The sequence below is a fragment of the Molothrus aeneus genome, chromosome 6, assembly GCF_037042795.1.
Source record: "Molothrus aeneus isolate 106 chromosome 6, BPBGC_Maene_1.0, whole genome shotgun sequence".
NCBI lineage: Eukaryota > Metazoa > Chordata > Aves > Passeriformes > Icteridae > Molothrus > Molothrus aeneus.
The window spans coordinates 53468110-53612288 of record NC_089651.1 but is presented as its reverse complement, the minus strand read 5'-3'; the positions used below and the strand labels follow the sequence as shown (position 1 = coordinate 53612288).

The window sequence follows — 144179 nt, the reverse complement described above, 5'->3', positions numbered from 1 at the left end:
TAATACTGCAGAAATTACATAAGTAAGGCATATTTTTTAGAAGAAATATTCTTTTGTTCTCTCTACTCAGATTTCCAATAATGTTTTCTTTCTGTGCAAAGCACATGCATTATTAGAATATCAGAATTAATTTTAAAAACATGTTTGACAAAAATGCATATTTTTGGACTCACACAGAAAAGCTACAGAAAAAACTTAAGTACTAATCTATGAATGAGATGAAACAAGACAGCAGAAGATTGATGTACAAAGAAGAGTATTTGTATTTGGTAGAATCTTCAAAAAAATGGATATTACAGAAGCAACACTAAAAGTAACAGCACACAGGCAGCCTTAAAATCCTCCAGTTTCACTGCTGTGGGAATAGTTTGGAAACAGGAAAGTAGGAGTATACTTACACAAGTAGCTGCCACCATACTGGTGGCCTGATACACCTGAAATGAGAGGGAATAAATAACCCATTGGAAGCTTCCCATGTCTCTGTTGCCTTTTTACTGAGATTAAACAGGGCATGTTATTCCTGCTCAGAATACCACAGAATATCCACAACTTTAAATCCAGGAGGGTTAAAAACCTTCTGCTGGCCATTTCACTGCATGACACTTATAAACAAAATTATATTGATAACAAAACCAGAAATGATAGTATCAAAACTAAATGAGGTTTTCCCTGAGCTTACTCTTGATCTACCCTCTGGTATCAGTTGTTTAAAAAAAAGACTCACAGAAAAAGTCAGGTTTTTGTGGGTGGAGCCAACACAAACTAGAAACACATGCTATATATTCTCCTTGGTGGGTGATTTTTCCACATTTCAGTTCAGAAAAGGAGATTTATAGATTAGTCTTCACCTGAAAAGATACAATGGCTGAGAGAAAGAGTAGGAAACATTCCTTTGGACCAAGCTCTCATTAGGAGGGAACTGCACAAAGAAATATGCAGAAATCCCATTTAGGTTGGCAAAGCATAACTTCAGTACAACCTAAATGCAGAAGTGCACAGAAAAACACTTGAACACTTTCTCACGTTCTAGCAGAACATGTGGTTGAAGTTAAGCATTTGCTTTTGTTCTTTCCCCAACTACAAAGCAATGAACAGACACTCTTTTGTCTTCATGTGTTCTAAGTAAGGAACAGAAAACTATTCCATCTATGACAACTGATTCTATATACCAAATAACTCTAGGAGGTATCCCAAAGCAGGGCTGCAGCTCTTTAAAATACTAATCCTAAAATCTGCAACATAGCTGAGTAACCATACAGACTACAACTAACAAGAAACCAATTTAACAAAAACTCTCCCAGAAGATATTTTAAGGCATTATTTTAAAAGTGCTTCATATGAATTGATTGTATTTTATCTATTCAGTGTTGCTTTTTAGTGTCAGAAGTCCAGCATTAACTCAAGAATGCCTGGGTCTGTGCTTACACAGACACCCAGTCAAACAATTAGGAACCAAATCATTAAAGAGTTTAAGACAGAAAACAGATGTTCCAGCCATTTTTGTCAGAGCTGGGAGCCTCTGAAGAGAGAAGTCTGGATTGTTTAGCTTGCTTATTTCTGCAGATCCAGAGATCATTCTAGTTACTGTGTTTTGAGCAGTAATTTCCGAATGATGATGCTGGCAGAACTACAAACAAAGACTTACACTAATTCAATCTGGATGTCACTAACACAGTCACTAAGACTGTCTTCAGATTTTCACAGGTCAAGCAGGATTTAAACTCTGTTCCATTAATAAGACAGAAGGACACCATTCTTGGGCTTTAAAAAGTGTCTTTGCATAAAAGGGCACAGAAATCCAGAGTGGATAACAATGCTTTGTCCTTCAACAGGAGCTCACAGAAATAATTCATGTACATTGTACTGCCAACCATCAAATTGCTTTCAAACCATCAAAAGTTTATCTTACATTAAGCATTTGAAAAACTTTTCTAACCCAGATCTGCCTCTCCAGGGACTGTCCATGTGCATAAACTTTCCTTATAACTGATAGCCCACTCTCAAAGAACAATAAGCAATATATTATTAATGATCTATAACTTCAAACACTCTCCTCCAAGATATTGGACAAGAGGATTGAGGGTTGATTCAAACCTCTAGGTCCAAAACACAGGTATGTGAGGTTTGGTTGTAGATCCAAGCAGGTAAGGCAATTAAAAAAATTATACCTTTAATTTTGATATTACCTAGAGCAGCTTCAGGAACTGCTGAATTCTCAAAAAGTTTTCTCTAATTACAGAAAAGCTTACAAGACAGCTGGGAACAAGCAGCTTCCCATTTCTCCATCCCAGATATAAAGCTCATGTGTGCTCCAGCCTTACTGGAAGAGGCAGGAAGTATTTAAAAATTTTTTTGCAAGAGACAAAAATAAAAAAGCAGAAACAAGAAGACATCAAAGTCCTCCACTGCTGAGGCTAGAGAAGCAATGGCCCATGGAACACAATGCATGACTACATGACTAGAGGAAAAATCCACATGCACACATTCAGAGTGCTTTCAAGTCAAGCTGTCCAGATGTTCCTGCACAGCTGCATGTTAGTAATGTTCTGTGGGCAGTGTGCAACAGACCAAACAAACCTGTCTTGCTGTGCAGAACACCTGCAGGAAAATGAAAGCACAACCATAACTCAAAAAAGCTAAAATTAACTTCTGTTGCTCATGCTTTATAACTAAAGCTCAGACAACGTGCATGAAAGAAAAGGGAAGGGTAACCCAGATGAAGACAGCTAAAAAAAAGAGAAAAATATATCCTTGCACTGGTTTTCAATTTGCATTGTAATTATGATGGGGGATTTTTTTTCCGTTTCTCTCAGCAACCCATTTTCACATTCTCTCTCCCTCCTCTTTTTGTTCTGCATGTTGCTGATTTATGCTCCTTCAGAGAGGAACTTAATCATTTGGAAAACTTAAAATCACAAAAACTCTAAAAAATGAAGTACACAAGCTGGAATAATAATGAATAGCTCCTGCTCAAAGAAGCTCTGACCATGCAATTTCTCTTAAAAGATGTTGCATAGAATGTTACTGATTTTAATGACATTTTTGATCATAGAATTGGCAAGGTCCATGATGAAATTTTCTCTCATTTTCAGAGTAGGGCTTTTTCTAGAATATAACGCTTCAATCCAGCTTCAATTCACACAAGAAAAAGAAACATTTTGCTCTGCTATAAAGTAAAATAAACTTTAAAACATCAGAATGTGTTCTCTGACCAAGACCTGTCTCTATCAGACCAAGAATCAGGTTTTTGAAATGCAGACAGTTGGGTACTTGAGCGTGACAGGAATTCAGTGAAATGCAGAAGAAAATTCAGAAACCTTTATTACTTTGACAAATTGCTCAGATATCACTAACATAAATGCCTACAGCTTGAGCTAAAAGCATCAGAGATTACATCTTCTATTATTTGAAACAGTTAAAGGAACAGAGTTGAACTCTTGTCTGATATTCCAAGAACTTCAACAAATGTGCATTGCTGCATTTCTCATAAAGATCTATTGAGAAGATTTTCTGATCTTCATGTCCTCAGATCATCCTCAATTTTAGGCTTTTTCAACTAAAACCTCCCCAAATTGCTATAATCTTCAGAGCTCAAATAGTGATAGAGACAGAGAAAACCCAAACATATGCAACAAGAGCATTATCTCAGTCTGGTTTTCCAGGCATCCTTTCGATAGAAAGAAGCTCTGTGGCCAAAGGCACTGGAAGGAATTTACTGTGGGAGAAAAGCTGCAAACTTATTCCAGCATATCAGAGGGAGCATAGGTGAAGGTCAGGGTTAGTGCAACACCTGTCCTTTGGAAAAACAGAATCCTCACTGTTGTCAGTTACTATAAGGATTGAAATTAAATTCTCCTTTAACAACACAGGATTTGCCTTGTAAAAGACTTAGAAACAAACTCTCCTCAGCAGGGAATTTGTAAAGGGAGCTTCAAGTCTGGGAGACCAACCCAAGCCATAGGTGAGGACCTTTGGTTAATCTAAACCATCAATGTGATCAGGAAAGAAAGCAGCAGCTTCACTTGAACTCAGTCTTTGCACTTGAGGCAACATAGGTTATTAAAGGAATTCAAGGATGTGCATACAAGCTGGACGTCCCAATGAGGACATTTGGTACAAGAAATGCAACAACAACATAGCAGCAACAGCAAGAATATTAACCACTTAAATACCATGAAAAGCAACTGATGACAGGTGTAACTGCATTGCCTTTAAATAAATAAATAATCAATCTGGTTTAGATGAGACCTCAGAAGCCTAAAGGCGTGAGACAAAGCCTATGTGAAAATTCTCACTATGATGACCTTTGGATCCAGTGTTTGGACTGACAGATCTTCAAGCCAGGGATCTCTTCTGCTGTGCCTCTCCTCCTCCTGCCATCACACCTCCTTTCTCACAGGATCTTGTTGAAATCTGTCCCACCTGCAGCTCACCTTCCACTACTTCTCTCATCACACACATCTCTCTTGGCTTCCTAATTTTCAGCCCATTACTTCCTCAGTAAACTCCCATCTCCCTCATGTCTATTTTCACCTCATTTTTCCTCTTCTTATGAATGTTTCTCCCTATAAGGATCTTCTTTCCCAAGTCACAGGTATTTTAAGATTTAAGCCTTTAAAAAAATCCACCCTTCAGTCCAGTTTATTATCCAGCTACCAACTCTTTTCATGATATTGTTTTTAATCTCAAAACATGAACTTTGCTGTCTAGTCTGCCTGAAGTAGAACTGGATGTAAATCAGTTTTCCCATGCCATGAAAGATCCTGAGCTTTAATTGCCTTCTTTTTTGCTGTTCCACAATGAAATAAAACTGACATCTTTTGATATTTTTATTAAAATCAGAGGCAGAGATATCTATCTCAGACTAGGCAATAAGCCTTGCAAAGGTACTCATATGGGAAAATCTCAGTCTACCTAATTAGCATGAGAATTTTTCAAAGGATCATCCAGATTAATGATTTTCATATTGTGCTCAGGGCTAAAATAGGAGCCCAGCACCACTTTACTTCCTTTCTCCCAAAAAGTAATACTGAGCTGGGGAAAACCTTCCATAAATGCTTCATTCAGATGAATATGGCCTCAAACAGGTAGAGTTTCAACAGAAAACTTGTCTAAAAACCATTTATCTGCTTTAACCTGAATTGCCCCCTACAGTTCTTCTCCATCCCAAAGGGTCTCCCAGTAATTCTTAACTAAAGCTTGCCTGAAGACAACCATCAAGCCTAACATTCCCCCCATTTATCTGGTCTTCACAAAGTATCTTTGACTGTGACCAAATTATGCCTGCATTCTCCTTTCCAGTCACTCCCCATACTAGCTTCTGGAATTTCTTCACTGTGTGGGAACCATGGGACTGGCTTTGGTGGGCTCTGTAAGAGTGGCAGAGGAGGTAGCCCAAGACAGATACCACCCTCTGATGAGTCCTCCTTTTAGCCTTTAAAAGTGTCCCCTTCAAATGTCCCAGTCTTCTGGGCATGAACAATAGAGCATGTCTGGCCCTTGCTCCAATGTAGCATCTTAAGCAGACTTTATCTTCATATAAATATAAAATCAAGATTACTCAAGAAACAAACCAGGCCAAGTAAATTTATCTCAGGTGATTGGCTAGCACTGGATATCACAGGAAACATATTAGAACTGAGTAAATCTATAGTCAAATGTCTCCAGTTTTACTGTTCTGCTTCCTGAACCAGAGGTTTCTTTTCTTATTTAAGAGTTCCTATCAGATATTATCCCATTAATTTACATAAATGCTATTTTTCTGAAGCTCTTACATGTCATTTCTCACCTGGGTGCTACCTGCAATCAGCCCACAAGCCAATCTAACACTCATGACTGAACTCTCCCATATATCCTTCTGCTTTCCCTTATGAGACTCCCCATGGCAAATGAGCACATCCTTTCATTTTTGTGACCATGACTGTGTGTGGTGCTTGGCAGTGGCCTGCAGCTACATCTGGTCTGCCCAGAGCTACATCATGTTGTTTGCCAGTCTGTTGACATCTTGTTCTTCACAGAGACATTCGGGTGAGGACACGCTGGACCGGTGTTCGGCAAACAGGAGAATACTGTCCCATGATTAGACAGTACAGCAACAAAAAAAATTACAAATTGGGTAGCCAAGCTGTAGGGGTTTGGGAGTGGGAAACATCATCTGCAAAGTGATTTGCACACATCCTGGCATGAGTCTGCCTTTTAAAACAATTTGTCTCTGAGGAAAAAAACTCTGGGTCCTTCCTAGGAAAGGTCAGCCACATTCATCTGCCAAAAGTCAGTCTCTCAGTGTCAACAAAATGGCAACTACCCACACAACAACAGGCAAATGTAGTCTGAAGGAGGAGGAGTTCCACAAGTAATACTGACAGCTGGAGTGAATATGACCTCAAGGCTGCCCTTCAGGGCATTTGAGAATGGCAGGTGATTTAACAACAAAAAATCTGATCACATTAACACAGGGGAGGGAGGGGATATCAAAATAAATGTACTAATCCAAAAGGGGCATCACTCTTTCTACCGGATCTTTGCTTTTGACTAATATAAAAATAATGTCAAACCTTGTTATTTTAGTATGTTTCATGGTTTGGGTGATTATTTAAGTGATACTTCCTAGAAAATGGTTTTGGCATCAGTGCCTTAGCTTTTACATAGAAAAATAATTTCACCAAAAGCTGAAAAACATGGAAATCAAACCACATAAATCAGAAAATAACTTGAATATGCCTTTATTTACTTGGAGACATCAGGCACAATGATTTGGAAGGTCTCTCAAACTTATGACTTTGCCTGATCAAACCTTACCCAGTAGCCTTTATTAAATCTAATATAACCATTTTTCTGTTCCTGTAAAAAGCTTTCATTAAAACAGACCTGAAAATTAAAGCTTGAATAAAACAGAGTTTGTGTAGGGTTTGGGAATGAGGAGGATCTAGGAGTCATCCAGGGAAGGGCTGTAAGTAGATCAAATATGTAAACAGCACTTACTGTCAGAATTATCCTAAAGGATTCTTAACTCCCACAATTCCTGTCTCATCCAGAGGTTGTGTTCCTTCTCAAAGAAATTTTGTAATTTCCCCCTGGCATAATTATCCCTTTAACTAAACTAGTTTGTCAATATGCAGAGGACACAAATAAACTAGTCATGGGCAATAAAGCCTTGCAAATCTTCTATTGTACTGCTCCAAACTCCCTACCATCCCTCCAATTTTTAATTGAATGGTTGCCATTAAATGGTTCACTTTAATATGCAGCCAGTGAGGTTCCTTTAACATGCAAACTACTGTACTCCCAGAATAAGCATTACTTGCATGACATTTCTAATTCTAATTATTTTAGATTATTTTCTAACAGTCATTAAAAATAGAGGGATTTTCTATATTCAATTAAGAAATAGGCCAACAGCCTAAGAAAGAGCCTTAGCAAATACACCTAAGGTATTCTCAAATATTTAAAAACTGCTGCCAGAGGAAATGAGCATGATTTCCAAAGCTGCTTTCTGAAACTGCTGCTAGAGATAGCAGGATAAGCTGTTGTAATCCTGGGTCTGGAAGCAGGGATACCACATCTTTCAAACTGCTGTAGGCAGCAACCAGGAGACCTTTCCCCCTCCTTCCCCACGCTTTAAACCTGTTTCCAGCCCACTGGAGTGGGAAATACGTGCAGTGATACCACAGCCAGTTTCTGCCACCAAACAGATGGTGACTGCTGGAAGCCAGCAACACAGATCCTAGTCACTGAAACTTTATTGGGAGAGCCCACCAGTTTGAATAAATGTCTTTAGATGGACTAATTAAAATGACTCTTTTCATTAGTCCGGACCATCTGTTAAGCTGCAGACCTGGTGGAATTGCACACAGGTGGACATTCCTGGGTGGGAATGGGCAAAAGAGCTTCTCATGGCTCATAAAGCTATTGTGCCCTAATAACAGGCTCCTGAGTTTTCACACAGAATGTTCCCTCAGTCTGTGTCCACAGAAGGGGTTTTACCCATCTCTCCAACTCACCTGGATGGACACTGACTGGTGTTGAGCACCAAGCTCAAAAGCCACTTAGTCCTTCTAGCTAACTGTACCAAATATGTCTTCATGTTACAACTGTCTGTGCCATCCCATAATTACCCTGGTATTTGCATGCAGCAGCAAAATGGGCGGAAAAAAAAAATATTTTTACCCCCAAAAAATTACAAAACACTAGCTTGTAAAAGCTCAGGAAAATCCACAAAAATCAATGTGGAATCTACAATATTGAGCTTTGGGGCAGAAAGGATAGTGATAACATAACACTCCCAGCTTTTGCTTGAAATCAAATCCTTCACACAGTACAAGGTCATCCATATAAGACTCAGCAGTAAGGCCCTACACATTTTTGTTCAACTTTCCTACGAAATCCACATAGATATTGCAGATACAGTGCAATGGGCCTGACTTGCAGTTTTACATTTATTCTTCCTTTTCCCTCACCCTGGAACACCCAGCATTGCTCAGTGCTCACACAATCTCATATTCAAAACTATTGGTAACAGAACTCCTGCTGACTCCATATCTTCTGACTGCTCAGGGTGTCTAAAAGCCAGGCCAGCTTACCCCTGTGAAGCAAAAAGCTCACATGTAAACACCAAGCCATGGCTGCGCATCCCTGCTGGCAACTGCTCACATTTCCTGGCACAGCAGCCTCTGACAAGCTACACTATTCTTTCATATTTGCTTTCCTGTAATTCTCAGGTAAACCAGAAATTGCACAAAATTAGCTAGGTTGAAAGTTCCAGTCTAAACATGTTAATAGAAGTACTGGTCACTGTAATTCATCTGTACTGCCCTATACACTACCAAGACTTCTGGGCATGAGAGCTGGATAGAGGAGGCATCATTGCCAAAGTAAGATAAAGGTCTGAAAGGAAACTATTCCAAGAAAACAGTTGTTTCAACCTTAATTTACACAAAAGATCACCAGCAGTTTATTCCCCCCCAATATGTCACTGATTACCAATGGCCCCTTTAGACAACCAAAGGGTTAAAGTGAGGCAGACATCCAGGAAGCTGCCAGGCCAACATGCAAAGTACTTTTAAAAGAGCAGAGAGGCCAATATGCTTCTATTTACAATATTTTGTGACCCTAACCTACTCATCATGTTTTATTATTTCCTCATTTTATAGCTCTGCTCTTTCACAAGAGCCAGGAGCCAACATTTCTTCTCCACTGGCCAAAGGAGCAGCCAAGTGCCTCCTTCACAGCCAGTATCAGTTACTGAGCCAGAAGCAGCCAACACAAGGTTGTGAATGCACAAGGCAGCAGCTGATGCCCTTCTACTGGAAAATTAGACTTGGGTTTTAAGCACCTAAGGATTTTTTTCCTATCAATTTAATTCATTCTGCAAGCTTATTTGAAACAATTTGATAAAATTTGGATTTAAATTAGGGCAACCAGTGGAACTATGCTGATTTATGCCAGCTGAGGAACTGACTATATTTTATCACTACATTCTCTTTCTTTTGTGTGAGAATAAACAGAAAATAATTCTTGCCCAAAGAAAGCAAAATAGCATTGTGTAGTTTCAAGGCCAAATAAAAGGATGTGTGCAGAAATCAGAAACTATAATTTAAAAATCCTTGGCAAAACAGGGAAGATTTTCCCCAGTGTGGAAATCTGCAGATCTCAGTAGAAGGTGTTCAAAACCCAGCAAGTAGAATCACTTAAATGTAAAATTAATCAAGGGTTTTCACATGGTGCATTCACTTACAACCCTGTGTAAACAGCAGTCACAGCTCTTGGGTCCCTTTAATTGATGCCTCTACAAACAACCAAACCTTTGGTAGCCAAAATGTACAGGATGGTTATGGTTCATTCCCATTATCTGAGAATGATGCATTCCTCACCCTTTACAAGACTTTCAGCCCCAGCAATGACTGACTCCTCTCCTTGTAGCATTGTTCCTGAAAACAGCTGTCATGGAAAGGGGAAAACACCATGTTAAGCCTGTTAGAGTCCATCTCACCTGAAGACATGGTCAGATGTCTAGAGACCCACATCTACAGACATCTCACCCCCAAGTTTTATGGGCACACCTCTGAAAAGAATTACTGTAAATTTAGGCATGAATCCCTAGAGGATCCATAGGTTTTGTTCTTAGAGGAGTTTTGGGAACTGGATCCTAAGGGGGTTTATTGGTAACTTAATTCTAGTTTACCCAATAAAATGTTCCTTCATGCAGATTTATGTGTTTTTAACAGCTTTTGACTACAAAAAAGCAAGGGAAGCTCTTGGGCAGCAGCAACCAGTGAAATTTCAGGCAGGCATCTGCATTTGCCCATCCCAGCCTAAAAACAAAACCAAATAGCTCTTCAGTCAATCTGGTAAATATAAAAATGGGATGACAGGATGTCTAGAGTATCTACCTTTTCTACCTAATAAAAATTAATTGATTCTGCTTTGAATACAGCCACAGCAGCTTTATCCTTATAGTGTAAGGAACACAAGTCTCTTGCATCTAAGAGTACAGGTTAAAACCTACACTATACAAGTTACTGAGAACACATTTTACCTGTTGTGCTTTTAACTGGTCTCCTTTTTCTTTACTTTTTCTTTACTTTTTCATTCTTGTTTTAGTCAAAAAGCAGACCTGTTAACAGTTCATTCACAACCAGCACTGAATATGTACAAGCAGTAGTGGACCAGTTTTACCCTTAAAGTCTGAACATACCACTTCTGTGACATTGAAACTCTCCCCTGGCCCAAAACCAAGAAACGTTTTGATTTTTCAGCTTGGAAATCCTTGAATACAAAGAGCACAGAATCTTGAGCATTTCAGGGGGGCTACAGTTGATCATTTACAAAGATTATAAATGAAGGGGAGGGGATTAAGGTGTATTGCAAAGGGGACACAAAAAACTGAGGAAAAGACCATTCTAGAATAGACATTAAATAGGAATGAAAACTATTTAGAGTAACTAATCATGCATAAAGCACCAGATCGTGTCACCCCAGCCCCACACAAAGTCTGGCAGTAGGGATGGGGGCCTGGGAACAGGAATGATTCACATACATTTTAATAGCATCCCAAAACTACTGGCAACAACAGAAGCACAACAAAACAAGCAACACCACTCAGCTAAATATGCCATTACAATGCATGCACAGTTGTTTTATTATGCACAGGCCAGTAGATTAGTACACATCACCTAATAATGTACAATTAGGTTCACTTCAGAAACAAAAACAGATGGGCAATGTGGATGTTCACAGAAACTGCACCAGCAATGAAAACCTACGTGCATGGGAAAACTGGACAAACCTTGCCCTATGACAGATGAAGCACATGGATAAAAAGAGACTGGTATTTTCCCTCACCACATGTCAGGGGATAAAAGGTGTTGTAAAATCTTCCATTTCTTGATTACACACTACCATGAATGCCAGCTTGTTGTAATTAAAAGGATGGAACATCAGCATTTAACAAGGTTTAGAAAAACTGCTTAGGAGAGAAGTTCCATTTACCCTTCTGTAATATGCCACTTACAGCCCCATACCAAACACAAAGCTCATGTTTTTCAGCACTGCTGGTTGGGGGACCTGGCATTTCTATATAATTTCTGCACAAATTAAAATAGTTGGTGATATAATGAAATGTCTACACCAGCTACCTGGCCATGGACTGACTGCACTCCAACAGCTTCCATGGTGCTGCAGTCACTGTCCCCAAGTGGTTCTGTCCAAAATGGTTCCTCTAGAGAAGATTAAAAGATGAATTCTCTAATGCTTCCAGGAGGCTGTGATCAGCCACATGCCTGGCCATAAATATTTGTTGTGCATTGCGTAGCATCATTTATCATCACTTCCTACAGTAATCATCTTCATCATGTTCAGGCCTTCAGTCCAACATTAAAGTTACCCTCTACCTCAGATCTGCTCAATTTTTTTCCCAAAAAACTTTTTCCCAATCAATACTATCTTCTTCCTTCCCCAGATAATGGTTTCAGAGGTTTGACAGTGTTGGTAACTGTAAAGAGCTTAATTTAATGTATAATTTTGTGCTTACTCTATTCAAAAGGAACTTTGATAAACAATAGAAATAATATTTCAAATTAGTATGTGGTCTGCAGACACAGACCACATACTAATTTGAAATATTTTTTAACAGAAAATAAAATTTAAGACAATCTTCTCAGATCAACTAAAGGCTGAATGCCAGGTCTTCCACAGCTGGCACAGTTAATGTCACCCACTTTCAAAAAAACCAGACCCTAATGAGCCATGTTTCCAACACTCAGAGAGCAGTTAGAAATGCCATCATTGTTCCCATGTGTTTGGAGACATTATTAGAGTAATTGAACCGCTTTTTCAAATTTGTTACCGAAAAGCTTTACCAAGGATCTCAAATAGTAGCTTGAAATAAGGCTGACAGGCCTTTAAGATTAACATCAGGTATTAAGCTCCACGATGAAAGCTGAAAAACTGAAAACACCAGCGCTTCCTTGTAAGAGCAAGAGAGCTGACTCCACTGAGACATAACTCACATTACCAGTTCTGCAGTCAAAAATTAGTGTTTGCAACCTGATGCTCTGAAGATGGGATTAGGAAGCAAATCTTCAACTATCAATTGCCTCTCTACCCTTCATTTCAAGCAATTCACCCAGGTACTTATGGCAAGCACAAAACAGAGTAACCCAACAGCCCAGGTGGCAGCCAGGAAGCAGAGCACAATTAACTGAGAGAAGTCCTGCTTCTTCTCCAACCTCAGCCCGCACACAGCTGAGATTTAGCCATGACAGTGTAATTGTTTCAGCAATGTCTAAGCCCTCAGCCTCAGTCCTCATGCCAATGGGTTCTGCAAATTAATGAGTGAGGTAAATGAATTATCTAGCAAAGTCAATCAAGCTTACGTGCACATGAAGATGTTCATGTATATACACAGAAATCCAATAGCACAGCCTCCATCACAAGCAAAAAATTCCAAGCACTCAGTGCAAGGAAAGGAGAGTGGGCACAGTCCTGCTGCACATTAGGACAGCCCCAGGATTCCTGCAGCACACCAGCCTGTAAGGGCACCCTGAGAGCCTGGGGTGACATCCTGGGTCAAATGCCTTGGTGCAGAGCACACACCACATTCTGGTCCATAAACACTCCCTTCAGACCCTGAGATTCACCTGCTTCCATGCACAGCCCAGAGGGCAGCTGCAGTTACACTCACTGCCTCAGCCACCTGCTGAGTTTATTTCTCCAGCACATTTTTTAGACAGAAAAACAAGAACAAAGAAATTTAAAAGCTTGCATACATTTGATTAATGTTAAAGACAAACATTAAAGCAAGATCAGACAGACAATTACAAGCTGAAACTGTTACATGGTTCTTTCTGCAACTCATAGCAGCAGCACTCTTTCCTTCCTCTTCAAGAACTCCTCTCTGCATAAGATGGATGATTATTTAAATTCATTTATTTAATGTACTGTTCCTTCCTCTTGCAAAGGAGACAAAAATTAAGCAGACAATGATCAAAGACTTTAAAAGATCAGCAGCTGGAAGGACATGTCTGTTTTATCCTCCCTTCTCTCCACCCATTCCAGAATAAATTGCAGAGGCTTACTGAGAACCAAAAGGAAGTGAGACTGGTTGCTTCTGACCCTTTAATTAGAGCAGCAGGATAGAAATAAATAAAGTCTGCCTTCTACCTTCATGACCTTTGATTTCTGACACTGCAAGTCACACTGAAGAAGCATTTTAATAATAAAACTCCTCTTCTTAGAGAATAAGAAAGAGTCTGATCCTCCCCTTCTGGTACAGTAGGTTTTTTAGAGATGAAACTGTGGTACATTTCTATTCAGCAAATATCTCTACATTATATTACACTCCTTAGTTAAGAGGGGTGCTTCAGAGTCTGAAAGGAACTGCATCTGAAGTTACTGTGACAGATGTGCTAAATGTAGTGAGCAATTGGTTCTCACTTTCATAATGAAAAAAAAAATCAAAGCAGATCCTCAAATTAACTCAACACAAACTATCCAATAACATTAGAGGAAGTACAAGTTTTTAAAGTAGTTCTGGTTCAATTTTATAGTGAACCTTTCTACTTGAATTTGGATGTAAACCTGTGAAGCTTCTCTTTGTTATTGTTGTTAATTTTTACACCAATTACAACCATTTTAGATAAATCAGAAAAATCCCTAAATGTAAAAATTCTCAGCTAGATGAAATCACCAGCTATAATCCAATTTTTTTTACAGTTTTGGTTAATTTGGTTGGCTTTCCAATAGATTTGATTTTTTTAAAGCAAATCAGTTCACTTAATAAAAATTTGCATAAAAATTTCCTTTAAACTGGAATTGTGTTTAAATTTAAATTTCCTTTAAATTGCAATTAAACAGCCAATTGTGCTGGCCTCTCTTTTCAGACAAAGCCTCTATCAGAACAATAAAAATTGAAACAGATCCTCAAGCTGGTATAATCTAAAATAACTTCTCTAGACAGATTCTGGCACTTCAATTGAGCAGGAAGCTTTGCTTTTAAGATTAGTTCAGAAAACATATTTTGTAGACAAGTATACAATACTTATTTTAAAAGAAATAGCTATGATCATCTGGTGTAGTTCTGGTAGTCCCCCGTGAAGCCTTGAGAGACATTTAGTCTGTTTCAAACACACCATATCCTCCCAGGGTGCCAGAAAACTTAACTTTGGTTGTTATTAAAAATCACTCATTCTCAAATATCCAATTGCTCCATCTCAAGTACTCAATCTCAAATACTAAAATGGAGGCAAATACTACTGGTTTTAGTTTTTCCTGGTTGAAACTGAGGTTTGTACCCCTGTTATAATTCTTTGGACACATGTTAATTATTTGCATTTAGAAGTCATGCATGTGTTGATGTGGCTTTCATGTGAAACAGTAAAAGAAAACAAGTCACAGGTCCTTTATTTTGCTGAAAAGATGAAATTGACATTCAGCTATAATCAGACAACACTGATTTAATATCTTCACTCTATTTCCAATTTCACCAAACTTAACTGAGTTCCTGGCTGCTGCAAAGCAGCTGCATAATCTGAATAACTACAATGTTCAAAGGACTGATAGGTGCTGAAAAATGTTCTCCTCCATGAAAGAAATGCTTTTGCTATCTGAATGACCAGTTTCTCTGCAAGTCCCACCCAAAAATATCCTGGATGTGCTTTGTAGCTAACATCTGACTCACACTACATTTTCACCTTGGTAAAAATACAAGATCAAAAGAGCAAAGCCAAGGGGTATAATTTTCTCCTCCTTTGTCACATCCCAAAATGTTAAGTACACGTTCTTTTCCTGCAATCCTCATACAAAAGGATAAAATGAAGAGCAGTGAACTTCAGTCTACTAAATGTCACCCCAAAATAGGTAATTACCACATGAACATTAAACTGATGCACTCCTCTCCTTACAAGGTTCCTTTTTACAAGCTAAAGATATTACCAGAACTTAATTGATGTAAAAATGAAATCTCTTGGAGCTGCAATTTCAAAGACCTCCAAAACTTCACCTACCAGCTTATTCAACACAGAGTTGATAAACCTGGGCCAAAATCAACCTTTAAAAATACTCACACTAAGCACATGGACACAGAGCATGTGCTTGAGCCAGAATTGCATGCAGAACTTTGAATTCATGCCTATGCAAACAACCTCCATGGGTCACTTCTGAGGCAGTAACTGCTGGTCTGTCCCTCTGTGGAAAGGTTTACTGCATCCATCTGTGTCCTTGCCCTTGAGCTTCCTGGTGAAGCACAGATACCTGAGTATCAGTGTGTTACAGGCTGGAGGCAAATCAAATGTCAGCAACAGGCATCAGCTGAGTAGTTCAAATCAAAAGCTACAGGCAAATTTAGACTGCACATGAATTTAGCACTTGGTTCATTCACTCTGGGGAAAACAGCCATGCATTTCAGGTTTTCTGCAAGATTTCTCTCTAAAAATCAGAGTTATGTAGAGAATCTGATTTAGTGTCTCTCCCAATAAGTACTTAACAGAGAATCTCTTTTCTGTGATAGCTCCTTCATCAGCACTTTGCTAAAGTACAGGAAAGGGAGAGAAACCCCTGGGGAGCTGACAGGGATCACAAGAATGGTTTCATTCATGTTACACCAGGACAGCCACGAGAGAAGACTTAAAATTAGGTATCAAAGGAGAAAAACTAGAAAGCACTCCAGTCCAGACAGGCTAAAGCATGAATCCATGGTACCATTATTTTAGTTCAGGATGTCCTGGCCAGTTTTCTTCCTAGATGAACTGACACAAAACTCATTTTTCTGCTTATGTAGCACTTAAAGCAGAGTTCATATAAAAATACACTGATGTTGAAAGGCTGAACAAACCCTGGCACATTTGAGACAATGTTCTACATTCACTTTCAAATATTCATCTACACCCTTCCAAACTAAAGCTGCTAATGTGAACTATGAATGAAAAGTTACTTTTTTTTTTCCTAGAGGAATTGAAGTCTGAGAAGTTACTTCAAAAGGAAGCAAACAAGGAAGCAAACATTTCAAAAGCTATACAAGCACTATGATTTTAAGGTAATGTCATTGTTGATCAGTCCAGGTAAACTCCACATTAACATGGAGATGTCAAATATGAAAATATACTACTGCTATCTTTCTAAAAGATCTCTGATAAAGCCATATCCTTCCATGGACTCAGGAGTGTCTTTGATGCTCCATACTCAAAAGCCATAGTCTATAAAATATTTTCCCAAGCCCACAGCCTTCTACTTAGCTACAAATTTTCCTTAACAAGTCACTGTGAACACCTCTGTGCTCAAAGTGATAAATGTGTTTCCTTGTTTCCTCACTGCAGATTCCATGTAGGAAACATCACCAACACAGCACAAAGCTGTGAAGGAGGCATGTCACAAAGCTGCAGCTTCCAAAAGCTTTCAACACAGAAATGAGCTTTCATATTTCTATTCCAATTTGATGGTTCTTTTCTCAGTTTGTGCCAAAAGACAATCCTCATCCAGGCCAGCAGGCCAGTCCAAATGGCACTGCTGAGCTCACACAGGCTTGATGCACAAAGCTACCAAGTCTGACATGAGTTACTGTCCCTGTTCCACAGACTTCCCCTCTACCAGAGCAGCCAGGGGAAAAATAACAGGGCTCCAATCTGCTTGGAAGGGTTTTATTTTTCACTCCTCAGTATTCATCACTCAAGCATTCATTTGATACAATCACAGTCATCATGCTAAATTGACAGAAAACTGATTTATTCCCATAGCAGGAAGATTCAAAAGCAGGAAGCAGCACAACATACAATTCAACAGCAGCATGTAACTCCTGCACCCAACATTTTATGGAAAGAGTTGTCTCATGTGACCTCTCTCCCAGCTGCTACAGTGCTCCCCTCTCCAAGCTCTCTGTGGGCTCCTGGGCCTCCATTCCCTTCCATCTGCTCAAGCCTGGAAGTTTACCCTGCACCAGCACAGCTCTCAGGAGCAGCACTTCCACACGGACCAAGTTTTACTGCTGCTTTTCAGCATCTGAGCCACAACTCATGGACTGGTTCATCTGAGAATACCTTGCCAGGTCCTCACCTGATTCTGCTTGAGGAGAAGAGCAGCAGCAAAAAGGGTCACAACTACCACTGTTCAGGATGCACTTTTTATATGCTGAAATAGGTTTTGCAAGAATGAGTACAGATAGAAAACAAAAAATCCTTGCTCCAGGATGCTGGCAAGGAAAATTGTTCCTTCTACCAACATGTTGGCAAGGAATTTTTTTTCTTTTTTTCCCCCCTTCTCACACCAACACTTTCATATTGGAAATTCTCCCTACAACAGGATGCTGGCCAGACTAACACAAGCCACAGGCATCCTAAAGCTGCCCTTTTTTTTTATTTGCTTGACAGTAACACTGAAATCTTCCAATATCATCTTCACTGACTGCATTAAACATCAATAAGAATTACTTCCAATACATGAATTTTTTCCTCTCTCACTATCACCCTTATAGAGACAAATTCTTAGGTATATGAGCTGTTCTACCATGAGGTTAGGAGATAGCTACATTTTGTTTTGTGCTTGTGCAGAGGATTAATTTTGTACAGGGTCTGTCACTGACATCCTGTCTGTTCAGATTAACTTTCCTGCTTAATCCAGATCCCAAACTCAATTTTGAAGCAAGAACATTCTGAGCTTTGCTGCTAACATGCTACAAGCCACTAGATCAGAGAAAAACAACCTCCACTTTACAATGTACTTGAAATAAAGGAGGATTTGTAAGAGCTTCCTCTCTCACTACTCAGACATCACCTGGCACAGCAGATACAGCTTCTAGTTTGTAGTCCATGCTTCCTGTAACATTAGACAAGCCACAGCTTCCAAATCTCCACAGTCACATTATCACATCCCTTAGTATGCTGTACATTTCTTCACAGTAGGGTTTGTTGGGTTATTTTCAGTAACAACTGAGTGACTTTTAGGCTGCAGACACAGGTCCAGAGCCTTCTGCTTGTGACAATGCTAATTGATATCTGCTTTATAGGCCCTGCACACTGCAACATCCACCGAGGCCTCTTCTGACTTCAGACAAGAATCATGGTGATTTTAGCAGCAGCATTTCACAATCAAGGTCCTGCACAAACAGCTATTCCTGTAAGATGAAAGCAGCCTCCCTGGACAGGGAGTAACTGGCTCCCTGTAAAGTTAGTGCTCTATGCCCTTCAGATTAGGGAAACTGCACATTTGTTTTCATTATGGGAAATAAACTGATTAGCAGATGGCTATTCATTTTCCCCCCTCTGTCAACTCTAATAAAATATAAATGGAAAACATAAATAGAAATCTTACTTCAATTAACATTCAAAGAGCACTCAAAAAAATCAAAATTCCTGAACATTAAGTGCATGGTTTTTTGCAAATGAAGTAAATTAATCTTTTAGAAAGGAAGTTTGCTTTTACACTTGACTGATTAAAACACATTGATCTCCAAGCTTAAAAAGATGACTGAAGATTCACTTAGACATTGGACCCACTTAGCTAGATTTTACCAACTGAGTGGATATTCTTCAGGCTACACAAGTGCACTTTCTTGACTTTTTTTTACCTTAGTACCTTTATCAACATGGCAAACCACAAAAGGGTGTTAAAGGATAAAAATGTCAAGCAAGAAAGTCCCACTTTCAGCTTGCCACACTCTCTTCAGGGCCAAGTGAGAAGCTTTTGCCTAGACTTTGGTTTCACATTTATGCAGCATGCAGTGGAATGTGCTTTTGAAATAGCAGGAAAGAGCTTGTGCAGGAGACACTCAGGTGTGTGCTGCAAGAAGAGTCAGAGATGATTTGCCTTTCTGAATTTGTTGTTCCATGTCTTTCATCTCCCACAATTTCTCTGCCTGCTCTTCTTTGATTATAAAAACTTATTTGGGGCTCCTCACGACAGACCAGGGAGGTCTCAGCTCCCAAGGGCCTTCCCAAGGGCAGCATGAAGTGAAAACAAATAGCTCTGCAGGGGATTTACAGGACTAGAAAAATACATAGAAAGTATTTTCTCTGTAAGCTGTTGGTCAGAAATCACTGCAAAGGACAAAAATCACCATTACACTGGTGCCCTTCCCTCCAGAACCAGCAGATGCTACTTTAATGACAATGTGATCCAGCCTTGCTATAAAATTGTATGAAAAAAACCCACAGCATTTCAGTGCATTTGTGTTCTCACAAAATTCATGCCTTCTTGATCCCCAGCTATCACCTACCCAAACTACCATCAGCAAATATATTCTCCCAGACTCAGAGAGATTAGGGAAAGTGTAGGCTACAATAATTTCCTTCTCTTCCTAAACCCAGCAGCAGCCCATCAGGCTCCAACAGACCAACGAAAAAAGTATAAAAAAATCACTGTACTGCAGCAGCAAATACAGATTCAGACCAAATAGGAGGCCTGTGGAGCAAGGCACATAGTCCATCAGTGCCCACCTCTCACTCGGAATTTGCCTCTTGTCAAGAAAACACTTTAACATATGTGTAAGACACATTGCAATCACTGAGCCCTAAAATTATCAAATGCTTTCCTGAACATAAGCTTAAAGAAGAAATAAAATATTCTCCTCTGTTTTCATAGTTTATTTCAGAAAAAGCTTCCTTGGTTAAATAAATACTGTTTGTGTTATAACTATTTGACTCATGGATTGAATTCCCTGCCATATGGAGTTTCCCCAAAGAACACCTGGAAATTATGAAATAAGAATTTGTCTTAATGGCCATTTCCAGTCTTGCAGCAAGGCAAGTTTCTCTCAAAAACACATGATAAATTGGTATCTAAACAATCCAGTCAGCTATTAAAAACACATTCTGTATATAAGAATATTGTGTATCTAGGCATTTCATTCCAACCCCAAGGTCTGGAAAGGAGCTGGACATGAAGTCCACAGGACCTGTCAGTTCCCCTCATTCCCAGTGTGTTCCTGGCCTTATTCCTCTGATTCCCTGCTTGGTAATGCTATCACAGTATCCCAGCTGGCAAACCCACACATCTGTTTTTCAAAGCCAGAGTTGCCTGCCATTCTCGAAGTGCTCAGCTCCGACCTCAGCTGGAGCTCCAGAGCTCTCCAGGAATTACAGAACTAAGGAAGGTTTTCCACCTTAACCCCATGACCATCCCCTGAGTGGTGCCTAAAGCAGGCAGGTCAGAGGAATCTCAGAGTCTGGATCACTCAGCCACAGGAAGAAGTGCCTGGTTATGGGACCTGGCTCAAAGTCCATATTGCCAAGTTTTTTCCTCATCATATAATGCAAACCCTCCAGGGCTGCTTTATCACCACAAGACACCCTGCAATTTGCATGGCTTCTAAACTTTTACAACTTCTTAGTTATTTCACCTCAAAAGAAAGAGTTAAAGCATTTTAAAGCCAAGAGATTAGAGTTTTACTGCATGAAATTAATTCAACCAAACACTGCAACCCAGTGGAAGCTCCAGACCTCTTTAAATGAGCCCCTACAGCAGATAATGCCTTTTTAATCAGTATGATGCTCTGATAAATTGACTCTTATTTCCTAGCAGGGGGAAAAAAGGAGCAACTGACTTGGTGCTTGCTTGAAACAAAGTATTTTGAGATAGAAGCTATTTGTGTTCGTAACTGCCAGAAAGCCTAATTTAGAAACACAGGCAATTCCTTTCTATTTCAGCTCCATAAATCTGTTTGTCTAATCCTGGGATATTTTGAGGGATTTTATGATAGCCCATGTGCATATCATTCCACTTGCCTCCACAGCAAAATTTGGTTGAGTACACAAAACATATAGCAACTTGTTGGGCTGAGTAATAGTAATAATCCATCTAATCACAGTCAATTCAGCTGCTGGTTGCTTATGGGCATCCTTTACACATTAATTTAAAGACTGAATAAGCAAGATCAGAGCAGCTATTTAACAAAAGCATGCTCATAAAGCTCCTCTAAGCACCCAACACTCATTTTCAGAGGCTTGTGATCTGGGAGCATGCTTTTAAAACAAGTTTACCAGCTTTAACCTTTCTGCCTGTCATCAGAAACCCTCACAAGTCAGGCAAATTTTATTTCATTTCTTACTAAATGATACACATTTCTGAACACTAATTTGGGCATCAAGAAAAAGGACATGTATACACAAACAATGTAGTGGGGTTTTTGCTTTGTGGTTTGACTTTTTTCTTAAAGCACATATTGTGTCCAGTCTCCAGTCTCAACCTGCATTATTTTCAGTCAAAATTACCCCAGTGAGGTAGCACAGAAGGTCTAGGGAGCACCATCAGTCTTTCATTAAGAAATATTTTTTGTTTAAATACCTCTGAGCAGGAAAACCACACATACTGAGTGGCTGAGGTTTTGGCCCATAATGAGTGCCCACTTTGTCAGCTGTTTTCAGGTGCCACAGAGGTGAATGGCAGCAGAGGCCACCATCTCAGAACAATTCATGACCCACTCAAACAGGTCACCACTGCAAATCCCCACTGTTTAAACCTGCTGATTTGTGTGCCTTACATTTTCACAACAGGGAAAAAAAGCAGTGCATGATTTCGTGGCTTTAAGGGGGGATGTGCAAGAACTAAGGGTCCAATTCCCCCAAACAGGGGAGTACTGTATTTGCAGGGACCCCCATGGCAGGGAGGAGTGATGAATCTGACTCCATGTTCTCAGAAGGCTAATTTATTACTTTATAATGCTATATTATATTAAAGAACACCATACTATACTAAAGAATACAGAAAGGATATTTCCTCAATGCTAAAAAGTTAATAATGAAAACTTGACTCTGGAGTCTCGACACAGCTTAGCCAGAGAGTCAAAACAACTCACACCAGAATCCAATTAAACAATCACCTGTGGGTAAACAATCTCCAAACACATTCCAGGTGAGCACAACACAGGAGAAGCAAATGAGATAAGAATTGTTTTCCTTTTCACTGGGGCTTCTCACTTCCCAGGAGAAAAATCCTGGACGAAGGAATTTTTTCAGAGAATGTGAATGCTACAGGGTGGACATTCCCATGTGAAACAAGCACTCCCTGTATGGTGTGTCAGGAGGAGCTATTGCAAAGCACAGTTACTAAACATGAGTCCAGATTTATGCCCAACCTTTTGCCACAGGCAAAGCTACTGAGAGGATCAATTGCCTTGCCCCCAAGACAACAAAACAGCAGTTTGGCTCCAGGAGAAGGTTGCACTCGTTTCTTCAACTCTAAAGATATTAGAAATCAAGCATCAGAAGTCCCCTCTTCCTTTCCAAGAGGAACATCAATAATAAATCAGAAGTGGGCTCTGTGAACACTTGAGTGGATCTATGAGGGCCTAAGAAACACCACCCATTGAGAAAGAAATCCCAGCATGTGAGAGAAAAGAACAATTCTTTCCAAGTTTTTCCTGCTTTTTTGCTTTAAAGGCTGAGACAGTGAGTGCAGACAAAAATTACAAGAATGAAACCAGATACAGTGCAAAAACTGAGTGGAAGTGTCAGGGACCACAGAGGACTCTGCATGACAGCCGCTCTTCTGCAGAGCGGCTGTAACAATCCCAGCAAAATGCCATTCAAGGATCAGGCCTTTTTGTGAGAGTACTGTTCTGATCAGTGAATTGTGGAATTGCTGACCACAATACCATCACAGCAGGTGGTTCAGGAAATCAGAGATCAATGGGAGCCATGGTGTTAAATCACTGATGGAAGCAGGGTAGGGTAGGTATGCATCAGAAGGTCACTTGTTCAGCTCCAACATCACATACAGAAACTAAATTTCAAGATTTCAGTTGGAAGTTGCAGCTGTATGCATGACTTTCCTCTTCCAACTGGAAAAGAGATACTAGAAAAACTCCTAGCTCCTCATAGAATGTTACCTTCTTTTAAAAACACTTCTTTAAACATGCCTAGGGATGTGTTAAGTTCTTGACTATACTTCAAGTTAATATAAGTTTGGCTTGTCACCGTAGCATCCAAACTGTTGGTTTATAGAGCAGGAAAGTTTCTGGGCGATGAACTCTGCTGGAACTGCCTACAAAAATTCAGAGTCTAGTTATAATAAATTAAAATTTATCACCTTTTGATCAGTAGAGATACCATTATTACATCATTGCTATGCTATATTGCAACTGGGTTTCTCAAGGAGGCTGATTAATCACCACAAGCTTCATAATATTCCAGTTACTATTACTGTAGCAGAAGTAAACAGAGATTGAGAAACCAAGTATCTTGCCCACAGATCCTTTAAATAGTCTGTGGCAGATTCAAAGTGTTCTTTATAGCAAAGTAAAGGAAGGCAGTTTAATAGCTAAGCACCAGATTGATACTTGGGAGATCTGAAGTCACTTCTTTCCCATACACCTTTTGTTTTGTGTCTGGCATGCTTCCAAATATCTCCAGGTTCATCCTTAGTACAAGTGGGTGAAACTAATTAAACAGGAGTTAGATAAATATAGAAAGAGTCAAAGAGACCCAGCCACACACAGCCAAGCCAGTACTGTTTGTGCAGTAATGTTGTTTTTCATATATAAGAAGGGAAAAAAAATTCCTCTTTTAATTGCCAACTGCTTAGTCCTAGACAATAGGAACTAAAGCACAGGTTAATCCAAGGAGATTACACACCACCCCCAGTGCAGGTACACAAAGCAGCTTATTCCACCTCACCTTTCACAGCACAAAATGACTTCACATCAAGGCAGTGTGGGAGCCCCACGAATGTGGGCAAGTTTGTGCTAGTGCACTGCAACTTCACATCATGACTTGCTGCTTGTGCCTCTCAGTGCCATGTGGACTGTCCTACACCCCTTGGTGAGTGTGCAGTGCCTCAGCAGCAGAGGCATTGGGACACACAGGGAAATACACAGAAGGCTCTGCAGGAAGATTTGTAAATGCTGGTGGGACTCAGCTGACCCCTGCCAGCAGGGAGAAGCTTTAGGATAAATGTTCATTCCTGTGTGCTTCAGCAGCAGTGCCACCAGCCCACCTCACACTAAAGGGGGAAAGAAACTACAGAAGCAGAAATATGGATCTTATTTAGTCTTATTGAATTAAAGATGTGAAAGAAGAGACATAACAGAGGGACCTTGGCTTTGACTCCACAATTCCTTCAGTTTTGTGCTATCAATAGACTTATTCAAAAAACTTGCTAAATAGAGAACACACCTCATGCATGTGGGTTCCTAATGCACTGTTTTGGTTTCAGCCTGTCTTTGATACCTTCCCAGGGCTGCTGCAGCATATATAACACATTTTTCCTTCAATCAGCTGTCAAATACATACCAGACATTGAAATACCTTTCCCTCTCTACAAGTAAAATTTAAGATTAATAAAAAAGATCCCTGCATCAGGCTTAGGAAAAAGGTACAGGAAAGATTTGGCTTTTCAGGCCTTCCTGTATATGTTCTTCTGCAGCTCTCCCAGTATCACTAATTCTGTTCATCCCAGGGGAATTACATTTGATAGCATATTTAGTTCACAGGACTAGCACAGTTACATTAAACAGAGGCTGCTGATGAAACATTACATCTCCCTCCCCCTGGCACTACATTTGCTGTGATGTAAAAGGCAGACACCCCATAGAGAAATTAATCAGAAAGGGGGAATGAATCTAAAGACTCAAAATTAAAGACCCCATGACATCTGCATCCATCTACTACATCCAGATAAAACAGTGTCCCAAAACTCAAGGATGTATTAGATCCTTCCAAGAGATGGAAGGGGTTACAGAATTCAGCATATTATCATCAATATAAATTATAGTTATTTAAATTGAAAGACTTCTCTTTGCTCAGCACTGAAGCTCCACAGAGAACACAAGGTCTTTTAGAAGAACACTTGTTTTTCTCTGCAAACTGATTAAAAAGACTTCAAGTTAAAAGACAGCTCATATAGAAGCAGTCTAACTTCTATCAGTCTAACTTCAGTAAAATCACACTGCTTTACCATCAAAAAGGATACAGCCTAAGTATCTACATTTCTCCCATAATGGGAAATCTCAGAAAGTATCTGTGTTCAAAAAAAAAAAAAAAAACCCACAAACCAACAAAACAACCATAATTATGTGTCCTCATATCCCAGTTCTTCCCCATTTGGTCTAAAGCTCTCAAAGCTTTTCAACACCAAAACTATTCCAACATAAAGAATACCTAAAACATGTTTAAGGACATCTTGATTTCCCTTTATCCCTTAACCAGATACTCATTTGTCACAATCCCAACAAAGGCATTTGCAGAATCAAATGATGTCCTATAAGGGAAGGATTCTAAATGCCTCAAGTAACAATTTTGGCTGAAATAGATTAACCTGGATAGAATGTGAAAGAAGCAACCTTGGCTTTAAGCACACATGAACTACCATACCCTTTGTAGGCTTGAACTACTAGAACAGAGAATGGATTTAACCAGCTGGGAAAATCACAAGATGTGGACAAAAGTGACTAGATTATGCAGCCTCTTTTAAACCACCATGCAGGTGAGCAGGTTTTGTTTGCAACACCCTAACTAAATGCCAGGGTTTGAATTTGTGATTCATGAGCAAAATTATATGCAAGAAGAACCTCATGAACTCTTGCAGACAGTACCATGTTTATGAAGCAATGCTCAGATTAGAGCTTCTTCACAAAGGAATTTAGTAGAGCAGGGTTTGAAATGCTACTTTCAAATCTGTTAGGCTTTATTCAGGTAGACCTCAGCTTGAAGTGTGGAGCAGGGAGAAAAAGACCCTTAAATTAATCACATCTCTTCACAACACAGGATACAGAGTAAATATATCATTTTTCCTGTAAAGTTATATCACTTCAGGTGTTTGCAGATGAATAAGACTGAATCAACCACACGAGCCTACTTATTTTACAAAAATCACAACTTAACTTCATTTTAAATTGAAGATCACTTATTCTAGAGACACACAGCAACCTTAAATCACTTTAAGGGAGACAGTAAAAATGCCTGGAGGAGAAGAATTATAAGTATAAAACTGCTTCTATTCCCAAAACACCAGTATTAGTCTAATCTTGGCAGTGCTGGGTCAGAGTTCAGAACTGGGCCTTGAAAGATTATTAAACAAGTATTAAAGTAGAAGAGGACTATACTGCACATTCTTGCTAACAAGTCTCATAGCTTTTGTCTCTCAAATGCTGTTTGTTTGCAGGAAGTGGCTGCACAGCAGAAGATAGGAAATTGTAAGTTTAGTCAGAGCTGACTTTCAAACCACATCATCATTTATTCAGAATGAAAACACCTTCTTATCTCCTGCTGTTGCAGACTGCTGAGATGAGTAGAGTACAATGATCTCCTCTTCAGAAAGGACGGTAACATCAGACTGAGGGTGGGAAGAGACTCCTCACACACTAAACAATCCGGTTCCTAGCCACACTCCAGTGAAAAATTTTTTTAAATTGTACCATGGCAGGGACTGCAAGCAAATAGCAAGACAGATAGTGCTCCCATTAGTTGCTATCCATTCAACCCCACTACTTGACAGTAACAGCTTAGGTGAACTAAGCAGGACTGTGCCATTCTCACTTTATCTCTCCAAATTCTCCTGTTTCCTTCCCTTTCACAACAGTTTCCTTACCTTTCTGCCACTGCATATGCAAAAGAAAGAAAAACTCACTGGCTGTCCAGGCCCTGTGTTTTTCAGAAGAGCCCCTCTGAGCTTAAACACCCCCTGGAATCATAGAATATGCTGAGTGGGAAGGCACCCATCAGTATCATTGATTCCAACTTCAGCCCAGTGCCCAAGCAGTCTCTGGTAACAACACCACAGACATTTCATTTAACAGATTCCTCTAGATCATAAAATCATTTAGATTGGAAAAGACCTTTAAGATCATTCAGTCCAGCCATTACCCACCATTGCCAAGCCATGTCCTTAAGCACAACATCCACACATCTTCTAAATACCTCCAGGGGTGGTTACTCCACCATTTCCCTCAGTAGCCTCTTCCAATGCTTGACAACCCTTTCCATGAAGAAATATTTCCTAATATCCAGTCTTAACCTTCCATGGCATAACTTGTGGCAGTCTCCTCTTATCCTATTGCTTGCTGGTTGGGAGAAGAGGCCACATTGCTACATCCTCCTTTCAGGCAGTTGTAGAGGGTGATAAGGTCCTCCCTGAGCCTCCTTTTCTCCAGGATAAACACCCTCAGCTGCTCCTCATTACAATGGTACTCCAGACCCTTGTCTAGCTCCACTGCCCTTCTCTGGACTTGTTCCAACATCTCAATGTCTTCATTGAAATAAGGAGCCCAGAACTGGACACAGAACTTGGGGTGTGGCCTCACCAGTGCCGAGTACAGGGGGACAATCACTGACCTGGTTCTGTGGCCACACTCTTCCCAGTACAGGCCAGGATGCCACTGGCCTCTTTGGCTCCCTGCACACACTGCTGGCTCATGCCAACAGCACCCCAGATCCATCTTCCAGCCACTCTTGTCCCCAGCCTGTAGCACTGCAGGGGTTGCTGTGACCCAAAGACAGGACCTGGCACCTCACACATCTGGCCTTGGGCCCATCAATCCAGCCTGTCCAGAGCCCTCTGCAGAGCCTCCCTACCCTCCAGCAGATCAACACTCCCACCCAACTGGGTGTCATCAACAAACTGACTGAGGATGCCCTCAATCCCCTCATCCTGAACATTGATAAAATGTTAAAGAGAACTGGATCTCTACTTACTAATAGATGAGACACTTGAGAGCAAAAATTCCTTTTAGCATTAATAGACTTCCAACAACACCACCAATAGAATAGCAAACCACATGAAAGCACCATGACTGTGACCAAGACTGTCCCAGGACTTAATTTTTCAAAGTGATGAAATACATCTTGGGCTGTGCAACACCTGTGAGACCAAGGTATCCCTTTCTACTACTGCAGGGACAGCAATGTGCTTCCTGGATACATCAAAGAAAAGAAGTCATCAAAAATAGTGCTCAAGTAACATCATTTAGTAAAAAAAATATTTTTGCTACAACTTCTGGGAGTTAAGAAATATTCCAGATACATCCATACAACATATAAATGTTATTAGGCTGTCTCTGCAAAAGCTAGGAGGGGAAAGGATGAGAACACTTGTAACAAATGTTCATGACATATTAAGCCAAGATTATTATCTATGCTTAAATATTCTTTGGAGGATGTTGGTTTATTTACCTTATGAAAGGCTTCCATGGACTAGATCTTAGTTCAGATCAGCACCACACATGAGAACACTCTGCAAAACATTAACTAAAGTGAGCTGGAAGCTTTCATATGTTTCTGAATTGTATAATGCCAGGTTTTTCTAACTCTCACTGGCTTACTCTTGCTATTTCCCTTGATTATTCTCCACTACAGTCTTACAAACCAATAGGAATGATTTAATTTCTATGTTCAGTACTATGGTTTCCTCTCTTTTTATGTTACCATCACAAGGATAGTGGGAGGAGAGCTATTCTCTCTATATTTAAAATGAAGTTCTGGTGCCATGGGCACTTGCTGAATTGAAATGCATTTTGCACTTGGCACATTAAGCCATTCCCTAATACAGCAGGCAAACAATAATTAAGAAAAAGACTTAGGTATATGAATAACTTTCACTGCGCATTATACTTCACTCAAGGGTTAATAATCTGCCCAGGGTTTGGATCTGTGTGAAATGTCAGGATTTATCTGAAGCTATAAGACGGGGGGGTCTGTCCCAGCTTTCAACACCAGCAAATAAAACACCTTATTTTAACAAGATCACAAAGCAGAGCAATGCAATCTTGTTTTTACCACAATTTTCTGAGTAAATGTGTGTCTATATACGTATAATAAAATTAATCATTTTGTCCATATCAACTTTCTTCAGGAATGTGACAATATCCAATTGTAAAAATATCAGTGAATTCCTACCTGAGGCAAGTTGAGGAGAATTCAGATTTGTTAGTGTTTCAGTGATAAGCACCCGTTTCTCAGAAGCACATTTTTGTCCTGTAAATAACATTTCTGTATTTGATTCAAAAACATCTGGACAGGTCCAGGCAATACTAGACTGGAAGCTGTGGGAAATGCCGTATCTTCCAACAGCCAGAATGAGGAACAAGGAGACAAGATATACTTGCCCAACTAACTTGTATGCCTTTGCTTTTCCCCAGTTTACCCTCAATAGTACTCTCCTAATAATAGCTTGCCTTAATATTTGCAAAACATACTGAATGCATGCCAGCAGGCTTGACATACATGAGAAAAGGCTTAACTGAAAACTTCTCCTCAGACTAAATGCTTCAGTTCAAATTAGCAATTTGCATTAGAATACTTCACACACACTTCAGGCTAAGTTGTATTCCAAACTAACATAACTTTTAGCGCTATGACGAGAATAAGTGGACTCCAGTAGGAAGTACACGCATCAGCACTTTCTTCTCCCTTTAAGCACAGCGCAGGCTTTGAAATAGCAACAAATAAGAGCAGGTGTATTTTGTAAACAAATTTCTATATCAACTTTCAAGACTATCCTGCAAAAGTGGTTAAAATAGTCATCTTTGTTATTGTAAAGAGTAACATAAACAAACAATTATTCCCTTTTTTTTTTTTTTTGCAAAGATATTAGGTTGATCAATTAGGCCTATTGCAGAAAGGCTTGAATTAGTCTGATTAGTCTCAGCTACTTAAATTCAGAAGCAGATGCCTCACTTTGCAAGAGCGGTGATTAAAGGCTGCATTCACCAAAAAAAATTGGATTACGCACACTTAAGACAATACCTACCATTTTTCAGCTCTCCCCCTCACAGCAGATGGCCCATACAATTACTGACTTCAAAAAATTCTCACTAGAACTCCTCCAAGGCTCCCTTCACTTTTTGAGACAAAGGTATGTGCAAGTCAAGACTTTTTTCAAGTGTTCTCCTCATATTAAGATTTCTCACGCAGGTCAAGAAAACCATTCACAAAGGGTTGTAAGTCAAAACACAGTGCCCACACGTCAGAAGAGTCACCCATCTGGCTACTAGCAGCAAGGGAGAGGCTGAATAATAACATAAGAGCCTTGGCAGCAAATAAAATCCACATCTCACCCTCCTAGCACTCCAGCCAGCAGAAGCAAGTGAGAAAGCCAGGACTGAGAGATACAAAATGGCTCATTATCTACCCCAGAAGGCACAGCACTGCCAAGCTGCTCTTTATCAAGTCCTTAACAGGTGTAAAATTAGCACTTGTTATTAAAGACAATGGAGTTACATGTATTGCCAGCAGCTGAAGAAATGTGCTAGAATTGTTTTCACCTCCAGTTAATTCGGTACCATTCAATAATGTGCACGAAGCCCGTAAATTAGAGAAGTGCCTCCTGGAGCATGGCAGGGAGCTAAGACAGTGTGTGAGCATCCTTTCTGAAACACATGTGATTTCCTGAATGAAGAAGTGAGGACCAAATCCCCTTTTCATCAATACTGATGTAGTTTCAAACATTTACCTGAGTGTACTCTCAGGTAAACCTGTGCCAGTATAATCTGTAACCAGAATCTGGAGCTGTCAGAAATCCTTGTAAGCAAATGCCAGGACAGTGCTGGTTTCAGCTTTTCTAATCCCACAGAGCACAAAACGACTGGCTGCACTGATATTCTCTCTTCTCAGCTACTTACAATTCATTCCTGGGAATAAAGCAGAGAAAGGTGTTATTTACTGAGAATAGCAAAACCCTATTCCAGATGTATCTCATTATAGGCAGATCTCATTATAGGCAGATGACCTCAGGTTTAGGAAAGATGTCACTGAATCACTCAGGACTGTGTAGCTTCATTGTGTATTTTTCTGTTCTAATACCATGCTCAGCTCTGAAAGCAAATTATTTAGAAAAATACTGCACATAAAAATGCATCTAACTGCTGATCCCTATTATTCAATAGCACTGTACATCTCACCACTCTGCCTCTTTCTGCAGTAACTGGGAGAAGGGTTGGCCAACATCAAACAAATCTGATCAAGGACAGAAATCTTAGTGATAATTACATTCCCACAGGGTTTCATGAAAACTGGCAGTGAGATAGAGAAGAAAATTAACTCCTCCACCAAGGGGAGGCAAGTCAGGCATCTCGCTGTCCCTGTGGCAGCAAATTGGCCAGGCAGCCAGCACACAATTTGCTCTGCACTAGCCAAGGCACACGTTACCTTTTGTCTGCTGGGACTGGCACTGGGAGCATGTCAGGAGATCAACTTTAGTGGGAGGGAGTTTTTAGTCCATAAGAAACCATGCTATTCATGCTACATCTGCTCCTCCTGCCAGATACCATGCACAGCCTGAAGTGCAAGCCATAGGACAAAGCTCTCTTGCTTTAATATTAATATTGAGACTATTACTGGTGTGTGGGAATGGTGCTGGTCTAGTGCAGAACAGTCAACTCAGAGAGAGTTACTAATAGGCACAGAGTCTCTTCTGCTCTACTGTTCTGCAGTTTTTCTACTGTCATTTCATGATGCAGTCAGAACATGTCTGAAACACCCAATATAAAAAGCAAACTGTGTTTCTATTCAAAGTCTGCTGGACAAGTTCAGGTTTGGACAAAATGGGCGCCTGTTTGCTAAGGTATGAAACATCTTACCACCATCCTTGGTTCATCACGCATCTTAGAGGAGGCAAAAATCAACATAAAGCAAATAAAAAGAGCAGTTTCTTTTTATACAGAGCAAATCTCCAGCTCTTGTTGGATTGATAGGTGTGGTGAGTCACCAGCACATTGCCAGGGCTGTCAAGTTGTCACTTTAGCTGGCTGAAGTACAAAGCTGAGTCCTTCCACATGGTCACCACTCCCTCTCTGCGTGCAAATAAAGACTACAGCCTTTTCACTCCTTTTTCCAAATGCACAGGGAAATCTGTTATTTCTTCATCAGTCTCGCATCCCCCGGGCAATGGGAGTGCTCATCATCTGATGCATGTAAATGCTAACAAAGCTCCCATCTTGACATTAAATGGCTTAAAACCTATAAAATGGCAAATGCAGCGTAGTAATGACAAAAACTGGCAGGTTTCAGGTGGCCTACAGGGTTCTGCCATGCTGGCACTGACATCTGTGACATTGCTAAACTAGCCCCGGGACTTCCCAAAGACCAGGAACTAGCAAGAGAGCTTGAGTTATGGTCTGGTTGCCACAGACATTTCTGCCAACCAGTGGAGCTGCTCAGTCATGCACTGACCCTCCCCAGCCTACGTGGGTGCACTTCAGAAAGGAAAAGGAGCAGCAGGTTCCTTGGAAGAGTTCGTGCCAGTGCGCTGCAGGCTGGCAAAACTCATCACTCATTCACTCTGATAAGATGATAGCACAGCAAAGGCAAGGCTGATGCAACACCTTTGTAAACATAGCGCCATGCTGGCTTTCTTGAAGCATTGCCACATTTCAAACCTGCATGCAAACAGCAGCGTGTTGCTGGGGATAGGCTGCAGCTAAACCACCCCCTGCAAAGCACTGGGGGCTCGGCGTAAGCAGCAACACAAGTGACAGCCACTTGAAATGCATGCAACAACTTGCACTGGTCCTCGAGTGCTGCCAGCAGCCTTGCACCTCAGTTACCATCAGCTGGAGAACTATTAACCAGCTGCATCTGTGAAAAGAGCACAGAGAGGCTTTTGCCAGGGAGAGGGAGGCAGGGCCCTAGTGCTTCCAAGGGTCCCAGTTAGTTTGCACACAGTGCTCTCAGCCTGCTGTGCTCCTTTCCAGCCTGATTATTAACACTGCTAATGGGGAGAGGCCTTGGAGGACAAGGACTGTAGAGCTGCATGCCTGGTGCACACAGAGCCAAGATTCCTGGCCATATTCCCAACATATACAGACCTACCTACTACATTAATGGATTTTATAACATCAGTGATTCAAACAGCACATGCACACTGTGGAGGGGTTAATTTTACAAAAATATTCAATCCTATATTAACAATTTACACACCTCAAAAGGGATCTTTAGTTGCTATGGTAAGCTGGTCAGTGTGTTGTCAGTATATTGGAAGGCCTTCCTTACCTAGACCTGGATAGATTTCCTAGTTCTCATTTTGGAGGAAAAATAAGAGAGACATGTCATTGAAGTTTAATGCTTTAATGCTGTTTCAAATCTTGCTTTGTGTTGGGTCACCTACCATTGCACAACACCTAATAGTACACTGCATTTACAACAGGATTATTAGTAAAGAAGAGCAGGAAGAAAAGGGAGAGAGACTTCAGATACTAAAGAGCAAATCAGAGACCAAGTGAGGCATCCAAAGAGGAAACCAAGAACTGACACTCGAACACTTAAAAACTGGGAAAAGGAGAAAACAGGGAAATATGGTGTTTGCAAAAGTGTTTAAAAAATTTCTACATCAAAGCTATATATGGGGGGTTTGCAAATAATCTAGTTGGTATGGGCTGAGCAGAAATGTGACCAAGGATATAAACAGGGGACTCCACTCCCCTCCTTTGTGCTTGCCCAGAATGAACAGCTTTGCAAAGAAGGGCATAATCCATGTACTGGCATTTTCTTCCTTTATGGATGTATTTGTATACATCATTACATTTTCCTCTGTTTCTCTCCCCAAAAGCCAAATCAAAGCTCTCCCTCATTTCCTGTTGCATAAGTAACTAACATTATCCTCAATTTGAAAACTGAGCAGTTTGAAAGTGGCAGCCCATTGGAGCCTGTCTGTAGGGTTTCAGCTGCCACAGCTGAATGTTTTTCTCTGTATTCAGCAAAGGACATTGGAAGAGACATATTTTTAAGAACTTTTATGAGCTCAATTTGAAGGCAAACACAGTAGTCCACTTTGTCCTTCCCTCTCGTTCCCTGTCTATTTAGGCTAAAAAATTGTGTTTGTACAGCACTTAGCCCCATGAGACTGAAGCCTTTAGGTACAAATGTAACTCATTTAAATGGTAATATACAGCAAAATGAGTGGCACTCTTCAAAACAAGCAGCATTTGTAAGTGTATCTCTGCCAGGTGCTGACAAATGGAGGGTCATGGTTGGAGGCAAAGGGAAAGGTCTCAGTGAGACAATATTTAAAAGTCAGTTTTTCCAGTCAAAGACCAAACTCTAAAATGTCTGCTTATTTCTCTACTGCCTATGCCCCGAAGCACTGTGCCTGCCTCCCAGAGAGCAGCACACGAGGACTCCAAAGGTATTTCCTATACAAGGTCAGCTCAATTAAAATGTGCTTTAAATAGAGTCATGTGAGCCATGTGCAGGAACTCCACAGCCTCATTAGATCCCTGACACCCTGAAGGGCAGAGTCTGAGACAATCTGCTGACCTCAAGTAGGAAAGCCAGATAACAAGGAGGCAGGACCTGCTTTTTCCCTACCCTGGGAATGAAGGCCTTGCTCCCTCTGGTCATCTAATATTGCTTTAACACCAGAGATGCTAGGAGTTAACTAGCGACCTGGTTCTTTTCCTACTGAAGTCAGCAGCAGATCTCCAAAACCTAAAACCTAGTCTTTCAAAAGTGAGGGCAAGCTCTTTTAGCTGTCCCAGCAAGACAAGCAGAAAAGGAGCTGCTGCTGTCCTTTTCCAGACCTGATAGGAAGCTCCTGAAAAAATGTTTACATTAAAGAAATAAATGAAGCAAAACCTTGGCAGAGTGAAGTTGTAATGGTTCATGCCAGGGCCTGATCTGTCCACTTGGAAGACAAAGCAAACAAACAAAACCTGTCTCAGAGAGATCTTACAATCAAGATTTGAAAGGTCCTAGTCTCAAGAGAGAATATTAATATAAAAGTGCAGCAAGTGAATTATGCCTCTGAATAAGTGCTGATGCAGTGGAGAGATGGCAGAAATGTTATTTGTGTCTGCTGTAAGAGCACCCCTTTACTCTCCACCCCACAGTGAGATGCAGTCCAGTGATACCTGCCCTTCTGTCTCATATGGGAGTCCTAGGAAAATACTAAAACCAGGAATGACCTGTCTCAATCTAAATTCAGAAGCAAAAGACATATAAACAAGGTTAAAAGGAGTGCATCACCTGGAGTCCCTGTGTGGGTTGCCCTTGGCTCCATGCTGCAGCTGTCCCACCCACCCTCTCCTTGTGGGGAGGCTCTTGGGAAGGGAAACAAGGAGTGAAGCCATTGGCTTCCCTGGAAGCTACTCTGAGGTCACCCTCATGCCTAACACACCCATCATCCAGCAGCTCCCCTCAGGTGTGATCATAAATCTCTGAGCATTTACACTGTCAAGGGTTATGTCTTATTCTGTGTATTCCACAAGCATATTTCTGCAAGTCAAATTCTGCATGAAGCCATGAGGTGCTGCATACAGGAACAGCCTGGAAGGCAGTTCCTGCTTTCTAATTTGCACTTGTGATATCATTGCACATCAATATCCTTCCTTTCTCCTAAACACCACTGATAAATAAAATGGTTTTAGTAGGATTTTCATCTGGTGAAAGTCAGGGTAGCTCTGCTGAACCACTGCTAAAGGAATTTACACCATCTGAAGCCCTGGAGCAAAAAAAAATATCCAAGTCAATGGGACGTAAGCCAAAACTGGAGTGTTTTGTTGGATGCAGACCAGATTTACTTGCTTGCTTAAACAGGTGCCTAAGTGCTGTAGTGAACTGGGTCCCAAATATGAAAGCATTTTTTATTTATGTCCACTTCTGCCAGCTTGGACATCTGATACAGAGGTCATCTTATAGCTAACATTTTTGTCTTAAACCCTGCCTATAGCCACACTATAGAACAGCTGCCTGTGGAGTTATGTTCCACACATAACTTTAAAAATAAAATGCAAGTGACTGGAAAACGTGGGTTTATAACTAGAAAGAGAATACAAGGGTACCTTGAAATAGAAATAAATGTAACATTTTCTGCGTGCTGAGAAAAGAACTCACAATCTTATATTTCTACTGCATTCTCTTTTAGTACTGATGTTTCAACTTTTCAACAGTTACAGTGTCCTAGAAGTGCCTTAGCTGGAACTGGTTAGACCAGAAGCACTGCATGGGAAAACGGTTTACACATACATTAAACAAGTTTTTGTCTACAGAGCATCTTATTTCTCTATAGGGAATCTATGTTTGCACTAACTGCAATTCCAAACACTTAAAACAATGTCCCCACCTGAAATCCCATCTCCCAGGAATAGTTTTATGTATTGAGCCATGATCATTGAATGGAAAAAGGCAAAGGTAAGCTAGGAGTCCATGTGCAGAACACAAGTTCCTCCTCGCTTTCTCCAGTCCCGGTCACCAGATGAGAGTCCTGCCTTCTCACTTGATTTCTATCCCTGTCCATACTTCATCTCCTCCTGAAACAGGCCTGACCATGTGGGGACATCTCCTCTCCTTGTCCCTCACACAGAGGTATGCTCACCTCTGGCCTCCTTGTGAAACCTAGCGAGATATGAAGTTTGAGGAAAAGGGAATTTGTATCCCTGAAGTTTAATCTTTAAGCTTTGAATCACCATTGCACTGGTTCCAAAAAACCCAGCAGCTGTTAATACTATTTTTTCCCTTTTGTTGAGAAATATGTGTGATGTGAGCTGCTTGATAAACTGGGCCATCAAGGAACCTAGAAAGTGTTGCCCCAGAAAAGAGAAGGTGAGGGATTTCATGGGAAGAACTGCAGGCAAAGGAGAAAGAATTCCAGTGTGAACTATCCCTGCCAAAAGTTATTCAGGTTGCTCTCCAAAGCCAGTGGGTTTATAAAGTTTTATTTGATACCATAACAAGTTCAACACAATCAGGTGTTTAAGTGTGCAAGTTAATAGCTATTTGAAACCATCAAATTTAAATAGACAAGGAATGAAATAACGCACCCAGTTTAATTTTGAAATTATTATCTGTAATCTGATATAATTAAGTCTTTGTAAAATAGACTCAAATAACGAACCAAGCATATATACATGTAAGTTTTAGCTGGACAGAAGTGCAACAGCTGAAATAGTAAGGTAAAAGATTATCTCAGGTCTTGAGATATGAAAGAAAATTTGCTACCTCCAACTACCAATAAAGAATTGTATTTGCATAGGGAAAACTCTGTATTTCATCCATCAGTGCCTCACCTTATTTTGCATCTCAGGCTTGCTTTGTGCCACCAAGCCAGAGGCTAAATGCATTCAATATGCATATTATTGCCATGTTGACATGGAACTCAGTAGCCCTGAAATGTCTCATTTGTTTCTTTGTGGCAAACATAACCATAGTTAGAAAAGGAGAAAATAGCAAAGGATGGAAGTCTGATCAGCAAACACTATACAGGGGAATATTGAAACAAATTATCAGGTTTATTAAAACTGGGATGGATGATTAGCAGCTTGATTTTTATTTCAGAAGACGGTAATATTGCCAGGATGGGGGAGAAACAATGAAGACCTCCAAGGAGAGGATGAGGTGGCTGGCAAATAAATAGAAGAAACAAAACCCCTTGGGTCCATTTAAGATGGTGTTAGAGGCTACCTTGAAGAAGAGTGTGTGCCCAGCCTTGCTGTGCCCAGGGCTCAGAGGTCCCACAGGTCACCTCATCCTGCCACAGCCCCACTGAGATGTGCATCTCCAGAGGACAGAGCAATGGCACCAGTGCAGAACCAAATGCCAAGTGCAGAGCTCCTCATCAATACATTCTCTTTTTGCCATCGTGTTTGTAGAGGTTTTCCCTTTTGCTTATAAATATTTGTTCCTCAGCATGCTGCTCTTTTTTTTTTTTTAATTTTGGTTGCTTTTATTTATCTAATCCTTGCTCTGAAAAGCCCACAATGTATTGAATCACTACATGGTTTTGATTCTATATTTGAAGAACTGTGACTTTCTGCCCACAGAAATTAAATTTAGATGGAATTTACAAGTTAGTAAATATAGCTGGTATTCAAGGGTATCAGCAAAGGGATCCTCCAGAAATTCTAGATGCCATATTCCCTTGCATACAACCAGACACAGTGCAAAATATCAGTAAAGAAACATGGTGCACTCTTTTCCAGGGATAAATCAGAGGGATAGAGAAGGGCACTCTTTTTAACCCATGCAGTCAAAAAGCTATTTAAGCATCAGACTCCTGCTCTGACTCTCCCACTTCTCCAGCTGCAGAATGAGGAGGAAGGAATTTACCCCACCTCACAGGCCTCTTGTGAGGGTAAGCAAACCGTGCATGGATGCCATGCTGTTAGGGCTACCTAAGGAGAGAAAAAGAGGAGGGGAAAACTTCCCACAGATCTGCCTTTTGGCCAAATGGCTGGAAAACAGAGATGGTGTCACCAGAAGCACAAGCTTTACATTAACCCTGCCTGGAGGCTCCAGCCAACACCAGGAGCTGAGGACCAGGCACAGCTGCTGTCCAGCCAGGGAGCAAACACAGAAGTGCCACAAAGAAATGATGGTAGCAGGTTGCCATGATGGACCTGTGGGGCCCAGGGCTTGATTCCACTTCCTAATATCCTTGTGGTTTCAGACCCATCTTTAATTGCTTTTTCTCATCAGGGAAAACAAGTATGTGAACTGCATGTCTTTGTTCTGTAAACTATCAAGTGCTAAGAGAGTATAAGTATTATCACTGCTATTTATTTCACCCTTTGGTGTTTTGTCTCTCTTTCCTGATTGGTTTACAAATGTCAGAGCTCTGTTCCCAGTTACACACCTCTTGGGCAAAGGGACAATGCAATGTGACATTTAACACGGTGTACCAGAGACCATCCTCCCTCTTCTGAATACTAAAATCACATGCACAGCAAAAAGCACTCGTAACAATAGATGTATCTTTTATTCACAGATAAAAACTGAAGCAAGCTGTTATAATACATATTTATACAAAGGATTTGAAAAAACCATAAAAAGGAAGATGATTAGAAAATATGATTCATTATGAAATGTGGTATTACATACACTATTAAACCTTTTCAAAAGTATTTGTTTGGCAACAATTTATCAATAGTTTCCACACTTAAGTGGCCTCCTTCAAAAAAGCACAAATCTCATGCAGCATGTATAAACTTGATCCTGAGGGTTTGCCTTCCTTAGAAAAACTGTAAAAAGATATACTATTTGTCTTAAAAGTTCAAAATGCAAATGCTATATTTATAGTCAAAACTATATAAAAATATGGACCTAACTTAACATTTACAAAAACTTTTTGCTCCTTTTTTTTTTTTGCTTGTTTTATGGTTTTGGTAATAAACATAATTCTCAATTCCTGCAGTCAGAGAGGAAAAAAGAAAACCAAAACAAACCACAGTGCCCTTTGTAGACTCCCTCACATTAAGTTTACGACTCCAAAAAAGACCAGGTCTGTGAAAAGTGAGGTTAGTAACCAAGGAAGTAGGTAAGCAGTTAATATATATCTATATATGTATATATAAAATGGAAAACAAACATTTATTTTGATCTGGAAAAGTAATAATACAAAACCTGAAGGTAAAACAATCATTTCAAAATGCCATAATACTCCTTCTCAATAGATAAATGTTCATAAAAATATCTTGAACCCTAACCAAGAAAACAATTATAATACAATTTTAATTCTGCTACATAAAACAGCTTTTCTATGAAACAAGAAGGCAAGTTCAGGTATGAAAACATAATTTACTTATTGCTTTTGCTACAATGTTGTTTGTTTTTACATATAGTCATAAATACACTATACAGTATAAAATATTTCGTAGGAATACATTTTGTGGTCTGCTTAGGTTTGCTGGCTTTAATTCTAGCACCAAATACAAAAATGAAAATCAAATGAACTTTAAAGGCACTTCCATTTCATGTTTGTTTGTTTGTTAATTAAAACCAGGGTTTGTACTAAATTTCTTCACTTCCCTCTGGTAGAAGCAATTCTTGTTCCTACTTTTACCTTTGTACAGCTCAGGTCACGTTGAGGCACCAAATGATTTATTAACATTCCCACTCCTCAGCTGTTTCTTTCTCTTACAACATTCATTGTTGCTTTTTAGTCTTCACCTTTCCTCCTTCACTTCCCAGCTACTTTATCCATTTACTTCTTCATGTCAGACGTCCCAGCCTCACTTCCTTCAGTCCCTTGAGAAACCTCTCCTCAAACCTCCACCTCCCGCACCGCATCCTGCGCATCGCTTATCCCGATGTCGAAACACGTCACTATCATGATGTGTGACTTGCACAGGTTAACACACTGCTCCAGCTCTTCTGTCACTTGTTCCAGTGCCTCTAGGTACTCCTGTGACTCCTTATCAAGATCAGGATCCACTTCAACTGTCAGACAAAAAAAGTACTGAGTAAGAGAAACAGCTTACAATAAATAACATTATTCTATCACAAAGCAGCCAACATGGTAAAATTTAGTTTCTCTTGAACTAAGACTTTTTTCCCCCCTTTTTTCAGCAGATATGAAACTCTACCATGAGGCTTCAGTTATGCACAACACTAAGTCTGGGAACAAAACTCATGCCTCAATTTCCCAGCTATAATATGGATATATGGAAAGATTTTTTTCCTTCTTTGGAAAGAATAATAAAAGAATAATAAAAATTACATTTAATATTAACAGCCCCATTTTAATGTTCTCTTCTGGTTTGTTTGGATGGGGTTTTTTTGCTCAAATAGCATATTACAGAAACATAGATTGAGTCACAGAGTATTTTAGGACTCAATTCAGCAAAATACCTTAGCAAGTGATTAAGTTTTTTCAGTGGGATTGCTGACATGCTGAAAATCTGTTAGAGACTGATCATATTGCTGTTTTTGCAAAATACTTACAGTCTTCTTTCCACTTATTTGGATCCATCATCAACCTGCACTTTGTCTCTTCCAACTCTTCCTTCAAAAATTCGTGCTTTGCCTTTATTTCTCTGATTCTCTGCTGGCGCCTCTCCAGTATCTTCAGCTTGGTATGGAAATACATCAGACCCTTTTAAGACACAGAAAGACCATTCCATGAATTTTCCTGTTGTGAGCCAGCCTGTAACAGCCTGACAAAAATTGCTCCCAGTTCACTACTTGTAAGAGTGAGCAGGTGGGTAGTTTTATTTGGTTGTGGGGTTGGTGGGGTTTTTATGGGTTTTTGGGGGATCTTTTTATTTGAAGTTTACATTAATGGATTCTAATCTAGAGGAACTGCAAGCTATATCACTTGAGCATTTGTTGCACTTCTCTGAATTAGCAAAAATCTCTTAAAACATTCTGAAGTTACTATTGTTTGTAGATAATTCTTTTTTCGAATAGTGAAAATGATAAACACAGCCTAATGATAATGTCAGAGTCATAGTTAATACTAAAACATGAATTCTTATTTTCTAAAAAGCATTCCTACCTTCTCAACATCCTGGAAAGGCTATTACAAAAGAAAGGGGAAAAAGGCATCAGTAGAACATAGAATTCTGGTCCCTAAAATAGAATTAGCTGAAGTGTTTTCCAATTACAAGTCAAATTCAGTATATCCCTGATTTAATAGAATCCTATCATTTACATAAAGAGTTAATGACCCTATGGTTGAGGGAGACTGTAAGGTTCCACCAGCCAGGCTAGGATTATGAAGTCTTCTCATAATGTATTCATTGGTAACTTCCATTTACACCATCAGTCATGTTAGACACAATTAATTTTAGACAGGAATCATTTTCATTTTCTGTGTTAAGGGTACCCCAACATATGAATTGTAAAATTAATAATTATAGTGCTTTAATTGCACTCAATTTCCTGAACACCATTCTGGCATTCAAGCAAGGAGTTTGTCTGTATATTGTAATTTAAGTTGTCTACAGTTGTAAAATATGTGCTGACCTCAGTTTCCTCTTGTCTGTGTCGCTGTAATCGTTCCACATCATCAATCTCATAAACTTTAATTTCAAATGGCTCTTTCAAAGTGCCTGGCAAAGGTGGTAGATCAACCCATTGGCCAGTGACACTGGGTTTTCTTCCTAAGGAGGCAGCATCTGGCAATGGAGCAGGAATCAGTCTGCGACGCTGGAGACCTAAAACACAAAAACAAACATTCCTCAGGCTCTAGGAGACTAACACACTGCAGAACATACTGCAGTGAATTAAAGAAAGATCTAGGTTCTCAGTATGCTTAGGAAGAAATGCTTTTCTTGATCTTTTCCTTTTAGTAAAATACCCTCAGGCTGCTAATTGAATTACTGCCTTGACAAAGTAGGTTTCACTTGGTTCCCAGATGGAAGCAACAGCAGTTCCTCTCCCAAAGCAGATGTCTGAACATCAGTTCTTTATTCTGTCCTTGCAGAAATATTTTTCCTGCATTTATTTTTCTTTGGTGGACTACAATGGTATTCATTACCTTGCAAAGGCAGTGAAATAGTGAATAATCTAAAACTAATACTGATAATGACTTACTTATCTGGAAATCTTCTGCTCCCCCAGTTAAAGCCAAGCAAGGCTATCTAAGATCCCTGTCACTGCACTACATCTTTGCAAAGCTCAAACAGTTCCCTCCAAAACTACTGCTGCTATTTTAGGGTGCTAAATACCATCAGTTTTCAGTGATTTTGTGGGATTGAGAGGCATTCAGAAGGCATCAACCAAGCTGCAACTTGAGCACTCCAATGTTAAGACATCTCACACCTTCGCACCAGCAGCCAGAAGCTCAGTGCATAACAAACCTCACCAGTTCTGGAAGCCTTCAAGAGCGCTCCCAGATTTTCCAAGAAAATTATACTGCTCTATTATCCCTCTGCTAGGGTTCCAGTTTCATGAAGCAGAGACTGACTTATATCCTTCAGAAATGCTGATGCTTTTGATTGCAAGAGTTGGCACTCTGGTGCCCAGCATTTTTTTGGTGATTATTCTCTCACCATTCTCCAAAAATCTGACCTTTACAGTACATGACTCAAGCATGAGTACATGCAGAGAGCTGCTCAGGCAACATTAACAAGCCTGCAGCCCAATCCTTAAGAGGAGGGCTGAGGGCCACCAGCAACAAGCTGGAATGACACAAAGCAGCAGTAAATTTAAGCTGGCTTTAGGTGACTGGTGACAATAAATTTAGTAGTTAATTGCCTCCTCTTATTAAAAAATAACTGGGAGGTTAAGATTCTCGTTTCTTCTGCTCTTACCAGAGGGAGCACATCAAACAGACAAGGCAGCTCTGCACAAAGGACAATGCTGCCAAAATAACTTCTGGGTTAAGACCTCTACAGGAGATGTGAGCACAAGTCAAGGCTGTCAGATAGGCCCTGTCATGAACTCCAACATGAAATCAAATGAAGACAAAATCCCAGCAGGCACCCCCAAAGCAAAACACCTCCACTGATATCCCAAAAGTCACTTGCTTTACATATTCTTAAGAAAAACATCTCTCATTCTTAATTGCATCCTTGCTGATTTCTAAGTAACAAGAACGAAACAGGAATGTTTTCAAAAGGGGAAGACTTGATTCCACTTCTACAAAACCATTCCCACAACCCCAATGCATTCAGCCTGAATCACCACTACTGTCCTGTGGGACAAAGGCACACACTGTAACCCTGACCCTGTAACTGCTGACAGGAGATCCCTCTGAGGAGGACACCAAACAGATGTGGTCAAACACATGCAATAAGCAAGCAAACTTCATCTCCTTCCACTGTACAAGCCAGGGCCAACATCATTTCTCCATTACAGGATAAGGAGACAAGTTTACAGTGACATACATAGGAGTAGGATGTGTCCTTAAATACAGAGACTCCAACATAGTCTGGTGTTACATAAGTCACTCCAAGAATATCTAATAATGTGAAAAGATTACAATTTTTTTAGAACAATAATAGGTCTGAAGCAAACATTTCTTGTAAGAAATATTTGATGCACTTCCTGGCAAACTGCATTTCATGCATAAAACACATTATTTTCTCAAAGTCTACAGCACTCCAAAAAAGTAATACATAATTTACTGATGTAGAGCAATTACAACTGGAAAAAGAAATAGTTTGTCATTTTTAAAGACTTTATAAGTACTTCCTGGGGCAAAAACAAATACAAATCCATCAGTGGGTAATGCCTTCTCAATATGTGTGCAACTTACACAGCTGTTAATATTGATTTGTGGGAAAGGTTTAAGAGGCAGATATGCTATAGAAAGAGAAGAGCAGCAAATGTTACACTAAGTTTCCAAAATGATTTATCACTTGCTGAAGCAACTCAGTTTCCTTGACCAGAAAGCCCCACGAGATCAACTTCATTCATTTGGTTTTACTGCCAGAACTGAGCATCATTGGTATCTACAGGGATTGCAGTAATTGCCATGTTCCAATCAGAAGTTCAGACCCAGCACATTGCTGATATGAGTTCCTCCCATATTCCCAGCAGCCAGTATGCCCAGGCTGCTGAAGGAGGCTGCTGGTCATGATCTACATGGCACTGGTTGCCACTGGTTCATTACAATACCAGAGGATCTCAACCTAGATCTGAGAAATGAACACTGTAACACCAAGCACATGAGCCAGATTTTGAAGCTGACTACAAATACACTTGGACTGCAGCTGCCCTTACATGAGCACCAGCAGTGAGAGCAGTAAGAAAAGGCATGAGAGGGAAGGAAAGGGGACCTGGCCCCCATATGCCCATCTTTACTTGGTGTGGTCAGACACAGTGAGCCAAAGTTGCCTCTTCTAAGCAACTCTCCCAGTCAGTTTCCTACTGTGTATAGTATCCACACACACAGCCTAAAATTTCTTAATCTATACTATTAGAGTGCAATTTAATAGTGTTGTGATTAGCTAGTAGCATTAACCTAAGAGTCACTGCATCTTACACATACACCCTTACTGCTCTAAGCCTTACCTTTGTGTAATCTAACGCACATTTAGCAATCCTCATTAATTCACAAACACTCTTCTCCCCTCCTGGCCTATTCCTTTGTTTCTAAATTACAGTCCTAGCCTGTCTCTCTGGCATTCCCTCACAGACACCTAGCAGCAGAGCTCCTCTCCTCACTGCCCTTCTCTCACCAGTTTTCCAGGATCACTCACTCGATCCTCACAGGAACTCATCAGCGCTCAGCCAGCACCTCACTTTTCCCAACCCACCCATAACACCCTCCTGTTTGGGCCACCCTGGCCCTGGCCCTGCTGAGGGAGGAAGGAATGTCCCCCACCTGCCGGCAGCCACCCGCTGCCTCCTCCCTCGCAGGGAGGCTGCCGGCACCCCGGGGCACCCACACCTCTCCTGCCCTCTCCACCACAGCACCTGTGTCACACCTGCAGCTTTGAAGTAAAATAAATGACAAGTAGCTGCTGTCACAGCAATGCACATGCACACACAAGCGCATGCAGCCAGTCCACCTCCCTGCTTTGAGCCTCCTCCAAGCCTCCTCTCCTCTCTGTCAGAGATGCCACAAAACGCCTCCATCCTCGGGATGCAGTGTAGCACCAGCGAACACCTGGCACCAGCAAAAACCTTCATGTCTCACCTGTTGACCGTTTCTTGGGGGATTTAAGGCTCCTCATCCGGCCCGGGGAGGACATCCCGCTCTCGCTCATGGAGTCGTGTGCCGAGGAGGCGCTGCCGGTGGCCTCGCTGTCCCGGATCATGCTCTCATAGCCGCTGCTGCCCCCGCTGTGGTAGAAGAGAGCCGTCCTCCCCATGGCTGGCGGCAGCTCCCCGCTCAGCACGCTGCTGTTGTCGCTGCCGTGCCCGCTGCTGTAGCGCTGCGGCCGCCGCGGTGCCGTGATCTTGCTGTAGGGGGACGGCAGCACCGGCATCTGCGACTTCTCGTCGCTGAGGTTGATGCCGCTGTCATTGCCACTGTCAGAGTCGGTGGAACCTCGGAAGTGTCCTGCCTTGGCAGAGCCGCCCGACACCAGCTCGTTCACGCGGCTGTTGGCGGCCCTCATGGCCTGCTTGGTGCCCATGATTGTGCCGCGGCCGGGCTTGCCGCTGACGGGCTGCACAGAACGGGGGGCTGCCTTCCCACCAGGGGCCAGGCCAGAGCCCTTCCCCGCAGGCTGTGCCAGGGACTTCACAGAGGAGCTGAGAGACTTTGACCCACTGGCAGAGAGGCCCCGGGTTTTATTCCCATTGGCTTGCACCTTCTGGTTAGCTGTAGGTTTGGCCTGGTTGTTTTTACCAGGTGCAGGGGCGGGGAAGGGCAGTGGTAAACCCATACTGGAAGCAACAGGAGGGACCCCCAGCCTGGGGACAGAGCGCCCTGCACGGCTGCTGCCAGTGCTCCCGCTGTCCCTCACCATGCTTGCTTTGGATCCAACTGATGTCAGGCTGTCACACCTCTCCAGAGACATGTGGCTCCCATATCGGTGCACAGTTTCACTCTTTGACGCCTTCACCTTTAAGCTGGACGTCATCTTGGGCAAAGAGTGGTCACCCTTAAAGTTCATTTTGCAGCTGGTGCTTTCACTAAAGTAAGAGCCAGCTTTCAACCGCAAATCTGCTTCGTCTTCAGCCTTTGGTGTGGCAGCTCTGGCAAAGTCCAGGCCGGAAGCTTTCCCCCCACCACTACCCAGACCAACAGGTTTCTGCTCCAGGCTCGATTTACGCACAGGAGGTGTTGGAGGTGTTGGCCCACTTGGTCTGGGCAACATGGTTGATTTCTGTGGTGCGTTCTTCTTTCCCAGGGATGATTTCAAGCTACCAGTGGCCAGGGGAGCATCCGAATTCCCTCGGGTCACACAATCTGGCAAAGTACTGTTAGCATGTGACACTGGCGTCACTCCCAGTGTGGTGGCTCCTCTCTTCAGCTGTGGCATCTTCATGGCAATTTCTGACTTCTTGGCAGCTCCGCTGGAGGATTTGCAGGCCATTTCACAACCATCCACAACCCTCTGTGAGCAGGCGAGCATAGTCTGTGACTTTGTTGGCCTGGACGCTGTGCCAAAACCCTGGGCAGCTTTTTCTGGCTGCTTCTCAGTACCAAACATGTGAGGTTTTGCAGACAGCAGCGACTCTGCAGGTTTTGCTTCCAAGTGATAATCGGTGCGTAACAGCCAAGGATCTTCAAATATACCATGTGGATTCTGCAGCTCTTTATAGCTGAGGACAGTATTATTGTGGATTGGAGAAGAGGTAGTTTTTGTTTTCCTAGGAAGACTAGAGTGTATTGTTTCTATCACAGGTGCATCACGAGAATTACTAAATTTGATTTTTACTGGCTGATCAGTGACACAAAAAGCACTTTTTATCTGAGATGCTTTGGTAGTTTCAGAGGTTTGAGGGCTTTTACTGATGCCTGAGGAAAGCTTACTCGAACTCAAGCTCTCACTCTCCAGCTCAGAGAAGCAAAATCCACTGTCATTCAGAGCACTTTTCAGGGGGACACATAAATGGGATGAGTCCAAGTTGAAGGGTTCCTCGGACTTATTACAGTTGTAAGATGACTGTGCGACAAAACTGTCACTAGACTGGGCTCCATCACTTTCAATTGTACAAATGCTGACTTCACTAAGCCATGAACTGATGGAGGAACGTCTGCTGCTGGTAAAGGGATCCTTAGCAAAGGGCACAACAATATCAATATTTACACCAGTAGAAGTCTCCTGTGAGGTATAAGCATCAAACTCATCATTTATGCTGCTGATAATACTGACCGGCCTCGAACCCGATGCAAGGGCCTGAAGGGAGCAGTCACTGTTAAAGCTAATGATACTGGAAGGTCTCCCATTATCCATAATTCCACTAATAGAGAGCTCTTCCACCACTGTGAAAACAAGCTCATCCTCTCCATTCAGCTCAACAGGCTGCTGCAAAGTCACTGTGGTGGTCAGTATATCCCGATCAAAACATTTCCCTCTGAAAGCTGACCTGAAGCTGTGTACCTCTATCGCACCTGACTGACTCTGGGTGTTGCTGCCAACAAGGAATGTGCTTCCTAAAGGGTTTTGCTCAGGTTTGTTTCCCATCTGTTTGCTCATTCCCACAGGAGGAGTCCGAACTGCATTGCTATTGTCTGGCTCCAAATTCTCGGCTTTGGAGCTTGGGGAGTGTTCTCTCTGCTGTGGAGGGGGAGGTGCTGGGCTTGGCAAGGGTCTCTTCACATACAAGGACTTTTCCTTAGTGACACATTCAGCTGTGGCCTTATTCTGCTCTGGATTCCTCAAGGGGTTACACCTTGAAGTCTGCAGGGAATCAGTGATTGTCTCTCTCTCCCCCTCTAGGATAGAGTCTATTATTTTGTTGTCAGCTCTGCTCTGCAGCTTGGAAATCTCTGCTTTCAAGTGAGGTGTGCTATTTTCTTGACAGTTGCCATTGCCACCCCTTGGTGTAACAGCCTGGAAAGGAAGGTTATATCCTTTTTTGGGAGATGCAGTTTCTTGTGGAATCTGTTTCTTAAATCCCCCAGAAGGAGAGGATACTTTTTCCTTTATCAACTTAGACTGCGCATTCTCTGTACTTCCAGGAACAGGACTACAATTGGACCCAACAGAGATTTCTCCACAAGCAAATTTCATGGGTTCCTCACTTCCATCAATGCACTCTAACCTTTCCTGCAGTTCAGCAAAAGTGTTGCATTTGAAATGGTCCTTGTCAGAACTCCTACTAATAGCAGAATTGTCTTTGTTTCTCTTCTTATTTAGGGACGGGATAATAGGAACAAACTCTGGTGGACCTTCATTATCTGTCAATTCCCTGTCGGACAAAGCTGCACCGTTGGGACCAACATAGATGACAGTATCACAAGACTGTTCACTGCTGGAGGAATAATCAGGATCACTGGATATATTCAGGACAGGAAGGTCAGGGTCAAGGGCAACAGTTCGTGGGTGGAATGGTCGCAAATGGGGCGGTCTCCGGACATGTCCTTCTTCACACGAACTCTCTCCTCCAGACGAGCTGGATGCATACTGCAAATGACAAGTAACAGTAAATTTATTAGTAGCAATTCATAAATAAGCATACACATGTATAGAAATTGATTAAAAGGTCAGGTTGCAATATAATCTGTGCTTTGTGTATACTATCACAACTACATCTAGTGGGAAAATATCAGAGGGGAGGATAAATTAAAGTAACATGCTACATAGATTTTACTGTATTAGTAATAATATAACAATCACACTTTTTCAGATAATTTCCATTAAATATTATGCATTATCTTTCTCCTCAATAGTTTTCTGTTCCTCCTCTATTGATTTTTAATTAATACTGATAGAAGCTTTTGAGATAGTTCTACATGTAAGCAAAGAAAGAATACGTGTTTGAAACAAAAAGAAGGGAATTTCAGGATTAAGGATAGGGGGCAGGATGATGGCTCAGTGCCAAGTCATTTGTCAGTTCCTCTCTTGAGATTTTATGCATTTTGTATTACTTCCTACCATCGAGAAATCCCATGTTCCCCTACTGAGAGGTTAGGAAAACTCATTTTCAAATGAATTAATTTCTGCTTGTTTGTGAACCAACCTTGGATTTCTTCTTTCTCATGCGGTGGATTCGTGATGCGAGCTGAACAGTTGTGAGAGTCTCTGCATAATTGGCTGGGGAGTCAGAAATGTGTGCAATCATAGTAGTCCTGCAGTTGATATTCCCAAGTGATTCCCTCAACAACATTGTCAACTTGTTGTCCCTGTGCAAAAAAAAAAAAAAGAAAAAATGAAAACACTAGGATTATTTAAAGAAGCCACCACTTTTTTTTTTGCAGAATTTTACACCACAAGCTGTGCTTTCACTCTCATGCACTGATGATACATGTAGATAAGAAATATGCTCCTGTTATTGACCACATTTAAAATGTGTCTAAATGTACACATACCAAGGTACCAATATTTTAATTTATCTGCCTGTGTATTTACAGTATGGTAAGTCATTTTGTTGCTTAGAAAGTTGTAAACCAATTTACTGATAACTAGCTTTCTCAGGTTTAGGTCATACTACCCAAAGAGCTCATGACCGCTGTATTTTCAGCTGAACAGACTTAGAACCTGGATAGTTACACTCTGTGAGCTCTATGCAAACACTTTTAACAATAGGAAATAAAAGAAGTCAACAGAAATTGTAAGAAATTTCTAACTGGACATAACAGTGTTGGATATCAGAAATTCAAGTGTCACCCCAACTAATCTACTTTCCATTCTGCCACCTGTGGTCTGCTCTGACATAGCAAAAGGGAAGCAGAACTTATCTCTGGCTTTCCTGGTGATGTAAAGCCTCCACTGTGGACAGCAAAGCTGACAAAGACAAGTGACATTTTGTCCTCCACTGGTCTCCAAGACATCTTTCCCCACAGCTCCTTGGAGTAGGAAGCTCCCTGCTCCCTGAGCAGTTCCAACCTGAGGTAACTCCTGTCATGTCTAGTCACTAAACCACAGTAGGTGACCAAGTTGAGGATCTGCCCTTCCCTGTTCTAACCCATCCATCCTCTACTCCAAACACAAACCTAGCAAGTAGCCTGAGGAAAATATCTCTCTGCCTAATACAGAAAGAAAAAACCACCTGTTTGAGATGCATCACTTGATAAATATGTGAAATGACATGATTGATAATGCATTATAACTTTGTGCTGTTGTTAAGACAAGCAGCAATTAAATTTAAGGACTGAAGGCCAAGTTCTGGTAAGGGTGCTTACAATGTGGCTGTTGTCTTTAAGCTGGGCTCCCCACAGGTGTGTTTGACACAAAATTGTTGTCACAGACACTCCACAAAGGAACAGACCTAAACATTCACTTCTGCTAAACTAATGTGCAACATGGTGGTCTTTTTTTTTTTAATTTAAAAAATGCATCATCCAAAAAGACACACTGAAATAACGACCTTTGATGACCATACTTGAGCAATACTCAATTATTTTCCAAAATTTAAGTACAATTTTTACAATTTCAAAAAGAAGAAAAAAATCCTATGAAATTTCGTTTCAATTATTCACTAAGTCCAGCTGGCTGAGATCAGTCAGAAATTCCAGACTCAGGAAACAAAGAGAGAGAAGGAAAGAAAACATTAGCCATTTTCCCCTCACTTTTTTTCAACAATCAAACCCTCCCCAACACTTCACCCAAATTCAGTAGACCAATATACCATTTTTGGCCACCTAAGAATTTCACATTATTTGAACATTTGAAAACCTGTGTGTATGTTAATATGGACAAGTAGACAAAAGATATGTACATCTGTAGGAGAGGCCTTAAAAGAAGGCAGACCCCTCTCTGACAGCATTTCCTTCAACTTCATATTAGGTGAACAGTAAATTGTTGATGCAATCCATTTCTCAGGTAACACCAGCCACAAATTTAAGATAATGCAGACTTAGAATCCACTTACTTATATGGCACATGCTTAGCACCATTAATTAAGGCCAAAATTACGTTGCCCAGGGCAGAGAGAGACAGACACAGAGAGCCTCCTCCATCTCGGCTCTTGCTCAGCACTTTTTCACAGCTCCCCAGATCAATGAGATGCAAACGACTGCGTCCTCCAGACACTAAAACAAAAAGGGGAAAAACAGTTGTACATCACGTTCTTGCATGGACTCAAGCCAAACCTGGTATTCAAAATGCATTCAAATGAGGAGAATAATGAATACAGCATGGATAATGGCGAAATTAATATTTAATTGTAAGGAAACCAGATATTAGTCACAGCTACAAAAGTTAAAGGTGACTCAACTGGCTTGAGAGTTCATTTTTTTCTTTTTAACTTAAACTGCAAATTATTATTAAAACTAATGCAAGACCACATCATTTAGAATTAAACAATAAGGTAAGAACATTCATACTTCCTCCTTTGCCACTCTTCTCCATGCGATACTGGTATATGTGAAGAGTAAAGAGCATGTGTGAATTCCTTCTATCTTCCTCCTCACATTCAGGCTTGCTGGTGCTCCTGGCAGCAATTGCAGCATCAAGGAAAAAGGCAGCTTTCTCTGCTGTTGGGGCCCTTAGCTCGCTTTGGTTTTGAAGCTTGAATATAAACAAGAAAATGACTAATTAGCACAGGGGCATTTTTTTATTATTTTTTTGCTGAACATGCTAAATCTCCAGGGCACTAAGAGAAACAAATATGTACACCATGGGAGATGAGCTTATAAATTAAAAGCAATAAATTTTTTTTACTGGCTTAAAAGTTGTCATAATTGTTGTCAGATAAAAGGAAATAAAAAGTAGAAGAAAGTCAGGCTCAGAAAAATCTATGTTGTGCTATTCATTATACCTGGGTTCCACATATTGGATCTTCTCTCAGATAAACCCCAGGAGACTGGCCATCCTGAAGGCTGCCAGTGGCTACTTCAGCTAACAAATCCTTAAGGTTTTCATCTTTGCCACTGATCTCTACAGCAGATACTCTAATAGAGAAACGAGTTCCAGTTTTTTCTTTACGTTCATTGATCAATTTGAAGAGCCAAGAAATTGCACAGGGGATGATACCAAGGCTTTGAGTGGAGTTATCTTTCCCAATCATGGTAAAAGATTTTCCTAGAATGAAAAGACAAACATAAACACAATTAACCTTTCTTGTACAAGGCAGTATGTCTTCATATTGCCACCTGATATCATCATCATGGTACATTACATGTGCCATGTGCTGCACAGATAAGGGAAAGAACAGATGAAAAAATTCAAAGTATTTCATTAATAATCCATTACTATTTATTCAATTAGGTTTGCAAGTTTTGCAAGCCAGACCCACAGCAAATTAATGTTAAAAACATCTCTGATCTTTTGATTTTCATCACAATGCACCTACATAAACTTGCTCTTCAATAAGCTAATCTGATGCTACATTTTACCTTTTCAAATTAAAACTTACAATCACAGTGTAGAAATAAACCGTGATAAGTTTGCAAAGCTAATTAAAAAGAAATTCTAATCTATTCATATACTCCAGGTTTATTGTTCCAGGAGCTGACAGCATGTAATTACCAGACTGACATAGTAATTAACTGTAACGAATTTGGGAGCTCACCAAGCTTGACATGACCAAAGCAAAATATGCAACCATCTGCACCATTCACAACAGACTGGATTACTTCTGCTACTGTTCCAGAGCATACCTCAGCCTGAAAGAAAAATGGGAGAGAAATAAGTGAAAGAGCATATACTGTTGTGTATTTTACTGTTCTTCTGTAATGAAATGAATGACTCAATATTTTTGAGGCGCAATATTCTCCCCATTTTTATGGCATCAGTCCTATTATTTTAGTAACTATGCTATCTCAAAAAATAATAAAATATGCTACTACAGCCGAAAATAGTTTTCAACTCTATTGAACCTATTCTCTTGGAATATTGATTCTATGACTAATGTAGCAAACTGAATGCTATCCAACCAGGCTTCCTGCTGGTATAATAGCTTAGCCAAGGCTATTCAGTAATAGTAGCAACCTCACTGAAATTAAGCTACTCAGGAGTGCTCAGAGGAATTAAAAAGACATCCATACTGGAGAAAATGCATTAAGATCCCTGAATAAGATTTCATAGTATCACATTTTCCTCTTCCAGTGGAAACATCATCATCAATAAAGAAAATTTGCTAAAATACTTGATTGTGCTAAAACCAGTTTATCCATGTCAGGGAAGGTTTCAAATACACAATAAGATGATCTATTAAGTACAGCAACTGGGGGCAGGGGAGGGGGCTGCTGTAAATATGTAACTACAGTGAAATGATAAGGCTCTGTTTGCAGGTGCATGGCAGCATGCTTGCCTTCAGCAATAACACCTCCACAGAAAGGGCTGCAGTGGCCAACGTCACCCAAAAACATCACAACAGGCCGCCCAACAGGCCTGCCACAAGGAACTGAAAAGCCAACCCAAACCAGGGCTAAACAGCCTGAAGGACTGGTGCCAAAACCAGCAGACATGCAGGCTGTGACCAGCCACCTTGCAGCAGTGGGGGCAGCACAAGTAAGGAAATCTCACTTCTGCACTCGTGTTGAGGTCACTGTTGCATACTTCTGCAAAAAGACCCTGCTTGAACTTATGCAGGATCTAAAAACAGCTTTTGGATGTGGCCACCTGTGCTTTGGGCACTGATGTACGGAGGAAGCTATTCCCCATCTTTGGTGCTTGTCTAGAATTTAGACTCAATAGATATTTTCTTACCTACAGTCTGGGACCCAAAAAATTAAACAAAACCCTAGGAGAAGATCTGAGGAGGGGATGATGAACTAGACCTTGTCATACTTTGTCAACATTAATAGACTTTTTTCACCTTACACTATATTTTTCACCCTAATTTTTTTCCAGCAGTTCAGACTTGGTATAGTTCTTCCAATGCAGTTGTATTAGTTCTTTTTAAAGCTGTTCTAGGATTTTATTTTCTGAACTAAAGATTTTTCACAGAAGGACTGATCAGATGTCCATGAGTGCAACCTCACTGAATATACAGCAAAAACCCCAATCCTCTCAAAGACCAGCCATCCTGTCTATGTAGCAGATTTCAGGTCTGAGGCTACTACTGAATAAATGCTCCCTTTTGCAGGCCAAAAGAAAGACATGCACCTCCATCAGCACAACCATCAACATAAAATAATCAGCCAAAACCACAGTATAAATAAACTGGAAAAGGTGCAGATAATATTAAAGCTCCCTGTTCCAGTATAACAATCCCAAGGGGTTAGCTTTATCTTTCCTCTAACAGTATTTAGTTTAACATTAAGCACATGTTTATTTTCCATTGAAAGCTGTGGGGAAGGACTTTATTTCAGTCCCATCAAATGGGTTAAAACCTAGCTGGATGGAAACTGGATTTCAAGCTGGATGTGTGCCTTTCTCTAACAAGAGAATCCACAAGAAGGTAATTTTGTCAGCAAATCTATCTCCCCAGCTACTATTCCTTAATTTTACATCTCAACTAAACAGAAGATGTAAGAATTTACCCACTTGTCCATTAATTACCATGTTTTTTCCAGGCATTAAGGCAACTCATTCAAATAAAATTCCCCAGAAACAGAAGGAGCTCCTCAGGCAATCAAATGCAGTGGCCAAGAGAAGACTCAAGAGGTTTACGTGAGTGACTCCAGTACCTGTGAAGCATCCTGGGGGAAAACTGCATCAAAGGCAAACATCTTTGGGACAGCAACAACACCTCTTCTGTGACCTGCATTGGAAGGCCCAGTGGCTGCTGGATCATAAAATGTGATTTGCTTTTTTCGTGGGTCTACCTTTAGGAAGGACATGGATTCAGACGTTTCATGTGTCCCTTGAGAGGAACAAATCCTCACCATCACTTTCACCTGCAAGGATTCAGAAGAAAGCAACAACTTGAGTTCCCAGCTACAGAGAAACATACCCAAAGCATTCCTCCCAAACCCACTCCCCTTCCCATGATGTGTTTGTTCGTCATGTTTAGGTGTGTCGGAACAACTGTGAGACAAAAATAGAGCCAGATTTTCCAGCCTGGGGTCTTCACTGAACTAATTAGGTTTCAAAGGTGCACTTTGTCTCTTCAGTTGACGCTGTTCCAGTTTTACCAATTCAATTTATAAATGTCTGATCTGCAAGTATGATCCACTGTAGGTGTAACAAGATGCCAAAGAAAAGAAAGTTCTATTCTCCTGCCTTTCAAGTATTCAATGTGACCGAAGGGACACTTTGAAAACCAGTCTGAATAACACAAGGCTCAGACAGCCACTGCATTTGAAATAAGTCTAGAAACTTTCAATTTCTCATTCATATTATTCTAATAAAAAGGTGTCTCTCTTACAACTCTCCCAGGCAGTTGCCTTTATGCTGTCATTGCTAGGCTCTTCAGTGCTTAGTTGCAGATTTAATGGGGGCAAAAAAAGAAGGGAAAAGAAATCAAACCAAAAACCACTAAAAGGTTAAGAAGCTTGAAAAGAAACCTCTCACAAAGGTACACTTCTATTGCAGCGCTACAAATTATGATATCCTACTCAGAGGTTTTTAAGACAGTATCTTTAGAAAGCTCCAACTTGTTGGCTGTGATTTCCAAAGCGCCTTAAGAGAGCCAAGACTGGGGCTCAGGAAAATTCAGCAACATCTGCACACCTGCTTCTTTTAAGCTTCCTGGAAATCATACTCTTACTTTAAAAACCTGTGAAATACTGCTTCACACCCACTTACAACCATCTAGCCTTATTAAATGCTCCCATGTCAGAACCAGCATATTTTACATACCTTGCACTGAAGCAAATTACTATTACAGGTGCAACTTCAACTCTGAACTGTCCCACAGATCAGACTTCAGAGAAAAGCAATGTTCAGTGAGAATTACTTTTTCCATGGTGTATGAAACATTTTGGTAACAAGCTGAACAACAGTACAATCTCCTTATTCAACTACCAGCAACTCTCACAGCACCAGAGTTAACCAGGTGATTGAAGAGCCTTCATGGCTGCAATATACCACAGCTGGAGCAATTCACATATGCACTGTCCACAGCACCCATCAGCACCTCCATCTTCTGCAACACCGCTACTGAGCCAGGGACATCCACTCCTGTTAAAGAACATGGGTTAGGGGTGGGCCTGGCTGTGCTGGGCTAAGAGCTAGACTTGATCTTGAAGATCCCTTCCAACCTAGACAATTCTGTGGTTCTATGAGTCAGGCTCACTTTCAGCTCTCAGCTGGATATTGCATGTAGAAGCTGGTTTCAAAAGCACTTGTCTCTCATGAAAAATGATTCTCCATTTCAGTAAGAATTTTGCTAAATGTAACCTTAAATGTGCCAGAACAATTTGACTCCTACTTACTTCGTTTCAAGAACATTATGCCATTAAAATGGTGTGCACTTACTCCATGAACACATTCTTTGTGTCTTTACCAAAAAATGGACTTTACAGTCAGCACTTCCCCTTCACTTCTGTGTCCACAGAGATACTGGCAAAGGAAGAACCAAAGCTGAAAATCTACTTCAGCAAAGCACAGCATGTGAAATGCAGGCAACAAGCAGAGACCAGAGCAGGCTGAGCCACCCTCAGGGACTGAGGGACATTCGTACCAGACAAGATGAAAAGGTGACAGCAGACATATCTGCACCCAGTGTGTGCAGTGAAATGCAGTGGCCAAGCCAGGATGATCCACAGCAGATGTGGGACCAGCAGGAAGCATCATGCTGAATTGTCCCTGCCTTTACCAGCTGAGGAGGGAGGTAATTCAAATACTTAAGTTCTCAACTGTCCCATTCTTCCATCCTCTTTTCTCTATGGGGGCTAAGCTGCACACAGGCATCCCTACACAATTCCTCAAGCACCCTCAAAGGAAATATTTTCGACAAAGCAGCTCTAAAAGCTTTTCCCCAACACTTCTTCTAAACAAAGAGGTTAAGAAACAACCAACCCTTCCCATAAACGCTGCAGGAGGCTCCATCAAACATAGCAGCAAATTCTTCTACCTATTGACTAAGCTGTCCCCTGATTCAACACTTTCTTTTCTTTCACCTTTCACAGTAATACAAATATGAAAATACAGTCCCAGAAAACAAGCAAACCTTAGAATAAATGAAACAGCTGCCTCAAAAGCTAAGTGCATCAGAGGTGACACACTCAAGGCTGTTTCCCCATAAAAGCTGCATGAAGCCAGCTTTGTGTATTAGCCTGTTAACTCAACCTTGACATGCTACCAAGGTGCTCATAAAAAATAACCTCCCTCAGGGCAAAAAAAAAAAAATGAAACAAACCTTAAATATATAAATATATGTAAGTATAAATGCCCACTTCAGGGTCACTTGATTAAAATGAATTTTAAAATATATGCTGTTTTCAAAGCACTTATCTAAACAGTCCTTTCTGTTCTCTCTTCCATCTATTATTAGATTATAGCAGCCAGAGCTTGGATAAGAGGAAAATTGGCTTGCTCCTGACCTAAACAGCAAGTAACCTCCATCAGACCATTGCTACCCCTAAACACAATGATGGCTTCACCCACAGAAAATCCTTGTGTGACAAATTAGCTTTTTAAGACCATCTCTCTGAATCAGAAAGATACTAAAATAGCTTCTCATAATGGATCAGATCCCATAATGGACCAGATCCCAAACTTGGCAGGACTCAAGGGTCATCTTCATGTTTACAATGGAAGTGAGCTTTCAAGACAAATGTGAGGGGGAAGAGAAAAGCAGCTTGATGGACTTCCCCCTTTAGTGTTTTGTGCATAAAAGCTGGTTTGCAGAGTAGAAAAACAGATTTCACATTTAGTTTTCCTGCCCACTAAATATATCTGTATGTGATATCTATCAGTAATTGCAGAGTTATAATGTGCCACACTCATTCATGATGCTGAGCCAGGCTCATTTCACTCAGAAATAAAGCAGAAATGCTCATGGAAGAGCCATCAAGCACAAAGATTACTCAAACATATCCCCTCACAAGAGCAAAAAGAGAGCAGGCAGATCCTGGGTGCATGCACATGCTTCTGTGTCTATAAAGAAAAGGTTTGGTGTAATACTGTTTATTCTTCTCACACTTCCTGCATGCCTGTGGTTGAGGACCAATCTTAAGTGACAGGTTTAAATTCTCAGCTCCGAAGTTCATCCCAGTATTCTTCTGGAGTCAATACTGCAGGAAAACAGTACAGTGTGAGTACCAGAGAGCCAGCCTGGAGCAGCAATTTAACTGCAGCTTCTCCTGGGTCTCTTTATCTACTCCTCATACAAAAGGCATGCTCACCTGTAGAGACAGCAAAATGTGGTGCAGGAAATCATCCAGAAACAAGAGCTTGCAGGGAGGGGAGGATTCAGGATAACACAGGGCCTATAAACTTGAAAGTAACTTTGGCCCATAACTAGGGAGCAAATCAGCAATGACTGCACCCTAATGCTTTTATTTGCTTATGAAAATGAATTATTAGAATTAAGTAAAATTAATTTCAGGCCCACTCAAGATCACACCTTTTTTGGGCAATTATTTGACAATATTTCCAGGTTTCTAGGGTCAACTCCAACTGCAGTGGTACCAGCTACTGTTTACATTTGTACAAAGCAAGGAAACACAAGAAAAGAAATTTAGAGGAGAATGTATCAAGAAATAGAAGAATAAGACAGGTCTAAAGGAAAAAGAACAGGTCAGGGGGGTGGGAATCAAAGAGAGCCAAAAGGATTGGGGGTGAAGGGAGAGAGAGAGAGAACACAATAAAGGAAAAGACAATACAAATTTGGTTTCAAAAAAGTCATCTCAGGTGGCACAAGGCACCCCACAACTTTAGCTCTCCTTAAAGGGGACCTAACAAGACATCCATCCTGTGATGGGAATGACCCTTTTTGCTAAAAGTCAGTATTATTACTACCTTTTTTCCCCCTTTTGTTGTTTCTTCTTCAACGCAGAGAACGACACAAAGTAAAAAATAATTACAAGTGAAAGTTTATAAATATGAAGTATGTAAGACTTTGTACATAGGCATTCATGCAGGCATTGAATACTGGATAGAGGCTTTATTTTAATGAGGATGTTGATGGAAAAAGAGGGTAGGTTTTTATTTGAGTTCAATTTCTGTAAATAAAAATAAAAGAAACATAAATATCACAATATTTGCACATTATTAACATTTTTCTCAGTGCCTGAAGACAGCCTAAGTCATGGAAACAACTGAAGTATCTCATTAATTAACTAACTCTAATCTGGTGGGGTTTGCACACTGAGGGTTCACACTCCATTACTGTACTTTTCCAAATTCCTGTATATGCAGAAACCAGGAGGTCAGCAGAATTGCTGAAGGAAATCCTATTAAAATCAAAAGTACTTGAGAAAAGAAGATGGTAAATATATCTTGAATATGTCATTCTGAAATAAAGAATTCAAAAAAATAAATAAACTAGCATCTAATTTGGAAAAGCTCTAGAAATGGGTGGCATAAGTTCAGAGGCTCCTCACCCAGCCCAACAATTGGTGTTATTTTAATCTTCACTGCCAAGGGTGAGAGAGAGTTTCCAAGCAATCAAAGAATTTTATTTTTTTTAAAGTTTATCTGTCAGCCTACAGTGGAAGCCAGGGCAAAGAAAGGTGACAAAAGAAAGCAGCTACTAAAATTCATTTGCTCCAGCTATGCAAGGGTAAACCTAAGGGATGGATGCTGAAGCATAAAAGCAAAAATCAACAGTTTTATGCAAACATATGGGATTTTAAGGAGATAAATCGGCAAAAGGGTGAATTAAAAAAAAAAAAAAGGGGGGGAAGAAAGAAAAGTCTTCTGTGTGGAAGACAAGGCTATGTGGAGGGCTCTGGGGCAAAATTCCATAAAGTTTTAGATGATGAGATCACTAGAGAATCATAGATCCACGCAAATATCAGTAACCTGTTGGAGTCCAGAGACAAAACTCTAGAGATCTTTAACCTTTATGAAAGTCAAATCTAGATGGATATTTAACAGTTTTCACCTGAACATCAAAATATCTCAGAAACTGAGGGATGTACATCCTGGCTGGCACCAGCCTTTCCTCTCCTTACAGCACTCCTCCTCCTTTGATACTGGCCACTCCATTTCACACCAAAGGGTCACAAGGAGAGACTTTCTGCCCCACTGTCATGTGGAGTCACAGTTCCCATGCTGTGATCTTCTCCAGCATTGCCACGTGACCCATTGGTGTGGGCTCATAATTTCCAGATCTGCCCAACACCCTGAACCAGCTGTAGTGGAGGAGAACAGGACAGAGGAGTCACACCAAACAAAACAAGGGGCTGGCTTCAGGACTCTCCAAGACAGTGCAGAGCATCAGGAGTACGTCAGTGCCAGAAAGCAGGTCTGGAAAAAGGAAGAGACAGACCAAAAACCTGTGAAACCCAAAATTTGATGCAACTGATAGCTGAAGGTGAGATGGATGGTCAGAGGCAAGCTGGCAATTTTATCTAGTGAGGCCCATATATTTTGGATCTAAACTGAACCGAGGCATCGCAAAGCCATCACATCAAAAAATACAAAACTCCAAGACCAGTGAGGCATGTGTTGTCCCAGAAGAAATCATGTCCAAGCCTGAATTTGCAGAGAAACGAGCCAATGATCAACAGAGAGAATGACACAATCCTACATAATTCTAGATAGAAACAGCCAGGAGATTGACAATCAGGTTCTCATAGATTATTAACCCGTAAGTAAGTGAGACGGAAAGGCTTTAAACTCTGAGATCAGAGAAAGGGGAAGGACCATCTCACACTTAAAGAGCCAAATGATTTGAAGATTTGAATTCTGTTCCTAAGACCATCATGGACCTCTATTACATGTTTTAGGCAACAAATACAAAAAAAAATTATATATATATATATATATATATATATATATATATATATCTTACAAAATTGGTCATTCATCTTTCAGTGGAGAGTGCCAAACACTCTACACAGTTTCATTAGGGAGAGCCAAGTAGACAGAGAAGACTCCACTAATTCACTAGGTAATGACTAGATTCCATGGCATTTTGAATGTTGAGGAAATTAGGGTCCTGACCCAGCCAAGTATGTTAGTACAGACATAACTGTAACATATGGTACATCCTTCAAAATCAATGGATGTGCAGTGTTTATGTTTTTGTAGTGATGCTTTGTTAGCATCTGATGCTTATAGAGTTGTCAAGTTTCATATTAGACATAATGAGAAGGAAAAATGAAAAGGAATGGATTAAAAAACATGTAAAATTTTAAAATACATGTGCTCAAGCCTTTTTTACTAGAATCAACTCTGTCTGTATTTTGGGAAGGTGCTGGCACTATACTGGAATCCATTTTAAAAATGCTGGTCAAATTCTACATTACAGCGGTATCATAATCCCTAAATGAACAAGCAATTTGGTCTTTAGCAATAAATGTCATTATAACAAATTTGAATGGACACTAAATATTCCCTAGAAACATGTATCCTTGACAGGCATTGTGGAGCCAGGAAGTTAATTTTGTCCAATGTTCACAAAATGGGGTATAACAGCAGGTTAATTAAATAACTACATTAAGACACCCACCACTCTGAATTAAGATTTCTCACCAAGAAATTAAAAAGAATTCAGATTCTGTTGAATAAAGACCATTTTCCAATGAAATCACTTATTTTTCAACTACAGTGTAAATCAAATTACAAAAGTCCTAGTTCAGAGCCAATATTTTGCATGGATTTAATTGTAACTGACAGATATATAACCCTTGCTAAATTGTTTTACTGTGGGTGGTTCTTACAAGCCTTTCATATACTGCCACTACCAATGGATGGCAAATTTATAGGCGAAATTGCCACACTAGAATAGACCATCTAGCTCCCCTGGGAGAACCTAAAACAATTTTTTTAAAAAATCACTTCTATATAGTACTCTGCCAAAAAAGAATTGATTCTGTACTTTTAGGAAACATGAAGGAAAACTATTTCATTTTTTTTCAAGGTGAAAACAAAGTACAAGAACTTATGCATTTCTATCTCACTTTTCCACATTTTTGTTTAAGCAGTTCAATGTGTTTTGGCAGGGATGCAAGTACCTTGGATGATGCAGTGGGGTACCTACATGGATAAGCAAGTGCTTACTGTGATCCATGGCTTATATCAGAAATAATGCTTCAGTCATTAGGGAACAAGGAGCAGTAAAGATGACAAAATTAAGTACCTATTTGTTATCCATCATCAAACCACTGTTAGAACCAGTGAATGGGACACACAGCGCGTTTAAGACAACCCTGCACGATCAGTAAATCATATTAGCAGTACCTTAGCTATGGCTTAGTAAAGCATAAATGGAAGTAAATGTCTAAAACTCATAAATGGAGAGCAGTATGCATATACCTGTCCAAGAAACATGTCTGACAATTCAGGCTCTCTTTAAATGCTCCGCTTCAATTGTCTCACATAGGAGCATTCTGTCATTCTAACATTAAAAAAATTGACAGAATCCTTGGAAGAGACAAGCACTTAAAGTTGCTGTTGTAAGTGATGCAGTATTATAAAGCATGAGCTGAATAGAACCCCAGAAAATAACATTTTGCATGAAAAAGGCTTCCCACCATGCTAAAGAAAAATAGCCCATTAGAATGCTATACAGCAGCCACTGTAAAAAGGATGTCTTTCTTAATACCACAATATGATAAATTATCTTAAGTAGCACATTAATGTCAGAAATTGAGTATAATCTAACTTCTTTCCAGTGACAATATTAAATGGCTTTCAGACGTCTTTCCTACTATTCTGACATTAAATTTAATAACACCCAGAGAGACCACAAAAATGATTCAGTTACAAGAATCATAGTGCACTGGATCATTGCCTTTTAAGTAGGATTCAACTAAATGGTTTGGACTCTGATGCTTTTGGCACATTCAAGAGAAAGGTATGAATTTTGCTACGTAACATTTATCAGCCAGTGTGCAAAATTCCTTTCAGTATCCAGTTTGAATTGATAGTGGGATCTTCCTTTGTGAAGGAGTTTGATTACTGTTGATTATATGAAACACAGGTCCAAGGCAGACCTGCTGTTCTAAATTGTTGCTTTTTTTCAACTTTTCCCTGCTTGGTATTCCTGTGTGTTGACAACCCCAGCAAGCACCTGTGAGAGTGTATAACATTTTGAAATCCTACTAAAGAAAATTAAGCAAAAGGCTTAATTAAAGATTTGTATCACAGGACAGTCCACACACTGCTGCTGAAATTATTATAAGCAGAAAAATTGGTATTTCTGAAATGTAAAAGAAATTAATAAGACATTTATTTTCCACCATCCAGAAGACTACTTGAAACAGTAAGAAATTATAAATACAAATTGCAAAAGATATTTAAGGGCTCTCTGCTGCAGTAAGTCTCTAATAACAAATGTATTCAACCATAAAAGCTGTATAGCAATTTCACCACAGAAGAACTGGATGATAAGCATGGAGATGATGATGTGAAATTAAGAATAAATTTAGGTCTTGGGCTCAAATAATCAATAACTGAGTGCAAGTGCAAGAACTGGCCATCACAATCTCTCCACATTCCTGCCTCGCCCAGCAGCGCTCACAATGCACAGTAACTGCACTTGCTGCAGCCATGAGGCTTATGAAAAGCAAGAGCTCAAGCCTCTTCCTTTCCCCAGATGTGTGCTCAGATGGTCAAGACAAAGTCTCACAACCATTGGCAAGACCTGTTCAGTTCTTGACACCACAGCAGAACACAAGACAGTCCAGATGCTACTTTCAATCAGTTCCTTAGATTCAACTGTCCCATCACCCACTTCAGAATAACTTTTAATTCTCTGTTGGCCCCAAAAATTATATCACATTTTCCACGTTGTTTCTGCATCTCTTGAAATGTATTTAACCAACCCTGAGTATCGCTGAATGGAAAAAATGTTAAGAATTACCATTGCAGAGACAATACAGAAAGCCAGTCATATTTGCCATTGTAAATGCTTCAACATGTATTTTACTCTAAGCTTCCAGTGTATATATGAGAAATGGGACTGCACAGAATGTGTCAGTACAAACAATAATTAGTCACTGTAGTATTCAGGCACTACTTATGTAGAATAAATAGTATTTTGGCACAGTTGGCATATCATTCATCTCCTCATTTTTTTCATAAGGGGAGGCACATTCCTCTCATTGAAACATCCTGAACACTGCAAGGGTTTGTTGCTTGTATTTTTCATTCTCACACAACAACTTCTCCTCAGAGGTGAGGGAGGAAAAGGCTGCCCCACCAGCTGTTTAACCCACTGTAACCACACAGTGATAGTGAGGGACATTGCTGACAGGGGAATGATCACCCAAACCACAACAGAGTACCAACCACAGCCACAGATGTTGGGGTAGGAAAAAGTGACTCCAGAATTCATCACTGATTCTGTTCCATATGTGTATCTTATATTCATTATTGGACAGGCTGCAAGAAGAAGGTGAGGAAAATGACAACCAGGAGGAATTTAAAGTAAAAAGCTGTTAGAAGAGAGACTGATGTTAACAGAGGACCACAGCACAACTGCCAGTGTTTACTGATTGTCCTCTCCATTGCTGTGATACTTAAAGCAGTGAAGAAGAAAAGTAATTGCTTTATTCCTGTCACCCCTCATCATGAGACACCAGCTGAGTAAATCTTGATCAGCAGAAGCCAATGAGTAGAAAATAATGGAGAGTGCTAATGCATAGTGAGCTAAATGCCACCAAAAACTGTTTGGCATTGCTCAGAAAAAGTGAAACTATGAATTTTTAGTACTAAAGAACACCTATAGAGGAGTGACACTTCTTGGATCACAAGTTCTAAGAATTGACAAGACACATGAAATTTCATCTGTGCTGACTCAATTTTTAGAAAAAGCTGTATTGCTGGAGGGTTTTTTAAGGCATACACTGATATTTATAAAGTTGTAAAAGAGGAATGGGTTAATTTAGCACTACACTGTGTTTCAGAGATGGCTACTTTGGGTTTTGAGGAGCCTTAAAACTGGTAACTGGCATACCCCATCACCATTTGGATGCTCTAAATCTCAACTCAAGAGCAAAAGGGCTAATTCAATTAACAGAGAGCTCTTATCCTCTCCAGCAAAGCACAGGATTCTTCCAAATTGTGGTCAACAAGTACTTGATGAGAAGGACCAGCTGGAACCCTCACAGATTATGCTGAGTTGGAAGGGACCCACAAGGATCATTGAGTCCAGCTGCTGGCCCAGCAGGGGACCATCCCCAAGAATCACAACAAACAGAATCTTCAATACTCTATGATCCTTGTAGGTTCCTTCCAACTCGGGATATTCTGTGATTCTGTGTTTTTCATGTTTTCAGCCAAGAGCTAAATAACACATTTTGAGGGTAACAGACAGACACATCCTGTGCTGGAGGAGAAGCTCCCACAGCTGAGCTGATCAGGCTCCTGCCATATCCTTGGAATTCTGGTGGAGCTTTTCCCTTGGAAAGTTCTCCACTCTACTCACTAATGAAAACAGTAGGCAGAGCACATGACCCAAGGCGTATCATCTCCTGTCCTCTGGAATCATGCACTTGATCACAGACTTTGTTAATCTGTTTGAAGACACCAGATAAACCAGTGCTTTCCATGAGGTACAAGTCATGCTGGGAAGTTCCCCCAGTTGCCCTCAAAGCACAGGAAAAAGGCTGTGGTCTCTTGGCTTCACACAGCTGCAGGCACACAAGTGCAGAGACAGTTTTATTGACCTGTAGGCACAAGGAAATACAATCATACTTTAAAGGTCTTCCTAAGGCAAAGTCCCTCAGAAATGCCAATGCTCCCTGTTATTCCTGGTGCCAAGTACTGAGTCACACAGAATAAAAATAAAAAAAAACAGGGACAAAAAATGGATTTTGTTGAAACTCATACATAGAAAGGACATTCCTTTGCAAAACCCTCCTCTACGTGGGCATGTCTAAATTACTATGCCAGGTTTACTGTATTCCATCATTACATTCTCTTTTCTAAGACACTGGAAAAGCAGGAGAAAAAAAAACCAATCCATTTTCCTCTGTGAGTTTTCACCTTCTTAAAATAGCCCAGATTTCTCCTTTATTTTCCATTAAGCACAAATTCAGTTAGGAAATACAGAGTATTCTCTGTGAGCAGGTGTCAGCTCCAGGTATTTAAGCTGACAAACTCTTTATGTTAATGCTGATTTGTATAGTCACTCTAGGTGCATATTTTAGCTCTCCTGTGCACACTACATACTTCAATTCTATCTTCAAACACTAATCTCTTGTACCCTATGTAAATAAGTATTCGGACTCTGTTGTGTGAGTGATTAAACAGCTATAAATATGAATAAAGCTCCAAGTAATTGGGTTGTATTTTAATTAATTTTAGATAAACTTAGCCCAAATTTTTCATTTCAAAGGTGCTGCATTTCCTAAGTTGGTGAGACTGCTACTCCATTTCCATACTCTTACAATGACATGTGAAGCAGAGGGAAACAAAGCCCTCTCAGCATATCCCCTTAACTTCAGCAGAGAGACAGCACCAGTGCCTGAGTCCTGATGGCAACACAGAGACTTCTTCCACAGCTGAAGCCTGTGTGGGCACCCAGTGGGTTCAGACCACTGGCTTTGGATGCCAAAGGAAATTTTGTCTCTTACTCTTCAAAGTCTACAGGAGGTAACAGCACTCAGCACATTCAAGTGGATGAGGTGCTCTCTCTATCACAAAACCCTTTTCTTGAGTCAATCCAGCTCTGTTCTGGGCTGGAAGCTTCCACCCCAGTTAAAATTTTTCCAGATAAATATTTTAAAATACTGAAATCCAAAGTTACCTTTCCAATGCCAGGGTTGTCCTTGATTTTGGACACAGCTCTCAGAAGGCAAGGTGGTGCTGGGGGAGGACAGAGCTGCAGGATGCCACTAAAGTTAGTAGCATAAATAGAGAAGTCGTGTGTGTGTGGCAGGGGTGGATGGTATTTCTTTCTCTTCGAAGACAGGTTGAGCTTCTGTGCTGCTCTGTATAAAAGTAATAGCAAGAAAGGACAGTGTTACTTAGGTGTTAACAGGAAACTGAACCAGACAAACAGATGCTCATTGTCATCACTGCCTGCTTAACAAATCAAGTCATTGCATTCTAATCTGATTTCAGAAGGACAAGCCATCAGGACACTAATAAAGGAAATATGGGTATAAAAATTACTGGCAAAATATTCAGTTAATTTCTCCACCAAAAAAATGTCAATTATAATCTAACTTGTCTTTCTTTCCCGCAACAGCCTGACATCTAAATCCTAAAAAATCTAACATCTCACTGATGTAATAAAAAACTGAAAAAATCCCCTTGTCACTGGCAGAACCAGATGGACTTTGCTGGTAATAACATTATGAAAGTGGTTCTTTGTACTCTACAAGTTACTCAAGGCAGAGGATAGCACTCCAAATCAGTCAAGCTCAAGATCCTCTCCTGTTGGCTGCACAGAAAATCCTTGGATAACAGGAAATTTCCTTCAAGACAGATTGGTTTTGCCTCCCCAATTCCATTCTTTTGCATTAAAATGGAAAGCTATTAAAAAGACACGCTTTAATGTGCTGAATGATAATGATCCTGCTTTTGAAATGTAGAATTTCAAAACATAAAAGATGAAGAAGGAGCAAAAATTAGAACATACAATTAAAATTGTAATATTCTTCCTTGTGAGTAAAAATAGGAACATAATCTGTTTTTTCTGCTATTCCCCATCAGCAGCACCAAACAATACAGGAAGAAACCAAAACAGAAACTCTTCCCTACATCAAAACCCACATGAGAAAATAAAATTCACCCTGCAGAGTGATTATTTTAAGCAGAATAAAATATATATGTTGGCAAGCACATGCTGGGCAGCTGGGCATGGCAATGAGGGTGAAATCTCAGTTCTCTCAAAATCAAGGAGAGCTTTACCACCTGAAAAGACACTTGTGATCTGACCCTGAGACTGTCAGTAGACAGTCCCTCCACAGAGAAATATCATAAAAGCATCCAAATTGTTACCTTATACCATTACTTTGAATGACTGTTAGGGCAGCAAAAGCACAGGGTGTCCCACTGCCAGCATCTGGGGACCTGCTGAGACCACACTGCTGATGCCAGCAGGTCTTTTGGGGACAAACCACTATTCTGCTCCATACTTGCAGTGTAAGGGCTTGTCACTTTGAACAAATTAGTAAGTATCTTGATAAAATGACTACTTTATATTTTCATCAGGTCTTTCAGCCCAGGATCTCCAAGTACTTTTCAGTGAGATCAAACTGGCACTAGCATCTGTGAAGTATTCTAAGCACAGACCCATGGAGAAACCAAGGCAGTGTTTTGCTGTCATAATGAATTAAGGATAAATCTAGAACCCCAACCTTGCCATGCATCTTGTCATCATTGTCAGGCAGCCTCAGGCTTAGTCAGCTTAGTAAACTGATCAGAGAGGGAAACTGCTCCTTTGTTTGTATTCATTGTAGGTGAGAAATTAACACCAAGATTAAATGAAAATATTAATACCAAGAACAGAAGGGCTGCACAGTTTCTTCCAGATGCACTATTGGCTTCAAGTGAGGAACAGTACAAAAAACTGGCTGTGTCTGAGGAGCAAAACTGGACACTTGAGTCCTTGAGTTAAAATTACACAGCTAGTTACAACAGCAGGACCCTCAATACAGATCTCCAAAATTCCCAGTCCTTTTCTCTATATTCCAAAACCTGTGTGTGTGTTAAACTCCTGAACCTTTGTATTTCAACTTCTGCAGATGCAGACCCCCCTACATGCTTCCTTCTCCCTATATAAACACTACACTATTTAGAAAAAGACAAAGATTCATGTGATGAAAAAATGAGGCTCTAGTTCCAAACTCAGAGGGAGCCCAAAGCCACTGGCTTTTGAGGAACAAGTTGGACTTTTGCCTTTGAGGAAAGAAGCAGCTTTTGACTCCCACTGCATCCTGAAACCAGCAGGAACTGCATCCCGCAGTGAAGGAAAACACCACAAGCATGGGTTTATACAGAACCTCAAGAGTTTGGTGGCAATGAGAACTGATTTAAGTGCTTAAATCTCAAATCCCCTTGCTAATACTTCATTCAGTCGGAAAACATATGCTGAAAGAGGACACCAGGAACACAGTTGCACAGCTTCACTGTGGTTGCAGCTGCACATTAAAGCTGTAATGCCTCCTAAATTATATGCAGCTTTACTGTGCAGAAAAGAGTCTCTACCTGTTGGCACTGTCATTGTGGAACTCAAGACAGTCATTAGCATCTATCTCCAAGTACCAATTAACAATCCTGCTTATTATTTAATTGTCTTGTTGATTAATATGAAAGATAATGTTTATTTTCTTGTTTACATGCTATGATCCCTTGTTGAAATTATAAAAACTCCTCAAGAGAATGTCTTCAAAGTGCAATCAAGATATACATTAAATCCTCATGAAATAATTACTCCTGCAACAGATCTGGCTGAAGGAGCTCCTGTGGGAAACATACATGAAAGAGAATGAGATACAAAGGACAAATATACTCAGGAACTGTGTGTTCAAGCAGCTAACTGCTGTTAAGCACTACACTCAATGAGTAACTGCACCCAAAAAGGCCAAGCTAAGCAAGGCATATAAAAAATGAACAGAAAATGCCACTTTTTAGAAGTATAGCATTTCTCAAAATACCTCAGTAGCACATTTGTGGAACATTTTGACAAACAGATCCAAGATACTGAATCTGTTACTAATTGCCTTAACTTCTGCACCAAGACAGAGCCACTTTCAAACTGGTTCACTTTGACAGTGTGTGCAACCTTACTGCACCTCCACTGTTCAAAGGACAGTGGCATATGCTACCTAAAGCAATTAACTGCTGTAGTGCTGATAAATCCTCTTCCTGTGAGTCTGGAGGGCGATGATTCTACTAAGAAATTTGGCAAAGGGACTGTTGATGTCCGTGTGAGATAACAGGAAACTGAAAGCAGAGGAACTGGAGTAGCTGTTGTAGAAAATAATCAGTGCTTTGATGGGCAACCAGCCAGCTGCACTAATAATGATGTGTGTGGTTCACACTTAAAAAGCATCTCTTGTCAGGTAACAGTGCACAAAGCTTAATTACAACCTCTCTGTGCTTGAATGCAAGAATGGCTTTGCCTGACATTAAAACAAGGTTATTTCTGGAGTTGGAACACCACAGACAACTTGCAAATGCAGTAGCAAACAGCTTGCTGGGTTTGATTTTGTTTGTTGTTTAGGGTTTTTTTCTAAAAGGGAAAGGGTAAGGATCTAATTGAAAGCATAGAGCAATTTAGGAAAACAAAACATCGCTATCAAACTGTCGACTATGAATATGAATTCAAGTAATAGTCATCCTCAGCTCCTATAAAAAGCACAGTCAGTTCTTTACAGAAAGCCAGTTGGGCAGCCCCTTTCACATGCTCTGCTTGGGCTCCTGGACAGGTCCAGGCAAAGAGCACAACAGAAACACTCATCAATCCCTACGTGCCTCTTGCAGAACAAACAATACACTTGGTGGCATGCCAGCCACCTTACTCACTAGGCCAAAATATAGGCCAAGCTGGTCTGGACATGGGCCCAAATAAATCAAGCAAAATTCAGAAACCACTTTACTTCAGTAAAATTCATGAGAGGATGCATTTACATGGAGCCAGTCCTGAGACACTCCAGAGTGCCAGACCTTCTGCAGTCCTTATCCAACAACACATTTCTGAATTTACACTTAAGTTTTCAGTTGTGTCTTTTCTCCAGAATTCCTTTTCTCAGGGGGAATTTGTTCCATGGAGAGGCTGTAAAAGCTCTCCTAAACTGGGCCCTTTTTGCCTAGCACCAGAAAGAACTCAAGCTCATACCAGATCACTTTCTGTAGGGAGCCTAATTTGGTGCCATGTCCATTGCCTGACCTTCTTTTTCTCAAATTTAATCTTGCACAGGAGGCCCTCACACACACTTTCAGCACCACAATGGGCTGCCTGACCTTGTTCACTATCAACTTCTGTTTCCTCAGGGAAAATTATGACCTTTAGGGAATTCTGCACAAAACATAAGCATTACAGTCATTTGTTTCTCCGGGCATGTGCCAAACATTTGTCATAGCTCTGTTAAGAGTTTTACACTTTCCACCTATCTTCTCTCTCCCCATTCAGCCTTCACAACCACTCTTCTACAAAACACTCTTACAAGGGAAACCAAACCCCACACTCTCATGTTTTTCTTCCAATTAAAGCATGAGAGACATCCATGGATATTGCTTTCGCCTCCAGCTGTGAGATCTACAGTCTGCATTTTGCTTAACTCTTTCCCTCTTTAATAGAAGATGTCTTTTAAGACACTCTGGAGAGTTCTTTCCTCATAGCTAGGCGTCATGGTAGAAAATAAAACTAATATATGGCACATGCAGGGGCACTCAAATATCAAATGACAAGGGACAGTCTCTAACCTGCTCTTTCCCCCACACGATTTACAGATTACTAGGTTTTCTGCCATGCATGGATGAGACCAGTGAGGAAAACCACAGCCAGATCAATTACATAATGCTCAGCACCTAGGGAACAAGGCTGTGCAACAACAGTAGCTACAAAGTCTGCTTGTTGAAAGAGCCATGCCATTTTTAATTTTAAATTCTGCCTCTGTTCTTAGCATGACATTTCAGATATTCTGATGTACAGAAAGCTGCTTCTAGCTTACACTCCCTGCACACATTCTGCACATTATAGCTGTGAAAGTAAACAGCAAAATTTAAATCCCTAAAGCGCTCCTTCTAGCATAATTTCTCCACAAAAAAAAAAAAAAAGAAAATTAGATTTGAAAATTTTATAACTATGCAAAGTTATAATTTTTTTTTCTTCAAACTTTGTGAATTTTATTAACCTTCAGAAGGAAGAGAGCTATGAAATATACTTTGAGACATACTACAAATCAGGCAATTGAGATAAAGGCTGAGGACTTAATGGACACAGTGCATTTATGGACAAACTGCCACAAGTCAGAAATAGAACTGCAACTCCTGCTTCCCATTATTAAGCTCCACTGACAAGAATAATAAAAGAAAACTCTACACATTCATTTCAACATGACTCATTAAATATTAACAGTTTTAGTGTTCTTGGCCAGTCTTATCTTTCAGAGATCACTATCATTATTCACATTGTGAAAATGCTGAAGGGCTTCACTGAAAGGGTCAAGGCCAAACAACTGCACAGTCCAAGCCTTAAATATCCTGAACTCTGGACTTTACACAAGAGTATGCTTACTCAAGACTTTTGGTTTGACCTTGACAGACATCATGGAAGTGATTTTTATCCTGATTCTGAGCCATCTCCTAAGTTTGGAAAATTAAGGATGCAGGCTGAGAACCAGCCGACTTTAAAGCAAATTTTTCCCGAACTTTCCCAGTTCTCAGCTCAACAAGGCATAAATCCCCCCACATAACCCATATCCCAATCTTTTCCTGCTGCCAACCAGCTCCAAAGGAAGCAGTGGGAAAGTCACAGCCTGTCATCCTATCTGCAGTTCCAGTTATTGTTTCCTTATCACTCATCAAAACAGGCAACAAATAGACGGATGTCCTACAATACATCCTCCAGCACCCTGTCCCAAGCCTTCCACAACTCACAGGATAAACTTGGTTGGTATTATTATTTTTATTATTGCTATTGCTCTTTGATTTGCAGTTCAGAAATTAGAAAGATAGCACAATGAAAAAAAAAAATGCAGTTGCTACCCAAACCCACAAGCAAAATTAAAAAAAGCCAACAAGGTATCTGTTTCCACTAACAGCATTCACCTTGGAAAACATAATGAGAGCTAAAAAACATAATTTTAAAGAGAAAACCAGGAATGTCTAAATACATCATGAAGGTTTGGGAAGGACAGGCACCATCTGTATTTCTAGAGTAAATTTTGTCCAAGAAGCCACTTATAAAGGATATGATAAACTTTGAGGGTATGGTCTCTTCCTCCCCCAAGCTTACCAGGTTCCTGTGATGGTTGTCCAATTTCTGGAGGACATAAAACTTTCCTCACTCCATACCATTACACAAGTTCTGCACCAAACCTTTGTTTGCTTAGCTGTCCCAGCAATGTTGCTGAGAAGCACTGCCAGGAAGAACAAACAATTAATATTCCTTATTTCTGTGTTTTGACTTCCTCAATAAATAATTAGTTCATCTGGATCACAATGCACAGCCTCAAACAATGGCATTTTTATAATGGGTGAGGGTAATAAAGTTTCAATAGAAACCCATTATTCTGAAACATTCCAAAATGTCAAACCATATTTAATATTTCGAGGATGTTACCTCACCAACACTGTGAGAGCAAGTATCTCCAATTCGAGACAAAGTTCATGCCTTGCCTCATGCACATAGCATAATCTTGCAATTCAGACTTGAATTTCAGCCTCTCACTTTGACCTTGCAATTTTCTCTTACTATCTCTTATTAAAATCAGCAAGGCAGAAATAGAAATCAGCAGTGTTGACATATTAGGAACATCAACGTCTCACAGTTTTTTACTAGACAGTTTTTAACTACTCTTACTCTTAGAAAATTCACATCTTGTGTCTCTCAATTCTTATTTCCCCCTCCACCTCACCAGCAGGCATGTAGAAGAGCTTATTTCCATCTCCTGCAGCAGCTGTTACCTGGATGAAAACCACCACCACACCATAGTTAGTCTTCTCTTTTCAAATTAAGAAGTCCCAGTCCTTCCAACCTCTCCTCACAGGTCAGGTTTCCTTGATTTCTGACCATCCTTGTTGCCTCTCCCCAGCTCTATTCACAACTTCATGAAGTATGGAATAAATTGAGCACTAATTGTGCATCAGTGAGCAATAATCAAGGCTCACCTGAGTTCAGGCACAATACAGACCAAGCAAAGCCACTTTGGGATAAACTCAAAACAATCTCCAGAAGATGAGAAGCCAAAACAAATCTGCAAGGTATTCCTGACATCAGAAGAGCTCCCTCATGCTGTAGAGACCCAAGAGGTGCTCCCTCCACTCAGCTGTTTTTTAATTTAACAGAAGCAGCTAAGCTAGCCCATCTTCAAGCATTCAAGCAATTTGCATACAGGTATCCAAGAAGAAATTTTCACCACACTTCTCTGTAATTTTTCCCCAAGTTTAAGAAACACCAAAGGGCAGATCTTCACAAGCACTGACAATTGCACTCCAACCATTTTGCCTGCTCTCCCAAACCAGTGGCTTCTGAAGTTGCTGCTACGAAATTGTCACTTCAGCTTGTAGATTTAAGACATTTTTCTGGCCAAAGAACATTGCTTCAGCAGCCAGAATCAGTGTTCAGGAACTGACTTATATATATATATATATGTATCTAGATATATCAGAATAACAGCTAGTCACAGCAGCCTGCCACATACCATTTCCAGCTCTGTTCAGTAAGGATGTTAAACAAAGCAAGAGCAGATGAACATATTGCTGCACTTCCACACTTGCTGTTTACAACTGTACCATATGACAGACTGCTGAAAACCTGGGGAGGTTAATCTTTAAGTAAGCAAGACTGTCAACACTTAATACAGAAATATGTCGGTTCCTGGGCTGCACACTGCATGGATAGCTGTGCACTGAAAATACAACTACCTGAATGTCAGCAATATTTCCCCACTCTGTTTCATAGCTAACTGAGCTAAAGCAGGCAGAGCCACATCAATCTAAGCTCACTCCTTAGGCAAAAAAAAAAAAAAAGTTGGACTTATTTGCCAGCAAGACACAGATGCATGAAATAGTCAGGTTGAGTAAAATAGAATTCTAGTCTCATTTGTATTCTGTCAAGAAAAAGTAAGAAAGACATTTTTAAAACTACAAAGTAATGCACCTGAAACAATGGTGTTAACTACTGAAATAACACTGAAATCGATTACTTAAAATTTTGCTTTGCAGTATCAGCTCCTGGTGTACAAAAATCATTCTGCTCATTCAGGCTGCTCCAGGGAAGAGGTAGATGTATTTGCAAGTGGAAAAGATGAGAGATTAAATACATGACATTGCTAACAAGGGCTCATCTGAAACACCAGATTGAGACAAATATCTGACAGGAAAGAGGAGAACCAAAAGAGGGGAAATTCAGTATCTCCATGTTCCTGACTGCATATGGCAGTCTGAATACAAGTTACCATCTGTGAATACAGTGCCTTCTTTACAATAAAAGCTCTGAGGTGGGTTCCATTTTCCTGTTACCTTCCTTTGACCCAACACACCATCCCCACAGATATACCCTTCTCATCAATTCCAGATCCCTCAGTTCCATATTTTACTGCACATCTAAAAAATCCACAGAGGATCCATTCCCACTTCAGCTGGGTTTTATTTCAGATGCTTAGTCAAAGGCTTGACACCTATACTGCCAAGCAAATAACTTCTCAGGGGGGCATTTACTTATTCCTACTCTTAGTGAGTTAAATGGTCACTGACAGCACTAAATGATGCAGTGGAAATCATCCAAGTACAGAAGTGGTATGCCTACACAATGAGTATTTTTAAACAGAGGAGGGACACATGGGCTTCTAAACCCAGGGTTACTATGATTTATTTAACTGACATCAGTTCTGAAGTGATACTTCTCAGAGGTATAACAGGCTGATACTGCAGTGCCCTTTAAAATAGCACTTAGCAGGAAAATTTGAGATGCATATTTTTCCATCACTGCAGATGGAGAGATCTGAATATTTCTGACCCAAAGATGGTAACTTCAAATTTCAGTAAAAATGAGCAACTCCTGAAGACCTGCTTGAGACACATTATCAAATGATATTCTGAAGCTTGCCCGGAAGTCCAGAAAGCTTCACTAATAACATTTAGATTAGATTTATTATATGCTGATTAACATTCACTGAGTCCTTTCCTCCAGAGGCCAAGTGTTTCTTAATAAGTGAGCTCCAACACTGAGGACACAAAAAGCCAAACAAAGCAGAAAGCAAACACAATAGCAGCACTAACTAATGATGAGCGAGACACCGGCTAAGCTTTTTAAAATGTTCTGCCAAAAAAAATATCTTCCATACTCCAGCAGGAAGGATGAAGGGAGTTTTAGAAAGCCAAAATTTAGTATTTCATAGAGAATTAAAAAGTAGCATCAGAGTAATCCTGCAGTTGATCAAGCACTGCAGCTATAGTGCTGGTGCATTGTTTTAGCTTGACATTTTATTTTTGTAATAAATGATAATGTGGGATGTCTTGATTTGCAACAAGCACAAGCAAGCAAAGCAGTTTAGCTCTGAAAAGAGACAGTGACACTTCAAAGTCCATCTGCCCTGCAAACCACATCCTGCACACCATAAACTGAACGTTAGAGTGACTCCAAGTTAGCCACAAAAACGAAATATGCAATTAACTATCAGTCTGATTTAAAACTATTTCACCTGCTAAGTCTCCCTGTCTTAACAATGGTATTAAAATAGTTAAATATGCTATTGGAAGAGTCTGAAAGTCACTAATAAAGTTGTAAAAACAGGTGCAAACTGTCAAATTACATCCCCACAGGAAAGTCACCATTATCATTTTACCTATGGAATGCTCCGTTCCCACTGCAGAAAAACCACCAGTGCAGCTGCCACTGCTGCCAGGCTGAGGAGCCCCAAATAACGGAGTCAGAGAAAGCGCTGCTGGTCAGGAGTCCAGGAGCCAAAAAAGCAGGCAGACTGGGAGGGCTGGGCTGAGGGGGAGGCAGGAGAAGTGCTCCTCTTGACAAGCTAGGAAGGGCAGAAAGAAAGGAAAAAATCCAAGGGGAAAGAGAGATGCTGGTAGCTAGGCAGCGGTGAGATTACATACACTCAGGAAAACAGAATAATCAAGTGCATTCAGCTAGGGAGGAAGGAGAAAATAAAGGGTCATATAGAAAAAAATGGAAAAAAAAAAAACAACTAAAATTAAGGGAGAAAATATTAGATGAGCAAGATGAGCAGAAGATCCAAGAGAGGACAAAATAAGAAGAAATATCTGCATGACTCCAGTCAAGTACTTCAGATCTTTTCCTAGTTTAAAATCCACTGACCACCATTTATGCTCATAAATAAATGTAAACCTTGGTAGCTCTAAAGGCATAGATTCTCCCCTACTTGTGGGCACATCTGTTTTAAATTATTCTTCTTTTCTCTTCTTCATGGGCATCAAGAATGCCTCAGTATATAGAGTTAATCTAAGACCCAGCCACTGCAACCACTGTCTGCACTGAACCATCTACAGCAGCTCAAAAAGTCACCACATCTCCTGGGAGGGCTGCCTCTACTGCTCCAGAACCTCTTGTATTGTCATTCTTCAAGGCACTCAGGGCTGACAAAAATCAGGCTTCCTTAGGTGTGGCCTCAAATTATAAAGATCTTTAAGGTATTTGGTCAGCAGAAAACACTGGAAGTGCTTTGCTGTGCCCCAATTCTGCTTCTGCTCTCAAGCTGAAGTTAAGACCTAGAACATCCTCTCCAAAATCCTGACCTCGTTACATGGTCCCCACATTACTAGATCCATTTTTCCCTCTCTTTTCTCTTCTTTTCCCCCTCTTTTCTGCTTCTTCCTTTTCATATTTCTTGCCAATCTGGTTGGCACCAGGTTCCCTCCTTGCTTTATTCTGCCACCTCCTGCACAGTCCAACCCGCTCCCACACAAGTCCTAGAGCCTGTGCCATCCAACAGAGGCTTCTCCTTCCAAACATCTCCTTAACACTGCTGTCTTGCATATCTCTCCCATACCATGATCTCTAACACTCCATACAGGAGCTTTGTCTTCCAAGGCAATGACTCACAGATGCCCAGTCCTGCTTCACCACCCAGTTCCCTCTGAGACTCTCTCAAACCCTCACCCTGGGCTCTCCACCTTGGCTGATCTTCAGTGCCTCCCCCCTCTAAACCAACAGGGATACCCTGACCCCAGATCTGCTGGCCTTGGGGACCTTTTCATGCTTTGCACAGCGTTCTAACTCACCATGTCCAAACTCCACTTTCCCTCTTCTCTCAGCTACTCCAGGTTCCTCACCTGTCCCTTTGCTGAAGCCCAGCTCAGTGTCTCAGCTCACAGTATCACAGATGAGCTGTTTCTAGCAGGGAGCCTGGCTCACCACACACCAACAGTGCAGTGTGTAAATGCATGATGCTGCATTAGCAGTGATACCAGTAATGATGTTCTGCTGTTAAACATGCTGTCCTGAGAGTCATTTGTGCTTCCAAGAACAAAGCCTAATAAATTCAGGCTTATCTCCTAATTTATCCTCCTCACGGGCTAACGTGAAATGGGATATACCTAAAGCACACACTCTTTGTTTGTCCTTAATTATAGGCAGTATTATGCTGCCACAGCAACTAGGAAAGCTTAAGCTGCCCTAAGTGATACAAGATACTGCACAAAGCCTCACACCCTGCCCCATCCCCTGTCCCCACAGCACACTGTGAGACCTGTGGGTCACATTTGCTCTCTGGGGACAGGGAGCAGCCACATTCCAGCAGCGTGGCACGGCACAGGCGAGACAAGGCCAGCCCCTGTGACACCTGCTCCCTCTCCATCTGCACATCTTGCTCTCCCTGGCTCCATGCAGAGAGGAAAAGGGGGACAGGAGGGCATTGCCTCTCCAGCCCCACACATCCCCCTGCAGGGATCAGGCTGCTCCAGTCCTCCACTCTAAATCCAGAGTAAGGACTCATTAAGAAGGAAACATTAATTATGTATCTGGCTGCCCCTGAAACATCTGGATACTCCACTTCATCTGCACATCTACAGCTCTCCCTCAAGCTGCAAATTTCTCAGCCACCATTCCTGAGCAGTGACCAAATGGTAGCAAGAGAAAGTGGGGCTTTTGGGGCACAAGGAAGGGATGGTGCACTGAGGGGCTGCTGGGCTGCATTAATGCCATCACATCCCTGAGGAGCCCTGGAGCTCCTACCATACTGCTATGGCACTGTGAAATAGGGACAAACCATGCACAAGGTGTGAGTGAATCTGCCAGCAAAGCAGCCCTCATCAGGAAGGGCTTGTACCCCACTTTCTAAGGTCACTAGTTCAAATTAAATTTTCCCACATCACATCAACACAGGATTTCTTGGGCGGGGGTTATGGTTATTGAGGCAGCTTTAAGAAGTAACTCTGCTGCTTCTTTGACCCATGATTCATCAAGAATTTACTGTGGTTACCTGCAACTACAGCAGGGATTCCTGTTTCAGCCTCACAGACTAGCTTAACTACCACAGGTCAGCACAAAAATCTCTAACTCAGGATCCAATGAATCACAGATTTTCTTCACCTTTTGATGAACTACTACTTATTCATAACCCAGTTATTCATATTATCTGTCAAAGAGGTTTAATTTGTGCCAGCTCTGCACAAAGCCAGCATACCTGTACACCCCAGCAGGGTACTGAGCAGAAGTATACAGCTATTAAATCCAGGGAATTGTGAACTACATTATGAGCTTAGAGGAAATATAATTCTTGCTTTTAACAGGACAGAAAATGACAGGCTGAAGTGATTTACCTAGAAACACCTTAAACATGGCAACTTATTAAAAAAAAAATGTTCATCTTTTTTTTGCTTTTTTCCCCTGCATTAAATTCTGAAAGTACTGATAGTCACGGAATAATCAGGTTTAACAGGTTAGCAGTAATATATGCCTCAAATGTTCCTAATACATCATAATCTTCTTTCACAGAATTTGCATCACTGTCAAACTGAACTACTGATTTTCAGTTGATGCTTTTAACATGTTTCTATGGTTACTTTCCAAGGTCGCATCAGAGAAGCCTGAACAGCAGCTCAGAAAGACAAAAGGCATTTTGCATCTTTCACCATATTAAATAATTTATGAAAGTTAAGGCATCCTCAAGGAAAAAAAAATCATAAAAGAATAGGTTCTGAGGTTATTTTCTTTGCAACAGTTTGAAGCACAGCAAAATCAATATCTCTACAAAAGCTTTCAAGATGGGACTATTTGACTAATGTTCCATATGGTACAAAATGCTAAAGAACACATTCTAAGTTTAGATCTATAGGCAAAAGCCTACATGAACTGCACGAATGGACTTCAAAGCAAAATGTGGACATCTGATTTGCTGCCAGCAGCTTCATCTTTTAAATCAGGCACTGAGACATTGTCTCAGTATACTACATTTAAAAGATGCAAAAATAAAACTGAAAAAAATGAAGTAAAACCAGTAATGACAAGCTTTATTATTTCCACCATTTCTTATTCAAAGCCACACAGATTTCATCTGTCCCCTAAATGTTACAAATTTTGACTATTATAATGAAAGCTTGTACATAAAATATCTGAATTCTCTGCCTACCACTACACTAGATCAGAGTTTATTGGAACTAATTGACGTGTCTAAGGCTTGGAACAAAAATACATTAGTCATTTAGTGGTTGTGCTAATATTGCTGTGCCTTTCCTGCAGTTTCATTAGATACAAACTGCTTCAATACCCTAATCATATGCTCAGTCACAGCACAATCAGGACACTGAGTACTGACAAGCTGTCCCACCATGCCTAAAGCTGATAAGGTGTCTGCTCTATGAGTAACCTCAATTATTGACTGTATTTTATGGTCAATCTAATGACCAAATGCTTATCAGTGAACCATCAGGTGCCTGTAATAGGATAGTGACCCTTAGTTTATATGTACCATTACTGCTCATTAGTGAATAATTAGATTCTTTAATCCAAATTCACAGGCATTAAAATATGATGGAATATCCTGACTCCAGTAAAAGACAACTACGCTTATTTTAACTCTTCAGATGTTCAATTACATTACTCAGAGATTGTATATTTTGTTAAGAAAATCTGCTCTCAAAAAGCATATCATGTGCAATGTTTTATATCATGCCTAAATTGACACAGCTTTCCCAAACATGCAGGAGGATGACGAGAGGAAAGATAATGGGTGTGATTCACCACTGTGCTTCTCTGATTTATTATCTTAAATGGTTCTAATCCTGCAAAGCCCAGCAACATCACAAATAATTTAGAAACCTGAAAACCAGTGAGTGCTATGTTTGGAAGATTAATTTTTCAAACCAAAGCAGGTGGATACAAGGGAAAGGAGTCGTAACTATACAGTTATTTCCCCACTTCAAAGGCAGCAGTCCCACAGCAGCAAATGCAACCCTGTCAGCAAACCAGTTTGAAAAGATCAACATCAAACAAGGTGAGAATTTTAGAAGAGGGACTCAATGCAGTTTGTCTTCTGCTCAGTGCTGCTCTGGGTTGCTAGGTTAGATACTTATTTTCTTCTAACCAGTTTTGATTCCTCCTCGCTGTCCTGTCACTGCTCAAATCTTCCTTGCAGCTTGTGCACTGAGGGCAGGTAAAAACACCACAAACACCACACCCCGCCCAGCTGCACAGCCACTGCTGTCACCGGCCACCAGCACGGAAATGGCACGTTAATGGTGACAGCTTCGATTTATTGGGGGTCTGGATTCTTCTCCCAAGGGAGTGGTATTTTCTTTTTTGTCAGAGAGCCCATTAACCTCTTCCCAAGTGCATGCCCATTCTCCTCCTTGCTGCCCTTCTCCTGCCTGATCTTTTACACCATTTCCTGTCTTCCCCCGCTGTTCGCGTGACAAGAAAACCCAACTTTGCTATAAAGCTTATTACAGCTTTAAAACAAAATATGCCAATATTTACTTAGCTGCAAGCATAGCCCACAGAAGGGTCCTACAACTATCTCACATATTTTCCCTTAGTAATATAAAGTTTGTTCAGGTTCCTTATACAAAAAACCCACCTGGAAACAGGTGTAAAGTGTGGAGCACTAGGCAAGGTACAGTTCATGCCCCACCAAGGGACAAAGCCAGCTGCATTCTTCTTAAATCTGAAGAATGCAAGAATAAACTTTTTTTTTTAAATGTAAGGGTGAACTGGGAGTTTCTTCACAGCCATCCATGAATATAAGCTGTGCTTTTTGCCCTGGCTTTCTCGTTCTGCCAGTGACCTACTGAGAAGCTCCATTTTCTGCTAAATCCTCTGGTAACACAACCACTGAGTAATGTCTGGCAATTTGCTTACGTGACAGAGTCAGATGTTAATCAAAGCTTTCCTCCTTCTGTGACAGATCACAGTGAGGAAAAAAGCTTAAAACTGATTTAATTTCTTAATACGCTTCTGTCTGCTGTCTTTAATATTTGGCTTTGATTTCAAATACTTAGTGATTCTCTGCATTTCTTGGTAATGAATAAAATACTTTTTTTTTTAAAGCAGAACATAATTAAGCTTGAAGAAATTAAATATGACATTCAAATGAGAAAGAGCTTTGGATGAATATGTAGATTTGGGCTGCACACATGCTTAAAAAAATCAGTGCATTCCCTGCAAAGAATATCTTAAAGATACTCATTTTAACCATGGGGACCTCTTATGACCAGGTATCCTTTTTCTTGCATCTCTTAGCTGTTGTTCCAGGTGAGGACATGAACGCTCATGTCCTGTCTTCAGAGTTTGTGACCTTACAAACACAAAACTGATTCTCATCAAGGAACAAACTGAAGTAAAAGAAAAAAGAACTAAAAAAAAAAAATCCAGCATGGATCTCCCTTCCCAGGCACAAAACAGTCCACAAGCCAGAGTGTAAGGGTGTTATTTCAGCAAACAGAAACTCCAGTTTTAATGTGAAAAAGGCATTTATATGTGGCCAGGAAACCATGTCACAACCCAAAAGCTAGATGTGCTAAGACCTGTACAAACACAGTGAATGCTGTTTTATGAAAAGTAAGATTGGAATACTTTATTCATGTGGAAAAAAAACCCGTTTCTAGTGTTGCTGGGGCCCAGGAAATCACAGATGCAGTTTCCACAAGCAGCCTATGAAGTCTTTGTCTTCCTAAGTATCTTACCCTGCACCAAATACACTGAACATTAAAATATAAGCATATTTTTGCCTAGAGACTTTATTCCCAAGGCAAATCAGCCCTTTTAACAAGCCAAAGTTTCAACCACAGCTCCTCTTACAAAAGGAGGATGTAAACAGTTGAAGATCCTCAGAAGACTTGGTCAAAGAGAGGCCAATGATTTCCAAAAATTAAATATATGTGTGTCTGTGTGATTGTCAATATATTAACTGCATTTATTCCAGTAGAGAACAAGAACAAAATCTGCCAGGCTCTGCATAATGTGAGTAACACACTGGCCTTGCTATGAAGTTCAGATTTCAAGTGGCTGAGGAGTTTCAGTACGGCAAAAAAACCCCAGCAAATACAATGAATGGGGACTACAGCATGACACTACAGCCATGACTCTTCTTTCATCTCCAGGTGCTTCTTGAGAGAGAATTAGCTGAACAGAGATGAAGGAGAGACAAGTGAATGCTGCTGCAAAAGAGTCAAGGCAGGGATGATCTTCTTCCTTAGCAAGTTCAAGGCTGGATGGTGCAAGGGGCAGGAGACAGGAGTGGGAGGGTTGAAGCAAAGAAGCCTGAGAGCCCATTTACTGAACAAAACCCCCCAAAGTGGGATATCCTAGTATCTGTGGTTCCTGGATAAGGCATTTCTGCCATTATCTGTGTCATCTCTCACTCATCCTTAAGGATTTCCACCTCTTCCTTTCCCCTCCTGCTGAGAGGACTGCATGGCTTGAGGGTGGAGGACTCAGCATGGAGACTTTAATCCATTAAGGTCCCAATGGCAGAAGAGTCAAAAAAGAAGGAGCAATGGGAACGTCTCCTGAGGTTATTGCCAAAGCTGGGGGAGCAGCCTGGCCATGCCCTGTACCCTTCTGAGAACCTGCTCAACCTATTTACAAATGCCAGAGATCAATGATGGATCTCTCTCCCCCACAAAATCATTGTGAGATATTCTTTTTCTTGTGTTTCAACAACAACAGAATAAGAAACAAAAGTGCTTTGTGCACAAAAATTTCCATCGGCTCTGTCCATCAGTTAAAAAATTCAAGAGAATCAATTTTGAATACAGGAAACATGGGTAGGGAATAAGCAACGTACTAATGGGGTTTTAAAATGTTTTAGCTAGCACAGAGCTGCTAAAGCTATAAAATTCTGATTCACTCAAGGCAAAGACAGATTCATGAGAAGCAATTAGGGCCTGATCCAACATACAATGATGTCATTTGCAGTCTTGCTGCTGACTTCAAGAATCTTTGAATTAAGTCAATGACACTCACTTCAGAATAAAAACAGAACTGAGTTTTGCTGACCAGTGACAAAAGCATCACTGAGAGAAAATATTTTGGGTCTTCTTTTGTACTATTAGGCACTGATTTCTTTCTCTCAGTTTCAAGGAAGGTATTTTATTTTCTGGCTTCCCCAGTGAAAGGGAAAAATCTTTGCATTTTCTTATGACATACAAATTAACACTGAAATAAATCCAAAAGTAGATTAAGCTAAAATCATACCCACAATATGAAATACAGTAACAAAAGCTGTGCTGCATCCCATCTAAATACTTTGGAAAGGATGCATCTGTCCTTGCTTAGGTAACTAAACAAGAAAAGAGATGTCTGAGCTTCTCCCTGTACCTTTCTTATCCATTCCCACTGATTATTTCAGATACCTATCTTTGAATGAAACAAATCATCCTCTGCAGGCCACCATTCCTCTGTGTTGATTTAAACCCTCAGCACAGAGACAATCCCCTAACTTACACACAGTGCTCTTGGGGCAGTCATTTCCCAACCTCCAGTGTACAGACAGACTGTGACACTCAGGCATTTGACATTTCAAATCATTGTACCATGTTCTTTTAAAAAAGCAGAACTTGGAAAGTCAAGCTTTTTCTGAGGTCAGATTGCAACTTATAGTAAACATAATTTATTTAATGGTATAAAACATCTTAAAGACCAATGAAAAGGAAACAATACAATTACCATTGTGATTACATTCTGCAAGGGATTCCCAGTGCATAAATTTTACTTTAGTGCCATTCACAGGCATACGCTTTTCAATATTGTCTCAAAATATGTTCAGCTCAGAATTAAAAAAGGAGTTGGAATGCAAGTACAAAGCCCTGAGTTTTGTTGTTTTAAGTACCATCTGCTTGACAGTGTATTACATTTAATCAACATTGCTAATTACAACAAACATCCAAACAAAACTAACATATTTTTGTTATAAGACACCAGAACAGAAAAAAAAAAAGATTGTTGTGGGCTATTGCTGAAAGAAGAATGTCAAACTGTTTTAACTGTTTCTACCAACCATGGAAAAACTTTTATTTGGACACATAGGCCATACTACTGCATAAAAAATACCTTTTCTTAATCTAGATCTGAGAGAAAAAGACTTGTTACTTCAGCTTTTGCTCCAAGGAAACCTATAGAATAGCAGACTTGTGGTGAAGATGGCCATTGAGGACTGGACAAAGCCCAACAAAGGTTTCCCTGGGTTTTTGGTCAAGTGACTTTTTGGGTTTTGGTTCCAGGTCCCCAGAGAGAGAATCGGGGCATCCCCATCCCATCCTAGCTCTCCGGCGGCAGTAGAAAGCCACAGCCATGACCAGGGGACCAACTCCACCCCTCAGCAACCAGCACCTTGGCAAAGACTGAATAACATTTCCCAGCTGTCTGAAGACCCACGGGCAGTTATGGAAAGCAGGAAAAGAGGAACTACCTTATGAAGAAGGAAGCAGCAGCCGAGGTACCTGCCGAGACCCCGGCCGGAGCCACCGCGCTCTGGGGCGCTGCCGTGCCCACGGGGTCGGAGCTGGGCTGCCCTGGGCTGAGCTGAGCACTGGGAACATCTCGGCCACTTTCTGCTGCTGCTTCTCCCTGATAAAAATAAAAACATATGTACAGGTTAGTACACTTTAATCCATGGCCATGACAGGGAAAAATTTCACACAGCACTTCCAAAGCGACTCTTTGCAAGGGTGAAGGTGAAGATCAGCAGCAGGTGAGGAGTGATACAGGTGCACAAGTGTACTACAGGAGGTTCAGCAACAGAGAAAGTAAAAACCATGACCACAGAGGAGGAGCAGAAAAACACAGAGAACCTTTGTGAGGAGTAATGCACAGTTAAACAGTTTGACAGGCATGAAGAAATGGAAAACGATAAGCAGAACCCTTTTGTTTTACAGTGCTATTTGGGAGCTAGCAGAACTGTTTATCTGGTTCAGTTATGACTGTCAAGAATTATTTCTCAGCGGCACATCACCTACAAGACCTATCTGTTTAAGAGGAACTAACCAAACAGTCACACTTGTAATATGTTTCCACATGAATAACCCCAAGAACTAAATAAAAGAAAATTGATTTTTTTAGAAAAATATATACAGCCCTCTTTTTCAGTATTATTTTTCTTAGCAACACAAGTGTACAGCACTTTTCTCCTGCAAACTATTCCAGTGGAAGAACAGGAGAGACTGGAGATGCATCTTCTCCACCATAGAGGATTTGCAGTGTCTGAGACACAGTTTGGAAGGAGGTAATTGTTTTGAGATTTTGCCAAAATTTCAGACATCTGTATTGTGAAATTGTGTCAGGTTTATATCTTTATGTTTAGGCCTCCAACTCTTTCAAGTACTGAGTTCAATTAAGCCCCATCAGTCAAATGCTCATTGACAGTGCTGGGAAGGCTCCTTTTCGGAAGAACCTGCTCTCTGTCTGCAAGTCCTGAAGATTTAATTAAAGATGACACCACAATAAATATTTGTCAAAAGAGTTAATTGCTTCATGTATGATAATATATGATGTTTCTGTCATCTGAAATACTACTTTGACATTTCCAGCTAATTAGCTAAAATAGATTCCAGGAAAGGAGACAGCCTTGTAATGAAGCGCAAGCACAATTAGGTACTTCCTAGGATGCCACCAAATTTTAAATTTTGAGCTGCCATAGATCATGTTTTACAACTATAGATATGCAGACATGGCAATAGGGCAGTCACATACACACCCTCAATTTTCTCATACACTGACAATACAAATAGAGATTTTCTCATGAGAACTGAGGCAACCCAGTTATTAGGTACCAAGGAAAAAAACTTTTCCAACCAAGTAGTGCTCAACTGGTGCATGTCTGGAGTTTCATCTGGACTCATTCCTATAGGCTGAGTGCTGTATTGCCAGTTCCCAACAAAGTCAACAAGAAAAAAGTGCACCCAGCTCTTTTGAAGGTCTGTTCTTTTGAGATTAGTACTATTATCAGTATTATGGAGTGGCTGAGTAATGCTTTAGCATAGAGTGCCACACAAAAAAAGTACTTTTATAGAGCTGACCAAAGAGATCTGAGGCTGAGACACAAAATTCATTCATGCAGATTAACTTAATCCTAGTGAAGCTACTCATGCTAGAAGCCAACCTGGAAACTTTGAACAGCCCTCTGCAAAACCCTTCACTTTGTAATACAGGAATCTCACAAGATCAGATTTCTCTGTGATGAAAACAGAAAGACCAAGCACTGCTAGAGATCAAGACAGGCACAAAAGAAATTATGTGGAAGGAAAAATTATTTTAAAAAGGGAGTTTGTCTGTCCATCCTATCCATGATCTACTGGCAATGACAGCCAGGAACAGAGAAGCTTGGAAAAGGATCAGATCCACTCATGTGGTTAATTGCTTATAACTAAGTGATGGAGTAATGAACCTTGAGGGGGTCAATAAAGAAGGTATTTGATCATTAATGCACTGAAGCAACAAATGTGTGGTCTTGACCCGTACCAGTCACAGAAAGAATATGGCACGTGGAACAACATGCAGGTGGGTAAAATCCAGCGTGACATCTGAAATTCAGAGTTACGTGAACTGACACCAAGTGCTGACAGCAAGACGAGCTTATATGGATTCAGCAATTTGCAAACTAAAAAAATCTACACCACAACCTCTGGAGGCAGCACATGGAGCCCAGAGAGTGGCACAGCAGGGACTGCCAAGCTCAGCAGCAGTGGCATGGTGGCCAGCAAGAGGAGGACCCAAACTGCAACCCCTGCAGGATAACATCTGTGTCTGAAAAGTCAGGGAGACAACCATAACCCTCTGCCACAGAAGGTGCTGTCTCAGATTCAAAATTACAGGCTCAAGTCAAATTCCCAAGACAAATTTTTTCATTCACTTTGAACAGGGGCTATACTAGACAAGAGACCTTGATATAAAGAAAATTGGGTTCAAGTAACATTTTGAAAAAAAGACAGGAACAGCAACATGTTTCTAACCAATCACACTAACTAATGTATAATCTAAATGATGGCATGATCTAAATCCAAATATGAAATCTTTAGAGTTAGCACAAAACTTCATTGCATTTTACAGCAAAGTGTAACAGACTTGTAGGAACTGACTGGAATCTGTTAATAGATCAATTCCTGTAAAAGCTATTCACATTTAAAAATATAAGCCATGTGTAACACACATTCCTTTTACACCACTTTTTATTTCTATGAGAAGTTAAAAGCCTACATTTCTAAGAGACTGATGATTATGGACATATCAGGCATGTAACTTGAAATAGCCAAATCAAACCTGATATTTCAGATGGCAGATGGTTAATATGCTTTCCAAATCAATGTATCTAAGTTGGATAAATTGCTATTCCCACATTAAACACATTTGAAAACTCAAACTGTAATTTCTTTTTCTGTAAGTTTTATTCTCAGTTTTGTGTGAACATAAAAAGAGGATGAGGGGAAGCCAATAAGATGGCATTGATTCTTGTAAAGGAACAAGAAGTGAAGGTATACAAGATAAAATCATCAGGAGACTACTGCAGAAGACAACCCATTTAATATTTATGGTTTTCAACTACCCAATTAATATTAAACTCAGAGGTAACATCAGTTTTGCTGCAGGATGAGAAGCTGAAAAACATCAAAAGTTCTTCCAAGTTTAGGATTCGTTTCAAGGACTGTTTGCACCATCCAAAGGTGACAGGATTTTCCAGCACAGCCACATGCAGCTCTCCCTTAGAAGTTACATCTCTCAGGTGATGAGGAAGGCTCAGGTATGAGGAAATTTGTCAGGTCCAGGTCATTTACCCTGAGGCAAGAAAACTAAAGGCAAGTAATGGGACCCTCCTGGGCCTGGACACTCCAGTGTGCTTCACCACAAAAAAAAGAAAGGCGCATTTTTTTTTAAACTAAATGCACCTCCCTCATCTCAACAAATATTTTTCTGAGGACTGTGTGTGGAAAACAGAATTTTTTAGAGGAATTTGAGCAACTTTGGCTTTCCCAAGTATTCAAGTCAGCACAGAGAGAAGGCTCCAGACGGCAGCTGAGAGGGAACTGTGCTTCTCCATTTAATGAATTTTCATAAATCATTGATGATCAAATGCAGAAAGTACAACCTTGTCACTATAAAATGTTACTGACTGCACTGAATATTTAAAATGTCATAGGGCTCCACATCTAAGAGCGATGTTTGTTTCAATTTTCTAAGAAAATATTTGCTGGACAAAAGCCATTGGAAAAAAACAAAAACCCTTTGGAAAGATGCTAAACCTCAAAGGAAGGATTTCCAAAACTGCTCTATAGGACCCCTTCCCTCTACTCTCTCCAAAGCCACATGAAAACTGGCACCAGTAAGAGCACAGCAAGGATGACATTTGAAAATGTCACACCAGGCATTTTGCACGTGCAGGAACGAGCAACGTCTTGGTGCTTCATGTCACTGCTGTGCCATGGACAGGAGGGCTTTGGGACCAGGTCCCAGGACCCATCCTGAGGACGTGGGGGCAAGTCAGCCACATTGCATGCCCAGCTGGCAGCATCCACACACACAGCAGAAGCTGGCAGGGCCACAAGAAGCAGTTACAGCAGGAGTTGTTCCCAGCTGGGAGGGCCAAAGGCTGGGGGCAAGGGCAGGATAGATGGAGGTGACCTGACATCCTCAGGCTGTGGAGGTGGAAGTGTCCTGGGCAGAACAGGGCACCCCCTGTCCCATTCCTGATTCCCAGCACACGAGCTCACTGTTGTGACTAGATGGCAGGAAACATCTGCCCAGGCTTAAGCAAGTCAGACTAGTCCAAAATTACACTATAAAGAAGTTGGCCCTAGATGAAATTTCCAGATCCACAGGACTTTGTCTGGCCATTACCATCCAAAGGACAATTACAATTCTAACAAGCTCTTTACATATTTGAAGTCCAGAGCCAGAAACTAAGCCATACTGTTTCCAGTTTTCTGAATATTTCCATTCTCTGGACATTGACCTTTGTTCAGAGAATGTCCAGGAATCCAAAAAAGCCAAACGAGGTCTCTGAAATGCATGCAAAATATGTGTCTGGTGACAGGAAATAAAAACACGGGACTATAAAAACCTATAAAAATAGATCAGTCCCAGGATAATACTGTCATGGCTGAAGAAAACCAGAAGGTTGGATAGAGCTGCAAAAGAGTATTGAGAACAGAATCACTAATGAGGGAATGAAGAAAATTACAAGAGCCTCTATGAATCTGACACACATCTGTTGATCAGAATCACAACTGAATGCAATTTATTTTAATTCAAAAAATTGGTCCCATAATGAAAGCACTTAACAGGGTAGTGCAGGTGAAGCACTAAGTGCCCTGGGACAGCCTGAGTCTGTACTGGTGATTTTTTTCCCCCTAACTAATTTTTTCTAACTTTTTTTACCCCTTTCTGACTAGCAGGCAGACAGAGGATTTTGAGAATTTGCTCTAACTTTCTATTTTCCCCTTTCTGACTAGAACGTCACAGTCAATTAAACTGTAAAAACTGCTTCATGCAACGATTTTGCAAAATATTAAACCTACTGTTTATATATGATAAAACAATAATTTTCCACCTAAATGATTCATGCAAAAAAAGGCTCTTATGACCTACTAGCACTGACTGGAACAAATGTGACGTAAATCTGGAGCTGGATAATGCTCACATTATAAACCCTTCTTTCCCATAAGCGTGGGCAAGTCCTGCATGCATCTCCTGTGAGAAAAGTCTCCTCCTGACTGACGAGCACCCCATAAAGTTAACAGGGCAGCATATGCCAGGCTGAACTGAAACGTGTTCTGGATAAACTTTTTACTGCCACTTGGCATTGTTTCTGCCAGGGCTCATTATAAAATAAGCAGAGCATTTTATAACTACAATATACTGCTGTAGTCATTTATAACCTGCAGCTGGGATGTGGCAACAGGAATGCCTAAACCTGTAGTTTCAGACTTTTATATGCATCTCGTGTTCAAAGTAAATCAACTGCAGAGCATGATGTCCCTTCTCTCAAAGAAGGTTTTTCAGCTACAAGAGTTGCTAATGCCTGGCTTATGATCAATCTCTGAAGATGAGGCAGAAGGAGAAAAATTAAAGAGAAGTAGAATTAAATAGAAAGAGGAGGCCCATCTGCTGTCACAGACTGGAAAGTAATATAGGCAATCCAAAGGAAACCTCAGAGCACTTGCTTTTTGAAATGATTAAAGCAGGTTTAAGGTTTGGATCTTTACCACCAAAAATCAGTAGCAGTCTGTGCTCCATGCAGAAAGGACCTCAACCTTTTGGGCAGGGCACACACCCAGCTACATCCAGCATGGGCGTCCTTGGTGGTACCAGGATGGAGAATCAGCAGCTTCTCCCTTCTGACAAATGGCTTTTGATTTCAATCTGACCCAGCTCTCTCCTAAACCATGCTACTTGGTCCTTGAAAAATGGATTAGGGTTCTGGGCGGGCCTCAATCTACAAAATGAAACGTAATTCTTTCTTTCCTTCCTTCAGATTGAGAATGTGGGCAATCCCTGCAGGCAGGGCTCTGGTAGTGCAAAGATGTCAGGAGGCAGTGACAGACCAATTTCTTCACATTGCAGCCATTCAGGATACCCATACCAAAGACACAGCAAGAAATGCTCTTTTTTCTTTCCCTTTTCACAGCAACCTGACCACCAGTCACATGAACAACATCCTCCTATCTGCACATGTAAACCCACTGCCTGCAAAGTCAGGAGGGCATGAAATGAGCTACCAACAAGGACATGGATCCTGCTGCATATTAACACTCTCAAATCAGGACTTTTCACGTGCAGTGCATTTAAAACAGCCAGGCTAGAGGGAACTGTTTCTTCTAATGCCTCTAGGCAAGCATCAGAAAGTGCTGCCCAGAGCCCTCCCTGTTGACTTCTATTACAATAGCTACAGCCTCCAAAGCCAAAAAATCTAGCTGTGTACTTCCCGAGTATTATTTCAAATGGACAGATATACAGTTAAAATCCCTGCTTTTTGTCAAAGGTTGACAAGAGCAAGCAAAAGAATTCATTAACAGGTTCATAATAATGCAAATTTCTGTCATTTTATGATTGGGTTTCCTACAACAAGACAAAGGCTTTTCCATTAGGACTGACTTCCATGGGCCAGATGTGTTTCTAACAGCCACTAAACACAGGAGACATGCAGAGCTTTGAAATGGGAGAACTTGTTTCACCTTCCTGACTCCACAACAGCATTTCTCAATGATCTGGGCAACTCAACAAAAATGTCACCATATCTTGATCACTCTCTATTCAGCAAAAGAAATTACCATGTTCCCAATTTCATTAAAATCACTGTATTGTTATAATGATTGACATACAATGTCATCAAATAAAGCAAAGGTGGACGGAGATTGTCATACGTAATTTCTATCTCAATCACAGTTGAGCTGCTTATATTTTAGATGTAGCTGCTTTAAAAAGAACATCCCTTGGGATCAATTTGCCTGACAGCTACCACATGGAAGGCACCCACTGACTTGCAGCTCTCTTGAAGAGGTACAAGCCCTCATTATCTGAAGGGAAAACTGGCTCTTAATTACACCCATATTTAGAGACCAAGGCTCAGTTACAGGCAAGCTCATGAAGCAGCATTAAGTTTGCAAAGACAAGGACAGCTGTGATCATTGGGATCATTGTTGAAGGACACCAAGGTCCCAAATTAGGGATAGAGCTGTGCAGATGACACTCTCCATGTGGCTGTTTCTGCTGACCCCACTGTTTGCTCCCAGTGTTGGGGCCATGTAACCCAGACATGATTCACCACGACTAGAGCGAAATCTGCAAGCCTGCAGATGTCCCAGAGCTCTTTCAAGTAACAAAATGCCAATAAGAAGGAATTCCAGAAGAAATTCCCAAGTGTGACTGTGCAAAGCAGCTGTCCCAAGAGGAGAGATAAAAGAGGCTGGGAGCCTTCTCTTGCTTGGAGAAGGGAAGATTGAGGACAGCCTGACTGAGGTTTACAAAGTCTTGGAGGTACTGAATAAATGGAATGAAAGCAAATACTCTGTACTGGGGTAGTGAACCCATGGAACCTGCTGGCATACAGAAGGCTGTGGAGCTAGAGGGTGTTTCAGGGTCAGAGAGGGTTTGGATAAATTCCTGAACAGCAGGTCCCTAAACAGATCAGACAGGTATGTGTCCCTGTGAATTCTCCAACTGGGCATGCTGGGGAGTGTGAGCAGACTGCAGAAAGCAGCCAGGCTCCACAGCTCTCCCTAAATACCATTTCCAGCTTCACTGCTGGAGACAGCCCTGGGCTAGACAGGCTGCAGCTGAGACCCAGCAGGATATTACTAATGTTCTTATCATTCCCATTCAATCTTTTCAAGAGAATCTTAGCATAACTAGCAACAGGAGGTTGTGCTATTCCCACATCCCCTATCAGTACTTCAGAGTCATAGGGAGAGGCTGACAGGCCTCAAGGGGATGTCCATACAGCACCTTGCATTAACAACCTAAACCTAGACCTTTCTCAAGGCATCTAAAGGGCCACTCTCCCCTTCTTTATCCTTCCACTGCCACCTGACACCTAAAACAGCCTTGTACAACTTCTTCACCTTGTACAACTTCATCACCTTCTTTTTTAAGAAACACAAGAGACAGTTCTGAATGGCAGATCCATTATCTAACAACACCAAAAACCACAGCAACAGACTCATGCCTATAGCACCTTTCAAATTCTTCCTTTGCATAAGGTATCACAAAAGAACAAACTCATCCATATTTGAAATAGAAGCAGCCATGCAAATTCAGAGGAGTTAACTCAGTTGTCTCTTTTCCAGGCTAACAGGCCCAGCTCCCTCAGTCTTGTCTCTTAAAAGAGATGCTCCAGTCCCCTCACCATCTTCACAGCCCCTCCATGGGACCCTCTCCAGGAGCACTGTGTCTTTCTGGAACAGAGGAGCCCAGAACTGGACACAGCACTCCAGATGTGGTCTCACCCAGGGCTGAGCAGAGGTCTCCCCCCTTGATCTGCTGGCAATGCTCCTCCTGATGCAGTCCTCAATACCATTGGCCTTCTTGTTCACAAGGGCAGTGCTGGCTCGTGGTTAGCTTGTTGTCTACCAGGACTCCCAGAGCTGTTTTCTGTGGGTCAGCCTCCAGTCTGTACTGGTACATGGGGTTAAACCTCCCCAGCTGCAGAACCCTGCACTTGCTTTGGTTGAGTTTCATTATGTTCCTCTCTATCCACATTTCCAGCCTGTCCAGGTCTTGCTGGATGGCACAGCTGGCACTTTGTGGTAGCAGCCATTCCTCCTCAGCAAGCTTCCCAAGGCTGAGCACTGTCCCTCCATCCAGGGCATTGATGAATATGATGAAATAAACTGGAATCAGCACAGATCCCTGGGGAACACCACTGGCTCCAGGGTTCCAGGTACTCTGCATCACTGATTACAACCAAGGCCCAGCACAGCACCTCTCCTCATTGGCTCTTCTGTCATTTGGAGAAGAAAATTACCATTAACACATTCCAGGAACCTCCTACATTGCTGATGCCCTGCTGTGTTGTCCCTCACAAGGACCAGGACTTCTGAACATGAGGTTGTTCCTGCCTGTCTTTGGAGGACCTCACCCACTCAGTCTTCCTGGATGGGCAGCTCACTCTCTATAACGTCACTGTGAAATTATCTCATCGTAGTTTTAAAGTTCTATTTATAAGTCTAGTAATCCCATCATTGATTACAGTGACTGTATTCAAATTATAAATCCATTAGCTGCTCAACAATGAAATAAAATCAATAATGCACGTAAATGGGAAAAAAGGAATTTAAATGCATACATTAATGTCACTTGAAGTAGTGCTATTTTATGCACCATCTCTAACAAAACTGTGTCACATCATTAGCAATAATGTGAAAAATCTTTTTCAATTAACAGAGCTGATTTGATGCTATGTTCACTAAAGTGGCAATCCATTCCATTAAACACACACATATGAAATGCCTGAAATATCTATGAACTCTATCCATACATCATAAATTCTCTCCTAAGTGCTGAAACACAAAAATAGATACATCATTTTCTATTTATGCTTTTCAAACCTCCTGTCAGAAGCTGCCAGGCAGGGCCCTTCAGTGACTCTAGCTGCAAGTAACAAAGAGCACCAATTTTTGCCCCACGCTCAGCCACAAAACAACAGGAGATGCTTTCACCAATGCTTGTACTGTGCACATCTCTCAACCATCTGAAGGCCCACACCCTCAACATGCCATCATTCCAGTAAACAGCCTGCTGAGAAAAGGTCAAATTCAAAGCACTTTCCAAAACCAAAAAAATAGATGATGTTCAAATACTATTCTACACAAGCAGGACAACTGGGCAATCCTACCTGCATTCATCTGTACAAATCAGCTCCTTTCATGTACTATAGAGACACCACTGCAAGACTTTCCCCTCCACCCCCCCTGCACACAACTAAGGTCTGAGCTCAGCCGGAATTTATTTGGTTTCTCTGCTGCATTAACTTCTGAAGCCAGAGGGCATTATTCATCTGCAGCCCACCCTTAACCCATGTAGCCCATGCAACAGTAGCCTTGTAAAAGCTGTTCAAGCTGTTCTTTCTCAAATCTTGGATGACACCACTTCCGAGCTTCGGCCAAAAAGCATGAACCTTCCCTGCATGGCAACTTCTAGTGCTGGGGTGGCATGGGATGCACTGATTATCAGTTCACCAGAGAATTTATAGTGGAGCAAATTTAGAGCATAAATGGACTAGAATGAGGCAAGAGAAGCTGAAGGGAGCAAAGTAAACAGAAAAGGCCAAAGAAACAAGTTGAAAGGCAAGAGTAGAAAATTTAAGTATTTGGGGTATTTAGTGTAGCTTATGATACATTTGCCAGATGAGAGAATGCACTGTGGGCCAAAGGTAAATCCAGTGGATTATCATTTCCACATAATCTCTAAAATCTGCTTGTCTTAAATCTATCTCTGAAGAGTTACAGGTGAAGTCTGGGCAAACATTCCTTATTATTGCCTGCTGACTTCAGTTGTCAACTGAGGCAAGTATGGACTTGTTTCCTCATGAGAGTTGTAATAACAACTGCTTCACCTGGAGGGGTGAAAGATCAAAAGAACTGCTTTCAGGTGGTAATGTGAGCCACAAGAGGGTCTGAGTCCTCAAATAGCTACCCTGTCCCACAACTGTAAAACCAACACTATGGTGGAAGTGTCAAACACAATAAAAAGAAATGCAATCCACACCCTCACCCAAGAAAGGTTATTGGCTACAAGGTGGAAATGAGCCTTTCTGTTAACTCTTAGTATTTTTCCTGTATCACTCTGATACCTGGAAATACGTTAAAAAGTAACCTCATTTTCACCTTATCACTCTACACTGGGGACAATCTAGAATGGGAGAGCACAAAGGTCCCAATAACTACACAAAGCAGAGGGTTATGCTTCCCGCTGCACGTTTAAGGCTGAATTCCCAACCCACTGTTCCCAAGGCAGTCTGCTCCCTGGCTGCTGGGGCAGGGTCTCACTGGCAGTGGCAGTGTTGTAATCCCACATCACACCCCTCCCTCCTCTGCATGTGCCAAGGCAGCAAAGCCCAAGGCAAGGCATGACTGCCCAGCTAACATGCAGCAGCCACAGCAAAGGTCTTTTCCATGGGAACATAAATTGGGTTAGTATGAGAAAGCATTTAGTAACCTGGACCGAAAGGTTTCCTTCTGCTGCTGAGACTTGTTATGGAGAGTGACCAACACTAACTTTGAAAGTCAGTATTTTTTGCCACCCCCTTTTCCTTTATTTATTTACTTCCTCTACAAAAGCAGTGACACCAACACTACTGGAGCTAAAGAGAAAACAGAAGAGCCTCTGTGCAGTCCCTGCCTCACCATCTGTCTAACATTGACTTCTTGAGGATCAAGATGTTATACGTGGAGTCCGAGGAATGTCCCAAAGCTCAAAGACATCCATATGTCTCACGGACAAGATTTATGGTCAATGCACTGTATTTTAATTGTTTCATTACAAAATATATTTCCCACATTGTATTAATAAAAGGTCACTGAGAAAGCTATCAAGTAGGGTTTTAAAAATTAATTTAAAAATCCATTTGGCATGACATTTATCAAAGTAAAAAAAGTAAATGCTGGAAAGTAAATCTTGTCATTGTTCTGTTTTCCACAGTCAGCTTTTTATTGCATCTTTTAAACAAAATGTAAGTCACCCTTGCTATAAACAAACAAAGAGGCTTTAAGGAAAGTCAACAGAGGCTGAACTACTCTCAGACAAAACCATCTGGTTTAGATTAGGGTAAGCAGAAGACTTACTCAAACTACAGGGAAGTTTGAATTGTGACTAAAATAACTCGGAGGTTTTTCACATAAGACAAATAAACACAACTTCTTTAACTTCAGAGTCTGTGCACCCATTTACATGTGCTGTGCTGTGGGTGAATCCTCCCTCTCTGAACTTCACAGACCCAAGCAATAAGCTCATACCTAAATTTAAATTTGTGAATACTCTCAGGAACATACATTTGATAATTTTACAATTTTGCATATATAGGCTTTAGAAGTTTTACTTAAGGCTCTTCAAATTTTTTATTGCTCCAACTTTTTCAATTTTTTAATGGTGCGTTTTTAATATATTTTTAAATCCACTTACAAATTGTTAAGTGTTCAAGGAGCCACAAGGCTTTGCCTTATAACCAGTGCCAACTGTACATATTCAAGTAAGAAATACAGTATGACGAGGATCTCATTTTGTGTAAGATGAAAGAAAATGCAATTTGCAAATAAGCCCTATTTCACTGAGAAGTCTTTATAGCACATGGCATGGCTACTTTAGCACTTTTATGCAGCATATAACACTGCATAATAATAACACACTCAATTTAAAATGTACAGTAAGACCTCTTTCTTTCTACAATACCCAATAAATGCAGATATTTCTAATAAGCGTACAAGGTATTTTCAGTGGTTTTAATGTTCTACCTCTCAGCCAGATTTCAACAACAGTTGAAGCCCAACAACAGTTTGGGCTTTCTGGGAAGCCCAAACTCCCCTCAGTCCTCTCCTTTTGCATTAAACTGGGTGTCAGTGCTTAGCACTGCTAATGGGTTTTTTTGATTTGAGTAGTAACCTTACAGTCGCTTGTCAGGTCAAGAACTAAAAACATCAATACAAACTATTTATTAATTACAGTTGTCAGGCGTCCAGCACAAATCAGCTGCTTTACCCAGAGTTACACCAGCTCCCTCCCCTCCACTGTGTTCACTGTCTGCTCAGACAACTTATCACTGCTACTGGTGATTATTTTTTGTAATTTTTCACAACGGGCCACTTGGGTAAAGCAGCTGATTACATCTTCACCTTTTGCACCTTGGTTGCAATCCTAGTCTTCCCCTCCCTGAACCTTCCTCCAGATCCTTAATTACTGTTCCTCTTTACAGCTCCCAAAGCCCATGGTTATTATTTTCATTTGAGCAGCACCCACACTACGCTTCAAACACACGTTCCTGTTCAAAAAATTTATAATCTATATAATGGATTTTTCACACTTGAACTCCAAACACATATTAAAAATTTACGATGTCCTGCACTTCTGACCCCCAACGTTCAGCCCAGAAGTGTTTTCACAACTGTAAGTGACATAACAAGGTAATACATGCGAGTTTGGGGAGGGAGATGAGAGGAGCAGAAATAAAATCTTTTTTTTTCTCTCCACAGACAATTTCCCTACTGCCACTATTAGAACTAACCATGAATAAAAAATACAGATCCTGGAGAAATGTGTGCGGCTGCAAGGTCCCCTGAGGTTTGGCAGATGTACACTGGGGTGTATTTTCACACCTAGAAGGCACTGGGGACACAGTAGGCTGCATCCAAAACAGGATTCACTCCACATGACCTACCTGGGCTCCACCAGCACCACCTGGAAGCCACAGGAGCCCTTGGTGGACAAGGCAGGCCAAGAGAGACATCCAAGAAGAGAAGGACAAAGCATCTCTTTGAAGTGCCTGTTGGTCTTCCACAGCCCCAAAGGAAGCCTCAGTAATTATGTTATAATAAATACCTGGGGTTTTGACAATTAAAAATACTTGAGATGAACTCAAGCCTTTACTTTTGTCTTCCCAGATTTGCAAAATTAATCATGCCCACTTCATATGCAGCAGTGAATTAAATCACAGGGAGGACGGGCATTGGGTAGAAGCCTCCCACCAGGGAGTTCAGCACCTGTTGTTTCAAGTACCCTTTGGTAAGGAAAAAAGGTGTAAGTAAATACAGATTCCCATGGAGTATTTACAGGGTGGTCAAAATTACTGGTGTCCCAACCAAGAGTGGAAACTCCCCGAGAAAAGAGCCATCTTTTACTTCTGCATTTGTGCAGTATGTTGCCTAAATGGGGGCTGAAGTCTTCAAAATCCAGTCACACTTAATAAATAGTACATTCAGTGCTGTTCTTTCTACTGCAGTAGTCCTGCTCCAGAATTTCTCTAGCCAGACCAGCTTTGCCCCACAAGACAGGAAGTATTACTAAAGACAGACATCACTAAAAGTATAAGAACAGTTCTCTTCTGGGTTAATCTGAAACCCAAACTCTGTCTCTAACTTCAGAAAAGAAAAGACAAAATTATCTCTCTAACCAGTTAAAAAAAAAAAAAAGTAAATAAACCAAATAAACTTTTCTAATAGGGAAGGAAGTTCAGATGTGAGAATTAATAGAACTGGGAAAATCCCAGTCTTTGAAAAATTGCGAAATTATGTAAGAGAAGCGTTGGACAAGAATGTCCTGCAGTGGATACTATCCTAGACAAGGGCCAGACTAGCTGTTTCCTGAAATCTCTCCAGTCCTGTTTCCTTCAACACCTGTGATTTCTCAGGGGAAGAGCGTAGGGGAAGCACTTTCTGCCTCACCCACCCAAACAACTTCATCAGACACCAGGCTCTTAACAATACACAAGGCAGTGGAAGAATTCCGACAGACACAAGAAGCACCATCTGGAAAGAGATGCACTCACAGTCTTCAGTAACTACATTTGGGTTTAAATGGATAAAATAAATAAAGAGAGAGGAGAGATAAAACAACTGAAGACTAGCTTCTCTCCAAAAACTGCTTATAAATCTAAATGATCCTTGCAGATGACTGGATCACATCCAAGCTGCCTCCAACACTCACAGTGTTTGTCCTTTCGTTAAAGGTCACTGTTTTCCAGGCTACTGAGTTTCTTTGCACATTTCTAAATCACACTTAAGCTCTGCTGCATTATACACATTTTTCCTTCACAGGGGTTAAATGAGGCAACAGTTTTATCTTAGAATAGCATAGTGGTTAGGGAAGACCACATCTATCAGTCAGCATGGTTAAGCAGGAAGAAATCTGTAGCTGGCTGTTACTGAATTATTTAGGACAAGAATAAGGGCAGACAAAGAATGAGCAGACAAATGGAAATACTTCTGCTTTCAGAGTGCAGGCTTCTTAGCCTAGCAGCTTTCCCATTTTTCCTTCTCTATTTCTGTGATATACAATGAACTTAGAAGGCAATTTAAAGGTAACATCAGATACCATACATGGCCAAATTGATCCCTAATGCATGGAGCAGCATTTTAGAGAAAAGCTCTTATAGCAGAAGTTCCTTATAAACCATGAAGAGCTGAATGGGCCATTTTCCCTTTTTTTAGTGAGTGACCTGATGTCAGTAGAGATTCACTGGATTTAAATCCCTCAGAGGTGGAATTTATGTGAATTCACACGTTTCCTTAAGAGAGAAAAGTATGGGAGGCAGGAATCAAGTCTCCAAGCCTTTTCTGGAAGGAAGCACAAGTCAGCCTGAAAAAGTAATGTTGTTACACAGCAGCACTCAAATATTTATCTCTGATGATCTTGGAGCTCAACCAGCTGAAGCTACCAAGCAATATTAGGTAGTGTTTACATACAACAGCACATAAGGCATCATGTAAAATTTAAAGCTGCTTGGCACCAAAATATCTGATCTCACAAGATCTGTTAGGTCATCTTTAAGTGAAAACCTTTACTTCAAATTGTACACATTTCATTATTAGACACACTCCCCCATTCACTACCTGAAAACTGGTCAGGAATAAATCTCAGTCAAAACCAGCCATGTACTGTATCCTCCTTCTTAGCACAGTCCCATAGATAGGGACATCATGAATTTGCTTCTAAAGGTAATGTGCACCTCTACAAAGCTTTCCCATTTCCCACAAGAGTTCTTACAATGCGCAGAGAATACAGGGAAACAACATCAAGGCTGAAAATCCAAGTGCAGTGACATTTACAGGCATGTGGCTCTGAAGCAACCTCCTGAGCCCCTTCCTCAGCAGCAAACTGTTCTGCAACACATCTAAGCTGCAGATTAATGCTGTGCATCACAGTCCATCAACAGCAACTGCTGAACTGCACACAGTGTTAGAAGCTCTGCACTAGACTTGAGGGTCAAGTTCACCTTTGATATAATCCCATGAAACTCCCAGAGCTTCATGTGTGACAAACTTGGCCTTTTGTGTTTTTCTAAAGGAGTTACCAGGTATGTGACAGACAAATAGCATCACCTGCATACATGAAGCTAAAATAGGTGCAAAAACATCTGAGGAAAGGATTTCACCATGTGAGATAAGAAAGCAAATTCCTCATGACATCTGATAGAACATCTTCCAAAGCTCTTTAACTCTTCAGCTCTTGAAACATGGCTTAGAATACCATTAGCTGATCCCCACAAAGATAAACATGTATAGATCTCAAATTTTATCTGTATCCCTCTGTATGTCCACACACATGCAAACAAAACCAAGGCAGCTGAATTATCACTACTTACTAGACAAGCCTGAGGCAGGAAGCTGTTCACTCTGGAGATACTCCACATGCCCTCGAGGTACTGCTGAGCTTGGATGGTGACAGAGCTCAGGGCACCACTGAGGCCGCTGGGGGCCACCGTCACTTGAACGCTGGAGTTGGGAAAACCGCCCACGCCTTGAGACCATCCCAGTCCTTTCTTCTTCTCTGCCGCAGAGAAGAGATTGGGAGACTTCCCAGGCTGCCTGCCCACCTGCCCAGCAAGGAGGGGCAGGTCCCTCTGGGAAGAGACAGTGACCATCCTGGGTACCATGCTGGTCACTGCCCCGGCGCCAGGCGGGAGGTCAGGCATCTCTGGGTAGCTGGTTTGGCTGAGGGTGTGCATCATCTGAATGGCTTCCTGCTTCAGCTGATTCAAGTGAGTGGCACAGGTTTCACATCTGCTCTCTCCTTCATTCCTGTTTTTCTGTAAGTAGTCAGGCACTTGAAGCTTGTCAAAAATTAAAGCTGATAATCGTGGGTCCTAAAGAAGGGGAGAAAGGGGGAAAACATAGTCAGTTAAAGTGATGCAGAAAGATAAAAACAAGAGGAAAAAAGAAAGTTCTCTGATTTGCTCTCCACTCACGGAAGTACTTTAAATCTGTTCTGTAACTCTCAGCATTTTTCCTGCTGAATACCCTAACAGGCCCACAGTGGATTAATAAACCAAAAGTGAATTCATTTGTATTAGACCCAGCATGAAAATTATCATCAGAATTAAACAGTGGAGCTGCGGTGTTCTTGATAACTGCTCATTCTTCTAATTAACTCTCCTTTGGAGACATCTACAGCACCCGTGTTTCCCATGCTCAGGAACAATGTTAGTTGAGATGCTGAACCTACAAATATCATAACTTGATTCAAAGGCATACCACCATCAGAAACCAAGGAAAATTAGACTGAAAGTATTTTGAAAAATTAATTCATGACTTGGTAAATGTCGTGCTGCCCTTACCCTCAGAAATGATGAATCAAGGGGCATAAAAGCCAGTTTACATGGTGCTGCCCACAGGACTGTTACTTCTGATCTTTGCAACCCAGATCGTTGCAATATTGCCTTCTGCTACAGTTGCTTTAATGAGAAATAGATTTGAGCCTACAGCCATGTGTGAAGGTGTGACAATGTGCACACTAAGACGCTGATTTAAAAGCAACACCTATTTTGTTTCCACAGAGCAATTCCCCACCAGCTCTTGGCTAGTTCATTTTAAGGCTGCTAAGACATTTTAAAACCCAGCACTGTGTTTCCACTTCAGAGATAGAGTTACCTATCTCCTGCAACACACAAACGCCCTCCCATCCCAGGCCTGCTACTGAAAAGATTAGTCAAGAGATTAAATCCAGCCCTGTCGTAAATCTGCTATCGAGCCTAACACCAGGCAGTAAAACTGACCCAACTTCACACACCCTCATAGAGCTCTCTAAACAATTAAGGTTTTAATGAAATCACAGCACAGCCAAAGGTTTATTTGTATAATTATTTTAAATGAAAATATTTAATTTTCTTGTTAATAAGTAGGACACACATAGCTGGTAAATCAGCCATCCAACATATGCTGGGGATATCCCCAGATTGGCACTTGTTTTTAAAAATGTATTACTTTATGCCAAGCTGCAATTGCTCTCTAGGAAATGAATGTGCTATTAGAAAACTCATTCTGGTTTTAATTACAATGCACATCAATAAAACTCTTTAAAGAAGTCTTGGCACTGGTACTTTGGCTTTGCTCTGAATTCAGAAAGTACTAAAACACTGCTTAACTTCTGCAGCAGCAGCACAGAATTTATCTCATGTTCAGCTGTTGGACTACTCCTGCAATAGTTTCAATGATCTCACGAGACACAGTACAGTGTGGATAGAAACCACTGTAAGTATATCTAGAATCACATTATTCCACAGCCAAAAGCCATTAATCAAAGTTGGTCTTTCTGCAATAATCTAAATTATTTTTTATTGACTTAAAATTAAAAATAATTCTGAGGCTAAGAAAAGCTTCTCCTGGCAGTGGCTGAACAATAAATTGATTCACAATAGTGAATCAGCATAAAAAGTGAAGTGAAAGACACTGTTTCATTTTTGTCTCTTCTCTTTATTGAGGTTTAGATCCTGCTAAAAATGCCTTTGAAGTTGCACCATTTGCTTACCCTCATGAGGAAGAAAATTCTTTCCCACCAAACCTCCCAGAAGATGGTAATACTAAATTAAGAGATATTAGTCATGAAAAAAAAGTAATTAATATTTTAGAAACTTTTTTCTATCCTTTCAGCAGAAAGTGCTATTGGTTAGACTTAAAAAAAAAAAACACAGAGACTCAGTTCTGCAAGCTTTATTTAGCCTCGGGTAAAACAAAGGCCATGCAGTCTATCTCCCAAGAAAAACAAACAGCACCGTGCTCAGTGCTCCTCAGAAACTTCTCCAAGGGAAGAGAGCCCTCTGAGCAAATACTTGCTGAGGCTGACACACAGCTTCTATTCACAGAGCCCCAAAATACAACACCTTCCAGCACTGGGTGCCCCATCTGCACCAGGCACATCCCTGGGCTCACTCCTTTGAACCAAGCTGGGCACACAAGGAAGCACCTGCACGTCCCCACTGCATGAGCCTCATCTGGCAATGTTTAAATTGCTATCAAATGTCAAAAGTTTCAAATAAGCAATTAAAGCGAATTACTAGGTGAAACAGGCTTCTCATTTAAAAGAAATTACTTCTTTTGATGTAAAGAAAATTAATGACCCCAATTCTAGCTCCATAAACACAGTTTACAGCATAAGGCAGATCAGAGTCGGGCCTGTCTCGCAGTTACAAAGAAATCAAGTTGATGTCATATTAAAGGGGGGAACAAAAATAAATTTTAAAAATATATATATTTAGAAAATTGCACAGAGCAAAGCTTATAGGCACAGAGCATGCCAAATTTAAACCTCATAGGTTATTTATAGTAAAAGAAAAAGGCATCTCATTTCCAATGCTTATGTTTTGCCAAGCTTTACAAGGAGCCTCTTAACCCACACATCCAGCCTCTGTGACCCGCAGCTGGCATTGTGGCCAACCTTCTCCAGTTGTGGAGAACCTTCTCCACCTCAGTAAGGGCCCAGCTGGATAGTTAGATTACTTTTATTTTTCCACTCTGAGAGAGAAAAACACCTGGCTAATGGTTGGGCGTGAAGGCCAGAGGAAACACAAGTTACTGTTAAAAACATTAACCATAACTTAAAAGTTTAGCCAGCCCCATTAAAGAGGTTTTCCTGCCCAGTGACAATGCCTGGTGCTGGGGAGCCCCTGCTTCAGCAGCTCACACCCTAACAAGGCTGGGCTGGGAGTTACACTCTCGTGTTTAACAGAGGGAAGAAATAAAACCTGAGTGACCAAATGTGTGACACACACGTGGGCGGGGTGAAGCAGCCAAAGGCATCCTTGCTACAGCTCCACCAGCAGACAGGCCAGCCAAACAAAGGGGGGGTGCAAATTGCTGAGGGCAACGGCACAAAAATTAAACATACAAAACACAAGCCTCTGTTCCAAACACTGCTCCAAAACCTCTTTAGTCTGCTGTGCTACAAAGAACATGACTCTTTTGTTCCTCCACAGCATAAATAAACTATGCTGTCTTTGTCACACCTACTTTCCAAATGCCCTTCTTTCCTCCTGAACAAGCAGGATAAGCAGAATACTGTGATGCTGTAACATTCACAGCTTCCCCTCCCACTGCAGAAACCAAAACCCTAATTTCAGACTCAGCTTTTAACTTTTGCATACAAATTTTAGATATTCAAACATCACAGACTGTTAGAATAGTAAAATAAATGGTCCCACTAGGAACTGAGGAGCCCAGCAGCCCCCAGCAAGGTCAGGGCATGAGATAATTGCATGTCCTTATATGAGGACAAATTTCCTGAATGCTTGAATTTACCACTGCTTTTCAGCAAGCAGTTCTTACAGACACAAGCCAGCTGCCAACTGCTGCAGGGAGCTTAGAGACACACATGCAAACTGCCCACAGGAGAGGGGCTCACAGAAATGGTCTGCAAGTTCAGCATGGCAAACTTGGAAAACCAGGACTATGCTCCCACTAGAACACGGGCAAAATACTCATTTCCTTCAGCACTGGAGCATTTAGCCCAAAGCCTGCCTTCAGGCTTTACTCTGAAACCAGGAGAAGGGAAAAGGAGCACAGACTTGAAAGCACATCAGAAGCTGCTACTTGCAACAGCGAGAAGGAAACAGTCTCTGTGATGGAGGTTTCCATCTCTGATGTAAGAGCTCAGCTCTGCTGCCTCCACATGAAAGCAAGGAGGACCCAGCAGGGTCTCAGCTGTGGGGTAACACCACGGGCAGCATGTGGGGCACACAAACAAAACCCACATTTCACAACTGCAAAATACCACATGCCCAGACCACTGCCCTTGAAACTACAGACATAACTCACAGCAACTGGGACGTGGCCAGAGGCCAATATCACCAAAAATCCCTGCTACAGCTTAGACACCAAAGTCACAGCCAGGTTTTCAAAGTACGAAACATCAAATAACCTTCCTGGACCTGAACTATTCTGAGAACTTGAAGCAGTTTGTAAGTGAAAACTGCACTTAAATTACTTTGAAATCATAGTTCAATCAGTAATTTCCCATGTACTTAGAGTTAGCAGTTACATTTTCTGTTCAACTAACAAGAATGGAGAGGTTTTTCCCACTGAAAAAGAGAAACAAAGATACAAGCTTTGAATCTTACCTGCAGCTACTGACTTCTAACTCCCCAACTAAGCAAGAGAAGAGGAGGCAGCACAGCATCTGGATTCTCACTTAAGAAGTCCCTGAAGTAATACCCACCCATCTGTAACCTAATCCTTTCAGAGAGGAACTATGCACAGAGTGTGAACAAACGATGACGAACAAATGATGAAAAGTCAAATTGCCAACAACCATCCTCAGTAATTACCCACAATTTTGCCTGGCACTGCTTTCTGCAGTGAGAGTGTATCCAGAGCAGTATTCTGAATAGAATTAAAGTCTTGATATAAATATAATTTAAGAGAAAGAAGAATCATTGAATGTCATATTGAAATATATAATTAAATACAGATTGAGGTGAAAAACATTTTAAAAAGATGCTTTTGGAGAAAGGAATGTACTATCCCAGTGCACAAGAATCAATGTTAATGATTTTTTGTCTTAATTGTCCTTCCAGATCTCTGCCATGCTGCTTACAAATTAGTTTTTATCTTACAAGACATTGTGAAATATTCCCTTGTATCTTCTATATTGACAAATACCTTGAAGGCTGATGCCTGCTTTCAACTATATAGCAGTCATTGTGAAAACAAACAAACAAAAAAAGCAAGCACTACATTCAGCAAACCCGGAGAGTGTTCAATGCAATCAAGGGGGAAAAAAAACAATTCTAATGATTTTTTTTAGAGAAGTTACCAACTATCTGACTAATCTCAAGGGAGTGAAAATATGAGCTTTAAGTCTTCAAATAACCCGTGTTGTTAATTCATTCAGTCACTGACCTCATCTTATCAGAATATAAACAATCAAGGAAAAACAAACACATGAAGCTTTCACAAAAACAGAATTCACCTGAAGTCCCAACTCCTGGGAGTTAAGGGTATCTGGAACCTGCAGTGTAACTTCACTGTCCTTGAAAACATTCCTCTGAACAAGCAGGAAAGCAATCCACATTTCCAAAGTGAGCAATATGTGCAGGAATTAGGAAAAAAGTAGATACATTTAAGGCCTAATTCCATTCAGCCTCCTTACAGAAATGTCTCACTACCTTTAGGTGGAAGGTTAATTTAAGCCAGTGGGCTGTGGCCATCCTCCCCTTCTATCTCCTAGCAGGATTTCTTTAAATCTCAATCCCATTATTCTGTTTCCAGCCACAACCTGAGGTAGTGCACACAGACATATCCCCCTGACTCTACCCAGCTGAGACTCAACCCAATTTCTTTTCATCTCTGGCATCCCAAAGAGTTTGGAAAAAAAAAATAAAAATCCAAGCACATCTTCTTACTTATATAAAAAAATCACAGGGTATCTCTTTTAAACAGGGCCCATCTTTCTAACAAAAGCCAGGCAATAGGATAAATTGCTCAGAACCGCGTGACCCCGCACTAAAAACGACTGCGCCGTGTTCAGTTATTGGGCAGCTCCACTGAACTCTATTTATTTCCATTTCCTGCCCACTTTAATGTACTTCAGTGGCCTGCAGTAAAGTTAAAGCAATAGGTGTCTGTCATAAAGATGAATGGTGCTATTGGAATGCATAATACAGTGGAAAGAGGAAATGAGAGCAATCTGGTTTATTTACATCTCAGGCTCCCATCAGCACCTCAGCCCACCTCCCAATGGCCTCAGCTGCCTTTCCTGTTATCTTGCTGTATAGTCCCCTGCAATGAGTTGGCTTTTAACCTCTCAGAACCAGAGGGGATGAGCTGATCTACCAGATTTGCTTTCATGAGCTGGCAGAGTAGTGGAGCAAACAGCCATGCAGTGTGTTCAGTGCAAAGAAAACAACATAAAGGTAGTGGTTGCCATTTAAATTAATTAAAAGACACAAGCAAAACAAAAGACCCCAAAGAGATCTGCTATCACCGGTAAATTCAGATCAACACACAGGAACCTGACTACTTCTGAAAAACAGTAATTACTTCTTCACAAAATATTACTTTTAATCTTCTTTCTTTACAATCTAATTAAACAGATATTTTACTTGCCTTTGCAAAATGTTTTTCTTAATTTCATCCAATTTTAACATTTGGTGTGTTCTATAAACTACACATCCAAACTAGTATGCAATTTTATGCTTATTTTTAATAGTGTATGACTTCATTTAAAATTTATGACTTTTAATTTGCATGTTTATTGTTGGTTTTAAGTAATCTTTTAATTTTCCCTCTTGGCTCTGAGGCTTACTATAACTTCACAATGTAAATTCAGTACTAATTTTGTTCATGTGAAAACACCATCTTCCAGCACACGTTGTGTCTTTTTTAATTTCCCTCTTATTTCTTTTATAAACCTTCAGAAAAGTATTATCACTTGGAACAGCAGCAAGTATGTGTAGAAACAGTTGCATATCTATCACCACACAATACTTGGTGTCTAAAGGCCTTTGTTTGATTCTACTTTCAGAAATAACCACTTGGATGAAGCTGACTTTCAGAAATTCAGACAAAATCCTCTTACAGAAATTAGACACTTTTGTTTAAAAGATAGAGGTTTCCATCCCTAATTATTTTTTCTTTGAAACCAGGGAATAAATTTTCGTTAGCCTATGAGCACAGTAAACCAGATTATAAAAACTCTGCCTGTTAAGAGTCACAACTGCATAAAAAGTCACAATTTCTCTTTCCTCTTCAAAGCAACCAAGGGCTCATGGGTTAGAACAGCTATTTGGGAAATTGATGCTGATTTCATCACACTGAATGCCACCAACCCCACATACAGTTTGAGCTCAGTGAGGCTGCCCAGATAATAGAATAGCTCTGAATTTCAGCATAAGGATGAAAATCAGAGCAGAGCACCACTTCACAGAAACATGTTGCCTTGTCAAAATGCCTCAGAAACACCACCTCTTAATATCATTTTATGGGAAACAAAAGGCTCTTCCTACTGCTAGAATTCAGTCAACACATTCTGTGTTTCCAGAATTACAAATTGCACTGTGTGCCTGGTGAAAAGGACTCCCTCACTGATGAACTCTGACCAGCAACCCAGTCCAGCCAGCCCAATGCATTGGGAGAGGAGTCATGCCCCAGATGAGATCTTCAGCATCTCTAAATGATCATAACTTCATTTGTCCCAGAAGAACCGTGCCCATTTGTATCAGACAGACCTCTGAGGAGGGAGGTCAAAAACAGCTGGACACCAGCCACAGTGAAAGCAACTCTAACTTAGAAAGACTGCATAGGAAAAAGAAAAAAAATTGCTTGGAACACCCCTCTGTGTACGAACCCTACCACTGCTTCAGCCCAACCATCTGAATCCAATTAACAGAGCACTGAGCGGCAGAAGTTAGGGAGTGGACACATTTTCCAAATGAACATCATTAGCATAATGTAGATTTAAAATCAACTATGGAAACCAGCACTTGGCATTGGACCACACTCTCTTAGTGTCTCATTCACTTGCTCATTTTATCAATTATTTGGTAAATGAATACTTGAAGACCATACAGAAACGATTTAGCCTTCACAACCAAAAGGCTGCCCCATTGTGCACTCCTTGCAAGCTACAAATTACTGCATACAGTGCACAGTTAGCACACCAGGCAGTTTTTATTATTACAAAAGTGGATTGCACTTATTCTTCATCTTAATTAAGTTTCACTGCCTCAGTTTGCTTCACAAAAAAAAATCTTGTTGGCTGAAAAATTTTGGGTTTACATCTGAATTTAGGAAGTACTGTAATGGAGTTGGGTTTTAACTTTTTCTCCTTGACTGGAATTAAGCAAGGGGGAAAAAAAAGAAAAAAAAACCTAACAGGGATGAATAGTCAAGGAATGATGAAGAGCATCTGTAACTCCTCAACCACAAGCTGCCACACTCTGCCTGAAGAGTCTGCTTCAGTTCCTTTGCTTACTAGGTAGCATGGATGAGACACCCACTCCCTGTCCAAGCTGTTCATCCAGCTTCACTGGTAAAAAATTGCCTTCTAGATCCACTTGGGTAAGGAAAATAGGAAATCATTCTACTTTTAAGCAAAGGTAACTCAAAAATTATCAAAGGTGAGTGAGCACTGGCAATTGCTACAGAATGGTGTTGAGAAAGCTTCTTCTTTTGCGAATTTCTGAAGAGCAGGTGAAAAACATCTGTGGGAGGTGATCAAGAGATAGATGAGCCCATTCCAGTGGAGAAAGCTGGGTTACTTTTTAAAGATCTGAAGATCATTCCCCAGCCCTAGACACTACTTTTGGAAAGATGGGTAACATATCTGTGCACCCAGGACTTCCTGCTTGGGTCCAAGTGCCACAGACTTCACACTACTGTTCTACTTAGATGACTACTAGTTACTATTAGTAACCTACACTATATCTTGCTCACAGCAAGTTTTCCAATTTGCATCATTCCTACATTAATTTCATACCTCTTGTCCTAGTTGTGACCCTCTATACACTTTGAAAAATACTTCTGTCGAATACAGCGCATCATCACCATACCCAAAACTATCTTTTATCATTAATTAGGCTACATTTTATATCCAACTTTCAATCTTTCTTTACAGATACAATGTATAGAATTGCTACATTTTGTTCCCTAAAATTTCAGGGATCAGCTCTTCAGGAATCCAAATGAGATGCCTAAATTAGAAGGTGCAAGTCCAGCTACTCCCATCTGTCCATCTCAATGGACACCAGGTACAAGTGGTGCCCCTCAGGGTCTGTATTGGGACCAGTGTTATTTAACATCTTCATTACAGCTGGTGGAGGGCAGCCTCAGCAGATTTGCAGATGACATCAAGCTGAGTGGTGCAGCTGACACATCTGAAGGATGGGATGCCATCTAGAGAGAGCTGGACAAGCTCAATTCAATGTGAATCTCATGAGATTTTACAAGACCAAGCGCTGGTGCTGCACCTGGGTCAGGACAAGCCCCAGTACCAATCCAGGCTGGGGATGAACAGACTGAGAGCAGCTCTCAGAAGGGCTTGGGTAAGAATTGCCTTTACCAGCCCAAAAAATCACACTCACGTGAGTGGAATGACAACAGTCAGGTGATCAATATCCACCTGTAACCCTCTTGTTAGGAAAACCTGCAGTGGTCCTGTGAAAACTGCAAGATGTGCAACCTCTCACCATACAAAGGACTGGTGTAATCAAAGAGGAGCAGCTCCCTTTGCCCAAGGTCTGTATTCTACAAACATAAATCCATGGGGCTACGCCTGCAGGCAGACAAAAACCCACTCTGCCCATTTATAAACTCTGCTAAGGCACGGGATATAAACATATTAAACCCAAGGGCAAAGTGAGCTTATGTCTGCCTATAACACATGCACACGTAGACATGCCCACAGATGATTGGCAAAAATACCTCTGCAAACTCTCTCAGGCTCCTCACACACACACACAAAACAAGCCTTGTCTCCTGAGACACAAAAGCAATCAAATACCTGGCAACAACTTTCAAAACCCTTCAAGCCAGATCCTATTAAAACTAGCAGCTAAGAGATGAAAGGCTCTAGCTCTCCTACCAGTCACACTTAACAAGGCTCTTAAACATTTACTGTATCTTACATTACCTCTATAGAAATTCCACAACTGCAGACAATGCCTAACATCATAGGATACATTTATGTTTCCGTTCAATTGAAGGTACAACATAAAAGGATGTTTTTATTTTAATTTGTGTTCTGGGACCTTGGAAAAGGAGCTGCCTCATCACCTGCTGGAAAAGGCCAAGTACAGAGGAAGAAAGGGTTCTTTTAAGAATAGAAATTACAGCCCCAGAGTAAGACCTGAGCCCTAAAGAAAACCATGGCAACATTCATACTGAATGCGAAGTCATTAAATCCCCCTCTAAATTGAAACATCCCTGTTCCTAATTTCAAATTAGCAGCAAACTCTTTCACCATTTTGCCTCTCTATTTCATAAAATGCCCATGAAATGCATGTTTATAGTTGATGGGTGATGACTTCAGTTAAATCTTGGTGTGAAAACTCCCCCATTCTTTTTAAAACAAGGATTTCCAGCATTATGTGGCAAATTTGCAATGAATCATTAAAAAAACTCTGCCACCCAAGTTGCCTTAGTATTATCATTACAGATGTAAAGACACATTTAAAACCAGTTGTGTAATCCTTGCTAACATCCTTATAAAATCTTACAGTTTGTCAAATAGCTCCCATTTTGGACAGCACTGAAGCAGTTCTAGAGATCATCAGAGTTAAAGGGCAGTGAAGAAGAGTACCTTGTCCCACCTCCTGCCCATCACAGCTCTGCTAATTTCCATCATGAGAAGCAGTGAACCTGACAGGCTTCTTTAATGAAAATAGATGCTTTAATATTTTAAGAAACATTCACTTTTATTTAAACCCATGTGTGTTCCAGACCCACAGTACTTCTGAAAAAAAATAATGTTTTTAAAGTACATGGTATATGAATAAAAAACACAATCAAGCAGGTGGGAACAGCAATTGAGGATATAAATCCAGAACTGACACACACTACTCTTTGCTCCTGTGACAGTTTATATCAGCCAGGCCAGAAACCGTGCTCCCAATGGTCAACTTGAAAAATCCAAGTGGCTGATTCCAGGACCCTCAGCACCATTCCAGGCACCGCCTGTGCACTGTTAATATTTGATGTATGCTTTCAGCTCCAGTCTCAGAGAAAGCCATTATGCAGGATATGCTCAAAGATGTGTTTTTTACTCCACATGCCTGATGCTGTGATTCACAGGGAAAACCTGCACAGAAGGCACAGGCTGGGATGTTACTGCTCCAAGCTCCATCAGCAAACAGTCACTGAAATAAATTAACATCAGCATCTCATAGAAGTTCCTGCACGAGAGTGTTAGGCAAGATTTATTCAAGACTACAGTCTCTGGAGCAGTTGATCAGAATCGAAGGTAAGCCAAAAACCAAATAAATGAAAATGGGACCAGCTAGAATAACAAAGCAGCCCAGCCAAGACAGCAGCCACACAACAGCCAGAGGCATCTCCAGAGTGGTCAAAACAACTGTCCACAGAGCTTGCCAATGAGCCAGATGCTGCTGCTGCTGCTGGAAGAGGGGTAGTGTTGATATAAACTCAGAGATACGAGATGCTTAACACCAAGAGCAATCAATCTTGATGATTCCCACACAGCTCCCAAGCTTTGCTATTATGCCACAAAGAGATGAAAACAAACTTCATAAAGCACATGTAGATCCTACATGAGAAACTCCCTCCACCCTCCCCTTACTACTCAGAAACAAACCCACAATTTGGGTGTAGCTGTAAATGACCTGATGCTTTTCCTGAGTTAACAACAGAATCAGGAAAGAATATCGTTGGCTAAACAGTGCACTGTACACACCCTGCCAGAGAACCAATGAACTTGTCATGCTGTATAGGAAATTCCTATCCTCCACATCAATTAGTGACCCAAGAGTGATTGATTTTATAATCCCAAACTTGACTTACAAAGTGACTTCCTCTGGGGCCAATTTTCCATTACCCAGCATGTGGAAAATTGCATATGGTCAGTGCACTATGAAAACCAAGGAAAAATAAGTGCTATTTAAACCCCAATTCTACCATGCCTCCACATTCTTGCTTTCCTGAGGGAGATGCACTTTTGACAGTTACTTCCTTTCCCTGCCCCAACATCCTATCTGCACCACACACCAGCTGGGCACTCAATCAAAACAGAAACAACAACAGGAACTAGCAGCTACTCATTACAATAGGATCAAAACATTTCTAGGCACTAGCGCTTTGCCAAGTTACCAGCCTTGAAGACCTGCCACAATCCTCCTCCTCCTCCCTTCCATCACAGACACCACTGCTGAAAGTGGCCTCACTTCAACCTAAAGCACCACATTTTGAAGATCACAGCTTTTGAGTCAGAAGCCACATCTCAGAACTGCAGGAGGCAATGGAACTGGGCAGCAGAAAGGTGAGAAAACTACCTGGCCAACCACACAGGCCTCTGTTTGTCCTTTATTCCAATCAAGTTAGCATTAGCTCCAGTCTATAAAACCAGGATTGCACTGCACACTAACTGCCAGGGTAATCACAGAAACAGCACCACAATATGATTACTGGGTGCTAATTATATCTTATAAAGAGTTAAAGACAATCAAGTACATGTAATAAAGATTTATATGCAGGTTTTCACTGACCTGAAACAGCTTCATACATTAGTAGGTTAACATTACTGCAGGAACAAAGCAAACAGTTACATCTACATGATCAAATACATGAAACCCAAGAGCCAGATGTTGGGTCCTTTCATCCAGGAAGCAATTATTTAATTCCTGGGAAAAGATGATCTCTCTCATTCTTTCATCAATACATAATATACCTCTGAACCAATCCTGGCACTCTGGCCTGGTCTGGGTACAAATCTGCAGGACTGCACAGGGTCATGAATCAAGGGTCTCCTTTTCCTGCACTGCCATTGCTTCTGGGCAGTGAACACAGAGCAACTGGAGATATCCTCATTCCATATCTCTATCTCCCCATTCATGCACAACAGCACAGACCCCAAGGAGGCTGTAAAGAAAGAAAGACTCTGCTTCCCCTCACAGCCCTCCAGCAAGGCCAGTTCTCCATGGGTAAGCACAACAGGGAACGCCAAGGAGCTGCCCACCCTCTCCACCACAGTTGCTGGTGTAGGGTCCTGTGTAATCAAGTTCTCTGTGATCTTTGGGTGGGTGCTAGTGGTGGCTGTTTCAGGTCAGTTGCTGACCTCCAGCTCTGAGACCCAAAGGGTCCCTCAGCCACCAACTAAGGGCTCCCTGCTCCAAGCACCATCAAGAACTGCTGACCTTTGGTGAGTCATTTTGACCACACCATCCTCATCCTCCTTGTCCGTCCTCCCAGATAACACTCACCACCTCTGGAGACGTGGACACTCATCAGCCACCACCAGCACCCACCCAGAGATCACAAAGTACCTGATTACACAGGATTCTACACCACCAGCAATTCAGCACTTTTGCTAACTACACTACAAACAACACAACTGAAAAAGCACATCCCTCTGCAAGGTTACTCCAAGGCTGTCACTGGATAAACCAGCCTGAGCACACCACATGTAAGGTACACTCCTGAACAAGGCACAACAGATAGGAGCACTTAATAAACACAGCCATTAACTAGGAAACATCCCTGCAGCAATTAAAAGTTTGCAAAGTACTACAACGTACACCTGGTTATTGCTCTGACATCTGCTTAGGTTTTCTGTGTGTTTGTAAGTGGGACCAAACAGGAAGATAATTGAGTTTATGGGCATTTCATGACAAAAATGACAACAAGGTACTGCTAATTGTTCATGAAAAATGGCATAAAAAACTCAAATGAAGCACATGTAGTGTTTGAAGTGCTCAAAAGTTACCACATTTTATAATGAACCATATATGACCAAATGGTGTTTCTCCTACTAAAGAATAAAATTATTCTAAACTAAGGCTTTCATCATAAAATGAGAGGAAATTCACAGTCTGAACAATTGCAGTTGTGCTGAGCACATTTTAAGACATATGGCAACTTTATAATGCTCATCGGGGATGAAGAGCTAGAATTCTGTTGCAGATTTTGAATTTAAGACATTTCACATAAAATTGCATATCTCAGGAAACAAATTAATTGTTAAGTGTGCATCCTCATAATGTTGCAGACAATATTTGGCATATGCAAATATGACTACCTCAAAATATGAACACTATTTTCAGTACAATTATCCAATTGTTTTAGAAAGGCTCCAAATAAGTTTTAAAAAATTGTGTGGAGGCATCATTCAATGTAAACAAATATAACAAGAGCCATTTTAACTTTATACAGAATTATTGCAATATTATTCAGCTACAATATGTTATCCAGTGTTCTCAAGTAAATGCCCCAATTACTATTGTAAGTCTGTCACTTAAATAGTTCCTTCCTGTTTAAAATGTTGAGAGCCAAATGCATTTTCCCACCACTAGGTATTGTGTAAGACTCCTTTCTCTTCCAGCAAGCTGGCTGAAGATGGATGAGCTTCCAAACTGATATCATTTTTAATTACGTGTTTTTCTCTCATTACTAATTTCCTAAACATGTCTCTAATCTCACAGCGAAATCTCTGAGCACAGTAGGTGTATCCACATACATCATGCTCTTGAAAATTAAAATGAGATAATGATCAGGACTGCCATCACAACATAACCTGAAACAAGCAAGATACATGAGAGGTGATACACACTCAGAAGACTCTGATCTCGAGTGTTTCTGGAAAGCAGCAGCAGTTGGATGGTTTCCATCCTTCCTGAAGCCCCTCTTGGAGCCAGTCCACAGCCAGTGGGGTCTAGGAGAGGGAGATGCTTCAAGCCCCCTCCCGCCTTGCACATTCCACCAGGCATTCCACCAAGCTCATGATGCCAAATGTCAGAATTCAGGACATCCCTCTGGCTGTCCTGGATTGCCAGGACTCCCGCCAGGGGGCTCAGAGACCCTGGCACAGAGCCCAAGACACCTGTGGTTTTGATTATGACCCATGGAGCAAATTACCAACCTTATATGAAGATCTGCAAGCCACAAAAGTTTAAGTGGAATGATAGCGAATTTATCACAGGGGGAAAAAAATAGATTTTTGGGGTTTTTAGAAAGGGGTTCAGGGGGCTAAATAGAGGAATCTAGGCGTGTCCAGCCTTTCTCTTTCCTCTTTTTGGCTTCCATCTTCTGCTGTGATGTTGGCACTTTTAGATTGGTTTAGAGTAGAAGCTGACTGTCTAACATAGGTGATTGGTATTGGGAAGTAACTGTAAATATTGTACACGTAGTTTTTAGTATAAAAAGATAACACTTCCCTGGGGGTGGCCAGAGTGCCTCTGGCTCTGACTGTCGTGCTGAGCGGACCTTGGCAGGCCAGGAGAAAAAATTTTATAGATAAGATACAATAAACAACCTTGAGACCAAGAAATGAAGAGCTCTGACTCCTTCTTCAAGCGCCGGGCTGGGAAAAGAGACTTTCTAACTTATCTCAGGCTCACTCTGACCAACCAGAGTCCTGAGAGCCAAATGCATTCCCAGCCCTTCTTCCCTCCCTTCCCCTAAACACTGCACAGGAGCACTGTGTGCATAAGGGAGCCAGAGCAGCTGCTCCCCTACAGAAGATGGGCTCAGGTACCCCAGTTCCCTCCTGCCATCGGGGCTCCAGCAGCTCCTTCCACCTAGGCCAAGGTGTCCTGAAGGAGCTGCCTTCTCCAGGAGCAGAGGAGAGCAGAAGTGCTGGAGGCAGCCTCACCCACCAGGCAGGTAGGGAGCTCATGCCCACGCAGCAGAAGGGGTCACACCCCCAGCAGCTGCTCCTGCTGCTGCACCAGATGCTCCCTTGGCAGGAACTGGGGCTATGTATAGACCAGATTAGGTCAACCAAAGCCAGCCAGGCATTCCCATGGGATCCCTCTCATTCCTCAGATACCTCTCACTACCTGAAAGGCACTGCACAGCTGAGTTGCAGCATTCTTTAACCATTAAACCAGCAGGGCAAAACCGAAGCTTTTTAGGGGTTAGGGGGAAAGCAAAGAAAACAAAAACAAAAGGGTAATTGTCACAGGGCTTTCTTCCCAGCTAAACACTTCACACACCAAATTCCTAACGGAGTGATGCTTTCAGCACATCAGCTGCCTTCTCATCAACTGACACTTCCCAAATAAAGGGGGAAAATCCTAGAACTGTTCAGAGTGGCTGACATTTAAGGAATCAACTAAAGCGAAACCAGATAAATCACAAGCACTTAAATAAGTTTATATCTTCTAAGCAGTCTTAAAATATGTCATAAGTATGATTCTGCCTACTCACTCAAAGAAAAGGGATCTCTGCTGTTTTGCAGCCAAAAAGATAAAGATAGAGAGGGACTCAAAATAGGCTTGAAGTGCACACACCAGATTAATGCTAATAAAACCAGTGCATGTCTAAGGAACACCAATGCCAGGGCTCTGGTACAAATGCATGCAAGCCACCAGTCTGTAATCTCAGGCTGATCAAAATGCATGTGCTAAATGGGGTAAGCTTATCTAAAAATGTTATGCTAGCTGAATTGCCCTGGGCCCCTAGGGAGGCTTGCAGCACAGTGTGAGTGGGCTGGAGCTCAGATGTTTTGCTGTATTCACACATGCTCCTGTGGAAGCTGGATGATAGAAAAATGACACAATTTCACATTTTCTTCTCAAAAAAACCCAGTCCGCAAAATTTCATCCTGTTTTTTTAAAACCTGCATCCATCCACTGACCAGGATCAGAAGCTCTAAATCCAGCCTTAACTTCCTCAAGAACTTGATGAAGAAATTCCTATAAGAACCCTGGTTCCTCTTGAAAACAAACATTTCTCCTAAACTTCACTCAGCAAAGGGAAGGAAAAGCTGGGAGATGCTGGGGGATGGTTTCTCCTTCCCACAGTATCTTAGGAGGACCATGAAGAGGACACCTACAGACCCAAGCTCCACCAGATCTCTGCTCTGCACCACTCACCCCTTGCCTGGAAGCAGAGCCCACCTGGGAGTCAGGGTAAGGCGGAATGCACAACACAACCTCGACCTCGGGTAGGAGCTCACTGACCACCAAGGGCAGGGCGAGCCTTTCCTGTGACTCTGCTGGGTCATGACTGAGCTCCTGCTCCTTCTTATTCCTCCTGAACATTTGCTGACACCTCCTTCACAACCAGAGGGACAGGTTCTTTATGAGGAGCCGTTTCACCTTCCCCAGTTAATGTCTTAATCCACAGACTGAGGCAGGTCACATTATCTACACTTATCAAAGACAGCATTATGCTTCATAAGCTATTTTTCTGCTTCAGTAAGGAACAAGCACGTTTTATTTCTTGCTATGTTTACCCATGACCTCACTGAGCTGCATTATTGTTAGTCTTTCTGGGGCTCTCCTAGAATAGGAACGCATAAAACAGGATTTCCTCCAGCTCTGCATACCTACTTACTCCAGAGTCATTAATGACATAGGACTGGATTGAACAAAGACTTAACATCAAATGAGCATTGAAAACAGCTGGGAACAAAAATATATCTGCCTGGAACACTGCATGTGTGTTTTGTCTTTTGAAAAATGCCAATGAGGCGAAAATTCGCTTTCAAGACCACTTTTACAGGGACGTCTTCCTGAGAAAAAAAGGACTTGCAGAACACTTGCATGTGGGACGTGTATCCCAGTGGGCTCCAAATTAAGTTTATAGCAGTTTTTATACATAAATCTGCAAATCAGGTTGTCCTCTTTCTGGAGATCAGATGTAATTTAACTGCTGTTGAAAGGAATTCTGCAGAAAAGACCCAAGAGCTGCACAAGAATCCTCCAAAACCCCAAATCCAAATTGTCTTCCATATGATAACAAGCAATAGCTGAAATACCTAAGGGTAGGTAACTATCCTCAGAACTCAACTCTGAGGTTTTTAACATAACTATAACCATTATTTTAAGGAAAACTTAGAGAGGTATATGTGTAAGAAAAATACAAACGATACTGTTCCAGGATTCATAGAAATTAAGGATACTGCTTGGGTTCAGTGTTTAGCACCCAAAATAACCTTGGCAATCTCTTAAAAGCCTCTGTGTGGATGGAGCACACAGAAGCAGTGGCAGCCAGCAGGTTGGGAGGCAATGCAGGGATGCAGGAGGAGAAACACCACGGGCTCTCTGCAATGCTGTCAGCTCCCACCTGCCCCAGGACATTCCCTACCTCTGCCTACAAACACAGCGATTCCCCAGCCACTGAGTAAACAGCCTTTGAAGATAACAAAGCTTATTCTAATCCCTCACTGATGTCACTCCTGCATTGTACTCAGCTGAGCTACAAAACTCCTGGGTTAACTCACTGGACTGACCACTCCAAGAATCACTCCTGGGTTAACTCGCTCTGTAAGATCAGGATTACCTTAACTCCCAGTTGTTGCACAGACTTCAGAAATCCTCTTCAGGTACAGAAAGAAGTATGTTAAGTATGTTTTGCACTCAGTGAATCTGTGTTTTTTCTTGTTGAATAACCAGACATTTTTCAGCTCACTTCTTTAGCAGCAGGGGGACCATTTCTTACCATTATGCTCAGTGACACAGCTTTCCCAAAGAAAGCACAAGCACAACCTCTTGGAAGGACAGAATGCCATGGACAATTTTTTAACACTAGAAAACAGGACTGTTGCTCCAGTCACAAGAAGGTAAAATCAGATTGAGCCTAGACCAGTGTGGTATGATTCTTGGAATGGTCCTGTCCAGGGTCAGGAGTTGGGACTTGTGGGTCCTTTCCAACTCAGGATATTCTATGATCCTAGCAAGAGAAATTAAAATAAAAATTGTAAAAATAAAACAAAAAAGTAGAGACTTCCAATGAATCACCTCAGAGGACAATGTCTTTGTGTTCTCACTTGCGTTCACTTCCCAGGGTTAAGTGTTCTGCATTTCAGTTCTTTAACTATCTACTCCACACTTCTCACCCAATCCTCCAAGAGCCAAACCCTCCCAAAGGAATAAAACACTGAGTGAAGAACTCAGGGTGAGTCAGGAAAGCCAACCCTGTATATAACACATCTTCCATGTCATCAAAAGACTTGGCAATAAGAAGCTTAAACCCAACTAAATTCTTACAGTACAAACAGAGCTATTTTGCTTTTGAGCTGCATGTGCTTATGATCAGCCATGACCAGAATAATAAAAGAACACACAGCACAAATCTGAGAACAGGAGTTCAAGTTGTGCCTGAATGTTCACACTCCCTGTCAGTCCCAAAAGCAAGTTTCTTTTGGAAAGCCTGAATATTGTCAGCCAGGGTTTTTTGCCTCTTCAGTAAGCTATATCTTAGTTACAACAAATAGATCCTGGCACTACTTCCACACACATACACATAAACAGGTAATTATGTTCCCACTGAACAGAAAAAGGAAGGGGACGTGCTGGAGGAAAGCAGACGGAGGTAATGATACCAACACAGAGAGATGGATTTGGAACACAGGCATTGACCAGTTCTGCAGTCTGGCTTCCTCTGCAATTCACCCATCTAAATCAACTGGAACTGCACAGAGAAAACAGGCTTCATTTTCCACCTGTTAACACAGGTTATTGATTCCACTGTCAATAAAAGAACCACGATGCAAACTGCTATGAAATGAAAATCCAGTGTCGCACGCAACCAGAGACAGAAGTAGGGAGATGTACATTCAGGATGATGTATTGCTGGAAATACTCTTCCCTAAAACCAGCTATGGCTCCCCAAAGGGTTGTTACCAAAGACATGACTACTTCCCACTGCCAAACTGCCCTCAGGAAGCCAGTGAGACTCAGCCAGGGTGTTGCTCCTCATGACCAACTGAGCAAATGCTGAGCACAAACTCCACCTTCCACACAAAAATCAGAGAAACCCATTCACAGCCTGTGTTTCACAACATGTCAGCATGAGAAACTCTCTCCAGCACACAAATTATTCTTCTAATCATTTAGCTCTTTGTGGATGTCTCAGATTTTAAACTTGAATAACAAGCCACTTCAGCAGAGGTCAGTCAAGCAGCAGTAGGGCTGCACGAGGTGGAAGGTTTAAAGCATCTCATGTGTACAAGAGCACAAGTATGAAATTCAGAAAGGGCCCCCAGGGATCCCAATGCAAGACATGAAGATGTAATTAAAAACCATAAATCCATCAAACAAAAAATATGTAAACTTAATGTATTAACTCATATATTTTTCTTCCTTGAACACATTTGTCTTATTCTATACTCATTTGGAGCCTACAAATAAAAAATTAAAAGTATCAGAAGAAATATTTCTTAATATGTAAAAAGTGAGTATCAATAATAAATGTTTTTTACTTTATTCTTACAGGTAATTGCTGAAAGAAGCTCTCTCAGCAGTCTGCTCAGATTCTGTGCATATTATGAATTATTTCAGCTGTATCTCCTCTTTACAAAATCCACAAAAGGATGGTATCTTACACTGTTTCCATGCCACTTAATCATCCACACAAAATTACCCTTGTGAGAGCTTGTTGGAGGAATGTCAAATGTATTTGCCTGCCTTTGCAACAAAATCTTCAGAGAAAGACAAATAGTTCACAGCTTGCAGTTACACAAGTTACACTAACACCTGAACATTTTAACTGCAGATTCTGGGTTCAACTTTGAATTTCAAGCTACAGGCAAAATAGTTATAGGTCAAATCCTTCCCCATGTTTGGCCCACAGCACAGTTTTCAAGATATCTTACAAAAGCTCTGCAGTGCCTGCAGATCATACTAGGTCTAAGGAACATCTTCTAGAAAGGGTATTTGGGACAAACCAGCCCTTCCATCTTCTGCTCACTGACCAGAGAAGCAGCACCAAGTATTGCCCAGAAATGACAGTGGCAAAGACATTTGTCCCTCACCTCCATCCTTCAAAGGCCAAATTTTGTAGAGCAAATTTGTCTCTTGTATTTAATGAGTTTCCTTGGAACCAGGTTTCCCAGGGCAGCACTATGGGAACACCATGGGTGACCAAAAGGAGCAGAGTGATTGAAACAAGGATGGCCACATTTCCTGATCATACAAGCCACGTGTTAGTCCTCAAGTTCCTGACAACTGTAGAGACTGTCACATTACAGAGTCTCTGGAGACAGCTCCTGCTGCCCTGTTTTGGGGTGGGAATTGGACATGTGCCACCAGGCTGGCATAGTGCCATTGATCTCAACCACTTCAGCAGTGTCACCTCCTCCAAAACACTCAGCAGTGTCACCTCCTCCAAAACACTCAGCAGCACTCTGCTTAAGGCCATGTGATGTACCCTGGGCATAGACACCATTCCTGAACTCCTCAGGAGCCACATAAAAGCCATGCAAAAGCAACAGGCAACCCCTAAAACAAAATTTTTACTTGATAAAGCCATATGCAAGCTGTAGGAAACTGCTCCAGTCTGGGACCTAGGAGAAAAGCAGCAATGCCAAAAGGAGTAAATGCATGCTACAACATACAATACAGTGAGAACAACATAAGGCAATAAAACCAGAATACAATACAAACTGAGTAGATTTAACATCCCAAATGAGTTCAAACACAAAGCCAAACGTTGCCTGCTTACAGTACAATCAGCACTGATCAATTTATACACACAGACAGCAACACAAACTGTATTGTAACAAATTATGTGTTGCAATAAAACAGGAAACACATTTAAACATAACCTTTTGAATGCTGTGAGAACCAGGACTAATGCTTCTCTTTCACCTTTCATGCTGAAAGCCAACTCAATGCCCAGCCTAGCCAGAAGTATCACATTTCAGTTTTGCACAGAAGGCCTCCTATCCCATTCACCCAGCATTCTAAAATCCCTCAGCAACATCAGGGGGAAGATTTGCTAAGAGCAAAATGGAAATTTATCATCTTCCCACAGCTGTCCAGTGTTCCAGTCAATCCTGCCCAGGTATTGATGTTTGGTAAGAGCAGCCCAGCCTCAGCCAAAACTCTGAGCAGCTTGCAAGCTCCAGGAATGCTGACCAAGGACAAATTGTAAGGCTTGACTCAAAGAAGGAGGTTGTACTCACCTAAGCTTCTTTTTGTGAGCAAGAGCTGAGACTTATCTGATTCACTGTACAGCACTCAAACTCTTGGTGATAAAACAAGCACACAACAATGGCATTATGCTGCCTAAAATAGGTGGATATATTTATACTAAACATTTTTTTGTCCAACATGAGAATGAACATCTGCCAGCTATGTCTTAAAGGCTCAAGCAGCTTCAAAGCAAAGTCAGTCCAAAGAGCTATATGCCAAAGATGTACATTCCCTTTAGCCTATCCTAGAGAAGAATACATTACTCCTGCTAAGTGACATATTCCCACCATATTCCAAATGAAAGCAATAATAATTTGAAGCTTTGCTCTTAAGTTCCTCTATAAAATTTAGCTTTTTTTTCCATTTAAAATAAAACATATTTAATGAAAAACTAATAATTAATACACCTTGGCATAAACTTCAACAGCAGTAGGAGGGACTGAAGCCACTGAGAGCCCCCAGTTTACAAGGCCACATCACATTTCCTCAAGGCAGCTTTCCAGTTCCATCACAGGGAGGCATCATGCAGAAAAAAACCTTTTTAGGTACTATCAGCACAGCTCTTACCCCTGCTCCCTGAGCTGATCTGACACCTGCTCCTTACTGAAGCTCCACTTGAACTGAACACACATCACAGACCTTCAGTCTCCTTCCACAGCCTCACCACACCCCTCCTGGTGAACTAGCAGATTTTCAGGACTACCTGTTACTGCCTTTACAGTTTACCTGAAGTCCCCAGATTTTTTAGCTCTTTCTGCTGTTGCAGTGACCCCAATTCCAGAAACCCTTCCCTGACACCTGACCTCAAAGTTCAGTTGGAAGCCACAGAGTCCACTATTTTCTGTGTCCCTGTGCTCTATATTCTTATTATGTACATTACAGGAGCAGTCAGCTCTACTAACAGCAGTTGATGATACTTAATGCCATACAAGCAAGAGAGAGTCCCCACCACAAAAAAGTTTTTACTGCAAATGAACAAAAGATGGAAGTATTTTCTCATTGCTGAGCAAAGGAGAAATTAAGCCCCTTAAACTGCTTGCCCAAATTCACAAACTCAGTGACAGATCCAGGGATTAATTCAGATTTTGCATCCCTGCAGTGGGACAATTCCTGTTAACAGAGGCAGCAGCAGGTATGATTCTCCTTGAAATAAGGCCCAAGTTTTCTCCCATAAGCCACTATAGAAAATTAGTAGACACTTGTAAAAGAAGCCAGGCAGGTCCCAGTCACAAGCACAGCCAGCAATAGACAAGATTTCCACTTCCCAATGATGCCTTCCCCTTGGGGATGGACTGGACACGTAAATACAAAATAACTATTCCAATGCTGCAGGTTTGCGGGCAGAGGACAAGGAGGCAAATCCAGACAAGTTAAATTCCACTGATTTCCAGTAAATAATAAAGAGCAGATACAGTACTTCCAACTGGACAGCTGTCTGTACTCAGTGTGACCAATATCCAAATATATCTAGTTCCTGAAGGTAATCCAATGCTGAGAAAGGAAACAGCATTGGCATGGAAAAATATTCCATAAGACATGCAGATGCTTTCAGAGAGGTTCTCCCTGTCTAAGCAAGGTGAAGCAAAATCTCTGCTCACTTTTCATGACAAAATGTTCATCTGCCACCTGAAAACCCAGGGACTAACTGGCTGTTCCCTACATCAGCATCTTCACTGTGGCAAGGACAACTCAGGCCCAAAGGGTGCACCTATTTTGGGGCACCTGAGCAGCAGGAGACACATGCAGCAGCTGTGAACATTGTGGGTAATCCTGGTCATGGAGGGAGAAAAAAAGAAAGAAAATCCTGGTGGTTTCAGTCATCCCCACTCCTATACCCTGCAGTGCCAGGTCCACAGCAGCAGCCACTATCAGCTGCTGTGAGCCAGGGATGAGGAGGAGGATGACTACTGCCTCCAACAACCTCATTGTTAACAAGTCAGAGGTTGGGATCACTGTAGGTGGAAACTCTTGGCAAAAACAATAAAGCAGCTACTACATATTTCAACAGGTTCAAAGTAACCTCAGATGTTAGCAGCAGATGCTCTTTTCCACCCCCTGGGATTTTGAAATGGTTTATGTATTTCCTCCCTTTCCCCTAATAGGGCAGGGTGCTGAAGGAATTAGCCAGAGAGAGAGCCAGAGAAACACTAATTACCCTCAGCTCCCCGGGAGACCACAGCACCCTCAGCTAATTGTGCAATCCCCACTCCCCCACTTCAGATCCCTCAGAGAGAAGGTCTCTTGCCTCCAGCATCCAAACTGCAAGATAATCCCTCTCACCTGTATTTTAAAAGGGCATGCTTGAAAATCCTAAGTGTCTAAAGCAAACTGATTGCAATTGGTTTCCTCAGCCTGTGCTGTCACACCGGGAGCGCCTGCGCCCAGCCAGAGAGGGAACTGCTCGTGTCAACACATCTGACACAGGGCTGTCACTAACCCTGTTATTAGACTGCACACCTACCTGAAATCCACATCTGAGCTCATTGCCTGGAGCACTCCACGGCCAAGTCTCTGCAAGAGTCTCTCGCACAAAATTAAATATTAAATGTGCATCTTAAAAAAATGCCCCATAGTTTCATATTTATTAGCTAAGACATCGCTCTTCCACTTCCACATTTTTGAAATGTTAAATATAGAACATTTTAAGGCGCATTTAGTGCTCGTGAAGAGCCATGAAAAGTGGATTCCTCTAGAGAGCAATCTTTAAAAGACAGCTCTCCCACTCAATTCCCCTTATCCATACCAACCCAGGTGCAGAGAGACCTCCTCATGAAAATAAAAGAGCCCCTAAGTAACAGAGGACCCCAAACTTAGCCAAGACTCAGCTGTGTCACCATTGTGACTCCCAAATTGCAGGCAGTAAGGGCTACCCCAGTAGTAACAGTAGTAAGGGTTGACACACTAACAGAAAACAATGGGCACAGGCAGGAAAACCCAGCAGGGAAAGCTCCTAAAAGCTTAGACCAATTCCACATGCACCTCAAGTGTTGCAAGAAGCCCCCATATGCTCTGAATCCTTGTTCTTTCAGGGAAGCACAACCCTGCAGGCAAACACTGAGGACACAGAGCCCTCTCCCAGGGTCTTCCACATGCAGCACAGGCTCCTGGAGCAGCCAACATTGCACAGTGAGGAGCAGCCAGGGATCACATGAGCTCTCCTTGCCTCAATTCCTGCTGGTACCAGGCCATCAGAGTGGCCATGGTGGAATTACAAAGCATCCCTGACACACATCAAGACTACAGCCCTCAATCCCATGCCTGTCCTCTCAGCCTGGTTTTCCAAAGCACTAAGAACTACTGCACAGTCCTTCTTTCCATCCTTCTTACTTACAGCCTTTCTTAACAGCTTTTGAACCTGTCAAATGATCTAAAGTTGAGGTAGAAGGCTCAGAACAAGTTCCTACAACTTCCACAAACTATGAGAGAAATTGGGCAGTATCCATGTGTTATTGGTAGCTTGGCAGAAGCCAGATGTCCAAGCACCAGCTTACTGCCAACCAAACAGTGTGTGCAGCTACAGAGAAGATGCTGCCTCTTATGGAGTCAGCTGGGACAAGGAGGGAACAGCTGGGATTAATGCAGAAGGATGGGGAGAACAAATACAGTCAACATCATCCTACCACACCCTCCTTCCCTATTCTGCTGCTGGTGGGAACAGGGGGGAGTTATTTAGCACACAGGAGAAACCCATAACAAAGAGCCTGCCCATCCCAAAACTCTGTTCTTCATCCCCCCTTCATGTGAGGCAATCAGCAGCACACACAGGTGTGCCACCAAGAGACCATCACTTTGACAGAAGGAGCGATGGGAGTTGAGTCCAGCAGCCTGCACACATTTGCACACATCCATGCAAACAGCATGTCTAAAGCCACTGCCATCTTCCCTTTTTTCCAAGAACCCCAGCTCTTGGAAAAGCTCTTCCTCCAACTCTGGCTGGTGTAACACTGAGCCCTGACATGGATACAGCAGGCTAGGACTTGCTTAGCTCCCTCCAATGATTCATGGTTCATCAGCAACAAAGGCATAACCTGTCCTGGTCACTGAGGCTCCCTGCACACCAGAGCTGGCAGATCCTTTGTACCCAACTGCATTTACCTGGGCAGCTGGGAATACAGGACTTTTGAGGTATTGAGGAGCAAAAAATTGCCAATTCCACCAGCAATAGAGCCACAAATAGAGCCACACTCTCTCTTCTTTGTCCTTCAGGCCCTTGGAAGCTGTTCACTGGTGTGCCCCACATAACACACAGTGCAGATAATGCAGTGGGGGTAAAAATTTAAAACAAAATAGAACAGGGAAGAAAAGAAGCTCCTAAAAACTAAGACAGCAAGAACTTCCTGAACTCAAGCTATAACACAAAATTAATGTTTCTGCCCTGTTTAATGTTGCCTCTAGAAGCACCTGTCTGCCCTAGCAGTAGGTACAGCATAAACTGCTCAGACTGGGGGTGGGAGTGGATGGGGATAAGTGAAATGTGGTGTCTGAATCCCTGGGCTGGGAGAAACATGATCAAAGCCAACCCCTTTCAAAGTGAACTTCTGCTGGTCTTGGCCTCCTTTCAATACCAATAAAAAATTATTCCAATACAGTATACCTGGGCACAAGCATTACTTTTCTACAACCAAAATATTTACACCAGTATAAATCCCTTCTGTGGGTGTAGTTGCATCCATGTGTGTATTCCTAACACCAGGAGAGCTTTTTTCCTCTACTCATAAGGGATTAGCTAAAACCATTTTACAGTAGCTGTATATCCTTAAGGCTATTGCCTGTGCCAGAGGCATAAAGAGTTTACCTCCAGAAATGCAGCTACAGGAGCACATCTCTCATATTGAACAGTCCCTGCCTCTCCACTTCCTTGTGGAGACACACACCTCAGTCTGACATACACCTCTGCAGAAATGACAGCATGTCTGGCTTTTACCTAACAGGGGCAATCACACAAATTGATTAATTAGCATTTGTGAAACACAACTGAAGAATTTAGGTGCTAAGAAATATTATTACTAATTTAATTTACATCCCATTCAGCCCTCAGTGTCTCCCTGAAACTGCCAACAATGATGCCAATTAGTGGTAATTGTGGTTTGTGACAAGGCTATTTGCCAACTGGGAGTGAAACACAGACCACCAACTCATTTCCCATGGATTGTCCCACAGCTGCCAACAGCAACAACTTCCAGGCACAGCAACCTGCTCTCCACTCCAGCCAGAACTCTGGCAGCAGGAGATGCTGTATCCCATTACCAAGTCTCCAAGGGCACAGCCTGCAAAACTTTCAATTAGGGATAAACCAAGACACCTTGTTTTTCCCTCCTACATTAGTTCAGTACATGACCCAGTAACTGATGCCAACACTGCAATACCAAAATGTTAATCTGGGATAATTTCAAATTAAACTTCACTTGGCCCCATCCACACTTAATGAAAATCACATTTTGATTCACACACAGGCCTCACTGTGGCAGAAAGCTGTAAAGGCAGCAGCAGTAAACTGAAGGGAATTGAGAGTGTAGGACGCAGTAAATCTTTTGCCTGGGAGACTGTTTCAAGAGTTTTAACATAAGCAAAGAGGTGTATCTTTTTATCAGCTGTCCACAGAGATGTGGAGGACTTTGAAGAGACACAAACAACTAACAGCATTCTGTAATCAATGCACATCATCTGAGCACTGAAACTTTAAATTATTTATTTATTTTAAATACGTCTAATTGAAAGGATAGCAACACAAACTGTATGAATCATAGCCCTCTCAAGTAATTAGATTTGTTATCCCTGCAGACTGCAAACAGTACGTTGGTTTTCTATTCTAATGTGAATTCAATCCCTTGTCAGCTGCCCCACGCATGAGAATACACCTCCACTCTTTCATCAGGAAAGATATCAACAGCAGGAAACTAGCCCTTCTTTCATCTCAGAGGCACCCACCCACCTTTCCAAAGGGTTTTCAACCAGGTGTGGAAGCCTTTCTGAATCTGTGCTGAAAGATCTCCTAATTATTATGGCAAAGGAGGCAAATCCTTTGAGAACAGCATGCTCCAAGCAGTAGCCTTCTGCTGTTTACTCATCCACTAGTTGCTTAGTTTGACAGTGCATTAGAAGAGCCTGTAGGAAACTTTGGGACTTGCATTGTATGGGCATGAAACTCTTACAGAGAGGAGCTGCTTTTTCAGATGTCTTGTTGTATAATTAAACAAGAAGGGGGAGGGGGGGGGATCGAGCAAGCTGCCTTTTTGGCACAAACATTACACAGTGCTCACCCTGCCAGCATATTGCATCAGATTCCCACTGCAAGGCCAATTCACAGCAGCTGAGTAGCCGAACCCCTGCCTATTATCTCCCCCTAAGCTACTTCACACTCACAAGGCAGTAAGGACAACTGTTTATTGCATCTTCCTTCCTGAGGAGCTGCTCACCACACCAGCATTAGAGGCAATCTGAGCTCGCAATTAGGCTCCAGGTCTCACAAGTGCCAGAGAATGCAGTTTTTTTAAGAGATTTCAACCACCAAGCCTTACTGCATGCTGCACAGTGAGTAAACTCCAGGTATCTGTAACTGTGCTCAGGTCTGCTGAGGGTCTGCCACTGTGATGATTCCTATTTTATTACGTTCCTGGGCATGCTTTGAAACCCTGCAGAAAAGGAGGATTCATTTAGCCATCATCAAGTGCTTATCAAGGAAGTCCCCTGAGACCTGCAGGAAGGAGACCACACAAACAGGCCTTTGCTCACAGCTCTCCTCACCTGAACACCTGGCTGAGGCCCCTCACTCTCCTACACTGGGAATTTTTTTTTCCCATGGCAGAGGTCCGCTCACAGATAGGACCCAATTCCTTATGGCAGAGGCCCACCCCAAGACAGGAACAGGGGTTTCTGTGCCCCTCACTGAAACAACCTATCTCAGGCACTTCACAAGGGAAATTCAACTTCTTTCTACCATCTGCAGCAATCCAGAAAACAAAAGGTCCAACAGTCCTGAATCCAATGAGATAAGATATGTGACCTTTTACACCACAGAAATAAGAGCCTACTCCTATAGGCCAGCAAGCCAACAGAGAGACTCCTGTCGATTTCAAAAGGCTTTGGATCTGGCCTGAAAATGCAAACCTCACTGTACATTTGGACACTGCTCCACAATGCACTTCCAAACAAAACTATATTTAGATTCAATGGGAATTCTGTAGATCATACAGGAACTCTTTGAATGAAAACGAAGGTCAGTAGGGTTTGGCTTCCTCTTCAGACCCTCCCCCCCATTCTTGCAAACATCCAGATAAGCATTGTTTAGAAAACAATACATTACTTCCAAATGTTATCAAAACCCCAACACAGCTTTTGTGTGTCCTGAAACAGAATCTCAGGGCTTTCTGTTGCATTTTGCCCTATCAGCTAATTCTCAGGATCTCTTCAGATGTCTGTATCAAGACTGTCTGTTTTCACCTTTCAAAATCTTTGGTCTGCCTGCTCTGACAAAGGAAAAGCAACAAGGGTAATAAAGGCCTTTGATAGAAAAGAAAAAAAAAACAAACACAGAAAGGAAAAACCGTGCAGACAATTACAATACATGCTAATAAAGCTGTACCTGTGTAAGAGAGAAACTCTTGGCATCCTCATGCACTTTCTCCATTCCCTACCAGGCATTAAGTGCCATCGTGCAGCACAAACTGGAGGAAAATGACACAGCCGGTGCTTGCCCGGGGGACATTAAGGACAGGAGTAAGCCCATCAGCCAGGCAGGCACTTTCAGGCACCCAGAGGGCAAAAGCACAGCCCACTCAAAAATCATCCATCCCACTCAAAGTTTGCTCCAGCGCCACAGACACAACTGTTTGATTCTCAGCTGCACTTTGTGGGCTTCTCGGAAGGAGGAGCTGAACGCCTGCCACCGGCAGCTTCTCTTACTAAGGATGGAGCCAAATCCCAGCCGCAACAGCGAGCCGGCATCCCCGGGGCGGTGTCAGCAGGGCTGGGCTGCCGCGGGTCCTGCGGACCGACACGGGGAGCGCCCCCGGCACCCGGCTCTGGGTGCGAACCGGACGGCACCTGCACAGCCGCCTCTTCCGAAAGAAGAACCTCCTCTTCCCAAAGTCCCTATTTCATTTTTCACTGTTCCTGGTGGCTGTAGCAGCGGGTGACCGTCCAGCCGCACAGTTTCGCTTTTTGATAAAAAGTCCGGGACGGAAAATCCTTGAACTTTTGAAGAACCCTCCCGGGTTGGAAATCTCCGGCTTTGCCGTCACGCTCCCCTCCCAAATCCTTCGGGGATGTACCTGTGACCCCGCGCGGGCCGGGGCCAGGCTCCAGCAGCCCCCCGCCCTCTCCCCCCGGCCCCCCGGCGGTGCTGGGCGCTGCACCGGCACTTACCGGCGGGGCGTTGGGCGGGCAGCCGCCGGCAGCCAGCCGGGCCGCCTGCCTCCTCAGCTCGGCCAGCTGCGCCTGGCAGCTCCGGCACCAGCCCCCGGCCGCCGCCCGCTCCAGCGGCCGCGGCTCGGCCCCCGCGGCGGCTCCCGCTCCCTCGGGCGGCGGGCGGCTGGCGCAGCGCTCCTCCTCGGCGGCGGCCGGCGGCCTCTTCCGCGGGGAGAGCTCCCGCACCCCGCTCCCCTCCGCCACCTGCGGAGACAGCACAGCTCAGCAACGCGGGAGGACGCGGAGGCAACGCTGCTCCCACCCTCCTCGCGAGGAAAAAAAAAAAAAAACAGTGGAGGTTTAAAAAAAAAAAAAAAAAAAAAACAAAACAAGGGAAAAACTAAGGAAAAGCTCAACCGCGGGGAGGAGATGAGTGTGAGTGAGTGTTGTAGGAACTTACCCCCGGCTCCCGGGGATCAAGTCCCAGAGCCTTCCTGCCGGCGGCCGCGATCATGGTAGCGGGGGATGCTCCCCTGCCCCGCTCCGTTAGTGCGGGCGGCGCGGGGCCCGGCGGCGCGGCCGGCCCGGGGCGCCCATCGCGGGGCGGGGGTCAGCGGTGCCAACAGTGGTCGCGCCGGGTCCCCGCCGCCCGGGCTGCCGCGCTAGGTGATGTTGCCTCCCATATTGAGACGGGAACGAAGTTTGGGATGGGAGAGGGAGGAGTGAGCTCCCCACGGCGGCACGGGGAAGGACCCAGAGCACGGGAGCACGCCGGCAAAAAAAGCTGGAAAAGTGCTCTGAGGGCAGGGGAGGAGGGACTGGGCTGGGCTGGGCTGGGCTGGGCGGGGGCGGGTGGGGTGGGGTAAGCGGGGCGGGGGAGCCTCGGCCGGAGCGGGCTGGGGTTCGGGTTTAGATTTGGGATAGCGGCGGGGGAAGAAAGATGCCATTTTATAGTGACCCTACGGGACAGTGCCAAAATCAGTGTGACTTAAGTCGTTGCTTCCTTCACACTCTAAGACCCAAGTTCCTCGGGAGTCGGGAAAAAAGGGCTGGGCGCGGGGTGCGGTCCCGCCGCAGGGCGCGGAGTCAGAGGAGCGGCGCTGGGGCCGCGGATCAGCTGCCAGCGGGGCTCAGGGGTCCGGCCGGGTCCGCTCCCCTCGCTCCGCCCCGCGGCTCCGCTCTCCTGCGCGGGCTGGGATGCGGTGCCCCCGCTCCGCGGGCAGATGCGCGGTGCCGCGGGGCACGGGCCCCCGGGGCCGAGTCTCCCGCCGCTCGGCGGGCGCGACGGGATGCTCCTACACGCGAAAATTGACCTGGCAGATGGAGAAATTAACGTTCGCAGCTAATTGTCTACTTAGCTGCCGCTCCGGCTCGTATATTTAGCACTTTTCTCCTTTTTTTAGTTTTCCCCCCCGAGAGCGGAGTGCGCGCCGCTCTCTGTCAGGGGCCGGGCCCGCGCGGGCCGGGCCGGGCCCGGGCTCGGCGCCGCCGCCGTCCCTGTGACCAGAGCGCCCCCTGCCGGCGCCGCGGTCCCGCCGGGACGGAGCGGCCCGAGCCGAGCCCGAGCCCCGCGGGGCTGCGCCGGGTGACGGCCGCCGCTTCCCCGGAGATGCCAACGCGGCTCCTGGGCCCCTTCCCCGCCACCGCCCGAGTGGGTGCTGGTGGCGCGTGGGGTGGGGTCTGTGGTGAAGTGGGCATCGCCGAGCACAAAGAGTGGGGAAACACATACATGGAGGGGAAAAAATAATCCCGCCCCAGGAGGCATCTTTCCGCCGCCGCTTAAACTTTTCTGGCTTCTCCCGGCAGGCGTGTGAAGCGCCCCACCGGCCCCACCCGTAAGGGTGCATGCCCTGGGGCCGTGGGCGACAAGCACAGCCCCGCACCGCGGGCAGAGAGAGCCCCCTGCACTGTGATCGCTGCCCCCGCCCGCCCGGACCGCCCGCCGGCAGCCCGGGAAAAGTTGGGGTGCGGGAGTAAAGCGGAGACACGGGGGACACGGGCTGGTGCCCGGGGGCTGCCGTGTGCCCCTCTTGGGGCTGGCGGGGACCCGGGGCTGGCACAGACACACGCACCAGGGCGCCGCGCCCCAGCTCCCTTCTCCCGCCTGCTCGGGGTAATGCTGCTGCTCTCCGGGAAGTTGCTCCGAAATTTCCTGTGCCCAAACAACGTCTGCAAAACCCTCCCGCGGCTCCAAGGCTCGGGTTGGACGGGGCGGGGGGTAAAGGGGTGGGCTCCCCGGCCGACGCTGGGCTGAGCCGCGCTACGGGGCTGAGCAATTTCCTTTTCTTAGTAAGTACAAAACCCTCCCAGAAATAGCGGGACGCGGTGCCACCACTCGCCATCTGAAACCGGGGTCACATAAGGTGCCGCGGTCCCCACGGGGAAGCCCAGGGAGGGGTCCGGCAGCGCGGTTCCCCCGCGCCCCTCCGCGCCGCTCCGCGGAGCCGCCAGGACTGTTCGTGGTGCTGAAACCTGCCCGACACCGCCGCCCGCAACTTCGCACCGCCAAGTTTGACACCCCCTTCCCGTGAGCCGGCCCTCGACCCCCTCCCGGGCCCCAGCTGCCCCGGACCGCGGCAAGATGCCCTTACCCTGGCTTTCCTCCGCAGGAGGTGGCTGGTGAAGCCGAAGATGATCTCCGAGTCCAAGCACAAGGCTCCTATCTCCAAGAGGCTGGGATTTTTCCTCGTGGCGTTGGAGGCATCGGGCGATTTTTGAAAAGCCATAGTTTGGGGTTTGAAATATTCCTGCTCCCTGAGCGGAGGCGATGTATTTGTATACACACACGCACGCAGAGGGAAAGAAAAAAAAAAAAAGGATAAAATAGCAAACACCTCCCACCCCTTAAAAAAAAAAAAAGAAAAAAAAAAGAAAAAAAAAGCCAGGCGCGGATGAGTTACTCCGTCATCTGCCAGGATGCGCCGCCGGGGTGAGGTAGCCGGTAGCCAGCAGCCGGGCAGACCCGCCACTCTCCCTGCCGCTCTGCTGCTCTCCGCCGCTCTCCCTCCTCCCGTTTTATCCCCCTCTCAGCGCACCTTGCCTGACGAGCGAGCGCGGGCGCGGAGCCCTCAGCGCCCCGCAGGCGCCGGGGCCGCGGCCGGGGCCGCCGCTGCGCGGGGTGCGCGGGGCCGGCAGCGCGCTGCTCCCCCGCCGCCGGCCATCAGCTCGCCCAGCGAGGGGGCTCCCACCGCCCGCTGGCCAGGAACCCGCGCTGCGAGCCTCCTGCCTCCCCCCATCCACTGCTGGGTGGGTTTAGTGGCTGGGTTGGTGGGTTGTTTTTTCCCTCCTCCTTCTCCTCCTCCTCCTCCGGGGTGAGCGCAAGGAGGGAAAAGCTGCCAGTGAAAGTCAGGTTTAGGAGGGAAGAAAGACACGCACAAAAATAAAGGAAAAAAATAAGGAAAGGTAAAAAAAGAAAGCCTGAGGGAGCAGAGTAAAGCACTTTGCAGAAGGGACGCGGTCTTTCCTCCAAAAAGCTTCCCCCTCTTCTCCCCGCTGCTTAATTGTATTTGCGGTGGGTGCGGACGGCAGGAGGGAGCGAGCTCCTCCTCATCGAGGGGCCGAACACAGGTGCCCGATGGCTGCTCCCGGATCGGGCAGCCCTCCCTGCAGGCCGCCTCTCCCAGCCTGGGGGCCGGGCAGGGCTCGGGGGTCCCCGCCGAGGCGCGGCCCATCCCGGCGGGCGGGCGGGCGGGATGGATGGATGGATGGAAGCGGGGAGGGGGCTCCGGGCAAAGCGCTAATCCCTTCCCGCGTACTTTCCCGCTAAACAAATAATCCCCCCCTGACAAAAGCATTATCCCGCTTCATATGCCTGCAGTGAAAGGGAGGTGAATAATCCATTTATCCCGGCTCCGCGCCGCCCGCCCCGCCCGGACACCGGCTGCTGCTGCGCGGGGGCGGGGGGCAGCCGGGCCCGGCTCCCACCGCGGCTCCGGCCGGGGCAGGGCTGAGCTCCTGCCCCGCAACCTGGCCCCGGCCGGAGCCCCGCACGGCGGGAGGGAGCTACGGGACGTGGCGGCTGCTGGGGAGCGAGGAGGGAAGGAGGAAGGGAGGGATAGAAATTAAGAAAGGGAAGGGAGGAGGGGGGGAGGGAGGGAGAATGAGGAAATAGAGGAAGAGAAGAGACAAAAGAGAGAAGTCTTAAGTCTCTATGGCCATGAAAGGACACCGTAGTTTATTCTGAATTTGCTCAGTTGTCTGTTCTGGGCTTCCCAGCTCATGATGATTCTGTGTGTTAGATGAAGAAAGTGGGTTAATGGGTGTCTCTGTAGGATGGAGGTGTACAGATGTAACAGGCAGGCACTAAAGCAGTGCTGGGAGGGAGAAAGGAGGGTGGGGGTGGTGAGATGCTTACAGGAAAGGTGCAAGGATTTGTTTGACTCCTCACTGCATTCCTTCCTGATATCCAGCTATCAGACCAGACTCATGCCAATGTGTTAGCTGGAGCCTGAATCCATCTGGGAATGGTGTCCGCAGGGACTCAATCCCTGGGCCACCTTGCCCAGACTCATCCTCTCACCCTCTGTCTCAGCCTCCTGTCTTGCTGTGCACCACTATGCATTCAGTCTTCCACCCCCTCCCCTGCACAAGTGGAAGGTCTCATATTGCCAAGGGAGTAGGAATAAGTGGGTGCAGAGCAGTCCAGGAGGAAAAAAACTATTCAAGCAAAATGGTGGTATGGACATCAACAGCCCAGGTAAAAAGTGTCCCCACCCAGGCACTCAGTGCAGGTGTTCAGCATGAGGTAGAACAGTGCCCATCACCAGAACCATGAAATGTCATTTCCCAGTCACTGGAGTCTTTCCCACCTTGGCTTGGAAACATTCAACAGCAGAGAAAAACTCAGGTCAGGAAGGCTTGTTGCCTGCTCTGGTGAAGGCCTGAGGCAACTGTCTCCATCCCCCATGTTTTCAGACCAACCAAATTTAAGCACTCACACCATGCTCAAAGGCAGCCCAGGCCTTCCCTGTCCTCATGCCACCTACAGCCCACCATGACTTCCTTCCCCAACACAGTTTATCCCTCTTCCCTGATTCTTGGCAAAGTTCCTAGGAAGGTCTGGGTCTAAAATATGCCCTGAATGTCAGGCACTGAGGGTCCCTGTGCAACCCCAACCTCTCCCCTAATCCTGGAGAGTCTCCCTTTAATCACCCCTATTAAAGCAAATATCTGCCCACCTCACTGCCCTCAGGTGTCTTGCCGATAAACAAGCTGAAGGGAAAGTTATTACCTTTTATTCATGGTGTCTAAACTAAAGTAAAACATCAACAGGGTGACTGTACATAATAATATACTAGATAAAGTCCATTTTTCTTGGGCCCTCTGAAAGCGATCCCTGAGCATTAAAACGGGTCTCTTAATAAATATCTTATCTCCCTGCCACAGAGCCCTGGCTGCAGATAACCAGACAGCCATTACTGTACCTCTGAAATAACCCCATTTCCATCAGGGCCACTTCAAACAGGCTTCTCTTTAAAGACCCCCTCCTTTTCCCCCAGGGGAGGTGGGAAAAGGCTTGAACCTCCCTGGGTGGGGAATTTCATCCAAGTCCCCAAGCACAGTGTGGGGTTACTGCATTGCAATGCATTCCCTTCCACAAATAACCATGGAGCAAGGCATTCTGCCTGTTAGCCACGAGCCTAAATCCATCTGCCTTGTGCCCTGCTTTGGGGTGAGCGGTGCTGGGCTCCCACAGTTCTGCTCCCCTGGGCCTGCTCTGCAAGCAGAGAGAAAGCTGGGCAGGAGAGGAGGGATGTGGCAGGCAGCTCCCATCTCTAGGGAAACTGCCTTCCCAGTGTGTGCATCCCAGGCTGCAAGGTGATGCTGTACAGGTTGCACTGGAGCCCTTTATTAATACACCATACAGGTGATAGTGGATTTATTAAGTATATTGCTGTGATTTCACATTTAATTTACTAAGAATACAATGGTTTGGGCTAGAGGACCCAAGGGAAATCTAGGCAAGAGTGAGCAAAAATCCATGAAATTCAATGTAGCACACTAATCATGGAGGCATTATAGTATTAATTGCTATAATGATATACTTCTAATCCTATCTTACACTGCACCACATAATTTCATTGGGTAAGAGAGGAAAGGAATTAAATTTAGTTCAATACAGGCAAGCGTGTAACTTAATAGAGTAGTTTGACTCCAGCACACTCTGGGGTTTAGGGCTGATGTCACATAACATGGTCAGCAGCAGGGGAGAAGGATGGCACAAGACTTTTGACACCCTCACTGAAATCTGGAAGCAATATGGAAAAATGTTAGAGATCTGCTTTTTGAGAGGCAACCTGGCCATATAAAGGATAATTAGAATTCCTTGCAAAGATGATTTATCATGTCTATCATTGTGCTTGAAAAGGCTAGGTCACCCATGAATGCTGATGAAATTTCAAAGATCTACTCCCCAAGGACTTTCTGCATCTGCTGCCCTCTGAGATGGGGAAATAGCCCAGGGCAAGCTTCTCATTAATACAGCAGGAAAATATGAGCATTTTGTCCAACATAACATTTTTCTTCAGTATTATACCTGACACGATCAGACCTTTAAATAACGTGGTAATAGGGCTCACTTTAAAGTTCATGTACTTGATGTTTTGCCCCCCCCCCCTTCCCGTTCTCCCCTCCCTCCCCGGGTTTCAGCCGGGTAGTACCTCTCTCTAGCAAGCCAGCGTTCTGACCCGAAACACACTTTCTCCCGTAACAAATATTGTATGAGGTGGGCGGAGGTGGTAAAAGTACCTTTTGATCTTGTTTGTATAATATGCAAGAGGACATCAAAGCGAGGGAAGAGGAGGAGGGAGAGAAAGGAAAGCAGAGCAGGAATAACCCTAGTCAGTGTAACACCAAATAGCTCATGAATAGCTAAATAAAACATAATTAGGAAAACGCGATAAATGAGTGGTTCTTTAAAGAGAGCGATGGCGAAGCGGGCTGGGACGGTGGCCAGGGGAGGCGGGCACAGCCCGATTCAAAGCCGGCCCCGAGGCAAACCAAGCGGGAATTTGGAGGGGGCAGCAGGACCCCTCGGGGACCCCCTTCCCCTCCGCCCGGGAGGCGGCTTCCCCCGGCCCCGTCCGTCTCGGGGCTCCCGGGGGGCAGCCGGGGGCTCCGGGGGTGTCCGGACCCGCTCCCTGCGGCTAAAGGGGAGCTGTTTCCCCGCGGGGCGCTGCAGGTTTCGGGGCGTTCCCGACGCTCTCCACCGCGGGCTGCCCGGGGGGGGCCCTGGGAGCCGCGGGGGCGCCCGTTTGTTTTGGGTTGGTTTGTTTGTTTGCTGGTGTGGCCTCCCCTTTATGTTGATCAGGCCGGCTCTGGGTTTAATTGATCGGCGGGACGGGCAGCCGAGACCATCAAGGGAAACTTCAGCCCTTGCAGACTGCGGAGAAAATAACGATGGTATCGGTGAAACCGGCGTGAGAGGCAGACACAGCCCCCCGCCTTCCCCCGCGAGTGTTCACAGCCCGGAGGAGCTGGGGCTGCTCGGCTTAAGCTGCAGGGCTGGACCGACTGCCTGGGACATCCCTGGGGCCCGGGGGGAGGGTGTTTGGAGAAGCCCCCGGCCCTCTCCCGGTCACCAGTTAGGAGGATGCCAGCACCAGCTGCGGGGTGACTCTGCAATGGCTCAGCACTGACTCCGCAGGCGGGATATGCCTGCAGAAGGGGAGGGGGAACACACGGAGAGGAGTGGCTGAATTCACGCCCAGAGGCAGATTTCCTCTCTGTTCCCGAGGTGAGTCGGGCTAGCCAACTCCGTCCTGCCTCTGGGTAGCTCTCCTTCCAGCTCTGCGCTTGGGTGCCTCTTTCTGGAGCTCTGCCCATCTGCTCATCACTGCTTATCAGTGCTTCTCACCGCACCTGTTGTCCTGCAGGGCCCAGCCCAGCCTACAGAACCCCTTTTCAGTTCCCACCACAGTAAGGGGCTCCCTGCCATGCCAAGACCATGTCCCACCTGCACTTAGGGCAGGCCTCAACATGGGTCTCACAAGTCTGGAGCAAAGCAGGAGCTTTAGTAAGCCCCAGGTGGTGACCTGCATCATAGGCTGGGTAAAACAGCTTGGTGCAAGGGCTCTCCTGTCCCTGCCTGGGCTCAGAGCTCATCTCAGGTCTGCTCTGTCTTGCTCTCTTGCCTCTTCGTGACCCTGCTCTCCAACGGGAGATGGAAAACCCTCCTGGTAAACAACTGGTGAAGGTCAGGGGAAGGAAAGCCTGACACTACTTAATGAAAGACAGTTACAGACAATCTTTTGCTCAGTTGTCCGTGTCTGGGAGGCGTGGGGATCTCTGTGTTCAAGCTTTTTAATTTCCATTCTAATTTGCAAGTCATAAAGAGAGACAGTATGCCGTCCATGGTCTCGCATTTAATTTCTTGTCACCCTAATCATGCCAGTTTAACCCTCACTTGCTTGCCTACGTGTTTGTTATGCTCAGCCCCATCTCCTCTGTGCAACAGCCACCCCAGGCACATTAGTAATGTCCTGCTTGCATGGTAGATTTGGGGTTCTAATACTATTCCAATGACTGCTGCCCAGATGCCACAGCCTGTAGGAAGAGTGGGAAACAAAGAAACAAACAAACAAACAAAAAAAACCCAACAACAAAAAAAAAAAAAAAACCAAAAAAAAAACCGCACAACAACAAAAAAAAAAAACCCAAAACGAAAAATCGCAAAGCCCAGAACTGCCTCCTTTTCAATGTTTGGTTGGGTGGTTTTTAAAGGGGTGAGGATTACTTTTGCCGTGCTCTGCCTGCCACTTTAGAGCCGCCTTTTCCCCCGGTGCGGGACACGCTCAAGGGGAGTTCCCGGCACGGCCGTGCAGTACAGGGGTGTGACACAAAGGCTGCTCCCCTTCCCGTGCTGCCGGCAGGGACGGGAAGCCCGCGGCGTCTCCCGGGGCTGGAGCGGGGTTCAGCACCCTGGAGAGCGGCCCCGCTCCGGCCCTGCGCGGCGGCCGCTCCCCCTGCGGGGGAGCAGAGGAGATGCGAGCACCCCTCCGCCTCAGCGAGGGACAGATGTCAAAGAGAAAAGAGGTTTTGACAGCAGCTGGGCGCTGTGGCTCAGTGTCCTGGCGGCTTTGGCAGAGGGATCGCGGGGGCTGCGAGGGCTTGGTGGTGAGGGAAGGTCCCGCAGAAGTGGAGCTCAGAGGATTGTTCTGCTCTGCCCCGGGACAGGTTTGTGTTACCTGCACCAACAGCGAGAGAAGCAAGGAAAATCACCTGTTCCTTCAACAAGGGAGCAGCCCCGCGCTGCCCAGCTCCAGGGTGCACGGGCTAACTCGGCTTTGCTGCAGGGGTGTGAACTGGCATTGACCAAGTGTCCTCCTCCTCACATTAGCAGAGTGACTCCGGATGGCCAGGAGACTCTCCCGTGGGGCTGTGAGAATCCTGGGGAGCAAATGGGAACTAGGGAAGGCTTCATGCAGCGGGGAGGGCAAAGAAAAAGGGAACAAACCAGCACTGACTTCTGGCCTTAATCAAAGAGCTCCCCATCTCCCCAGTAGGGTGCACAGAGGCATTCCCAGGGACAGTTTGCTTTGTGCCAAAGACTCTCTTTAAAAGCAAGCATCTACACAACCATATTTCCATCAAAGGTAAAATAGCATCACAACAAACATGAGAATATCCAAGGAGCTGCAGCAGAAGGATTCAGATTTGCTGGCCATGCATAGTCTGGAAGTGAAGCTTATCCTTTATCCTCTCCTACACAATGAAGATTATATCCCAAGCAACAAAGTCAAAAAATGTGCTACAGAGAGCTCGGTCTGGCCTCACCTTGTATCTCTTCTCAGGTCACATTAGTGGAGCTTACTTACTGGAGAGATTGCTGATTTTATTTCCTACACCACATCAAGTCTTGAGTGCATTTTTCTAACAGCCCCAACCAAAGCCAAGCACCTTATTAATCCTTTAACCAAGCAGAGAGACTCAATTTCCCAAATAGAATTTTAAAATATATTTCTTTGAAAAGAGAAAATTGTGTCTCTCAGCCGAAAAGAGGCTGGTTTGCCAGTGAGAGGCACAGAACAGGGCAGGTGATTATATTTCATCAACCGAGTGGCTCCTCAGAGCAGATACCACTTGCTGCAACAGACAGGACCTTTTTGATTGAAAGACAGTCATTATTATGATATTATTTGAAAAATCTCTTTGCCAGGATTTTTCTCCTGGAAAGATGAGAAGCTTCAGCTTCTCCTTGTTTTGTTATTTTGGAATGTGATTTGGAAAATTGTTTATTTAGTATGAGAATTGTTTTTCATTAATAGCCAATCACAGCCAGCTGTGTCAGACTCTGAGTCAGTCACGGATTTTTATTATTTATTTTTGTCTAACTTTCTGATGTATTTTTTCTTTCTTTAGTATAATTTTAGTATATAATTTCATAATAAAATATAAAATATATCATATATAATGTATCATATGAAATCAGCCTTCTGAGAACATGAAGTCAAATTCTCATCTCCCACCTCGTCCTGAGGACCCAACAACACCACAGACAGTGGCAATCTTGAGAACTACACCGGAAGCATTGTATTCCCAAACCCAGGGAAAGATACATACCAGCGAGTATCTATCCATCCGTCCATCCCTCTGTCCGTCCGTCCGTCCGTCCCCCCGCGGCCGCTGCGGGGCGCTCCCGGCAGGTGGCGCTGCCCCGCCAGGAACCGGCCGGGCTGCGCTGAGCGGGGCGCGGGCGCTCGGGGCTCCGGGACACGGCACGAGGGACAGCGGGAATGCCGGCATGGCACTGCGGGAACGCAGCCGTCAGCTCTGAGCGTTACAAAAGGTCCTCACAAAAAGCTCATTTCACAGAATCACAGAACGGTTTGGGTTGGAAGCGGCCACCAGAGGCCATCTGGTCCAACCTCCCTGATCAGGCAGGGTTCCTTGGAGCAAGTTCGTCCACATTGTGTCCAGACAGCTTTTGAGTATTTCCAGTGAGGGGGATTCCACAACCTTTCTCAGAAGCCTGTTCCAATGCTCAGTCACTTGCACAGTAAGGAAGTTATTCCTCAAGTTCAGGTGGCAGTTCCTGCATTCCAGTTTCTGCCCACTGCACCTCATCCTATGGCTCAGCAGTACCAAGAAGAGCCTGGCTACATCCTCTTGGTACCCTCCCATTCAGATACTTACATACATCATTCCTTCTTGAAGCTAAACAAGCCCAGCTCCCT

General features: G+C 42.5%; 1 protein-coding gene across 1 annotated transcript; it reads right to left on the bottom strand.

The window, feature by feature from the left end:
• Nucleotides 1-39080: 39080 nt before the first annotated feature.
• KIF26A (kinesin family member 26A) lies at nucleotides 39081-135794 on the bottom strand. Its single transcript, XM_066552517.1, has 16 exons — nucleotides 135597-135794; nucleotides 133024-133269; nucleotides 102445-102945; nucleotides 86077-86234; nucleotides 67326-67509; nucleotides 55204-55413; nucleotides 53142-53235; nucleotides 52389-52651; nucleotides 51955-52138; nucleotides 51501-51660; nucleotides 49650-49812; nucleotides 45709-49093; nucleotides 42087-42277; nucleotides 41617-41637; nucleotides 41064-41214; nucleotides 39081-40559 (listed from the first exon to the last, which is right to left on the bottom strand). Exons 1-16 carry the CDS (start codon nucleotides 135729-135731, stop codon nucleotides 40384-40386), a joined length of 6222 nt encoding a protein of 2073 aa, XP_066408614.1. The 5' UTR covers nucleotides 135732-135794; the 3' UTR covers nucleotides 39081-40383.
• Nucleotides 135795-144179: the final 8385 nt, after the last annotated feature.

Coding starts and splice junctions, on each gene's coding strand:
- KIF26A (XM_066552517.1), bottom strand. CDS start 135,731: ATGGCTTTTCAAAAATCGCCCGATGCCTCCAACGCCACGAGGAAAAAT. Junction 67,510..86,076: donor GCTGCTTCCTTCTTCATAAG/GTAGTTCCTCTT, acceptor ACTTTTATACAG/AGCAGCACAGAAGCTCAACC. Junction 55,414..67,325: donor ACAACCCTGGCATTGGAAAG/GTAACTTTGGAT, acceptor GAATCCTTGCAG/GTGAAAGTGATGGTGAGGAT.